This window comes from Bufo gargarizans, chromosome 5 (genome assembly GCF_014858855.1).
Source record: "Bufo gargarizans isolate SCDJY-AF-19 chromosome 5, ASM1485885v1, whole genome shotgun sequence".
NCBI classification, from domain to species: domain Eukaryota; kingdom Metazoa; phylum Chordata; class Amphibia; order Anura; family Bufonidae; genus Bufo; species Bufo gargarizans.
In genome coordinates this window covers 137,143,586-137,264,935 of record NC_058084.1, presented here as the reverse complement: position 1 = coordinate 137,264,935, position 121,350 = coordinate 137,143,586, and the positions used below count along the sequence as shown (strand labels likewise).

The window sequence follows — 121,350 nt, the reverse complement described above, 5'->3', positions numbered from 1 at the left end:
AACTCCCAGCATGCTCTAATAGCTGTAAGCTATCCAGGCATGCTGGGAGTTGTAGTTTTGCAATAGCTGGAGGGCCGCACTTTGGACATGCCTGATCTAGAGGATAGATCATCAGCTTAAAATAACTGCAGAACCCCTTTAAAATTAGCATATAGCCGCTGTGGGTTGCTCGGCAGTGTGTTCCCCTGACAATAGCTTCAGCCCCCAAAGACAGACAAATAGTTTGGGAGTCGAACCTTCATGGTACTGATGTAGATGTCAAATCCTAAAGATAGGCCATGAATATTCTAGAAATTTTGGTAGAAATAGATTTTTTCTTTTAGTCCGGGTCACAACGCAGCCTCCTCCTCCTCCTCTTCCCATGTAGAGCTGTTGTGGCACCGGCTTCCCCCAGCATCAGTCTCCCGCACACTCCTTGTCTCCTCCTTGTCTGTGGCCTTTACTAAACAATGCGGTTCGTCACACACAAGGGTAATGTCAATCAATTTGAGCATATGCCACCTAAGGTAGGAAGGACAACCGCTCACTGACCCATTCATTCCTAGGGGCCATGCACACATACAATTGTTTCTCGGATCTATGTGGTCTTTCCGCAAATTGGGGAACATTTCCTATTGTCCATATTGTGGACAAGAAAAGTCCTTTCTATTGATGGAAAGAAGAGAAATGCAGAATGCTGTATTTTCCTGATCCGTTGTTTGCAGATTATGGACACTGCTGTGTGCATGAAGCTTTATTCACCTATTGTGACTCCATAGTTGCCATATTAACCACCTCAGCTCCCCTAGCTTAAACCCCCTTAATGACCAGACCACTTTTTACAATTCTGCACTACCCTATTTTCACCGTTTATTGCTCGGTCATACAACTTACCACCCAAATGAATTTTACCTCCTTTTCTTCTCACTAATAGAGCTTTCCTTTGGTGGTATTTCATTGCTGCTGACATTTTAACTTTTTTAATATTAATCGAAATTGACCTAAATTTTTGCAAAAAAACGTCATTTTTCACTTTTGGTTGTAAAATTTTTCAATTAAAACTACATTTCTATATAAATTTTTCTCTAAATTTATTGTTCTACATGTCTTTGATCAAAAAAATACAATAAGTGTATATTTATTGGTTTGGGTAAAAGCTATAGCGTTTACAAACTATGGTGCAAAAATGTGAATTTCCGCATTTTGAAGCAGCTCTGACTTTCTGAGCACCTGTCATGTTTCCTGAGGTTCTACAATGCCCAGACAGTAGAAACACCCCACAAATGACCCCATTTTGGAAAGTAGACCCCCTAAGGTATTCGCTGATGGGCATAGTGAGTTCATGGAAGTTTTTATTTTTTGTCACAAGTTAGCGGAAAATTATCATTTTTTTTTTATTTTATTTTTACAAAGTCTCATATTCTACTAACTTGTGACAAAAAATAAAATTTTACATGAACTCACCATACCCCTCACGGAATACCTTGGGGTGTCTTCTTTCCAAAATGGGGTCACATATGGGGTATTTATACTGCCCTGGCATTTTAGGGGCCCTAAAGAGTGAGAAGTAGTTTGGAATCCAAATTCGTAAAAATGCCCTGTGAAATCCTGAAAGTACTCATTGTAAATTGGGCCCCTTTGCGCATCTTGGCTGCAAAAAAGTGTCACACATGTGGTATCACCGTACTCGGAAGAAGTAGGGCAATGTGTTTTGGGGTGTATTTTTACTTATACCCATGCTGGATGAGAGAAATATCTCTCTAAAAGACTTTTCCCATTTTTTTATGCAAAGTTGTCATTTGACAGAGATATTTCTCTCATCCAGCATGGGTATATGTAAAAATACACCCCAAAACACATTGCCCTACTTCTCCCGAGTACGGCGATACCACATGTGTGACACTTTTTTGCAGCCAAGATGCGCAAAGGGGCCCAAATTCCAATGAGTACCTTTTAGGAGGGCATTTTTAGGCATTTGGATTCCAGACTTCTTCTCACGCTTTAGGGCCCCTAAAATGCCAGGGCAGTATAACTACCCCACAAGTGACCCCATTTTGGAAAGAAGACACCCTAAGGTATTCAATGAGGGGCATGGCGAGTTCCTAGAATTTTTATTTTTTTTTGGCACAAGTTGGCAGAAAATGATTTTGTAAGAGAAAAACATAAAATAATCATTTTCCCCTAACTTGTGCCCAAAAAAAAATATTCTAGGAACTCGCCATGCCCCTCACGGAATACCTTGGGGTGTCTTCTTTCCAAAATGGGGTCACTTGTGGGGTGCTTACTGCCCTGGCATTCTAGGGGCCCTAAAGCGTGAGAAGAAGTCTGGAATATAAATGTCTATACATTTTTATGCATTTGGATTCCGTGAGGGGTATAGTGAGTTCATGTGAGATTTTATTTTTTCTCACAAGTTTGTGGAATATGAGACTTTGTAAGAAAAACAAAAACAAAAAAAAAATCTATTTCCGCTATCTTGTGCCAAAAAAAAAAGATTCTTCTATGAACTCGCCATTCCCCTCAAAAGGGATCTTTATAGCGCCGCAGCGATTTTACAGTGTTTTTGCAGTGATCAGAAAAAAATAATTTCTGTCACTGCAGTGGAGCGGACTGAACGCAAGTGTGCACACACTGCGTTTTTTGTAGAGCCTATAGAATATGTCCTATTCTTGTCCGCAATTGTGGACAAGAAAAGGCATTTTCTATATAGTTCTGGCAATGTTCGGATCCGCAAAATGCGGAAAGCACATTGCCGGTGTCCGTGTTTTGCAGATTCGCGGTGTCCGTGTTTTGCGGATCCGCAAAACACATACGGACGTCTGAATGGAGCCTTACAGGGGGGTGATCAGGGAGTCTATATGGGGTGATCATCCCCCTGTAAGGCTCCATTCAGACGTCCGTATGTGTTTTGCGGATCCATGGATCCACGGATCCGCAAAACACATACGGATGTCTGAATGGAGCCTTACAGGGGGGTGATCAAGGAGTCTATATGGGGTGATCACCCCCCTGTCATTGATCACCCCCCTGTAAGGCTCCATTCAGACGTCCGTATGTGTTTTGCAGATCCGTGGATCCGCAAAACACATACGGACGTCTGAATGGAGCCTTACAGGGGTGATCAATGACAGGGGGGTGATCAGGGAGTCTATATGGGGTTATCAGGGGTTAATAAGGGGTTAATAGGTGACAGGGGGGTGTAGTGTAGTGGTGTTTGGTGCTACTTACCGAGCTACCTGTGTCCTCTGGTGGTCGATCCAAGCAAAAGGGACCACCAGAGGACCAGGTAGCAGGTATATCAGACGCTGTTAACAAAACAGCGTTTGATATACCTTTCAAGGGTTAAAAAAATCGCATCTACAGCCTGCCAGCGAATGATCGCCGCTGGCAGGCTGTAGATGCACTCGTTTACCTGCCGTTTCCTGTGAACGCACACTCCTGTGTGCGCGCGTTCACAGGAAATCTCGAGTCTTGCGAGATGACGAGCCGGCGCGTCGAAGAGGAATAAACCGGCCGCCTCCGGACCGCAATCCTGCGTTAGGTGGTCCGGAGGCGGTTAAAAAGAAGAAGTCACTTGCTGTCCATATATTGAGCCCCAGCAAACAACAGCAGACTAAATGACTGGGGACAGGTAATGAAGCTCCTTTCCAACTTTCGCTGTAGCATGGACCCATAGTTTGAGATAGAGACCGGGAGGAAGAAAACTCCAGTTGGCTGAAGACAGTGCTTAGTGAGTCACGTTGCCTGCCAGTTTGGACACAGTAATCTGGTATTATTTCAGCAAAGTTATGTACCTGTTTAAGAAGGCTGTTATTACATGAAATGACCTGAAGAGGGAGACAAACACTTACGATAATACTTGTCCTACCAACATAGGATTGTAGTGTACATGTTGCCCATACATAAACGCAGGATTACATGCCTACTTTCTGTGGTTGATGGGATGTGCAATTTTACAGTTCACTATATTACAGAGTACAGGGGTATTTCCTTTTTAATAATGTTATGGCATTTCACTAGGACATGCCATAATGTTATGATCATGGTGGTTGGATTTCTGGCATAAGGGTGCATTCACATGATCGTATGTATTTAGCAATCTACAAAACGTGGATAAGCAAAAAATACGGATGACATCCGTGTTGCATCTGTTGTTTTTTTTTTTTTCAGATTGCATGCGGACAAAAAATACGGTCGTGTGCAGGGGCAGACTGGGAACCTAAAGTGGCCCTGGAAAAATGGTAAAAGTGGCCCTGTTTTGTAGTCGGGTCTAAATTGATGTAAGGCAGGGCCAACACAAGTAGGCGGGGCCAGCAATACCATATTGTGGCACATTATACCACCCCAACAGAGCCAAATATCACAGTTCATCACAAAATACTGCCGCCAACAGCACAAAATACATCCCCAAAAACTTTCACTGGCCGGCTGTGAGGAGGGCATCGGACCACCTGGAAATTTCCCTGTAAGGTCTATGGCCAATCCGCCTCTGGTTGTGTGAATGGAGAATGAAGTAACTTTCCTGCTCGCAGGTGCTTCTGGTCATTCATGCAAATGGAGCTGTACTGTAGAGTTCCCTGCACAATGGGTGGCATGTAGCATTGCTGTACAAGGGAAATCTGTAAACGAGCAGTAATGCCTAACTAGAGGAGCAACCAGAGGATTGCTGGGGGTCCCAGCAGTAATGCCACCACTGATCAGTAAGTGATAGCATATCCTAGAGAAATGCCATCTCTCATTGTGTGAAAAAGTCTTCATGGCACGGCTACACGTAAGAACTTCAGGTTTTCCGCAGGGGTTTATCCCACAATGCACATTTATTAACTATCCACATGGTAGGTGATAAATGTCTGACCCCTGGGAGCCTCAAAACTGACCCACCTGTTTCTCCTCGCTGCATGAATACAGGAAGGAGTTCAATTGGGGGGTGGCTGAGCGTTGTGCCGCTCTATTCACAGCCTATTAGGCTAGGTCTACACAACGACATTTGTTGCGCTACAAAAAGTCGCGCGACAGATAGGGTGCAACAGTTGTCGCGCGACATATTGTTGCACTAATGTCGCGCAACAATTTTTATAATGGCAGTCTATGGTGTCGCACTGCAACATGCGACATGTTGCGACTGCGACGCGACAGTCGCAGAAAAATCCATCTTGAATGGATTTTCTGCGACTGTCGCAGTCGCAGCATGTCGCATGTTGCAGTGCGACACCATAGACTGCCATTATAAAAATTGTCGCGCGACATTGGTGCAACAAAATGTCGCGCGACAAATGTCGTCGTGTAGACCTAGCCTTAGACTGAAGGAGACAGCCAAGTGCAATGATCAACGCATAGACAATGAATGGCCCATGTTCAACTCCTGCACCATTTAAATTCCTCTATTATGTGAATACTAAACCAAGTATTTATAGTGCTTTTATGATCTAGTACTTTTGAACTGCTAAAAAATAAATTATGGAAAAAAGTCATTTTTGTGTCACCTGGTTTAAAGAGCCTTTTTTTAACTCATGTAGGCATCCGAGGCAGAGGCATAGATAAAGGTTTGTGGGCCCTGGTGTTAGAGTTCAGCTTGGCCCCCCTACCCTCAGTGCTTGTGACCAGGGGCAGGGAAGCACATTGCCTTCGTGCTGAGGCAAAAATTGAAACTGCACCCCCCATGCCATTTTCTTGACCTAACCCCTTCCCTCCAGCCAGAGTTGTAACTTGACCAGCATGCACTTTCTATAATACCAGTGTCTTGTTATACGGCACAAGGATCTTTAGGTCCCCTCAGGCTTCTCTGCCCGGTAGCGACTGCTACCTCTGTACCCGCTATAGTTACGCCCCTGATCCGAGGGCTTGTTTTTTTTTGTTACAGGTTTAGTCAGGTCACCCCTCACTGTAGCTAAAGACCTGGGGGCCATTGTCAGTTACAGTGGACATAGGCCACAAACCAGTACCGAGCCATGGACCATCTGGTACTGGTCCGCAGGGAGAACTGTTGTTGAGCGGCGGGGACAGGAACTATTGATTCCTGTGCCCCGCTGTTTAGCCTCATAGGCTGAAGACTACTATCTACTGGGACCTAAACGGGGGATGATTACAAAGTAGGTGCATAAAAGGAGGCATTAATGCTAAATACATACAGTTTTTCCACCTGCTATGAATGGAGAGGTCTGTAATTTTTATCATAGCTACACTTCAACTGTGAGATACAGAATCTAAAAAAAAAATCCATCACACTTCAACCTCTCCACCATGGCCAAGACCAAAGGGCTTTCTAAGGACACCAGGGACAAAAAGGCTGGGATGGGCTATAGGACAATAGGCAAGCATCTTGGTGAGAAGGCAACAACTGTTGGCGCAATTATTAGAAAATGGAAGAAACAAAGATGACTGTCAATCTTCCTCGGTCTGGGGCTCCATGCAAGATCTCGCCTCGCGGGGTAAGGATGATTCTGAGAAAGGTCAGGAATCAGCCCAAAACTACATGGGAGTACCTGGTCATTGACCTCAAGAGAACTGGGACCACAGTCTCAAAGATTACCGTTAGTAACACACTACGCCGTCATGGATTAAAATCCTGCAGGGCATGCAATGTCCCCCTGCTCACACCAGCACATGTCCAGGCCCGTTTGAAGTTTGTCAGAATTCCTATGTTGACCAGGTATACTTATTCCTTAAAATATAACTTTTACTAGATATGCCATAAAATGATTCAAGAGTTAAAAACCACCAAAAGACAGTGAGCAGATCGATTGAACCTCTACCAACACATCCAACTTAGTTTTATACCATCTAATTGCCTGAGGATAGAACAAAGGTAAAATACAGTCCTACCGCCTCCAGATGTGTAGATTGCAGATGGATGTACGGTGTGTACTAGAGAGTTATCCTTCAATGCAGTGGCCAAGGATATTGAGGACGGGTGCTTGGTTGCACATATAATAGGCAGCAATAACTAGTGACCCTGATCAAAGGTTCCCTCACAGTTATACCAAGGAGGGGGACTAGTCCATTAACTGCCTATCAGACACAGAGCACCCGCCCCGACAGGGGCGACCCCATATGGAACCTGTCCCTAGTTAGGGGCCTATTCCCTATGCTTGCCCTCACTAGATCCCTACATGCCACGTTTCGTCCTCATCACAGGACTCATCAGGGGAATATAATAGTGAAGTTCAATAATGAAGTAACACATCAACTCCTAATTCATAGGCGACAGTGGTCCCGCTGTGTTCAGATGCAGAGAAGTGTTCTGTTTTTCTATTGTATCAAATACTTATTTCATGTAATAAAATGCAAATTAATTATTTAAAAATCATACAATGTGATTTTAGTTAAGATTTTTATTTATTTTATTTTTAGATTCTGTCCTCTCACAGTGGAAGTGTACCTATGATAAAAATTACAGACCTCTCCATTGTTTGTAGGTGGGAAAACTTGCAAAATCGCCAGCGTATCAAATTCTTATTTATCCCACTGTAGCCTACTAGACTGCAACATCTCTTGTTTCAAATGTATCTGTGTCCTTAGGAAGCATTTACAGTAGGCTATAATGGTGGAGCATGGAGCAATTAGTTCCCTGCTTTACCATTCCCCTCCTGTCTGTAGCTCAGCACAAGCAGACGTGATGCGTTGAGATAAAGAGTATAGAGCAGATCTGAATGGCTCCATTTTGTTCTTCAGGGGAACATGTACAGGTTGGTTACTATTATTAGCAGTAATACTTTAATAGGTGTAACCCTGTGGCATTGGCAATCCAAGTGCTATAAAAATGTGTTTTTGGTGGGCCATCTAAGGGTCCGTAAGTGTTCTGCAGATCCGCAAAACACGGACACTGGCAATGTGCATTCCGCACATCGCCGGCACTATAATAGAAAATGCCTAATCTTGTTCTATTTTTTGCAGAAACGGATGCGGAAGTGCGGATCCGCAAATGCGGATGCGGACAGCATATTCCGGCCCCATTGAAAATAAATGGGTCTGCACCCGTTCCGCAAAATTGCGGAACGGATGCGGACCCATTTTGCGTACGTGTGAATGCACCCGAGGTTGTATAACCCAGTAAGAGGTGGCATAACTGTGTGGGGGCCATGTAAGCAGGCATAACCTAGTGAGGGTGGGCTATCTAGGTGGGAGAACATCAAATAAGATGACAACTTTTTGAAGGTATATATGTGTTTTTAGTGGGCCATCTAAGGGTCCGTAAGTGTTCTGCAGATCCGCAAAACTCGGACACTGGCAATGTGCATTCCGCACATCGCCGGCACTATAATAGAAAATCCCTAATCTTGTTCTATTTTTTTGCAGAAACGGAAGCACGGATGCAGAAGTGCGGATCCGTGGATGCGGAAGTGCGGATCCGCAAATGCGGATGCAGACAGCACATTCGGGCCCCATTGAAAATAAATGGGTCTGCACCCATTCCGCAAAATTGCGGAACGGATGCGGACCCATTTTGCGTACGTGTGAATGGACGCTAAGGTGGTATAACCCAGTAAGAGGTGGCATGACTGTGTGGGGGCCATCTAAGCAGGCATAACCTAGTGAGGGTGGGCTATCTAGGTGGGCGAACATCAAATAAGATGACAACTTTTTGAAGGTATGCTTCACATTTCGAAGAAAAGAACCAGGCATGCGTGCTATTACTTAGATATTTCTGACAGACAAGTAAATGACACAAGTAAGTCATAAACTGATGTAAAAGTTGTAATTTATATGGTTGATTTCGCACAATAACAAATCAAGTTCTTTTGTGCCAAAAGTCGCAAAACAGGCACAAAAATTTGCATTTAATACATGCCGTTCTCCTTATGATAATTAAGGCGAGATGAAGCACCACTTTTGATTGTTGGTGTAATGTTTTTTGGGAAGCTAATAATAAAATTATTGACAACTCTCCCTCATTGTGTCTTCATTTATTTCCTCTGTTGGTCCTTACATTTAAAAAGATTGTCCCACAATAAACATATGAAATATCTGATCACTGGGACCTCCATCGATAACTAGAACTAGAGTCCCAAACCTCAAACTGCATTGAGGAGGAGTTTGAATGAAGCAGGAGTAGAACATGTGCCCTGCCATGCAATGTCTATACGTTGACAAAGCCAATCACTGCACTCAGCACTATCCTTCAGTCTAATAGGTTGGAAATGGCATGGCGCTTTCACCCCCATTGAACTTGACGGATTTGTGCAGTGAGGAAAAAAAGGGGGGAGGCGGGGTTCAATACACCTTCAATACGGATCCCTGCGATCAGACATTTGGATAGGTGATCAATGTCAATTTTGGTTCCCTATAAGATGTTACAATACTGTGTGTGTTTGTAGATGTTTTCTGGTTCGGTGATGGCTCAATGGCTTCATTTATAACCTCTGTTCTATTTGATAATGTGATATTTAATGTGATATATTTTATTGGTGTATTTGTATTGCAATTTTGATCTAAAATGGATTTCTGATGCTTATTAACACAAGAATATTTACATAGTTTGATTACCCTGCAAATACCTTACACTGCCATTTGAATTCCCTTGTTAAGTTTTGCGACCATGCTACATAAATGAATGGGCTGCTGAGTTGGTCCTTATGCATGCAGTACATTAATTTACGTGATGAACTTGTTGGCAATGGTTGCTTCTGCAGGCAGCGTCATTTGCAGGATCGGGCTGTCACACTGACCGCTCAGTTCCTTATTGTGACAGGATACAGAAAAAATCAGTCACAGAAAACGGCTCATATTCCACATTGCTAGGGATTCCCTCTGCAGGGGGGACTTGGTGGCATACAGAGAAGATGTGATCTGTCTTCACTGCATGTATAGTAATATAGATCACTAGTAACAGTAATCTATGGATTGTTACCATTAAGTGTTCGCTGCTAACCTTTAGCTCTATAGTAAAAATAATTATAATAATATTAAATAATCGTGAATAAATGCAGTAAAGTGTAAAAAGTAAATACAATAAATATATTAAAGTAAATAAAGCAGAAAAAAACAAAAAATTTATAAAAGCACCTCAAATAGTGCATGACTCAAACCCACACACAAAGTCTGACATTTTGTGTGGCACAAACAGGTTTTGCATGGGCGGCAGATGCCCAGGCATTAAAGGGAACCTGTCATATTTAATATGGTGTGTGAGCAGAAGTAATCATGTTATAGAGCAGGAGGAGCTGAGCTGATTAATATATACTGTAATAGGAAAACATTCAGCAAAACTTGTATTTTATTAATTAAAATTCCTGCTCATTCTGGGCTTTGAAGTCCAGGAGACGGTCCTATCAGTGACCTTCCCTCTATGACTGTGTATAAGATAGAACCGCCTCCTGGACTTCAAAGTCCAGAATGAGCAGGAATTTTAATTAAAAAAATACAAGTCTTACTGAATCTTTTCCCATAAAACTATATATCCATTTGCTCAACTCCTCTTGCTCTATAACATGGTTCTTGTAGCTTAAATAGCATTTCCATGGTGATAGGTTTCCTTTAACATGTTCCTGTTTGGAAGAATATATTACATCAAAGGTATAATAATTGGCAATGGCCACCAAGTTTTGCTTATTCTACCATGGCCGTACCATCTTCCAGTCTGGGGTTTGTTCTCTTACTCCCCAGCATGGGCATGGTCATCTAATCCTCTTCAGTCAACCATTGGCTTCAGGGGTGATGTCTCCAAAAGAGACACATTTATAGTATGTCAGTTAAAGGGAACTACTGTTTTCCCGGCGCCTCCCCAACAGCACTCAACAGGAGGGTGTCCCCGCCCCCTGGAGAGGAAACAACACGGAAGCTGAGCTGGGAGGGCCGTGCACAGGATAGGGGGCCTCGGGGACACGGTGCCTCCCTTCTCCATCCTCCAGCTTAAGTCCTTCATTGCAAGGCAGCCCTGGGCTCCAGTCTCTTGCTTCCTGAAGCCAGAGCAAGGAGTAATTTTAGTAGTCATTCTGTGGGCGGAGACTCCCCGTGTCCAGAGCGGGGAGAGTCTCCTTATTGGCTAAAATGGCAGTGCTTGCATGATGAGGTCTTCACGGCGTTACGTGAGGACGTGCGCCGTGATGTCACGCCAAATGCCGGCATTTGAAAGAGCCGGGAACGCTGGCGTTTCCTGCAGTGTGTCCGGTTCTGGTGATGTCGGCTCCTATCGATTTGGATGCTGCCCGCAAGCCAATGGATCCAGCCTCAGTCGCCCTTAGCCCGGTAAGCCTCCTCTCTATATCTGGTTTATACACTTTTCACCCTGGGTGCCTGGTGCTGGGGGAATATCTTATATTAAACCTAGTTCCATTTAATCCCTTCTTGTGATTACTCTTAGGGCAGAGAAACCTCCATTGCCAAGGCACCAGGGGCTGAATCAAGCCGCCGAAAATTAGCTATTTGCCGGAAATCCTTTGTCCCTAAGGGCAAGAAATCATTATGTACAAAGTGTACGGAAAAGATTGTGTCCGAAGAATCCCCCTCTATTTTGGATTCTATACGCAATATTATTAAAGAAGTGAATGCAGCAGTGGAATCCAGGCTGCCGCCTTCATCTCCTCAGCCCTCTACTTCCCATAGATCTCTTGGCTCCCTGTATATGGGCTGGAGTTAGATGAAGGAGAGATTACCTCCAGTAACAATTCTGACTCCTCAGAAGATGAGTCGGGCAGACCATTATTTCTCCCAGAAGACACCCAGGGTCTCTTGAAAACTATAAGAGCCACTATGAACCTGGAAGATACCAAAGGAAGTGTATCCTTACAAGACCAAATGTTCCAGGGTCTAGGGGAGAGGAAAAGGCGGGTATTTCCAATCCATAATAATATGAAATCATTTATATCCAGAGAGTGGAAGATCCTGAAAAATGAACGCCTATTTCTGGTTCTCTTAAAAGAAAATACCCGTTTGCAGAGTCTAATTCCGGCCTTTGGGACAAGACCCCAAAAATGGATGCACCAGTGGCTCGGATTTTAAAGAAGTCATCACTCCCGTTTGAAGACATGGGTCTACTCTGGGACCCGATGGATAAGAAATGCGAGAGCCTGCTGAAAAGAGCCTGGGAGACGAACACAGCCATGTTCAGGCCTAGTATTTCAGCTACTTGCACCGCAAGGTCCTTATCTGTGTGGTTATCTCAACTAGAAGGTCACTCCCAGAGAAGAGATCCTGGCATCCCTGTCAGTACTTAAACAAGCTTCAAATTTTTTAGCGGATGCCTCAGCAGACTTGGTAAAGCTTTCTGCAAGATCTGCAGCTATATCGAATGCCACCCGCAGAGCTGTGTGGCTTCGATCCTTGTCAGGGGATACAGGTTAGAAGAACCACCTTTGCTCGATCCCTTGCGAGGGGGATAGACTTTTTGGCTCAGTCTTGGACGACATATTAGAAAGAGTGTCCGATAAGAAAAAAGATTTCCCATCGTAGCCAAAATATTTTCACCAGAGACGGTCCTTTCGTTCCCAAAGCAAATCCAGAGGGGAACAGAAAAGTAGAGAAAGGTACAGGCAAAGGTTTCCTTTTCAATCCAGATAAGTAATCAAAATCCGGTCAGGTGGAGGCAAGACTAAAGAATTTCACTCCAAGCTGGAAAAAAATGGGAACCTCTCCTTGGATACTTGCCACCATTCAAGAAGGATTCAAGCTAGAATTCGATTCTTACCCACCACATCATTTTGTTGTAAACAATCCATTACCCAGGAAGGAAGAACAACTGTGTCTGGAATCCGAAATAATGAGCCTGATCCAAAAAGAAGTCCTGCTTCCTGTTCCGAAGCACAACCATCAACAGGGATTTTATTCCCCAGTATTTTTGGTCCAGAAACCAGGAGGCTCTTTCAGACTAATCCTAAACCTAAAAAATCTAAACAGATCCTTGACCTACAAGAGGTTCAAAATGGAATCAGATTGACAGAAAATCTTCTGCCTCAGTTTTGTTCCATGGTAACTATGGACTTGCAAGATGCCTACTATCATGTGCCTATATCCAGAGACCATCAGAAATTCCTCAGAATTGCAGTCTTTTTAAGAGGCCACCTCAGTCACTTCCAATTTCAGGCTCTCCCCTTTGGCTTAGCATCGGCCTCCAGAATTTTTACAAAAATTATCGCAGAGGTAACAGCTCATTTACATCTACAGGGTATTCTTAAAGTCCCATACCTGGTCGATTTTTTGATTGCAGCAGACTCAGAAGACCGTCTCATCTCCCATCTAAGCATTGTTCAAACTACCTTCTCAGAACTAGGATGGGTAATATATTTCAGAAAATCTGATTTCGCTACTTCTCAGCGAAAGGTCTTTTTAGGAGTCCTCCTCGACTCCCGCTCATTAATGTCCTTTCTCCCTGAAGAGAAGCAGATAACCCTGTATCAAAAAGTAAGTAGTTTCTGCGAGTTATGAACCACGACCATCAGGAATGTCATGACCATATTGGGATCGCTAACAGCAACAATTCCCGCAGTCAGGTGGGCACAAAGCCACACCAGAATTCTACAGTCTTTTCTTCTGGATTCCTGGGACGGCGACAAAAGGACCTTAGACAAAAAAAATCGTTATTCCACCTCAAGTGAAGTGCTCTCTGGCCTGTTGGAAGGTAAAGAAGAATCTACAATTAGGAGTCTTTTGGTGTCAGGAAGATCAGCTCGTGGTTACTACAGATGCCAGCAGTCGAGGCTGGGGAGGTCATACCAAAGACTTGGTGGTTCAATGTATCTGGGACAAATCCATGTCAAACGCCTCTTCAAATTTAAGAGAGCTCAAGGCGGTTCACAAGGTCCTTCTAGCACTTCAAGCAAAAAGGCCTCTGGGTCACATAAGAGTCCTCTCGGACAATACTAACACCGTGGTTTACCTAAACAGACAGGGTGGTACCCGAAACAAAGCCCTGGCATCAGTGGCAAGAGGAATATTTCTGTGGGCAGAAAACCACCTGCTGTCTCTTACGACGGTTCACCTGAAAGGGAGCAACAATTTAATAGCAGACTTCCTCAGCAGACAAACTCTGAAGGAGGGCGAGTGGTCTTTAAAAACCAAGGTATTTCATCAAACATCAAATTACGGAGAAATGGGGCATGCCTATCATGGATCTGTTTGCAAACAAAGCCAACCGAAAAGTGGCATGGTTTTGTTCCCTATCTCCTCAGGATCATCCGAATATCTTAGATGCCCTGTCTTGCCCTTGGCCTCAGGGACTCTTGTACGCATCCCCCCCCCCCCCCCCTTCAGCCTGATTCCGAGGACAGAAGAGAAAGCACAAATAATTATGATTGCTCCTTACTGGCCCAGAAGGGCCTGGTTTCGGCTGCTTCTAAATCTGCCGTCCGGAATATCCTGGACTCTTCCTGTGAGTCCAGGTCTCTTACATCAGGGTCTGATCCCTCATCCAGAGGTCTCTCATCTGAGATTGAAAGCCTGGAAATTGAGTGGCTAAGTCTGAAGAAGAAAGGACTCTCTGACGCTGTAATATCCACCTTACTGAAAAGCAGGAAGAAAATAACCTCCAGAATATACCTCAGGGCTTGGAAGGCTTTTTTGCTATTTGTTGGATATGAAGTTCACCAGGAAGCCTTAGAGCAGGGGTGGCCAACCGGTGGCTCTTGAGCCTCATGCGGCTCTTTGCTTCTTCAAGTGCGGCTCCAGCTGTGGAGCCGGGAAGCAGTCAGGCCGGCTCTCTCTCCACCCCATGCTCAGATCTCTTTTCCTGATCGGGCACTGTTATTAGTTTGCAGCTCACTCTCCACTACGTCCTGATGCACACAGTGTGAGAACGTAGTACGTGGAGACACGCACTATGACCTGACGTTGTGCTCATCAGGTCACAGTGTCAGGTGCCCAAGCAGGAGAGGGAAGAGATTTTTTTAAATTATAGAACCGAGCATGGGAGGTTCTGTTCTGAACATGGGGGGTCCGGATCTGGGCAATGGGGGTCTGATCTGAGCATGAGGGGTTCTTGATCTGAGCAATGGGGGTCTGATCTGAGCATGTGGGGGGGGGGGGGATCTGAGCATAGGGGTTCAGATCTAAGCATGGGTGCAGATCTGAGCATGGGGTGTCTTGTTTGAGCATGGGTTTGTCAGGTCTGAGCATGGGGGGGTCAGATCTGAGAAAGGGGGAGATCTTAGCATTGGGGGAGATCTGTGCATGGGGGGGGCAGATCTGTGCATGGGGGGGGGGAGATCTGAGCACTGAGGGGCTGTTACTGGGAGTCTGATTTGTGTTGTTTGATCCGAGCATGGGGGTCTTATTTTGGGGGTCTGATTTGGAGGTCAGATGAGGATTGGGGATCCGATTTCTTTGTTAAAACCTAGGTGCATCTTGTAGGGTGAAAAGTACAGTGACTGGTGTGTAGCTTGTGGCTCCTCTTAGTCATAAGTTGTTGTTTTTTTGGGCTCTTTGTGTCTGTAAGGTGACCACCCCTGCCTTAGAGAATATCTCCAAAATTCTAGATTTTCTACAGACGGGCCTGGAAAAAGGTCTCAAGCCTTCCACCCTTAAGGTCCAGATTACGGCTCTAGGGGTCTTTTTGGATACTAAACTGTCGGAACACCCCTTAATCAAATGTTTTATTAAAGGGGCAGTCAGAGACTCCCCTACCATCCGTACTTCTGTCCCTCCCTGGGACTTAAATTTAGTCCTCTGTCTTTATAAATCCTCCTTTTGAGCCCATTGAGGAAATCTCTCTGAAACTTCTAACTCTGAAGACCACTTTCCTTCTCGCCATCACTACACTACAGCCAGAAGAATTGGGGAAATCCAGGCTTTCTCCTGTCGTTCTCCTTATCTCTAGATTTTTGATGTTCGCATCATACTGAAGCACTGCCCGTCAATTCTCCCGAAGGAGGTATCTAGTTTCCACTGTAACCTACAAATTTCCTTACCATCGTTTTGCCCCAATCCTTCATCAGATCAAGAGGAGAAGTTTCATAACTTAGATGTAAGGCGGTGCGTACTGGCCTATCTAAAATATTCTGAGAAGTTCAGGATTTCAGACCATCTCCTTGTCCAGTTCCAGGGGCCTAATAAAGGTAAAGCAGCCAGTAAATCTTCAATCGCCAGATGGATCAGAGACACTATCACTTTATGTTATACTCAGCTGAATCAAGATCCCCCAGCAGGCCTTAAAGCCCACTCAACAAGAGCCGTGTCAGCTTCCTGGGCTGAATCTGCCTCCGTCTCTATTGAACAGATCTGTAGAGCAGCAGTGTGGGCAAATGATGACTTTTTTCAAACATTATAGATTAGTCGTGGTCCATAACTGGGACCTCTCTTTTGGACGCAGAATCCTTTCTGCAGTAGTCCGTAGCGCCCCCCCCCCCCCCTAAGTTTATTTCTCTGTAAATCCTCCTGTTGAGTGTCGTTGGGGAGGCGCTGGGAAAAGGGTTAATTGCTCTTACCGGTAATTGGATTTTCCAATAGCCTCCCCAACAGCACTGGGATTTCCCTCCCTTATACAAAACTTTCTCTGAAGTTTCAGTCTCTTTGTTTTTTTGTATATGAATTAATATATGAATTTTTGTTTGGCATCTCTACCGTGTACTTTGTTATTTACTGACTTAGGTAAGGAGAGGAGGCCTTTTAAACTTCAGCTTCCGTGTTGTTTTCTGTCCAGGGGGCGGAGACACCCTCCTGTTGAGTGCCGTTGGGGAGGCTATTGGAAAATCCATTTACCGGTAAGAGTAATTAACCCTTTTCAGTGACCAGAGGTTAAAATTATGCAGTCTGTAGGAAAATATTAAGTTGTCAACACCTTTTGTTTTGTTTACTTTTTTTTTTCCTTTTTTAATTTTTAACCAGGGGGTTATGGGGGAGGGGGGGGGGGTAGCATTTTTGGGGATATCAATTGTAACAATAACAGTTCCAAAAAGGCTACCTATGCAAATTTTGAGCATGTTTCATGATGTTCGAAGGTTTATTTGAAGAGATTATCCACTTTTTTGTAGAATAGGTCATCAATATCCCCGTCGATCAGCTGTTTGAAGAGAACGCAGCTCTTGTACGAGTGCTGTGTTCTCTTCTCTGTTTACCTGCTCTTCGTCGGCATTGCAGCTGCGAGCAGGTTTAATTAGAACTAAGCCGTCCCTATTCAATTCAATGGGATGGCTCAAGCTTCAAGTTAATAGGATGGAGCTGTCTCATTGAAATGAATGGGGACAGCGAAGTAGTAATTACATAGGTAAACAGTGAAGAGAAGGCAGCACTCGTACATGCTCTGCGTTCTCGTCAAACAGCTGATCGGTGGGGGGTGCCAGGTGTCGGCCCCCCACAATCTGATATTAATGACCTATTGTCAGGAAAGGTCATCAATATAAAAAGCAGGCAACCCCATTAAGGCATGTCGTACAAAGTCCACATCAAAACTACATCCTAATGCCATTTTCATACTGTGTACTTTTGCACAGTATGCAAAATGGCAGTATGCATTTTTAAAGAAAAGATATCCTCAGATTTAATACAGATGAAAAACTGCATTAAAACTGTATGGCGTGAGTAGACCTGACCTTAAAGTGAATGACCTTTTAACATTGTGTCATTCTTACGCTAATTCAGGGGCGGATTGGTCATAGACCTTATAGGGAAATTTCCCGGTGGGCCGATGCCTAGGGGGCCGTCTGAGCCCTATTCACGGCTAGCCAGTGGAAGTTTTTGGGGATGTATTTTGTGCTGCTGGCTAGAGATGGCCTTGCGGTTCGCCCGGCGGTCGTTTCCCGGCGAACTTTGCGTGTTCGCGATTCGCCGAACATGCGAACATATGGAGAAATTCGCGCCCGTCATATTCTTTTACATTATGAAGAACTTTGACCCATGACACATCCATCAGGTGGTACAGGACAGCCAATTGAGACATTTCAGCACATGGACATATCCCCTACCTTATAAATAAACCTGATCTGGCCGCCATTTTACATTCAGTGTTTTGCCAGTGTAGGGAGAGGTTGCTGTGTGGAGCAGGGACAGGCTGTTAGGGACACCAAACGCTAGCTAATAGGGCCACAAAAGTAATTTTAAGGACTAGTATAGGTGTGCTATCGATATGTGTTTTACACAGAGGGGTGCGATATACTTATACAAACCGGATTCCCAAAAAGTTGGGACACTAAATAAATTGTGAATAAAAACTGAATGCAATGATGTGGAGATGGCAAATGTCAATATTTTATTTGTAATAGAACGTAGATGACAGATCAAACATTTAATCCGAGTAAATGTATCATTTTAAAGGAAAAATACGTTGATTCAAATTTTCACGGTGTCAACAAATCCCCAAAAAGTTGGAACAAGTGGAAGGCTGAAAAGTCAGCCTGAATTTGTGGGAGGGGCATATTACCTTCTTAAGCCCCAGCCCCCAGCTCCTCAGGGCGCTTCTGTTCACATTCTGGATAGGGAGTCGCCTGCTCTGGTGCTGCATCTGTGCATGTCGCGAGTAGCTTTCATCTGGTTCGGTTCGTTTGGTTTCGTTGTCATACACTGCCGTCACGTCTTCAGGAGAGGTAATTTTGCGCAAACAATGCGCCACAAGGGCTCCATCAGCCACGGTCACATACTCCCGGCTCCCAGAGTTGGCATGCGTTCCAGCGTGGAACGCATGCCAATTCTCATGTCCGCACCAAATTGCTTCTTGTCTCCTTCCTTGGTTCCCTCCCTGTGTTCCCCTCCAACTTCCTCCCGAGACAGCAGGGGGGGCAGGGTCTGGCCCGCAGATCCCCCTCTCCACACGGCCTCCCCGTCCTCACCTCAGGCCCCACTGCAGGCCGGCGTGCGTTCCAGCGTGGAGCGCACGCCGGAAATCCGCCGCAAGGCATGGGCCGGGTCACGTGGTCGGCGTGCGTTCCGGCTTGGAGCGCACGCCGGAGTCCCTCGGCCGGGCCTGGGCCTGGTCGCGTGTGCGGCGTGCGTTCCAGAGCGCACGCCGGAGTGCTTCCGTCAGGCCTGGGCCCATAAATGTACATCAGAAACCCTGTCAAAGTTAAAATCACTATGCATCATGACACTTTTGTTAAGGGAATTAAGCTCTAATTGTTGGGTCATTTTTCCTGTGGATCCTTCTTCATGATAGACAGGCTATCAGCAGATGTTTGTTTATAGTATATATTCATAGTGTAGAATGATGTCACAGAAGCTTGTGTCTATACTGCTGAAATCTGGATCCTGGTGAATATATTTTATTGTATTTAGTGTTCCCATTAGGTCTACGGCCAAAGCAGGGGTATCTAACCCCTGGGCAACGTCAGGCCATGCCCTCAAAAAAAAAAAAAAAAAAAAAAAAATGTTAAATAAAAAAAATATATATAAAAAAAAAAAAGAGAAACTTAAATTTTTTTTTTTTTTTTTTTTTTTTATTGTATAAAGAAATTTAAATATATCTACAAGTTAATCGGTAGGTTCCAATCTCCAGCCATTTCATACGCACTCCCGCCGTGCGGGAGCGAGGCAGTCATCCTTGGTTCCTCATTCCGCTGGGCTGGAAGGGACCAGGTTAGCACGGGTTAAAAAAAAACAAAAAAAAAAAACGGGGGTCTCACCACGAGTAGGCCAGGCCATCATTGCACGCCATACCCATCCAGCGGTCACTAAACGCTCACTGCAGTCATCTATTCTATGGGGGCGACAGTGCCATGTGTTATATGTATGTACTTCACGTTATATGCTGCTGTCTCATCTACTGGTTCGCCAGGCTCACACCTACTTCTGTCTCCTGGATCACCCAGGCTCACACCTACTTCTGTCTCCTGGATCACCCAGGCTCACACCTACTTCTGTCTCCTGGATCACCCAGGCTCACACCTACTTCTGTCTCCTGGATCACCCAGGCTCACACCTACTTCTGTCTCCTGGATCACCCAGGCTCACACCTACTTCTGTCTCCTGGATCGCCCAGGCACGCACCTACCTCTGCCTCCTGGATCGCCCAGGCACGCACCTACCTCTGCCTCCTGGATCGCCCAGGCACGCACCTACCTCTGCCTCCTGGATCGCCCAGGCTCATACCTTCCTCTGCCTCCTGGATCGCCCAGGCACGCACCTACCTCTGTCTCCTGGTTCGTCCAGGCTCATACCTACCTCTGCGTCCTGGATCGCCCAGGCACGCACCTACCTCTGTCTCCTGGTTCGTCCAGGCTCATACCTACCTCTGCCTCCTGGATCGCCCAGGCATGCACCTACCTCTGCCTCCTGGATCGCCCAGGCACGCACCTACCTCTGCCTCCTGGATCGCCCAGGCACGCACCTACCTCTGCCTCCTGGATCGCCCAGGCACGCAACTACCTCTGCCTCCTGGATCGCCCAGGCACGCAACTACCTCTGTCTCCTGGTTCGCCCAGGCTCACACCTACCTGTCTCGTGGTTCCCCCAGGCCTGTCATCCTCCCCAGTTATGTTCTCTTTCCCTTCTGAACTTTATGGATTTGTCCTCTCAGGAACGTGTTCTGACCGTTCACTTGTACGACATTTGGACCAAGGTCAGGTAACCCAAGACATCAGCACAGGTAGTAGCCTCTAATTCCAGGTACGTTACTCAGACCGACACAAGCCTTCTCGCAGTCATACTACGTTCCGGTCACATATAGTTATTGCATATTTTTCCAGGAACAGTCTGGTTATGTATTCCCCTGAATCGCTCAGGCGTCTGTATTTTCCCGGGTCTCTCAGTGGGTAGGTGGTGGCCAGGTCCACCCAGGTTCAAGGTAATGCCCGACGCACCCAGGGTCCGTCATCTTCACGAAAGGTGTAGGTAAGCGCCTGATTCGCTCAGGATTCAATGTATTTGCCTGAATCGCTCAGGTTCCATGCGTCTGCCTGGAACGCTCGGGGGTTTCTCAGCAGGGTCCGGCTGGTTCCTGGTTACCCGGTTCGTGTCCGGCATGTCTGGGTTTCTGTTTCCCGCAGGTCTTGTTGCATGCAGCGCGACCTCGGGCCCTGATTCTGGCAGTTCAGGGTCATCCAGCAGTTGGCCATGACGCCCAGGCTGCATCCTGGTTCTCCGTCACTTCATTCCAGTGCCTCCAGATCACACCTCTCTCCGGGTCTCGTACCAACGCTAGTTTATTTCAGGTAAGCAGGGCCTCAGGCCACCGGAATTTCGATCCATCCTCAATTGTGTCGCAGGGCGTCTCCGTGTCCGGTCATTCCACAGTGCCAGGTTTCAGGTAAGGTCCAGCCGAGTGGCGGCTTTACGCACCTCCGCAGCTCAGAGCCTTCCTTCATTCATCACGAGCCTCCATTCCTAGGTCTTCAGTGTCGCCGGAGAGTGGGCAGCGCTGTCCGTGGATTCCGGTAGGTTGCGATCCTTTTTATACCATGGTCATTCCTGTTTCCTTTCCGCTCTCACCCGGTCACTCGGCCACCGCTTAAAAAAAAAAAAAAAAAAAAAGGGGGGAAATATATATTTTGGGGTTTTTTTCCGGGGGGGGGGGGGGGGTTCTGACGCACCCCAGGTCTCATTTCCCTGAATCGCTCGGGTTTCATGTATTCCCCTGAATCGCTCAGGTTTTATGTATTTACCCGCGTCACTCAGGTTTTACGTATTTTCCCTGAAATCACTCAGGTTTGTATTTTCCTGTCTTTCAGGTTGACGGTATTTCCAGGGTGTATGTATTAATATTACAGGCTATAGCTACTAGAGAGAGATCGTTGATCCAGGGAGTTATTCTGATTGCCTGATTGGAGTCGGGAAGGAATTTTTATTCCCCTAAAGTGAGGAAAATTGGCTTCTACCTCACAGGGGTTTTTTGCCTTCCTCTGGATCAACTTGCAGGAAAAAATAAATAAAAAATAACCTGGATCGCCCAGGAACGCACCTACCTCTGCCTCCTGGATCGCCCAGGCACGCACCTACCTCTGTCTCCTGGTTCGTCCAGGCTCATACCTACCTCTGCCTCCTGGATCGCCCAGGCACGCACCTACCTCTGTCTCCTGGTTCGTCCAGGCTCATACCTACCTCTGCCTCCTGGATCGCCCAGGCACGCATCTACTTCCGTCTCCTGGTTCACCCAGTCCCATCACCCTCCTCAGTTATGTTCTCTTTTTCCTCCGAACCTTAGGATTTGCTCCCTCAGGAACGTGTCCTGTTCGTTCACTTATGCGACATTCGGATCAAGGTCAGGTGACCCATCACATCGATACAGGTAGTAGCATCTAAGCCGGGTACGTTGCCCAGACCGACTCAAGCCTTCTCGTAGGCACCAGTCGTACTACGTTCCGATCCCGTATCCCTCCTTGCTCACGCCAGGAACCTGGTTCAGCACTCCCTCCTCCAATACCATCAGGAGCTACCAAGCCGGTGTCAGGGTTTACGAGGGTTTCGCCAGGTCCCACCCGCTGGGTGGCTTGGACAATGTCTCCTACACCCTGGCGTTTATAGCCCACTGTCACCGCAATCTCAGGCTGTCATTCAACCCCATCAAGCTGTACCTAGCGGGGAGACAGCACTGCGCCATGCGGGTAGGTGGCGCGCAGCCTGTCTCCGGTGAGATGTTTGGGCGACTCTCGTCCGCGCTGGATGGATTTCCTTTTTTGGCCACTCCCCTAGTTTGATTGTTAGGGCAGCCGTGTTTCTCGGGTTTTGCGGGTTCCTCGGGCCAGGTGAGTTCACCAGCACCTCCCCTAAACGTCAGGGGTCGCAGGTGCGACAGTTGTCCTGGGCCCACGACCATTGTGGCCTCTGGCTCCCTTCCACGAAGGCCAATCAGCATGGACCATCCTCGGAGGTCAGGTTTTAAAACCTCCAACGATTGGTGCCCAGTCATGGTCCCCCGTCAATTGCTGGCCCCGTTGCAAGGGCCTCCCCAGAGGCCCCGCTGCTTCCTTGGCGTGGGGGGCCCCTGTCGTCAATCCAGTTTTGTGTCCCACATCAGAACGCTGGCCTCAGGTCTCGGTCGTAACCCGCTGGCCGTCTCGGGACACTCGCTCCGAACCGGAGCCGCGTCCTCAGCATCAAAAACGGGGTCCCGGCTCACGGGCTTAAATACATGGGTAGGTGGCGCTCTTCTTGCTTCACGAGATACATCCCGAACCCGCATGTTGAGATTTCCCAGGCATTTTGTAATCTTGCTCTCTGGGTGGTTTTGAAGGCTTTTGGTCACTACTCTGCTCTCCTCGTTTATTTTGCCCACTACTAGGCTTACCCTCGCTCCTGGCTTCCGGCACAACACAGCCAGCTAGGTCAGGGGAAGCGCTTCACCCACTCATCACAGTTAAGCCTCTCCCATAAGTGGAAGGCTGAAAAGTCAGCCTGAATTTGTGGGAGGGGCATATTACCTTCTTAAGCCCCAGCCCCCAGCTCCTCAGGGCGCTTCTGTTCACACCCACCCACCCCCCCTGTTCTCAAACACTCCCTTTTAGGGTATGCCCACTACTAGGCTTACCCTCGCTCCTGGCTTCCGGCACAACACAGCCAGCTAGGTCAGGGGAAGCGCTTCACCCACTCATCACAGTTAAGCCTCTCCCATAAGTAGCAATAAGAGGCTGGAAAAAGTAAATTTGAGCATAACAAAGAGCTGGAAGACCAATTAATACTAATTAGGTCAATTGGCAACATGATTGGATATAAAAAGAGCTTCTCAGAGTGGCAGTGTCTCTCAGAAGCCAAGATGGGTAGAGGATCACCAATTCCCACAATGTTGCGCAGAAAGATAGTGGAGCAATATCAGAAAGGTGTTACCCAGCGAAAAATTGCAAAGACTTTGCATCTATCATCATCAACTGTGCATAACATCATCCGAAGATTCAGAGAATCTGGAACAATCTCTGTGCGTAAGGGTCAAGGCCGTAAAACCATACTGGATGCCCGTGATCTCTGGCACTGCACCACAACAGGAATGCTACTGCAAAGCAAATCACAGAATGGGCTCAGGAATACTTCCAGAAACCATTGTCAGTGAACACAATCCACCGTGCCATCTGCCGTTGCCAGCTGAAACTCTACAGTGCAAAGAAGAAGCCATTTCTAAGCAAGATCCACAAGCTCAGGCGTTTTCACTGGGCCATGGATCATTTAAAATGGAGTGTGGCAAAATGGAAGACTGTTTTGTGGTCAGACGAGTCACGATTCAAAGTTCTTTTTGGAAATCTGGGACGCCATGTCATCCGGACCAAAGAGGACAAGGACAACCCAAGTTGTTATCAACGCTCAGTTCAGAAGCCTGCATCTCTGATGGTATGGGGTTGCATGAGTGCGTGTGGCATGGGCAGCTTGCATGTCTGGAAAGGCACCATCAATGCAGAAAAATATATTCAGGTTCTAGAACAACATATGCTCCCATCCAGACGTCATCTCTTTCAGGGAAGACCCTGCATTTTTCAACAAGATAATGCCAGACCACATTCTGCATCAATCACAACATCATGGCTGCGTAGGAGAAGCATCAGGGTACTGAAATGGCCAGTCTGCAGTCCAGATCTTTCACCTATAGAGAACATTTGGCGCATCATAAAGAGGAAGGTGCAACAAAGAAGGCCCAAGACGATTGAACAGTTAGAGGCCTGTATTAGACAAGAATGGGAGAGCATTCCTATTTCTAAACTTGAGAAACTGGTCTCCTCGGTCCCCAGACGTCTGTTGAGTGTTGTAAGAAGAAGGGTAGATGCCACACAGTGGTGAAAATGGCCTTGTCCCAACTTTTTGGGGATTTGTTGACACCATGAAATTCTGATTCAACATATTTTTCCCTTAAAATGGTACATTTTCTCAGTTTAAACTTCTGTTCCGTGATTTATGTTCTATTCTGAATAAAATATTAGAAGTTGGCACCTCCCCATGATTGCATTCAGTTTTTATTCACGATTTGTATAGTGTCCCAACTTTTTTGGAATCCAGTTTGTAATATACTTTTATAATGAGTCAAAAATACATAGCTCTATATAGTGATCACCTAGAAGTCAGGGGGCTAGGGGCCATTTTTATATAGGGTAAGGTTCCGGACGGGGTCGCTCTTATCAGGACGGGTAGTCTGTGGTTAGGCTATCAAGGCCAGAATAGCACCCCCCTGTGGGGCAATATCAGGGATAGTTCTTTGCCCACCCTGTCCTTCAATACCACATCATCATCTAGCCCAGGGATAGATGGTTTTTGCTTTCCCTCCGGGATTCATGGATGTGCACTGGAACCCCCCGGATTGTTGTAGGACATATGGTTTCTGATTTGGTGCAGCTGAACACCTGATTTAGTGCCGCCGAGCACTTTTTATTGCCTACCACATCTATGCTTTTTGCTTAAAGGGGTTCTGCACTTTGTTTTAACTGATGATCTATTCTCTGGATAGATCATCAGCATCTGATCGGTGGGGGTCCGACACCCGGGACACCCGCCGATCAGCTGTTTGAGAAGGCAGCGGCGCTTCAGCAGCGGCGCGGCCTTCTCGCTGTTTACCGCTGGCCCAGTGACGTCACTACTAGTATCAACTAGCGTGGGCGGGCAGGGCTAAGCTCTGTTCACTTGAATGGAGCTTAGCCTTGCCCACGCTAGTTGATACTCGTCGTGACATCACTGGGCCAGCGGTAAACAGTGAGAAGGCCGCGCCGTTGCTGGAGCGCAGCTGCCTTCTCAAACAGCTGATCGGCGGGGGTCCTGGGTGTCGGACCCCCGCCGATCAGATGCTGATGATCTATCCAGAGGATAGATCATCAGTTAAAACAAAGTGCAGAACCCCTTTAAATTTAATAATTTCATTTATTTTCATTTTGAGGGATATCTTTTCCATTCACACGTCCGCAAAATGGGTCCGCATCCGTTCTTCAATTTTGCGGAACGGGTGCAGACCCATTCATGTTCAATGGGGCCAGAATGTGCCGCATCTGTGCATCGTTTCAGCAAAAAAATAGAACATGTCCTATTCTTGTCCGCAATTGCAGACAAGATTAGGCATTTTCTAATATAGTGCCGGCGATGTGCGGTCCACAAATTGCGGAATGCACATTGCCGGTGTCCGTGTTTTGCGGATCCACAAAACACTTACGGACGTGTGAATGGACCCTCATAGTAACATTATTAAAGGTTACGTTTTATCTTTATGTATATTCTAATGGATTGCCTTCCTTGTACAATGTTATAATATACTTTCTATGTTAGAAAGTATATTATAGTGCATTTGTATTGTGCGGCAGTTGTGTGCAGTTCTGCTGCGATACTGCAGGTATATAGAGGGACAAGCATTATTGGAACAAATAATCTCTACTGGTGTGATATACCAGTCACCCCGCCAAAAAACTGGTTTAAGCGGGGTGTTATATACCAATATACTTTCTTTATAGTGCATTTGGGTACTGTATAGTGCATTTGCGCATGTGCGTACGCGAAAATTATATATGATATTTTGCATTGAAAAAAATTATAAATGGAGATTGCAAATTCGAATAATACATCTGGTATGTCACTGTCCATGTTGTGGGACTATTTGTGCACTTCTAGTAATTATTTCTTGGCTGCAAATATGAGCTGAAGGTTTTTCAGGTTCGCCTGCCCTTAAAATTAATGGGACCCGCCGCGAACTTGCGGTTCGCAAACATTTGATCGCGTTCGCGAACTGTCCCGGCAGATGTTCGTCCATCACTACTGCTGGCAGTATTTTGTGATGGACTGTGGTATTTGGCTCTGTTGGGGTGGTATAATGTGCCACAATATGGTATTGCTGGCCCAGCCTACAAAACAGAGCCACTTTTTAGTATTTTTTCCAGGGCCACTTTAAGTTCCCAGTCCGCCCATGCGCTCATTTCACACGAGCATGTTCAGTCTGGAAAACATGCTCCATGAGATTACCAGACCATGCATTTCTCCTCTAACTCAAACTCACAGCATTATATTGACTTGTGATGCTGCGAGTTCCTGCCTGACTGTAGGTCTTTTGTACTGTACTGCCATAATGCAGTGAGTACAGAACCGAAGATCCGCGGTCAAGAAGGAGCTCACAGTAGTTTTCGGTCTGGAAAATGCAGCCATCACACAGAGCATGTTTCCAGGACTGAACACACCTGCGTTATATTAGTGATATTAGCCTTAGGGATCAAGCACCTGTGCACTCATGTACACATGTGCTGGCCGTACCCGTCCTGTGGACCGCATATTGCCGTCTGCAATGTACGGGCACCGACCATAGTGCCGTCGTATGCAGACGCAGGACCCATTCACTTGAATTGGGTCCGCATCCGACGGTCCACACTCAAAAAAGTTGTGCATGCACTTCTTTTTTATGGTGTGGAGGCACGGAGAGAAACCCCACGGAAGCACTCTGGAACAGCTGATCGGGACGGGCGCGCTGGGTGTCGGACTCACACCAATCTGATATTGATTATCTATCCTGAGAATAGGTCATATACAGGTCCTTCTAAAAAAAATAGCATATTGTGATAAAATTCATTATTTTCTGTAATGTACTGATAAACATTAGACTTTCATATATTTTAGATTCATTACACACAACTGAAGTAGTTCAAGCCTTTTATTGTTTTAATATTGATGATTTTGGCATACAGCTCATGAAAACCCCCAAAAAATTAGCATATTTCATCCGACCAATAAAAGAAAAGTGTTTTTAATACAAAAAAAGTCAACCTTCAAATAATTATTAGTGTTGAGCGCGAATATTCGAATTACGAATTTTTTTCTCGAATATCGCAATTTCGAGATTTCGCGAATATTTAGAATATCGTTCTATATATTCGCGAATTCGAATATTCGTATTTTTTTTTTTTATTATAATATTTTTTTTCTTTCCCACTTCTCTAAAGTTGTTCTTACCTGTCCTTTGGATTCCTGGCTTCCTGGCTGCTCCAGTCAGTGGTGTTTTCAACTTACTGCTATATTCCATATTAGCTAAATTACAATCTAATCCATATGTGTATTTTACGAAATTTCGCAAGTTGCGATGCGAGTAATATAACACGAAATAATCGCATGAAGATTTCAATTTAGCACTGCTATATTCCATATTCTAGCCTAATATGGAATATAGCTGTGCTAAGTTAGCACTGCTGTATTCCATACTAGGCTAGAATATGGAATATAGCAGTGCTAAGTTGAAATCTTCATGCGATTATTTCGTGTTATATTACTCGCATCGCAATTTCGGCTTTTGCAAATGTTCTTAATATTGCTCTAACTTCGTCTTTTAGAATATTACGAATATTCTAAAAGACGAAGTTAGAGCAATATTACGAAATGTCGTAAAATACACATAGATTGTATTTAAGCTAATATACTGCTATAGTAATATTTTTTAATAGTGTACATATTTTACAAAACTTAAGTTCAGAAGAGGCAAAAAAAAATTAGAGGCAAAAAAAGGGATTATAGCAGTATATTAGCTAAATTACAATCTATATGTGTATTTTACGAAATTTCGTAATATTGCTCTAACTTCGTCTTTTAGAATATTCGTAATATTCTAAGAGACGAAGTTAGAGCAAATCACGAAATTTCGTAAAATACACATATTAGCCTAGCCATAGTCAATTAGCATAGGAACGTTGCCTTATACTATCAAGATAAATAATCGCAATACGCGAAAAAAAACAAAAAAAAAACGTATATTATTCGCGATAATTGGAATAATTACGAATATTCGATTTCGACGAATATAACACGAATATTCATTCGAATATTCGCGAAATATCGCGAAATCGAATATGGCACCTCCCGCTCATCACTAATAATTATGTTCAGTTATGCACTCAATACTTGGTCGGGAATCCTTTTGCAGAAATGACTGCTTCAATGCGGCATGGCATGGAGGCAATCAGCCTGTGGCACTGCTGAGGTGTTATGGAGGCCCAGGATGCTTCGATAGCGGCCTTAAGCTCATCCAGAGTGTTGGGTCTTGCGTCTCTCAACTTTCTCTTCCCAATATCCCACAGATTCTCTATGGGGTTCAGGTCAGGAGAGTTGGCAGGCCAATTGAGCACAGTAATACCATGGTCAGTAAACCATTTACCAGTGGTTTTGGCACTGTGAGCAGGTGCCAGGTCGTGCTGAAAAATGAAATCTTCATCTCCATAAAGCTTTTCAGCAGATGGAAGCATGAAGTGCTCCAAAATCTCCTGATAGCTAGCTGCATCGACTCTGCCCTTGATAAAACACAGTGGACCAACACCAGCAGCTGACATGGCACCCCAGACCATCACTGACTGTGGGTACTTGACACTGGACTTCAGGCATTTTGGCATTTCGCTATCCCCAGTCTTCCTCCAGACTCTGGCACCTTGATTTCCGAATGACATGCAAAATTTGCTTTCATCCGAAAAAAGTACTTTGGACCACTGAGCAACAGTCCAGTGCTGCTTCTCTGTAGCCCAGGTCAGGCGCTTCTGCCGCTGTTTCTGGTTCAAAAGTGGCTTGACCTGGGGAATGCGGCACCTGTAGCCCATTTCCTGCACACGCCTGTACACGGTGGCTCTGGATGTTTCTACTCCAGACTCAGTCCACTGCTTCCGCAGGTCCTCCAAGGTCTGGAATCGGTCCTTCTCCACAATCTTCCTCAGGGTCCGGTCACCTCTTCTCGTTGTGCAGCGTTTTCTGCCACACTTTTTCCTTCCCACAGACTTCCCACTGAGGTGCCTTGATACAGCACTCTGGGAACAGCCTATTCGTTCAGAAATTTCTTTCTGTGTCTTACCCTCTTGCTTGAGGGTGTCAATGATGGCCTTCTGGACAGCAGTCAGGTCGGCAGTCTTACCAATGATTGCGGTTTTGAGTAATGAACCAGGCTGGGAGTTTTTAAAAGCCTCAGGAATCTTTTGCAGGTGTTTAGAGTTAATTAGTTGATTCAGATGATTAGGTTAATAGCTCGTTTAGAGAACCTTTTCATGATATGCTAATTTTTTTAGATAAGAATTTTGGGTTTTCATGAGCTGTATGCCAAAATCATCAATATTAAAACAATAAAAGGCTTGAACTACTTCAGTTGGTGTGTAATGAATCTAAAATATATGAAAGTCTAATGTTTATCTGTACATTACAGAAAATAATGAACTTTATCACAATATGCTATACAGGACAATATACAGGGCCTGTATATCTGTAGCCAAGACAACCCCTTTAATTAAAAACTGTGGGAATACAGAGATAGCTGTCAGATAGAAATGCCCACTTGACAAAAAACAGAATCAGCAGGATATAAAATTATAAATTACAAGTTTTACTGAATATTTTTACACTAAACTATATATCAATCTCCTCAGCTCCTCCTGCTATATAACATGCGTCTGATTGCATATAAAACATGCCAGACTAGCTTTATGTACTGAATTGACATAAATGATTAAAGGTGCTCTGCAGTCAATACATATTGATGACCTACTGTCAGGATAGGTCGACAATATCTGATCGGTGGAGGTCTTACTCCCAGCACTCCCGCTGATCAGCTGTTTGAAGAGGAGACGGTGCTCCTACGATCGCTACATCCTCTTCAGGATTACACTGTGCGTTGTCTTGCTTGCAGTGGCTGCGCAGTGTAATTACAAGTGTTTGTTCCATTCAAGTGAATTGAACAAGTACTTGTAATTACACTGTGCCACTAAGACTTCCGAAACGATATGCAGTGTAATTGTGAAGAGGAAGTAGCGCTCGTACGAGCACCACCTCCTCTTCAAACAGCTGATCGCCAGGGGTGCTGGTGGGCCCCACCGATCAGATATTGATTAACTATCCTCAGGGTAGATCATCAATATGCACTTGGCTGTACATCCCCTTTAAATTAATTTGGACAATTGCCTGTGTTACACAATTTACTAATTCCAATCATTTAGAGTTCTTTCGACGCATCTGTAATTATTTCGGCATAATTGAATTTCTCATACAGTAACCAAGTTCTGTTGTTGCTTTTAAAAGTTGCTTTTATGATGTTCTAATGATTTATCCACAATATATTGTATAAAATGAGGACTATCAACTTCAATATTGGCTGGGACCATGATAATAAAATTGTTGGATGAGAATATTCTTGCTTCCACAACTGTATCTGTGTTTGGGTTGAGCAACACCTAAAAAAAAAGAAAAGAAAAGAGCATGTCTGAGTATCAACAGGTTCTCTAGCAACCAATAACAGAGCAAAGATCTGCAAGATGGAGGCCAACAAGGAGAGGCTAACGGTATAATACTTTAAGCATAGGCTTCTTTGAGAGATACATGAAAACAGTGATTGTACGGCCATATGGGGGAAGGGGAGGGATTTTCCGCAGCAGATGGTTTTTTTTATGATTCTGGAGTCACAATCTCAGCAACTTGCAAGTTGTGCTGCGGCTCCGTTCAGCTCAATGGTTGAACTACTACACAGAGATCTTTGTGAAGGGTGGCACTGGCAAGATCGCCATGTAGTCCCAGCCTAACACATAGTGTGCGTGAGATTTGGAAATGCTGCTACTATAAAACGCTGCAGATTTTCCAAATGCCGTTACGCTGGAAAAAGTATGCAGCCTTGCACCACATGTGGCTATACCCTTAGACTAAATGGACCCTTTACTGGTAGTTTATGAGTTTATTTTGAGGAGTCAGTTTATTGTTCATTGCTATCCTAAACAGGATGGATGGGCAATATGGGCATTTCTTTCGTTATATTCTTCCCATGCAGGCCCTCAGCATATGCTCACGACATGATGAATTTAAGTGAGTATTGCCATCTTCGACATTTATGGCTTACCCACATAACCCATTGAAGAAGAGGTAACAGCAGGGAGTACCTATTGTATAATACCAAATTGCTTCCTTAGATGATATCATGTCTACAGGCCATTCTTAGTTAGTCGAGCATTGCTATCTGTTAATATATATTTGTATGCTTTACCTTTTCTATACTGAAGATAGTGTTGGTGCCAGAGCTTGTGTTGGTGTGTTCTGTGACCCATCCAAACTGGTCTCTCATTTGACTCACTAAGTTAAACGTTTCATCAGTGTGCTGCTGCACAAGCTGTACAACATCTTCATACTGCTGTCTGGATACATTTACCAGCTTGAAGGCCGCTTCAGAATTCAAACGTAGCTCTACCACGTCAGGACAGTCTTGTAGATATCCAAGAAAGTGCATGTAAGGTAAGAGGAAGGATTTGTTACCAGCTGTATTTCTAAGGCCCCTTTCACACGGGCGTTGCGGGAAAATGTGCGGGTGCGTTGCGGGAACACCCGCGATTTTTCCGCGCGAGTGCAAAACATTGTAATGCGTTTTGCACTCGCGTGAGAAAAATTGCGCGTGTTTGGTACCCAAACCCGAACTTCTTCACAGAAGTTCGGGCTTGGGATCGGTGTTCTGTACATTGTATTATTTTCCCTTATAACATGGTTATAAGGGAAAATAATAGCATTCTGAATACAGAATGCATAGTAAAATAGCGCTGGAGGGGTTAAAAAAAATTAAAAATTATTTAACTCACCTTAGTCCACTTGTTCGCGTAGCCGGCATCTCCTTCTGTCTCCTTTGCTGAACAGGACCTGGGGTGAGCATTAATTACATGAACAGGACCTGTGATGACGTCACTCCGGTCATCACATGATCCATCACATGATCTTTTGCCATGGTGATGGATCATGTGATGACTGTGACGTCACCAAAGGTCCTTGTTGCTACAAAAAGCTAAGATCAAGACAGAAGGAGATGCCGGCTACGCGAGCAAGTGGACTAAGGTGAGTTACATTTTTTTTTATTTTTTTTTAACCCTTCCAGCGCAATTTTACTATGCATTCTGTATTCAGAATGCTATTATTTTCCCTTATAACCATGTTATAAGGGAAAATAATAATGATCGGGTCTCCATCCCGATTGTCTCCTAGCAACCGTGCGTGAAAATCGCACCGCATCCGCACTTGCTTGCGGATGCTTGCGATTTTCACGCAACCCTATTCACTTCTATGGGGCAACGCAACGCACAAAGAGGAGCATGCTGCGATTTTCACGCAACGCATAAGTGATGCGTGAAAATCACCGCTCATGTGAACAGCCCCATAGAAATGAATGGGTCAGTATTCAGTGCGGGTGCAATGCGTTCAACTCACGCATCGCATCCGCGCGGAATACTCGCCCGTGTGAAAGGGGCCTAAATCTTCCAGTGCAATGCGTTTTTATGCTGCAAATTATGATAAAATAAATGCCTGTGCCATATCTAGGTGAGGCGTTTCCAAAAGTTCAGTTGTTTCCAGTGGAAATATAGCCAAAAGTGCATGAAATGATGCTAAAGGATCTATTAATCACCATCATCATCAGTAGTGGTGTCAGCTCCCAGACCCTTACAGAAGAGAAGGGTGACATATAGAAAGAATTCTACCACAATACCGTGACAATGAATTATGTCCAGTGATTGAACAATCCTTGTAGACATCAATTACTGAGCTTCTTTTAAGTGGTGAATCGTTCTTTCAGTTTCCAGCATGGTTTCGTCATGCAGCTCCCTAGCTTTTGAGCTCTAATTCCTCCTTGTACACATATTTAGCAAAATAATTGCATTGAAAACATGAATAAATGACTATACCTTTAATCACAGATTCATAGCATAGCTGACATCTCTTCTGAAAGAGCAGGCATTCTGAGGCATTTTGAAGCTGGTTGCACAATGTTTTGGTTGGCATGGATCTGGGGTGGACTGGAGACTCTGTGACATATGTTTATAGTATTTAGAGAACAATTTAAAGTCACTATTTAAAACTCACACAATTTCTTAGCAAAAATGAATTGTTAGATTCCTGATCTGAATTGTCTCAGTGATAAATGTATGCCCATGGATGCAGTGTTTAGAGTGGTTTCAGACACCAGCTGTAACTTTGCAAGATATATTCTATACATTATATATAATTTAGGTTCTTGTGTTGTAACATCAATTTATTTCTAGGCTTAAGGCCTCATGCACACGACCGTTGTTTTATTCTGTGTCCGTTGTGCCGTTTTTCGCTATTTTCTGCGGACCCATTGACTTTCAATGGGTCCAGGGCCGGTGGAAGGATTTTTGCCAACACAAGCGAAGCTACATTTTGGCGCCCCCCCCCCCCCCCCACCCATGCTTCTCCTCTCTGTGGTCCTGGTATCTTCTCTCTGCCTCAGACAATGGCTGGTTTAAGGACCATATTTTTCGCCCTCTAAGACACACCTAGGTTTTAGAGGAGGATAATAAGAAAAAAAGATTTTCCATTACACCTCAGGTCAGACCAGCAATCAGACCCCCCAATGATAATCAGACCTCAGCTCACAGCCCCAATCAGACCCCCAATGTTAATCAGACCTCAGATCAGAACCCCATGTCAGACATCATCCCCCAGCCATCAGCCATCAGACCCCCATGTCTCATTTTTCCGCCCTCCCCCAGGGTGCGCCCTAAGGCGGCCGCTTGGTCTGCCTTATGGTAGCACTGGCCCTGAATGGGTCTGTTCAAAAAAACTCGGCTAATGCACCATTTGCCATCCGCCTCCGTGATCCGTGGTTCCAGTCTGTCAAAAAAATATAACCTGTCCTATTATTTTCACAGAAAACGGTTCGCGGACCCATTCACGTCAATGGGACCGCTAAAAAACGCGGAGTCACACAAGATTGTCATCCGCGTCCGTTTTTTTCCTATCATTTGCATGGCAAACCTGTCTTAGACTTTTTTTTACTTTCCTTTATGTCTGGTTGTCCTCCAAAAAGGAAGACACACGGAAACAAAAACGGATCACGGAACAACGGAACCCCATTTTGCAGAACGGAACACGACAACGGTTGTGTGCATGAGGCCTTATTATGATGAAGAAGTCATATTCCAAAATCAGAACTCATAACAATATGACAGAATGGGCAAAATCATTGGCTTCATATTAGAAGTGGTTTTCTTTCTTTTTTCAACATTTGATAGAAATAATATGTTGCCATGCAATTTAATTAAATAAGAAACCTACCTTGAGACTGGATGTATGGATCTTTGAGATCACCATTGAACTTTTTGTACATCATGACAAAAACATCAGTCACAATTTCAAAAACAGACTGTCCAAATTCATATAAGCTTTGAAGCATATGTGAAAAATCCCAATTCTCAAAATAATGTGAGACAATTACAGGATCCCTGTCAGGCATCATAGTCGAGGTGCTGATGTCTAACTGAACCAAACTGGAGAGAAAATAATTCTGAAACGATTCATTATGAAAGTTTTTAAAAAAGGCAATGCTTTGATTAAAGAGGTCACTGACGTCAGACATCAACTGGCTGAACAAGCTCTCTTTCTGGCTGAGCTGGGCAGCAATGTAATGTTCACTTTTATATTTTTCTTCAATGTTTCCAGAAATGAGACTCATTGGTGGTGACTCTTTAAAAAATTGTTGATCCTGTTTTAAGTAAAAATATGATTAGAAATGAAGAAAGCAAGAAGCACTTTTCCTATTTTACCGAATTTTAAATTACATAATTAGAAATTTGGTAATTTCACAGGGTTGATGGAGAAAAGTGGTGTTACTTTTTTTCCTTCTCTGCCTCCCCCCCTCCCCCCCCAGCACCACTGGTAATCCGTGCTATTGTGAGTGGGCTTTTGGGCAGTATCATATGACCAAGTTGTCAGTTTTCTACTTTAAACTGACAACACTCCATGCATGCACACTATTTGTTTTTTACCCCCGCTCCACTCCACATCACTGCCAGTCTGTCCCCTTCTCCCTCTGGCAGCTGTAAGTTCCTCAGTCACACTCCTTCCCCTTCTGGCAGATATAAATATAGGGGGTCATTTATAAAGACTGGCGTTTTAGACACCGGCCTTAATAACCCCTATAGTTGGTGGTGGATCCATTAAGAACATTTTCTACACCTAAAATAGGCGCAGAAAATGATGAGATGGGCCTGCCAGCCTGTCCCTTTCCCCTCCACGCCCACCTGGCATAAGCCTGGAAAAGTCGCAGATTGTGGCACAGATAACCTGTGCGCCACAATCTACGCCAGAAATACTCCTAATATATCCATATATTTATGGATAATAAAATACTCCATGGCAGCAATGAATATAGTGACCAGTTAGTTCCTTAGTCAGTCTCCTTCACCCTCTGGCAGCTGTAAATATTGTTCCACGTTTCCTAGTTAGTCTTCTCTGGTAGCTGTAATTATAGTCTCCAGTAAATTCCCCATAAGATAATAATTGTACTGTCTGCAGCAGTGAAGTAAAATAGCATTTGCTAGTCCCCAATCCCATATTGGCATAGATAAAATCCCACATTTATTTCACATTTAAAATATATCCAAACGTCCCTCGGGGATTCTTTAGGCGCATTCACGCTATGACTGCGACATTTGTCTGGGGTAAGGCCAGGAGGAAGCTTTCGCTCTCAGTTCTCCAGAGATCAAAGCTGCAGGGGGGTGCTGCTCTACCTGACTTTTTCCTGTACTTTATAGCCAGTCAGTTGCGGTTTCTGAAGTGCTGGGTTACCGAAGCTCCCCGGCCTAATGCTGAGGTCTTCTTGCATGAATATCTTCAGCTCCGCACGCTGTGGCCTGTACTAGAGGGCTATAGACAATTACAGCAGGGCGTCCTCCCGATTCACAAACTGGCCCATCAAATTTGGCAGGCGTCAAAGTTAAACTCATACAAGGACCTGCCCGGCGAGATTCCCATATGGGATAACTGCATGTTTCCCCATTTATCTCAGCTGGAGGGAGCTGCAGAGTGGAGGAGGCATGGGATCCAAGTTCTAGGGGATATATTTGAGGGAGGACAGTTGATCTCATTTTCTCAGGTAAAGGATAGGTTTCGAGTACCGCGAACCCTCTTTTACAGATACCTTCAGTTGCGGCACGCAGTGCAGGCCCAGTTCCGTGGGGATAATAGAGTTGTATCTAAGTACCCCGTCATTGGTGTTTTGAGATCCCAGGGCCCCAGGGGGATGGTATCGGTGCTCTATACCCACCTGCTAGACTGTCATATGCTGGCGACTCCTCTAGCTGTGGAGTCCAGATGGAAAATGCACATGCCTTCTTTGACTTCTGAAGAGTGGGAGGAGGCGCTGTTAGCCCCAACAAGGGTATCCCCCTCGATTAACAACAGAATGACTCAGCTCTTCATTTTACACTATAGCTATCTGACCCCCACTAGACTTCATAAGATGGGGAGGCTGGATCACTCTCGGTGTCACAGGTGCAGTGCGGAGGGGGCCAACTTCTGGCACATGATTTGGGAATGTCCAGGCATACACCAGTTCTGGGTGTCGATCTTGGAGGTTCTTAGGACTTTGGTCCCGCCGACACTGCAGCTGTGCCCAAAGATGTGCATTTTGGGTATAGTTGATGAGGAGTCTTGGTCGCACTATCACAGGATTTTCCTGGAAAGGACACTGTTTTTGGCTAGGAAAGCAGTTGCTCTGCGCTGGATGGGAGAGTCTCTTCCCTCGAAGGGTCAATGGCTCTCGCTGGTTAATGATGCGATATCCATGGAAAAGGTGGTCTACAAACACAGGGGATGCCCGCAGAAGTTTGATAGGGTATGGTCTGAATGGTGCTCCTCACCACTCACATTGCACGTAACACGCCCATGAAAGCCGACTGGGGTTTCTCTGGGGCTTGTTTGATCCTTTAGAGTCTCCCCGGTGACTGACGCTTCCCTTCACTAGTTGTTTTCTAGGAGAGTGCACTAGGGCCCCCTCACATATGCAGTGCATGTGTTATTGTCGTGCGCATCCCATTTGTGTACCCCCAGACATATGGTATTGTAACGCTTGTATTACTCTGTCTCTGCATTTATGATTAACCCCTGCGTGGGCCATTGTGATGTCATATGTGTAACATACTTGTTTTGCTATCCTTGAATAAAACGAGTTTAAAAAAAATATATATATCCAAACAAGGCAATCCCCAGAAGCAGTCTTCTCAGTATATTGCTGTGCTACTGCACAGGCTCTGACCTGTCCATAACAAGCAGAAAATAAAGTATTTTTTTTATAATTTGTATTAGCTGCTGTTCAGTCAAAAGAAGAATGGGAAGATCAAGCAGTGGGGAGAGTGATTGACCATGTGTGTCCACTAACACTCAACTCAGTAGGTGGATGTAAACAATATTCACTTTGAACTCCAGGTGGGGCTACCTTATGTAAGTAAATGTATTAAGTCTTCAGTCAATCATTTTTAATGCATATAAATGGCAAATTCATATTTTTTTTAAACTCTTTTATTAACAGAAAATAAATACCATTAATATCGTACATTCCTGTTACATATTATAATACAAACAGATACACTGAGTCTTTTGTCTAGTTACTTCAATCACCCACTGCGCCTTTGTGGACCCTTATGTCTGTGAATGACTTTGCAGTGCAAAATACATTATACATTAGGGGACCCCATCCACCGACTAGACCATGGATCCTCGAGCTGCTGATAATGCTTGCCGCATTCTTGAGGTGGAGTACATTGTGTGTGACCCTCACTATAGGCCTCAGGCCTTGTCAATTATTTTAGGTTTATTGCGGTGTTTAAACACCAGCACTTTATATGGTAGAATTTGGTTTATTTGTAATTTCCACATGGACAAGTTCTGTGTATTAGGGTTGTACCATCTCAAAGCAATACATTTACGAGCCATAAATAACGACTCCCTCAGAAATGTTGTCATATAGTGATCCTAATTATCCTCTTCCAGTATTCCCAGCAGGCAGACTTCGGGGGTGCATGCCACCCGAGGCGGTAGCAGATTAGAGAGAAAAGCTGTCACCTCCCCCCAAAATGTAGCAATCGGGCTGCATCTCCACATCATGTGCCAGAAGTCTGCCTCCAGCTCCCCACATAGTGGACATGCCGTGGATGATGCTCTACCCATTCTATATAGTCTAGTTGGTGTGAGATATGTTTGATGGATAATGTATAGTTGAATGACTTTACAGGGAGTGCAGAATTATTAGGGAAATGAGTATTTTGACCACATCATCCTCTTTATGCATGTTGTCTTACTCCAAGCTGTATAGGCTCGAAAGCCTACTACCAATTAAGCATATTAGGTGATGTGCATCTCTGTAATGAGAAGGGGTGTGGTCTAATGACATCAACACCCTATATCAGGTGTGCATAATTATTAGGCAACTTGGCAAAATGGGTCAAAAGAAGGACTTGACAGGCTCAGAAAAGGCAAAAATAGTGAGATATCTTGCAGAGGGATGCAGCACTCTTAAAATTGCAAAGCTTCTGAAGCGTGATCATCGAACAATCAAGCGTTTCATTCAAAATAGTCAACAGGGTCGCAAGAAGCGTGTGGAAAAACCAAGGCGCAAAATAACTGCCCATGAACTGAGAAAAGTCAAGCGTGCAGCTGCCAAGCTGCCACTTGCCACCAGTTTGGCCATATTTCAGAGCTGCAACATCACTGGAGTGCCCAAAAGCACAAGGTGTGCAATACTCAGAGACATGGCCAAGGTAAGAAAGGCTGAAAGACGACCACCACTGAACAAGACACACAAGCTGAAACGTCAAGACTGGGCCAAGAAATATCTCAAGACTGATTTTTCTAAGGTTTTATGGACTGATGAAATGAGAGTGAGTCTTGATGGGCCAGATGGATGGGCCCGTGGCTGGATTGGTAAAGGGCAGAGAGCTCCAGTCCGACTCAGACGCCAGCAAGGTGGAGGTGGAGTACTGGTTTGGGCTGGTATCATCAAAGATGAGCTTGTGGGGCCTTTTCGGGTTGAGGATGGAGTCAAGCTCAACTCCCAGTCCTACTGCCAGTTTCTGGAAGACACCTTCTTCAAGCAGTGGTACAGGAAGAAGTCTGCATCCTTCAAGAAAAACATGATTTTCATGCAGGACAATGCTCCATCACACGCGTCCAAGTACTCCACAGCGTGGCTGGCAAGAAAGGGTATAAAAGAAGAAAATCTAATGACATGGCCTCCTTGTTCACCTGATCTGAACCCCATTGAGAACCTGTGGTCCATCATCAAATGGAGGGAAAACAGTACACCTCTCTGAACAGTGTCTGGGAGGCTGTGGTTGCTGCTGCACGCAATGTTGATGGTGAACAGATCAAAACACTGACAGAATCCATGGATGGCAGGCTTTTGAGTGTCCTCGCAAAGAAAGGTGGCTATATTGGTCACTGATTTGTTTTTGTTTTGTTTTTGAATGTCAGAAATCTATATTTGTGAATGTTGAGATGTTATATTGGTTTCACTGGTAAAAATAAATAATTGAAATGGGTATATATTTGTTTTTTGTTAAGTTGCCTAATAATTATGCACAGTAATAGTCACCTGCACACACAGATATCCCCCTAAAATAGCTAAAACTAAAAACAAACTAAAAACTACTTCCAAAAATATTCAGCTTTGATATTAATGAGTTTTTTAGGTTCATTGAGAACATGGTTGTTGTTCAATAATAAAATTTATCCTCAAAAATACAACTTGCCTAATAATTCTGCACTCCCTGTATTATTGACTGCTGGTGAGACATGTAAGTGCGATTCTAATAAATCTGATATATATTCCTCTGTAAGTGTGGGTATCAGTCTTTTCCATTTATCTATGACCATGAGGGGATTGGCTCTAACCCTTGCTTGTATTAGATATGAGTAGATTATCTAAACTAGTCCTCTAGGTCCCTGGGTTTTAACCATTCCTATGAGTGGGTACTTTGATACCATGGTATTGACGTTTGGTAATTTACTCTGTAAAGCTGATCTAATTTCTAAGTACGAAAAAAAATGGGCACGGGGAATGTTGTATGTACTTCTGAGATAGCGCCTCGAACGTCATTAACACTCTCTGGTCATATATATCTCCAAGGGTTTTCACCTTTGCCGATTGCCATCTGTCTGCCCCCATAACTACCTGCATTTGTGGCAACGATTGATTAGCCCACAAGGGTATTTCACAGACAATATCCATAAATTGGGTCAATAATGTAGCTTCCCTCCAGACTGTCTGTGCCAATTTATGCAGCGGCAGTAGTGGTTTCTGGAATTTTAGGGGCAGTTCCAGGATGGACCATAGTGTGTAGCAATTCAGGTAGTGTTTTAAAAAATACCCCGAGATGGGTAGGTCTCCAGATGTATGCAAGGTATTGATAAGCCTCAACTGGCCTGCCAGGTATTAAATATAATAATCCGGTAGAGCCATACCTCCCTCCGTTTTGGGGCAGTTTAGCTTATCCAGGCTTAGTTTGGCGCAAGATCTGCCCCATATAAATGTTCTAGACCAAGAGTCTATTTCTCTAAATACCGATTTGGGTAGAGCTTTGGGTAGAATAATCATTTTTATTAAGTTAATGCTTCCTGCTACTGAAATAGGCAATGACTTCCAGTTTTGGAGCTTGCTCTTAATATGCTCAGTTAAGGGATGAATATTAAGCGACAGGGCTTGAGAGTATTTTTTGGTGATATGTACTCCCAGATACTTGAATGTATCCACCACTTTTAGTCGTTCCACATGAGAGGGACCTGTCCAATCTGCCCTGCCCAATGGCATGTATACTGATTTCTCCCAATTGATTCTCAGGCCCGAGAACTCCCCAAACTCGTCTATCAGGGCCACTGCATTGCCAAGAGATGTGTCTGGCGATGATAAATACAAAATCATATCATCTGCATATAATCCTATACGGACTTCTCTCTCACCCAGGGTTACTCCAGTTATATCGTTACTGCCACTTATCCTAATTGCCAAAGTCTCGACCGCCAGGGCAAACAGGAGAGGTGACAGGGGGCAGCTCTGTCTCGTTCCTTTGTAAAGAGGGAAGCTTTCTGATAATTCCCCATTTATTAATAGCCTGCTTACCGGGCTACTGTACAGGATAGTAATCCATCTAAGGAACTGTGGACCAAACCAAATCCTTTCAAGCAGTTAATCAAATAGGCCCACTCTATAGAATCAAATGCCTTGGCTGCGTCTAGTGAAGCCAAAGCCCAATCCTTATTCAGAGAGTATCCCACCTGTGTAACTACCTGGAACCCGTCAGATGTTCTCAGTAGTGGACTTCCCTGGCATAAAGCCCGTCTGGTCTTGATGGACCAAAGACAGAATTACCCGATTTAAGCGGGTGGCCAATACTCTGGTCAGGATTTTGACCCTTCTATGCAGCTCTTTGGTGCGGGCTCCCACGGCGACCCATCCTGCACACTAGGGCTCCACGATATATTGAAAAAATAATCGAATAGCGATAATCGCCAAATGCGATATGGCGATTTGGCCGACCCGAAAATGCTGCGATTATATATGAAGAGGCCCCGCGCACATAACTGGCTTTGTGTGTAAAGTATTTTACTACTGTCTGAAACCAGCTCTCTCCTATTGATAAAATGGCAAGCCTCTGTACTCACTTTCACTATGAATGCACTGCAGCGAGCGACTTTCGGTGCAGCTAAATCACTTCCGGGTATAGACTTTTGTCCGGGTATGGAAAAGTGGCAGAACACCGGCCGGCGCGTGACTGATGTCACTTAGTCACGCTCCTGCTTCCTGAATTAAGTGGGAGGAGCGTGACTAAGTGACGTCAGTCACGCGCCGGCCGGCCCGCTCGCTACCGTGCATTCATAGTGAAAGTGAGTACAGAGGCTGGATATTTTATCAGTAGGAGAGAGATTGTTTCAGACAGTAGTAAAATACTTTACACACAAAGCCAGTTATGTGCGCAGTTTAGGACACATGAGGGGACACATAGGGCCATGAGGGGGACCAGCATAAGATGCTATATCATGGCCCTATGTGTCATAGCACACATCCCATAACAGTGCCATCCACAGATCCACCCCATAACAGCGTCATCCACAGGTCCCCCACATAACAGCGTCATCCACAGATCCCCCACATAACAGTGCCATCCACAGATCCCCCATAACAGTGCATCAAGCTTTACAGTGGGTCATCCACAGATGCTTAGCAGTGGATTTAGGTTTTAAAAATGTGGCTCTCAGAAGAAATTTCAATAGTGGTTTTGGCGATATTTGGCTCAGTTGACAAAAAAGTTTGCCCACCAATGATCTAGGAGACTACCTAATAATATACCCAGACTACTGGGTTGTAAATAACAGCACAAAACGTCTATAGGGAGGAAATCCTGAACTTGGCAGCAGACGTACTGTATAAAATACACTAGTAATATTTATACAGTAAGTCTGCTGGCAAGTACAGGATTTCCTCCCTATAGACGTTTTGTGCTGTTATTTACAACCCAGTCGTCTGGGTATATTATTAGGTAGTCTATATTCTCCACTTTGGTCTTATAATGTCAGAGATATTGTGTTTATGTTATATAAAACGGGGTACTGTGCCCTTGTATTGAGGAAGTAGCCTGCGTCTATCTAATCTCCTTCCCCCAGCGCTGCGGATGATTGCCTGGCGGTAAACCGACAAAGGCCTGTGCGCGTGGTTGGTTCCCGCTCTTCCACCTCATGGATCGTGCCCGCCGCTTCCCGATCTCTTCCCTTTACGCCTCACCAGGACTGATGTGTCGGAGTGCACGGCAGGTCTTCTGTCCCAATCACCAGTGCAGATCTTAGGTCCAGGTCTAGTGCGCCCAGGTGCTCCGCAGGTCCTCAGCCTCCGGCATGGTTCACAAACCTTGGCTGCCGGCGCAGCTCTTTCCGTGCGGTCCGCTGGGTAAGTCTATGTAGCGCTGGGTCCCATTTATTGCAGGGCTCAATCAGGGGTCAATGTACCTGTAAATGGCTGTGAGTTGTCCAGAATTTGTCCGGGTCTGCAGTGCCTGCCACGGAGCTCCTTCTACATGTGTCCAGCCATCTTGGCTGCTGGACAGCCCCCCCCCCCCTCCTCAAATTCATTTTTCATTATCTCTACAGGATATATCATATTTACGACTCTCTTAAATGGAGTCTGTCACCAGGAAATTCACTGATAAACCAGGCGTAATGCCTTGTAGGATTAGCTCAGCTGAATGTAATGATACCTTTCACTTAACGATCTATTGCTTCATTCTGGAGAAAAAGTATGTTTAATCCATATGCAAATGAGCAGTTATGTGCACAGAGGGTGGGCACAGCCCACTTTTGTGCACCCGTACTCCTCTTATGTCCTTTGACCTCCTTCTGCTCCATGATTGACAGTACCAGGTTCATGCATAGTCATTTCACTTGGCCCTGTCAATCGAGAAGGAAAGGGAGAGGCTGGCAGAGGAAGCAGGAGGATCAAGTACGCACAGAGTGGTTTGGGCCTGCCCTGTGTGCACTTAACTGCTCATTTGCATATGGATAAAAAAGTACTTTTTCTCAAGAAGGAACCCACATATCACTAAGTGAAAGATATCATTCATTTGGCGGAGCTGGTCCTACAAAGCATTGTGCAAGGTTAACAGTGAACTTCCTGATGACAAAATCCCTTTAATTGTACTAATGAAGATACTAGTGATGCAGATTATACACTGAACAAAAATATAAACGCAACACTTTCGGTTTTGCACCCATTTTGCATGATCTGAACTCAAACATTTTCTACATACACAAAAGACCCATTACTCTCAAATATTGTTCACAAATCTGTCTAAATCTGTGTTAGTGAGCACTTCTCCTTTTCCTAGATAATACATACTCACAGGTGTGGCATATCAAGGTGCTGATTAGACAGCATGAATATTGCACAGGTGTGCCTTAGACTGCCCACAATAAAAGGCCTTACTGGGGGTGGGGGGGTCAGAAAACCAGTCAGTATCTGGTGTGGCCACCATTTGCCTCACGCAGTGCAAAACATCTCCGTCGCATAGAGTTGATCAGGTTGTTGATTGAGGCCTGTGGAATGTTGGTCCACTCCTCTTCAATAGCTGTGCGAAGTTGCAGAATATTGGCACGCTGTCGTATACGCCGATGCAGAGCATCCCAAACAGGCTCAATGGGTGACATGTCCGGTGAGTATGCTGGCCATGCAAGAACTGGGATGTTTTCAGCTTTCAGGAATTGTGTACAGATCCTTGCAATATGGGGCCGTGCATTATCATGCTGCAACATGAGGTGATGGTCGTGGATGAATGGCACAATGGGCCTCAGGATCTCGTCACGGTATCTTTGTGCATTCAAAATGCCATCAATAAAATGCGCCTGTGTTCGTTGTCCATAACATATGCCTGCCCATACCATAACCCCACCGCCACCATGGGCCACCCGAACCACAACGTTGACGTCAGCAAACACAACGCCACACACGCTGTCTGCCATCTGCCCTGAACAGTGAAAATAGGGACTCATCCGTGACCAGAATGCCTCTCCAGCGTGCCAGACGCCTTCGAATTTGAGCATTTGCCCACTCAAGTTGATTACGAAGACAACCACAGTCAGGTTCAGACCCCGATGAGGATGACGAGCATGCAGATGAGTTTCCCTGAGACGGTTTCTGACAGTTTGTGCAGAAATTCTTTGGTTAAGCAAACCGATTTTTGCTGCAGCTGTCTGGATGGCTGGTCTCAGATGATCATGGAGGTGAACATGCTGGATGTGGAGGTCCTGGGCTGGTGTGGTTACACGTGCTCTGCGGTTGTGAGGCTGGTTGGATGTAATGCCAAATTCTCTGAAACTTCTTTGGAGACAGCTTATGGTAGATAAATGAACATTAATTGCACGGGCAACAGCTCTGGTAGACATTCCTGCAGTCTGCATGCCAATGTCACGCTCCCTCAAACGTTGCGACATCTGTGGCATTGTGCTGTGTGATCAAACTGCACATTTCAGAGTGGTCTTTTATTGTGGGCAGTCTAAGGCACACCTGTGCAATATTCATGCTGTCTAATCAGCACCTTGATATGCAACTCTTGTGAGGTGGGATGGATTATCTCGGCAAAGGAGAAGTGCTCGCTAACACAGATTTAGACAGATTTGTGAACAATATTTGAGAGTAATGGGTCTTTTATGTATGTAGAAAATGCTTCAGATCTTTGAGTTCAGTTCATGCAAAATGAGAGCAAAACCAAAAGTGTTGCGTTTATATTTTTGTTCAGTGTATATTGGTCTTACCTTAACAAAGTTCTTCAAATCCTGCTGGGAACAGCTGTTTGTGTAGAATTGAATGCAAGACCATTCAAGGCAAGCTTCACATCCCTCCCACTGAGTTTTTAGTGATTGTTTGCATTGTGTTTCTGCTTCATCCATCTTTTGATTAATGTCCTCAAAGAGCCTCACAGCCTCCTGTTAATAACACATCGTATTATTAGTGATTCAGCTTTACTATTGATGGACACAGAGATGGCTCATCATACTTTTCTACTAAAATGTAACAACTGCAAGGCACTCATCTTAGGTACTACAATTTCCTTTCAATGACCAAAAGGAAAAACAGGCTTAGACTATATTCACACCATATTCTGGGATTTTTTGGGGCCCATTAGAGGAAATTATTCTCAAGGCCTAGCCCCTATATCATCAATACAATTTAAAAGGGTTTAAATCAAACAAATAGACCCTAGTAGCAATTGATAATCTCCAAAGGAAACATAATATTTTTTCCTCCTGTATCTTTCGGGCTTATTATGGTATCAGGGCCTTAGCCCACCGCAGGATACTTTGGTACTTTGTTGGACCAGTCTGACGCTAAGCAAAACTTAGTATGGGCCACCCAGCCCCACCAAGTTATGCAGGAGGCTGAAAACTTCAAGCATCTAGGTGATAATCAGGGAGGTCACTCAGACACACAGGTATTTCTCAAAAATTTGACAGGGTTCTATTGCCTGTAAATCTCTCTTCTCAAGATCTGTTTCTGGCTTAGATTTTGTGGATTCGGGGGTTGCAGCCAGCTTTGTTAATTTTTAATTTGTGATTGCATTGGGTCTTAAATTACTTGGGCTACCTGAACCGATTCTGGTATCTGGGGTGGATACTACTTCTTTTGGCCGGAGGATTTCTTTGAGTATAAGACTCCAGATTTGGTAATGAAGGTCGGTTCCATTGATTCTGAGAGGTGTGCCTTATATGTCAGTGGCCCCTAGTAAGAGGGGGGTAATGTAACAACGTACCTGTCTGGGCTCCAGAGGAGCGATCCTCAGCCTCTGCAAGGAGGTGACCCTATCAATGATTGACAGCCTTCACTCTGTGACTGTGCATACAGAGATATCAATCAATGATAGGACCACCTCCTTGACTTCAAAGCCCAGAATGATCAGGAATTTATATGAATTAAATACAATGTAGGCCTCATATACAAGAACGTTGTTTTGGTCCGCATCCGAGCCGCAGTTTTTGCGGCTTGGATGCGGACCCATTCACTTCAATGGGGCCGCAAAAGATGCAGACAGCACTCCGTGTGCTCTGTAGAAAAGTGAGGACCCGCACTCTGTTCAAGGAGTATCACCGGTGCCGATCAAGGGCTTGTTAGGCTGTATCCAAGTGATAAAGTATTGAGGCACTCAGTCTGAAAAGTTTTGCAATTCAAATGTATTTTTTATTTCATTTTTCTGCATCATCCATTTGCCCGTGGTATATTAAGAAATGACAGACTATTTCTGACCAGATGTTTCTGTCACGGTGGACCTTCATCAGTGGTCATGTTATCTGTGTTTTGGATAGAGGTATGCCTGGGCGCTTGTCTGTTTTGCGGAAAAGAATAGGCAGTTATATTAATGGCTGTCCATGCCTTTCTGCAAATTGCTCAGTCTGCTCAGCTTCTCCTGCTCTATAACATGCTACCTTGTAGCTCGCATTGAATTTTAATGGTGACGGGTTCCCTTTAATCCCTTTCCAACCACCAACAGTAAATTTACATCAGCGGCCGGGGATTTAAAAATGGCGCCTGCTTGAACGGGTACCATGGCCGCCAGGTTTTAAACAGCAGACACCCGGCACTAATCCCTGCGTCTACCAATCTCAGTAATGCCAGTTGCCAACCTTAAACCCTGCAGATGCCGTGGTCAGATGTGATCTGGCTGCCCTAAAGACCAGAAGCACGAGCTTCTGGGTGTGCTCCGGCTCTCCCGCTCCACACTGGGGGAAGCTGGAGCACACCCAGAAGCGTGTATGCGGCAGCCACTGTCCGCCTGTGTGACAGGAGGCTGCTGCATATTAGTTTCTCTGGAGCCCCTGCCTGTGCCAGAGCTCCCTAGGAACATAGTAAATTTCTCATTTACTCCAATGCTAATGCATTGGAGTGAATGAGAGATGCAATGCAAAATAATAAATATGGTAAATAAACATATAAAAATTCTAATCACTCCCCTTTCCCCAAAATGTAAATAAAAATATGTAAACAATTTTAAAAAATTACGCATCATGGGCTTCAGCCTGTGCGAAAATGACCATTAAAATCTAAAAATATTTTTCCCATACGACAAGCGGCGAAACGGAACAAAGAAGTCAAAATAGCCGATTTGCTGTTTTTGGTCGCTTCACCTGCTACAAAAAATGTAATAAAAAATTTGCAAAAAATCATACACACCCCAAAACATAGCTCCGTGCACATACTTACAAAAAAGTTAGAGGAGTCTGAATATGGCTATAAAAAGAACGCAAGAAAAACTATACATATGTATTGCCGTAATCGTACTGACCTGGAGAATAAAAGTAACAGGTCAGTGTTTAGAAAGTGCATCTTGTCCCGCAAAAAACAAGTGCTCATACGGCTATGTGAATGAAAAAATAAAAAACTTATGGCTTTGGGAGGGCTGGGAGTAAAAAACAAAAACCAAAAAATTGCTTACATATTGTTTCATATGCGCTGTCGTAATATTTAATTAAAAATTCACTCTCTTTCTGACCATAATCATCATCAGCTGCTTACATACTGTAAGGATATGTTCACCCCAGCTTTGTGGTTTCAGTTATAAGAGAAAACCACGAAAAGTGGTGCCGAATCCACTGTATAACTAACTGTACAGCAGCTGAAAGACTCCCACTGACTTCCATTAGGTGCTAGCCAAAAATATCTCCAAAACTCTTAGCATTCTGTCTATCTAAAAACATCTAAAAAACACAAACATGGGTACTTACAGCACTTGAGCACATGCAGCATGTAATGTTTATTACATTATGTCGTTCTTTAGATTGCCTTGTCTAAGTTTTCCCTGTCCAAGGCTAGGCCTGCACGGCAGCTGTTTTAGAGCAGTGATTTGGCCAAGTCTCAGGCAAATTCATGTGCGACTTAGGACTCATGCACAAGACCGTATGTATCAGTGTGCATTCCGTATTTTGCGGAACGGAACAGCTGGAACCTTCATAGAACAGTACTATCCTTGTCCGTAATGCGGACAATAATAGGACATGTTCTATACTTTTTTGGGCGGAATGGAAATACAGACATACGGAAACGGAATGCACACAGAGTAACTTCAGTTTTTTTTTGCGGACCCATTGAAGTGAATGGTCCACAAAATACGGTCCACAAAAAAAAGACGGAACAGACACGGAAAGAAAATACGTTCGTGTGCATGAGCCCTTATATTGAAATCAATGTAGTGAATGTTGCGCATGACATGTAAGACAAAATCCAGCTTGTCGATGTAAAGTCGCATGTTGCGTGACGCATTGCGACACCATAGACCTTAATTACATGTAATGTCGCTATGTAGCCCTAGCCTACATATATATATGCACATACACAGTATGTTCTGAAAGTCTTCAGACCCTTTCAGTTTTTTACATTTTGTTATGTTGCGTCCTTGAAAAAAAATATTCAATCTGCACTCAACACCCCATAATGGGGTATGGGTTAAGGGGGAAACCACAAATAAAATGGTATTACTACAGGTGCATGCACTTCACCTGTGCTTATATTAGTTACGTGGACAAACTGGAAGTAAATCCTTTATATGGCGTGTCTCCTGCTCATTAGTCCACCACTGAATGCCAGCATAATCTGGCACTAAATGACCTAATCCACCCATGTTTTGGCTTTATTTTGAAGTAAATTATGACTTTTCTGCCATATTACTTGTAAGGCCCCTTTCACACGAGCGAGTTTTCCGCGCGGGTAGAATGCGTGATGTGAACCCATAGCACCCGCACTGAATCCTGACCTATCCATTTCAATGGGCCTGTGTACATGAGTGGTTTTTTTCACACATCACTTGTGCGTTGGGTGAAAAACACAGCATGTTCTATATTCTGCGTTTTTCACGCAGCCCTGGCCCCATAGAAGTGAATGGGGCTTCAGTGAAAAACCCATTGCATTCGGAAGCAAGTGCGGATACAATGCGTTTTTCACTGATGATTGCTAAGAGATGTTGTTTGTAAACCTTCAGTTTTTTTATCACGCGCGTGAAAAACGCATCAAAACGCATTGCACCCACGCGGAAAAAACTGAACAACTGCACGCAATCGCAGACAAAACTGACTGAACTTGCTTGCAAAATGGTGCGAGTTTCACTGAACGCACCCTGAACGCATCCGGACCTAATCCGTCACGCTCGTGTGAAAGAGGCCTAAGACAAATTTATCAATAGACTGCGACAGACCAAAGTTATTTTGCTCCTGCTGAAATCCAGCTGTTTATGAGCCTTCCTTTGGTTTTTGGCCTTATAATAAATAGGGATTATCTCAAAAAAGTGTCTCAACTGCTCCCCTCTCCTGATCTGCCGTAACTGTGGCAGGTAAAAATATGTCAGAATGGGATCGTTTGCCTGTGTTAAATTTAAGTGCTGTGTGCTGCTTTCATAAATTTGGCTTATAGACTGTTACCTTTATACAAATTTGAAATTGTCCCTTGTTGATAAATCAGGACCATAATATCCAGAGACACCATGACTGTTATCAGCTGCTTATGTGAACTTGATGACATAATAACCAGGGAAATTTCAATGACCACATTGTGGAGGAGTTTAAATGGAGCAGTGACTGATCATCCACCCTGTTGCTCCATGTCCATATGGACTGATGGAAACAGCCGACCACTATACTCCGTTGTTTCTATCAACCGCCATTGACCTCTGCTCCATTAAAGCCAGTCCCCTTTTATTTATATACTTCCTCCAATATTAAGATTGTAATGTATATTGCACTTTCTTTAAAGTGTCTTAAGTTTGTTCCACACTTGCATGAAACACATCTAGTAGGCTGCTCCGGCCTGTTGGATCCTTCCCTGCCGGGCGCAGCCATGCATTGCCAGCATTCAGTCCGGCCCCATTCACTATAAAGCCCCTTTCACACGGGTGAGTATTCCGCGCGGATGCGATGCGTGAGTTGAACGCATTGCACCCGCACTGAATACCGACCCATTCATTTCTATGGGGCTGTTCACATGAGCGGTGATTTTCACGCATCACTTATGCGTTGCGTAAAAATCGCAGCATGCTCCTCTTTGTGCGTTGCAGTGCGATAATCCACGCAACGCAGGCCCTATAGAAGTGAATGGGGTTGCGTGAAAATCGCAAGCATCCGCAAGCAAGTGCGGATGCAGTGCGATTTTCACGCACGGTTGCTAGGAGACGATCGGGATGGAGACCCGATCATTATTATTTTCCCTTATAACATGGTTATAAGGGGAAATATTAGCATTCTGAATACAGAATGCATAGTAAAATTGCGCTGGAAGGGTTAAAAAAAAATTAAAAAAAATTTAACTCACCTAATCCACTTGCTCGCGTAGCCCGGCATCTCCTTCTGGCTCCATCTGAGCTTTGTGCAGTAACAAGGACCTTTGGTGACGTCACAGTCATCACATGATCCATCACCATGCAAGTTTACTATGCATTCTGTATTCAGAATGCTATTATTTTCCCTTATAACCATGTTATAAGGGAAAATAATACAATCTACAGAACATCGATCCTAAGCCTGAACTTCTGTGAAGAAGTTCAGGTTTGGGTACCAAACATGACAATGTTTTGCACTCGCGCGGAAAAATCGCGGGTGTTCCCGCAACGCACCCGCACATTTTCCCGCAACGCCCGTGTGAAAGAGGCCTAATGGGGGCAGTGGAGATCCTGCCGCAACCTGGCAAATATGCCGAGGAGTGGCCAGACGAAAATTGCTGCGTGCAGCAGTATATTTGCTGGGTTGTGACTGGATCTCCACCAACCCTCATTATAGCAAATGGTGCCGGACGGAATGCTGGCAAGGACGTATCCGACAGGCTGTTCTCTGCCCGGAACAGCCTACCGGATGTGTTTCACGCAAGCCTTTAGGCTATGTTCACATTAGTGACATTGTTTCCATTTTTCTTTTCCATACTAAGAGCATAACCCCCCCCCCCCCCCCCCCAGAAGTGCTGGATTATCATATGATGGAAAGAAACTTCACCTGATGGATACCATTGACTATAATGTGTGTGTGGGGGGGGGGGGGGGGGGGGCACCTGGTTTACTTGAGGCAGCTCGGCATTTTACCAGACAAAATAGCGCATAATGCAGCACTGCTTTTCTAACAGAATCTGCGACAGAGTCTCCTCATCTCCTCCATCCCAGATGTGAACATAACCCTAGTTGACATCTTGTCTTTGCTATTACAAGCTATCAGTATGAAATATGAGCTAATAATGGTGATATAGACTGCACATATTTCTCATTCCAGATTGCACATGTAAATAGAGTAGATGTGCAGGGGGTCAGCCATCCTTGTGGTGAGCAGCTGTATGGGAAGCATAAAAAGTGAAGAGGATCTTTAGAACAATGAAGTTAATTTAATGTTTTTATTTAAAACTACATCCCAGTGGGAATGTTCTCCCGCAATGCATGTTTACTCTAATCGTCTACACTGGAAATGTAATCAAACTGTGATAGTTTAAAGCAGTCGACTTTGTTACCTATTAAAAGACAATCTCTTCCAAGAGACCCACGAGCCGCCTGGTGGAAAAGCACTCCAGATCGTAATGTCAGCTAGTGAATAAACATTCCATTTCCTTTGACATTTACACACAAATAAGTTAATATCTAGCCAGGATCATCGCTGAGCAGGTACTGAATGGGACATCTCAGCAGAATAACAGTTGTTTTCTTCATTTAGCCACTGATAAGCAGATCTCCTACTGTAAATGTGTAATTATATCCAATTCTGCTGTTCATACTCATTATGATCTGAACAATGTAATAACTGAACCGTTGAAATGAATTTATAAATATTTAATTTATATCTCTTTTACGTTATTTGCTTACTTAAAGGGGTTTTCCGAGACTTTTTAACTGATGACATCTCCTCTGGATAGGTCATCAGTATCTGATCAGTTGAGGTCCAACACCCAGGACCCCCAGCAATCAGCTGTTTGAGAAGGCACTGACGCTCTTGTAAGTGCCACGGCCTGCTCGCAGCTTTCCTAAGGCCAGTGACATCACATTCATCGGTCATATGGCCTAGGCACTGGTCAGCCCCATTGAAGTGCATTGGGCTAAGGAGGGATACCTAGCACAGCCGCTATACAATGTACTGTGCTTAGTAATGTGCGAGAAGGCAGCTGCACTTACAGGAGCTCCGGGTCCTTCTCAAACAGCTGAGTTCCTGTGTGTCGGACCCCCACAGATCAGATACTGATGACAAATCCAGAGGATAGGTCATCAGTTAAAAAGTCTCAGAAAACCCCTTTAAAGGGTTTTTCCAGTTTTCATCAATATTTTTTACAATCATATTTTATGAAGGTTGCTGTCATTTTGAGATGTATTTCTTTTATCTTTATTGCTCCTATCTTCCCCTCTGGGCTGTGGTCACATGACCATATCCATACATCTCTTTCTTATTTCCTGTGATGTTATTTCCTTGGGCATGTCAAAGTAGCAACAGGGGTGGTGATAGGGGAGTGTCAACTAGCTGTATTGACAGGGCTATAAACTATCTGGGTATTATTAGGGGCGGTGCTGGAGCTGTGGCAGAGAAAGGAGAAGTGCGTCATGAGTTTGGTTGAATACATATAAAGGAAGTGCTACATACAGGATGTAAAGAAACCAGAATTATTTGTTTTCATAGTGAAGACGAGTCAGGGGAGTCCAAATTGAAAAAGAAAAATCATGTTCCTGAGGTAAGCATCTACATAAACATAGTATCACGGCTGTGTCTCGGCCCCGGTGTAGTTTGTCGTGACACATCTGCCGTGCAGGCAGTTGCCTGGGGCAACAGGTTGTTTCTGCATGTGTGTGCACTGCTCCTGTTTCCTGGCCTAGTCTCTATTCCCGCTTCCCATCGGTTTTCGGTATGGAGTTCCCTCACACCGCACTGTGACAGTATGTCAAACTAAGGCCTCTACCCAATTTGGTGGTTATTGGGTTAAGGTGTGGGTCTGGGTCTGGGTCTGGGTGTGGTCTCATGGCTCTACTTATCCTGTTGCTGTGAGAATGAGGTGAGTTGTACTCCAGCTTTGGTGTGTGCTGGAGTTATGCTCCTGTGCTGGAGATTCCTTCTGTCCAGAGTGAGGGCCACCTAGTTTGACATCAATGTCTCTCCTATTTCTTCCCCTTTGTTTCTATGTCCTTTACCCATCATCACCTGTTGTTTTGTTTGGTGTGGTTTATGTTCAGGTTGTGTTATGTCTAGTTTGGTGTTGATCTGTTTGGTGTTTGTAGTCCAGCATGGTTGCTAGATATTTCTCGTGTCTGTCTGTGTCTTCGGGGAGATGGCTCCTGGGTTCCCCGGAGGGGGAACTATAAGTCAGTGAGCAGCTATGCCTGGTACCGCCATGCATCCTGTCCTCATAGGGGTCCAGGTAGTTATTGGTGTTGGTGTTCCACCCTGTTGCTGCGGCAGGTAAGTGCTTGTTGTTTCGGTTTGTTGTATCACTGGGTTCTTACATGCCGATTGAATTGCTTTTCACTGTCTTCCCCTTTCCTTGCAGCTAGGCCAGTGGGAGACTTCTGGTTCATCCTTCTGGTGGAGGAACCGGTCGTTTCTGGTCCTGACTCTATTCCAGGGATCTTTAGGGTTAGTAGGGCCTGAGGTTTCTGTGTATGAGCCCTCCTACCATCTGGGTTTGCTCATACGGTTAGTAGTCAGAGCAAGCTTTAGGGATGCATTAAGAGGTTCCCTGCTTCCATTCCCTTGTGTCCTGGCCTAGTCTCTATTCCCGCTTCCCATCAGTGTTCGGTGTGGAGTTCCACCGCACCGCGACACATATCTGTAAGCCCCTTAGGACTACCAATATGACTTTTTTACAGCAGTCACTAAGGGGCCTAAAAGATTGCCTAATAAGGTCCCCTTTTGGAGCTAGTGAATAGTAAAAAAAAAATATTTTCAATGAAAAAATTACTAAAATAAAGTCCCCTCCGCATATTTGATATCACCACATCCGTAATGATTTGCACTACACAATTATAATGTCATTTATCCAGTATGGTGAACTCCATTAAAATAAATCCCACAATTTAGTATTTTTTTTGCTTATTTGCCACCAAAAAAACTAAATAAAAGGTGATCAAAAATGTTATTTACCCAAAATTGATACCAATGAAAAGTACAAATCGTCCCACAGTGAAGTAGAATAAAAAATATATAAGTTATGGGTCAATGGATATATAGTTTTGGATGCAAGAATTGTTTCTTTTTTTTTATTTATTTTTATAAAAAAACTTTCTTATGGTGCATAAGTAGTAAAACATAAGCAAAATGTACAAATAAAAAATACTGGGCACTCTCACTTATGCAGAATCATACACTTTATTTAAATACATATATAATATAATCAGTTGTTCTATAGACGCATAATCACAATAAAACTAAAGAAAAAAATAAAATGGATAAAATGAATTCCCTAAAATCACTAAAACACTAAAAAGTGGATACGACCCGCCGTAGTGGGACTAGAGCTGGGGGGTAATCAGTCCATATGAACAAAAAATCCCGAGCTCCCGACTGGTGGCTTGAGGTAGTCTTGTAACTACAGATGGAACTCTTACAATGTCATATACAGTTCACAGTCCTAATCCTTTGGAGGAGAGTGAAAATACTGCGGTTTAGAGAAATTCACTTAGGTGAGTGTATTCGCGGCGTCCCGCTTGTACTCACTGTGTAGTGCGGGAAAGCAATTCTAAGTCCCAGCGCTTGCCGGCTCTTAGCTACTACGGAGCGGCAGCCAGAGGACCATAAAGACACGGGCAAGAAAGCCACAGCATTATCCAGCTACGACAGGAGCAGACAAGAGTGATCTTGGACCACAAGTTGACGATCTAAAAGAACCGCATTGCACAGTGAGTACAAGCGGGACGCCGCGAATACACTCACCTAAGTGAATTTCTCTAAACCGCAGTATTTTCACTCTCCTCCAAAGGATTAGGACTGTGAACTGTATATGACATTGTGAGAGTTCCATCTGTAGTTACAAGACTACCTCAAGCCACCAGTCGGGAGCTCATTTTTTTTTTGTTCATATGGACTGATTACCCCCCAGCTCTAGTCCCACTACGGCGGGTCGTATCCACTTTTTAGTGTTTTAGTGATTTTAGGGAATTAATTTTATCCATTTTATTTTTTCTTTAGTTATATTGTGATTATGCGTCTATAGAACAACTGATTATATTATATATGTATTTAAATAAAGTGTATGATTCTGCATAAGTGAGAGTGCCCAGTATTTTTTATTTGTATTTATCCACTATCAGAGGAAGGGCGGATCCTCTTTACTGGCAGCACCTCCTCCATATTTTTCCTCAGTCCTGTGCGTCTCACAAATCTTTGTTTTATAAGCAAAATGTATTTGGTATCATTGTAATCGTACTGACCCAGAGAATAAATTTAGAATTTCATTTATGCCAAAAAGTGAACACCACAAAATTTATAATGTAAAAACTCAATGGCTGCATTGCTGTTTTTCCCATTCCCCAAGAAAGAGTTAATAAAAGTTAATCAGTGTGTGTGTACCCCCACAATGCCATTAAAACTACAACTTGTCCCTAAAAACAAGCCCTCATATGGCTATATCAATGGAAAAATATACAAGTTACAGCTATTAGAAGGCGACATAAAAATTTTTTTAAAAATCAAGGCCAAAAACAGGCTGGTCACTAGAGAGTTAAAAACCATAGTAGTCCCGGAAAACCCCTTTAATGATCAGTGCTGTTTAACACATTGATGTACCCAGTGAGAAGGTTTCATGAGTTCCCCACCCTCCATCTCCATCTGGACCAGTGTACATCATTTTACCTAAAATAAATACAGTATGGAATAGCATGGTAGGACTACACTATTCCATGTAATGGTTTACCCCTAAATACGGTAAATACAGACCCAGAACAGAAGCCTTAAATGGGTTATCGCACTTCAGCAATTGGCATTTATAATGTAGACAAAGAGGTATTTATCATTTAGAGAAAGTTAATACAAGCCACTTACTAATGCATCGTCCATATTGCCTCCTTTGCTGGCTAGATACATTTTTCCATCACATTATACACTGCTCATTTCCATGGTTACGACTAGAGAGGAGTGAATTTCATATTTTGTTCACACTTCACACTTTGGTGGTAAAAGGTGAATTGTGTTATGGATTTCGTTACCACGGACCATAACGCAATTCTATAACAGAATGCATAACGTTATTCATTCCGTCATAATAGAAGTCTGTGGGCTGCAAAACGGATCCGTCCCGTTTCCATTATGCAGAGGAGTCCTCTCCATCAGCAAAATGGATTGCAGGGTTGTCGTAACCATGGAAACTAAAGGGAATAAAAGTTTTCAAACTGTTATATGTGCCCGAGACAGGTACCAATGAAATATTACAGTTCCCTCCACACAAAAACAAGCCCCTCACACAGCCCATTCAACAGAAAAATAAAAGTTATAAAAAAGTTTTATTTCCATACATTGAATGCCTTCAAAAATGCCATTAAATCCAAATAAACAATCCCAAAAATGGCAGAATTACAGACCAGACCCCTGAACACAGACTGTTGAATGACTACAGATGCCACATCAACCCCTCTGAATAAATACAGACCTAAACCACCTTATTAAATAAATACAAACCCAGACCTTCAAAACAAGTACAGACCCCCAAACCTCTTAAATATAGACTGTAATGGCAGAAGATGAGAGACTTCACCTATAGCAGTCCCTTTTTCCCATGTAATAACAGTGTGCCCCATTACTCAGTTGTCCCCACGACTTACATCCAGATGGTCTAATAAAGAAGAAATATGAAGCATGTATCACAACAGTAGCAGACAACAAGAAAGCTAAGCTAAAGAAATAGGAACTCACCAACCGCTGACTGGTACAGGATGGTGAAGGTAATCAGATTATGGAACAAACAGATGGTAGGAAGCAGTGGCGTACATAGAGAAATAAGGGCCCCACACATAGAACAGAAGGGTTTCCCACTAAACCCCTTTCAATGACCCTTGGACCATTTTTTCCACTACCTTGTTTGCTAAAACTTGTTTTTTTTAGAGCAGGGGTGGGGAACCTTTTTGCTGCCGAGGGCCATTTTGATATTTGTAACGTCATTCACGGGCCATACAAAATTCTCAACTTAAAAACTTGACTGCTATATTTGGTCAAACATATAAGTAACTTAGGGGTAAGTTATAGAAATTGCGCCTCATTTAAAAAATCTAGAGTGCTGTATTTTTGGAGCACAAAATGGCGCCTGCACTATATATTACAAATAATACAGGTGCCATTTTGACCACATGTAGCTGTCTAATTTTTAAAGAGGACCTTTCACCAGAATTAAACTTCTAAAGTAACTATACAGGCATGTAGAGCGGCACCCAGGGACCCCCCTGCACTTATTGTTAGACCTGGGCGCCGCTCCGTTCTCCCGGTATAGCCTCCGGTATCTTTACAGTTAGGCTCCACCCAGGGGAACCTGCCGGCGCCTCCTTCTCCCATGCTGTAGCGCTGGCCAATCACAGCGCTCAGCTCATAGCCTGAGAAAGAGCTGAGCGCTGTGATTGGCCAGCGCTGCAGCATGGGAGAAGGAGGCGCCGGCAGGTTCCCCTAGGTGGAGCCAAACTGTAAAGATACCGGACGCTATCCCGGGAGAATGGAGCGGCGCCCAGGTCTAACAATAAGTGCAGGGGGGTCCCTGGGCGCCGCTCTACATGCCTGTATAGTTACTTTAGAAGTTTAATTCTGGTGAAAGGTCCTCTTTAAGTTGAGAATGTAATATATTTAGTTCTGTATTTGGCATTAATGGCAGCCAAGCTAAACCCAGAGGGTTCCAGAGAGGGGTATACCCAGCTTTCACTCTCCCTGCTACTGTCCCTGCCACTTTCATTGCAACTGTCCCTGCCTTTTTCCTTTTCTCAGCCTCAGATCTGCCCCCCACCTCCATCAGCCTCAAATCTGCCTCCAATCAGACCCCCCAGCCTACATCAGCCTCAGATCAGACCCTCATCAGCCTTAGATCAGACCCCCAGCCTCAGATCACACAACCATCAGACCTCCCAACCTCAGATTAAATCCACATCAGACCCTCCCTAGCCTCAGATCAGCCCCCATCAGACCCTCCAGCCTCAGAACTCCCAGCCTCAGATCAGGCCCACCGGCCTCAGATCAAGCCCCCCAGCCTCATATCAGACTCCTCCAGCCTCAGATCAGACCCCCAATAGGCCCCCTAGGCTCATATCAGACCCCCCTAGCCTCAGATCAGACCCCCCTAGCCTCAGATCAGACCCCCCCTAACCTTAGATCAGACCACCCTAGCCTCAAATCAGACCCCAGCCTCAGATCAACCACCCATCAGACAAGCCCAGCCTTAGATCAGCCCTCAAATGATCCCAACTGGGCCCCTAGATCAGACCCCCAATAGGCCCCCTTGCCTCATATCAGACCCCCCTAGCCTCATATCAGACCCCCCTATCCTCAGATCAGCCCCCCCTAACCTTAGATCAGACCACCCTAGCCTCAGATCAGACCCCCCAGCCTCAGATCAACCCCTCCATCCTCAGATCAGACCCCCAATAGGCCCCCAGCCTCAGATCAACCCCCCATCCTCAGATCAGACCCCAAATAGGCGCCCAGCTTCAGATCAGCCCCCACCCCCCAGCCTCAGATCAGACCCCCAATAGGCCCCCTAGCCTCATATCAAACACCCTAGCCTCAGATCAGACCCGCCTAGCCTCAGATCAACCCCCCCATCCTCAGATCAGACCCCCAATAGGCCACCAGCCTCAGATCAGCCCCCACCCTCAGCCTCAGATCAGCCCCAATCAGACCACCCCAGCCTCATATCAGACCCCCATCCTCAGATTAGACCCCCCAGCCTCATATTATACCTCCAATAGGCCCCCCAGCCTCAAATCAGACCCCAGCCTCAGATCAACCCCCCATCAGACCAGACCAGCCTCAGATCAGCCCCCATCAGACCCCCCAGCCTCAGATAGACCCCCCAGCCTTAGATCAGACCTCAAATAATCCCAACTGGGCCCCCTCTTGCCCTGGGCCCCATAACAATCGCATGGTCTGCCGCTATGGTAGTTATGCCCCTGGTAGAAAGGTAGTCAGATGATGAAACAAACAGATGTTGTGAATAATTGAGTAATACAGTGAAAAGATTGGGCAAGCAGACAATAAACTGACTCTAGCTTCCCCTGATTCTCTCGCTAAATACTGACCCTAAAACCAGACACAATGACCTTCAATGTCCCTAAACATATCCCTAATTGAAACCCTGATCTGCAATACTGACCCCAATAAGAACAACAAGTGGACAACAGACCCACAGACTAGAATACTGATCAGCCAAGCAGACCTGGAGACCAGCAGCCAGATAAGGAACAGATTTTAACAGGAAAACTGGAAACAACACAATTAACGTGAATTGAAACTAGAGCAAACCAGTGGAATGAAACACCACTACACTAGGAACTCAAACTAGACTGGTACAAGAGAGTGGAAGCCATAGAGGATTACTGAATGAAACACACATACCATATACTAGTATCAACAACATCCTGCAAAAAAGCCAAGGAGAGCTAACCAATTATGCACGTCAGAGGCTCCCATCTATCTGCGTTTACTTGACCTCACGGATCTCTCTATTATGAGGCAGTTGCACAGCAACTACACCAACAACAAATTCATGGGTACAAGATGACGAAGCAGGAGGAGAACTTCCTCTTTTCAAAACACAGGCAGTTGCACAGCAACTACACCAACAACAAATTCATGGGTACAAGATGACGAAGCAGGAGGAGAACTTCCTCTTTTCAAAACACAGATCCCAGACACTTAGCATAGCGGCTCACACTTTTCATCTGTGTGGAGCTTTGCAGCTCTGTTCTGTGGCTTGAGGACCTGCAGATCTTTCACCAGTAGCCCTTTGAGAATCCATTAACTATATGTTCCTCATCTATCAAGCTGGTGCAAAGGAAAACTCTTAGTTGCCCATGGCAACCAATCGCATTTCACCTTTCATTTTCCAGATTTTCATTTTCTGAAAAATGTAAGGTGGAATCTGATTGATTTCTATGGGCAACTAAGCCACTTTTCTTTTTCACTAGTTTTGATAAATCTAGTCCTATGGATTCTTCTAGGAACCGTACCAACTGTCCATGCTTCCTGGTTTTACTTGTAAGTCTAGCCTGAGGCAGGGATGAGGGTTGCTGGGGCGGTTTTCAACACAGTTGAAAATGGCACCTCTGCTAGGGGGCAGAGAAGATCACTGTTCAGACAAGGCCTTCCATGGCCAAATAATCTGAGGCTGGAAGTCTACCCAAGGAAAATCAGCTGGGAAAGCTCGGACTTTGTTGGAAGAGATGCAACAGGAGTCAATTAAATCGATGATTGTTTATTTGGCAATTTTCTTGCTAAACCTCAGTGACTGATGGTGATGGGGTTTCTTCTGAAATCTATCACACAACACAGCTGAGGAATTGTAAGATGACTAAACCCCAATTAGTAAGGTAAGACCAATAGATTACCCATCATAAAGCCAAGCTGTATGGGCATAAAAAGGTGCTGAACCAGTCACACCATATCCACATACTGATGACCGAAGTTCTAAAAACAAATAGTTAAAGGGAGTCTGTCACCACTATATGACCATATACAGCACTTACATGGCGCTGTAGCACACCTATACATAATTCTAATGGTACCTTTGTTATATTCTTTAGACATCCAGAAGCAGGAAAAACTACCTTTATTTCATATGCAAATGAGCACTCTCAAGTGCCCAGGGGCGGTGTTCAGTGTGTAGGTGCCCAGGCTGCTCTGCATTTTAACCGTGACTCCTCCCCAAGCCTCTTTCTTTGCCCGCCCTCCTATTCCCTTGTATCATCCCTAGGTCTGGCCGAGATCCCGCGCCTGCGCACTGCTTCGCCGGGCCGGGGCATGCACACTGCAATGTCCATTTTGTGTACTGCATCAATTCAACTAGTGCACATGCGCCAGCCGGCGAGGCAGTGCACAGGCGTGGTATCTCGGCCGGACCTAGGGATGATACAAGGGAATAGGAGGGTGGGAAAAGGAAGAGGCTGGGGGAGGAGTAACGGTTAAAAAGGCAGAGCAGCCTGGGCACCTACACACTGAACACCGCCCCTGGGCACTTGAGAGTGCTCATTTGCATATGAAATAAACTTTGTTTTTCCTGCTTCTGGATGTCTAAAGAATATAACAAAGGTACCATTAGAATCATGTATAGGTGTGCTACAGCGCCATGTAAGTGCTGTATATGGTCATACAGTGGTGACAGACTCCCTTTAAATATAGCCACTTTCTAATGTGTAAAACTTAGGCTGGATTTAACCTCCTCTAACAGACTATGCTAAAAGGGATTGTAGCTACCTTCCATAATTACCCCTTTGCTTCTTCACAATATATACACTGGCATTTATGACAACTTCAATACATTTTCCAGTGTAACTGCAGGATGCTTAGGTCATGTTCTTTACCTGGTTTTCTTCTTTAGTTTTCTTGAGAGATTTCAAAATACTTTCATGTTTCTCCTCATTTCTTTCCATGATCTTCTTCATTTGTTTTACACCCATCAAGGCTTTCTTTATCTCTTGTTCCACATATTCTTCTCCAAGTTTGGAAAGTGCTACACATGAAGAACAATTTACAGGGGCATTGTGTTTTACAGAAAATAATTCATTCTGCTAAGTATCATGACATCTTATACAATTTTGCAATATACTGTACTTTTTGTATTGATTCTTCAAGGATTTAAAGCCATAGGAGTCTTCACTGTTTACTTTGAGAGGATAAAAAACTGTCCTTGTTATTTAGTCCTGTGATACTCACACGGTATATGGTTTGATACAATAAAGAGCTCTATGTATGGTGGCCAAAATGGTAGTATCCATTGGGGTAAAGCTTTTATTTGGAGAAGCTAAAAGCACATGTTTGAGCCATAACTCCCAACTTTTTGGACGATTAAAGAGGGACTCTTATGTAGAGTTGAGCGAACACCTGGATGTTCGGGTTCGAGAAGTTCGGCCGAACATCCCGGAAATGTTCGGGTTCGGGATCCGAACCCGATCCGAACTTCGTCCCGAACCCGAACCCCATTGAAGTCAATGGGGACCCGAACTTTTCGGCACTAAAAAGGCTGTAAAACAGCCCAGGAAAGAGCTAGAGGGCTGCAAAAGGCAGCAACATGTAGGTAAATCCCCTGCAAACAAATGTGGATAGGGAAATGAATTAAAATAAAAATTAAATAAATAAAAATTAACCAAAATCAATTGGAGAGAGGTTCCATAGCAGAGAATCTGGCTTCCCGTCACCCACCACTGGAACAGTCCATTCTCAGATATTTAGGCCCCGGCACCCAGGCAGAGGAGAGAGGTCCCGTAACAGACAATCTGTCTTCATGTCAGCAGAGAATTAGTCTGCATGTCATAGCAGAGAATGAGGCTTCACGTCAGCCACCACTGCAACAGTCCATTGGCATATATTTAGGCCCAGCACCCAGGCAGAGGAGGGAGGTCCCGTAACAGAGAATCTGTCTTCATGTCAGCAGAGAATTAGTCTGCATGTCATAGCAGAGAATGAGGCTTCACGTCAGCCACCACTGCAACAGTCCATTGGCATATATTTAGGCCCAGCACACACACAGGCAGAGGAGAGAGGTCCCGTAACAGAGAATCTGGCTTCATGTCAGCAGAGAATCAGTCTGCATGTCATAGCAGAGAATGAGGCTTCACGTCAGCCACCACTGCAACAGTCCATTGGCATATATTTAGGCCCAGCACACACACAGGCAGAGGAGAGAGGTCCCGTAACAGAGGATCTGGCTTCATGTCAGCAGAGAATCAGTCTGCATGTCATAGCAGAGAATCAGGCTTCACGTCAGCCACCACTGCAACAGTCCATTGTCATAAATTTAGGCCCAGCACCCAGGCAGAGGAGAGAGGTCCCGTAACAGACAATCTGGCTTCATGTCAGCAGAGAATTAGTCTGCATGTCATAGCAGAGAATGAGGCTTCACGTCAGCCACCACTGCAACAGTCCATTGGCATATATTTAGGCCTAGCACACAGGCAGAGGAGAGAGGTCCCGTAACAGACAATCTGGCTTCATGTCAGCAGAGAATCAGTCTGCATGTCATAGCAGAGAATGAGGCTTCACGTCACCCACCACTGCAACAGTCCATTGGCATATATTTAGGCCTAGCACACAGGCAGAGCAGAGAGGTCCCGTAACAGACAATCTGGCTTCATGACAGCAGAGAATCAGTCTGCATGTCATAGCAGAGAATGAGGCTTCACGTCACCCACCACTGCAACAGTCCATTGGCATATATTTAGGCCTAGCACACAGGCAGAGCAGAGAGGTCCCGTAACAGACGATCTGGCTTCATGTCAGCAGAGAATCAGTCTGCATGTCATAGCAGAGAATGAGGCTTCACGTCAGCCACCACTGCAACAGTCCATTGGCATATATTTAGGCCTAGCACACAGGCAGAGGAGAGAGGTCCCGTAACAGACAATCTGGCTTCATGTCAGCAGAGAATCAGTCTGCATGTCATAGCAGAGAATGAGGCTTCACGTCACCCACCACTGCAACAGTCCATTGGCATATATTTAGGCCCAGCACCCAGGCAGAGGAGGGAGGTCCCGTAACAGAGAATCTGTCTTCATGTCAGCAGAGAATTAGTCTGCATGTCATAGCAGAGAATGAGGCTTCACGTCAGCCACCACTGCAACAGTCCATTGGCATATATTTAGGCCCAGCACCCAGGCAGAGGAGGGAGGTCCCGTAACAGAGAATCTGTCTTCATGTCAGCAGAGAATTAGTCTGCATGTCATAGCAGAGAATGAGGCTTCACGTCAGCCACCACTGCAACAGTCCATTGGCATATATTTAGGCCCAGCACCCAGGCAGAGGAGGGAGGTCCCGTAACAGACAATCTGGCTTCATGTCAGCAGAGAATCAGTCTGCATGTCATAGCAGAGAATGAGGCTTCACGTCACCCACCACTGCAACAGTCCATTGGCATATATTTAGGCCCAGCACCCAGGCAGAGGAGGGAGGTCCCGTAACAGAGAATCTGTCTTCATGTCAGCAGAGAATTAGTCTGCATGTCATAGCAGAGAATGAGGCTTCACGTCAGCCACCACTGCAACAGTCCATTGGCATATATTTAGGCCCAGCACCCAGGCAGAGGAGGGAGGTCCCGTAACAGAGAATCTGTCTTCATGTCAGCAGAGAATTAGTCTGCATGTCATAGCAGAGAATGAGGCTTCACGTCAGCCACCACTGCAACAGTCCATTGGCATATATTTAGGCCCAGCACCCAGGCAGAGGAGGGAGGTCCCGTAACAGAGAATCTGTCTTCATGTCAGCAGAGAATTAGTCTGCATGTCATAGCAGAGAATGAGGCTTCACGTCAGCCACCACTGCAACAGTCCATTGGCATATATTTAGGCCCAGCACACACACAGGCAGAGGAGAGAGGTCCCGTAACAGAGAATCTGGCTTCATGTCAGCAGAGAATCAGTCTGCATGTCATAGCAGAGAATGAGGCTTCACGTCAGCCACCACTGCAACAGTCCATTGGCATATATTTAGGCCCAGCACACACACAGGCAGAGGAGAGAGGTCCCGTAACAGAGAATCTGTCTTCATGTCAGCAGAGAATTAGTCTGCATGTCATAGCAGAGAATGAGGCTTCACGTCAGCCACCACTGCAACAGTCCATTGGCATATATTTAGGCCCAGCACACACACAGGCAGAGGAGAGAGGTCCCGTAACAGACAATCTGGCTTCATGTCAGCAGAGAATTAGTCTGCATGTCATAGCAGAGAATGAGGCTTCACGTCAGCCACCACTGCAACAGTCCATTGGCATATATTTAGGCCCAGCACACACACAGGCAGAGGAGAGAGGTCCCGTAACAGAGAATCTGTCTTCATGTCAGCAGAGAATTAGTCTGCATGTCATAGCAGAGAATCAGGCTTCACGTCACCCACCACTGCAACAGTCCATTGGCATATATTTAGGCCCAGCACCCAGGCAGAGGAGGGAGGTCCCGTAACAGAGAATCTGTCTTCATGTCAGCAGAGAATTAGTCTGCATGTCATAGCAGAGAATGAGGCTTCACGTCACCCACCACTGCAACAGTCCATTGGCATATATTTAGGCCTAGCACACAGGCAGAGGAGAGGTTCATTCAACTTTGGGTAGCCTCGCAATATAATGGTAAAATGAAAATAAAAATAGGATTGAATGAGGAAGTGCCCTGGAGTCCAATAATATATGGTTATGGGGAGGTAGTTAATGTCTAATCTGGACAAGGGACGGACAGGTCCTGTGGGATCCATGCCTGGTTCATTTTTATGAACGTCAGCTTGTCCACATTGGCTGTAGACAGGCGGCTGCGTTTGTCTGTAATGACGCCCCCTGCCGTGCTGAATACACGTTCAGACAAAACGCTGGCTGCCGGGCAGGCCAGCACCTCCAAGGCATAAAAGGCTAGCTCTGGCCACGTGGACAATTTAGAGACCCAGAAGTTGAATGGGGCCGAACCATCAGTCAGTACGTGGAGGGGTGTGCACACGTACTGTTCCACCATGTTAGTGAAATGTTGCCTCCTGCTAACACGTTGCGTATCAGGTGGTGGTGCAGTTAGCTGTGGCGTGTTGACAAAAGTTTTCCACATCTCTGCCATGCTAACCCTGCCCTCAGAGGAGCTGGCCGTGACACAGCTGCCTTGGCGACCTCTTGCTCCTCCTCTGCCTTGGCCTTGGGCTTCCACTTGTTCCCCTGTGACATTTGGGAATGCTCTCAGTAGCGCGTCTACCAACGTGCGCTTGTACTCGCGCATCTTCCTATCACGCTCCAGTGCAGGAAGTAAGGTGGGCACATTGTCTTTGTAGCGTGGATCCAGCAGGGTGGCAACCCAGTAGTCCGCACAGGTTAAAATGTGGGCAACTCTGCTGTCGTTGCGCAGGCACTGCAGCATGTAGTCGCTCATGTGTGCCAGGCTGCCCAGGGGTAAGGACAAGCTGTCCTCTGTGGGAGGCGTATCGTCATCGTCCTGCCTTTCCCCCCAGCCACGCACCAGTGATGGACCCGAGCTGCGTTGGGTGCCACCCCGCTGTGACCATGCTTCATCCTCATCCTCCTCCACCTCCTCCTCATCCTCGTCCTCCTCGTCCTCCAGTAGTGGGCCCTGGCTGGCCACATTTGTACCTGGCCTCTGCTGTTGCCAAAAACCTCCCTCTGAGTCACTTCGAAGAGACTGGCCTGAAAGTGCTAAAAATGACCCCTCTTCCTCCTCCTCCTCCTCCTCCTGGGCCACCTCCTCTTCCATCATCGCCCTAAGTGTTTTCTCAAGGAGACATAGAAGTGGTATTGTAACGCTGATAACGGTGTCATCGCCACTGGCCATGTTGGTGGAGTACTCGAAACAGCGCAACAGGGCACACAGGTCTCGCATGGAGGCCCAGTCATTGGTGGTGAAGTGGTGCTGTTCTGTAGTGCGACTGACCCGTGCGTGCTGCAGCTGAAACTCCACTATGGCCTGCTGCTGCTCGCACAGTCTGTCCAGCATGTGCAAGGTGGAGTTCCACCTGGTGGGCACGTCGCATATGAGGCGGTGAGCGGGAAGGCCGAAGTTACGCTGTAGCGCAGACAGGCGAGCAGCAGCAGGATGTGAACGCCGGAAGCGCGAACAGACGGCCCGCACTTTATGCAGCAGCTCTGACATGTCGGGGTAGTTGTGAATGAACTTCTGCACCACCAAATTCAGCACATGCGCCAAGCAAGGGATGTGCGTCAAATTGGCTAGTCCCAGAGCTGCAACGAGATTTCGCCCATTATCACACACCACCAGGCCGGGCTTGAGGCTCACCGGCAGCAACCACTCGTCGGTCTGTTGTTCTATACCCCGCCACAACTCCTGTGCGGTGTGGGGCCTGTCCCCCAAACATATGAGTTTCAGAATGGCCTGCTGACGTTTACCCCGGGCTGTGCTGAAGTTGGTGGTGAAGGTGTGTGGCTGACTGGATGAGCAGGTGGAAGAAGAGGAGGAGGAAGCCGAGAAGGAGGAGGTGGCAACAGGAGGCAAAGAATGTTGCCCTGCGATCCTTGGCGGCGGAAGGACGTGCGCCAAACAGCTCTCCGCCTGGGGCCCAGCTGCCACTACATTTACCCAGTGTGCAGTTAGGGAGATATAGCGTCCCTGGCCGTGCTTACTGGTCCACGTATCTGTGGTTAGGTGGACCTTGCCACAGATGGCGTTGCGCAGTGCACACTTGATTTTATCGGATACTTGGTTGTGCAGGGAAGGCACGGCTCTCTTGGAGAAGTAGTGCCGGCTGGGAACAACATACTGTGGGACAGCAAGCGACATGAGCTGTTTGAAGCTGTCTGTGTCCACTAGCCTAAATGACAGCATTTCATAGGCCAGTAGTTTAGAAATGCTGGCATTCAGGGCCAGGGATCGAGGGTGGCTAGGTGGGAATTTACGCTTTCTATCAAATGTTTGTGAGATGGAGAGCTGAACGCTGGCGTGTGACATGGTTGAGACGCTTGGTGACGGAGGTGGTGGTGGTGGTGTTGGTGGTACATCCCCTGTTTGCTGGGCGGCAGGTGCCAACGTTCCTCCAGAGGCGGAGGAAGAGGCCGAGGCGGCAGCAGCAGAATAGGCCGAGGCGGCAGCAGCAGAAGAGGTAGCAGGGGGAGCCTGAGTGACTTCCTTGGTTTTAAGGTGTTTACTCCACTGCAGTTCATGCTTTGCATGCAGGTGCCTGGTCATGCAGGTTGTGCTCAGGTTCAGAACGTTAATGCCTCGCTTCAGGCTCTGATGGCACAGCGTGCAAACCACTCGGGTCTTGTCGTCAGCACATTGTTTGAAGAAGTGCCATGCCAGGGAACTCCTTGAAGCTGCCTTTGGGGTGCTCGGTCCCAGATGGCGGCGGTCAGTAGCAGGCGGAGTCTCTTGGCGGCGGGTGTTCTGCTTTTGCCCACTGCTCCCTCTTTTGCTACGCTGTTGGCTCGGTCTCACCACTGCCTCTTCCTCCGAACTGTGAAAGTCAGTGGCACGACCTTCATTCCATGTGGGGTCTAGGACCTCATCGTCCCCTGCATCGTCTTCCACCCAGTCTTGATCCCTGACCTCCTGTTCAGTCTGCACACTGCAGAAAGACGCAGCAGTTGGCACCTGTGTTTCGTCATCATCAGAGACATGCTGAGGTGGTATTCCCATGTCCTCATCATCAGGAAACATAAGTGGTTGTGCGTCAGTGCATTCTATGTCTTTCACCGCTGGGGAAGGGCTAGGTGGATGCCCTTGGGAAACCCTGCCAGCGGAGTCTTCAAACAGCATAAGAGACTGCTGCATAACTTGAGGCTGAGACAGTTTCCCTGGTATGCATGGGGGTGATGTGACAGACTGATGGGGTTGGTTTTCAGGCGCCATCTGTGCGCTTTCTGCAGAAGACTGGGTGGGAGATAATGTGAACGTGCTGGATCCACTGTCGGCCACCCAATTGACTAATGCCTGTACCTGCTCAGGCCTTACCATCCTTAGAACGGCATTGGGCCCCACCATATATCGCTGTAAATTCCTGAGGTAGTTGGTACACTAGGACGTGTGGATGTGGCAGAACGGCCACGTCCTCTCCCAGCACCAGAGGGTCCACTAACACCACCACGACCATGTCCACGTCCGCGTCCCTTACTAGATGTTTTTCTCATTGTTATGGTTCACCACAACAACAAATATATTATTTGGCCCAATGTATTGTATTCAAATTCAGCGGGATATAAATTTGAGGCCTAGTATTTAGGCGCTGGGTGACCGGTATGGATTTAGTGACAGAATTAGACTTGGAAATGCACAGTAGCGGGTGTGTGTGAAGTTATTCTGAATGACCCAATGTGCACCTTGAATATTATATACCCTTTTAGGGATAGATTTCAAATAGCTCTGATATAGCAGAAACCACTAAATTATGAAATTGCTAAATTGGGAATTGTATTTCAACCCAGAACAAGAAATGTGCTTGAACGGACACTAAATAACTCGCCCAGCTACAGCACTAGGGACAGATTTAGCGGGATATAAATTTGAGGCCTAGTATTTAGGCGCTGGGTGACAGGTATGGGTTTAGTGCCAGAATTAGACTTGGAAATACACAGTAGCGGGTGTGTGTGAAGTTATTCTGAATGACCCAATGTGCACCTTGAATATTATATACCCTTTTAGGGATAGATTTCAAATAGCTCTGATATAGCAGAAACCACTAAATTATGAAATTGCTAAATTGGGAATTGTATTTCAACCCAGAACAAGAAATGTGCTTGAACGGACACTAAATAACTCGCCCAGCTACAGCACTAGGGACAGATTTAGCGGGATATAAATTTGAGGCCTAGTATTTAGGCGCTGGGTGACAGGTATGGGTTTAGTGCCAGAATTAGACTTGGAAATACACAGTAGCGGGTGTGTGTGAAGTTATTCTGAATGACCCAATGTGCACCTTGAATATTATATACCCTTTTAGGGATAGATTTCAAATAGCTCTGATATAGCAGAAACCACTAAATTATGAAATTGCTAAATTGGGAATTGTATTTCAACCCAGAACAAGAAATGTGCTTGAACGGACACTAAATAACTCGCCCAGCTACAGCACTAGGGACAGATTTAGCGGGATATAAATTTGAGGCCTAGTATTTAGGCGCTGGGTGACAGGTATGGGTTTAGTGCCAGAATTAGACTTGGAAATACACAGTAGCGGGTGTGTGTGAAGTTATTCTGAATGACCCAATGTGCACCTTGAATATTATATACCCTTTTAGGGATAGATTTCAAATAGCTCTGATATAGCAGAAACCACTAAATTATGAAATTGCTAAATTGGGAATTGTATTTCAACCCAGAACAAGAAATGTGCTTGAACGGACACTAAATAACTCGCCCAGCTACAGCACTAGGGACAGATTTAGCGGGATATAAATTTGAGGCCTAGTATTTAGGCGCTGGGTGACAGGTATGGGTTTAGTGCCAGAATTAGACTTGGAAATACACAGTAGCGGGTGTGTGTGAAGTTATTCTGAATGACCCAATGTGCACCTTGAATATTATATACCCTTTTAGGGATAGATTTCAAATAGCTCTGATATAGCAGAAACCACTAAATTATGAAATTGCTAAATTGGGAATTGTATTTCAACCCAGAACAAGAAATGTGCTTGAACGGACACTAAATAACTCGCCCAGCTACAGCACTAGGGACAGATTTAGCGGGATATAAATTTGAGGCCTAGTATTTAGGCGCTGGGTGACAGGTATGGGTTTAGTGCCAGAATTAGACTTGGAAATACACAGTAGCGGGTGTGTGTGAAGTTATTCTGAATGACCCAATGTGCACCTTGAATATTATATACCCTTTTAGGGATAGATTTCAAATAGCTCTGATATAGCAGAAACCACTAAATTATGAAATTGCTAAATTGGGAATTGTATTTCAACCCAGAACAAGAAATGTGCTTGAACGGACACTAAATAACTCGCCCAGCTACAGCACTAAGGACAGATTTAGCGGGATATAAATTTGAGGCCTAGTATTTAGGCGCTGGGTGACCGGTATGGATTTAGTGACAGAATTAGACTGGGATATGGCCAAAAAATAAACAGACTATTGCTGGTTAAATGCACTTGGTGTGACAGCTTCACCCTGATGTAGGCTTTAGCCAAAAAACAACCACACCATTGAGGGTTAAATGCACTTGGTGACAGGCGCAGCTTGCCCCTGATTTAGTATATGGCCAAAAAATGAACAGACTATTGCTGGTTAAATGCACTTGGTGTGACAGCTTCACCCTGATGTAGGCTTTAGCCAAAAAACAACCACACCATTGAGGGTTAAATGCACTTGGTGACAGGCGCAGCTTGCCCCTGATTTTGTATATGGCCAAAAAATGAACAGACTATTGCTGGTTAAATGCACTTGGTGTGACAGCTTCACCCTGATGTAGGCTTTAGCCAAAAAACAACCACACCATTGAGGGTTAAATGCACTTGGTCGCAGCTTGTGCTGGCGCACCACAAGACACAAAATGGCCGCCGATCACCCCAGAAAAATGTGACTGACAAACGGTCTGGGCAGCCTAAAAACAGTGAGCAATTGAGGATCAGCAGCTCAATGATCCACAGCTGCAGATCGATCAGTTAATCAAGTCCTTTGGAGGAGTTAATCTGCCTAATCTCGCCCTACTGTCGCAGCCGCAACCTCTCCCTACGCTAATCAGAGCAGAGTGACGGGCGGCGCTATGTGACTCCAGCTTAAATAGAGGCTGGGTCACATGGTGCTCTGGCCAATCACAGCCATGCCAATAGTAGGCATGGCTGTGATGGCCTCTTGGGGCAAGTAGTATGACGCTTGTTGATTGGCTGCTTTGCAGCCTTTCAAAAAGCGCCAAGAAAGCGTCACAAAAGCGCGAAGAAAGCGACGAACACCGAACCCGAACCCGGACTTTTACGAAAATGTCCGGGTTCGGGTCCGTGTCACGGACACCCCAAAATTCGGTACGAACCCGAACTATACAGTTCGAGTTCGCTCATCCCTACTCTTATGGTACATTGTGTGAAAGATCCATTTTCCTATACATAGATCTATAGACCGTACTTTACCAGTTTTCTCTTACGAAATGGAACAAAAATAATCTGAATATAGAAATTACTAAAATCCCAACTGAATCAAATAATGGAAAAATATACAAAATAGGCTCAAATATACAGAGCGGAACCAGAGAAACACTTTATGGGTCAATATTATGAATGTAATAATGCAAATCTATTCCTCAGATGAAAAAGAGGGACATTTAAGGTGCAAAGAGGGACTGAGGGACTTGGGTTAAAAACAGGGACTGTCCCTCCAAAAGAGGGACACTTAGGAGGTCTGGTTTGGGCACAGATTACGCCTTCTTTTACTGTACTCAGTATGGTTATTTATTTATCTAGGTATTCATTTTATTACTTGGAGCATATTTGAATTTCAGAGGATATAGCATGCTTTAGACCAGGCAGCCTCAAACAGTGGCCCTCCAGCTGTTGTAAAACTACAACTCCCACAATGCCCTGCTGTAGGCTGATGCCTGTAGGCTGTTCGGCATGCTGGGAGTTGTAGTTTTGCAACAGCTGGAGGGCCGCAGTTTTAGGATGCCTGCCTTAGACATTTATGTGAAGACACTCACCATCATCTGCTCCCCCTTTTACTCTGTAGCGGTGAGCATGAAATTATAATATGAACAAATACTGATGGCTATGGATTTAGAACAGTATTATTACCTTTAATTTTCTTGCTGAGAGAAATATCCTCCAAATCAGTTGATGTTGGTGCACTTTGCTGGTATTTTAAACACAATAGATATATCATCAATGCAAGTAAGTATTTCATATTGCCCTCTGGAAAACAGACAAAATGATGAGGCCCTTTACTTGTTGGTCTACATTACAGACATTCTGCATGCTTCTTTGCTTACTATAAAGTACCGTATGTATTACGCATGCAATATATTGTCAGCCATGTATTAAACAGACATTCAGTTCTACAAATTATTATTTTGCAACATAGCAGTCTAAATATCTCATGTTTAAAGTTTCAGTCTTAGTTAATACAACCATTCTCTCTCATTTTAGAGATTTAAATATAGACTAATACTTGTGCTCAGTAAGGCTACTTTCACACTTGCGGCAGGACGGATCCGACAGGCTGTTCACCATGTCGGATCTGTCCTGCGGCTATTTCGCCGTGCCCGCGGACCGCCGCTCCGTCCCCATTGACTATAATGGGGGCGGAGCTCCGGCACAGCACGGCGGTGCACGGAGAAAGCCCGCCGGACTAAAATTACTGCATGTCAGGCTTTTTAGTCCGGCGGCTTTCTCCGTGCACCGCCGTGCTGCGTCGGAGCTCCGCCCCCGTCCCCATTATAGTCAATGGGGACGGAGCGGCGGTCCGCGGGCACGGCGAAATAGCCGCAGGACGGATCCGACATGGTGAACAGCCTGTCGGATCCGTCCTGCCGCAAGTGTGAAAGTAGCCTAAAAGTAATACTATGGGCAAATTTACTAATTCTTCATGTTAACCTTGGAGCAGTCTATCAGTGCGTCTTACTGCATACCTCCAGTGAAAACCAAGCTCATGTACAAAGCTCTATTTTTGTATTTGTGCTGCAGACGTCCTCATTCAGAAACAGTACATTATTATTGTCTGCCATGTTACAGGCTCTTAATGTCTAAAGTCTGTCTGTTTCCAAGGATGAGGCATGTTGAATTTCAATTGTTAATGTTTTTGCCTTGAGGAGAGATAAGCCACCACCAAAGATGTCTGGAAGAGGCTTATTCCCCTTTCCCAATTTCCAGTATATGCACAGTCTAAATGAATTGCTGCCAGTCAAGCAATTATTGAAGGTTTAGGGCGCCTTAAAGGGGTTGTCAAGTTTTTTTATGCTGTTCTGTCTTCACTGCACCTCTGGTTCCTGTCGCTTGTCAACTTCTGCACAGATGGGGTCATATTCTCCACTGCAGCCAATGATTGACGTCAGCTGTTCTTAAACAACTACTGCAGCCAATGACTGACCTCAGCTGTTCTTAAACAGCTACTGCAGCCAATGACTGACCTCAGCTGTTCTTAAACAGCTACTGCAGCCAATGACTGACCTCAGCTGTTCTTAAGCAGCTTGCGGCCCAGCAGTGACATGCCACTTGGGGATACAACACTGCTGAGGCCAGTCATTGGCTGCAACAGTGCATGTGACTCTGACCATGCAGAAGTTTAGAAGCTGTAGCCAGAAGTGCAGTAGAGACAACTGGAGAGCAGGTATGTATAGATCTCTTCACAGTAACTGCTGGGTGGAGGGAGGGGTTATTAAAAGAAATCCTGGACAGCCTGGATGCAGCCAGGTGCATATCATAAGAAGTCTCTCAGCAGATCACAGGAGGTGCACTGTAAGGCCTCATGCACACAACCGTTGTGTGTTTTGTGGTCCACAAATTGCGGATCCACAAAACACGGATGGCTTCCGTGTGCGTTCCTCAATCTGCGGAACGGCACGGTCAGCCATTGATATAATTGCCTATTCTTGTCCGCAAAACGGAGAAGAATAGGACAGGTTATATTTTTTTTGCGGGGCGACAGAACGGAGAAATGGCTGCGGATAGTACACAGAATGCTGTCCGCATATTTTGCGGCCCCATTGAAGTGAATGGGTCCGCATCCGAGCCGCAAAAACTGTGGCTCGGATGCAGACCAAAACAACGGTCGTGTGCATGAAGCCTAACAGTGTAGTGTGTTATATTCTTCAAGGTCGTGCAGGTCTGTCAATTTATACTCCATAGTTACAGAACTACATCAGGTTATATCTGTATATTTCACGTCTGCATTAAAAGTATTAATGTTTTTGTAAAACATTGCACACAATACAACATAAAAAAAAACACATAGCTAATATACTGAATTAATACCTGTCAACTTTTAAACTCACATTTATTAATCAGTCTACAACAGTTTGTGATGCAAACTAAGCCCCCAAATTTGCAGAAATTCTGAATTCTAGACACACCCTTTTAGCGGGTGTAACTTATAGAAACTTGACTTCCAATGTGTGAAAGTATTAATTGGAAGGGAGGCTGCATTATTTGGTGGAGGAAACATATTCTGTCGTCATTTTGAAATCCGCCATAATGAATTCACCTCAGGTTTTTCCAATATGAAGGGGTTCATGTGATCTATGAATCTTGGGGGCAATGTACTCAAAAACACATGCCAGATCTAAAAAAGTGGGTGTGGTGTGGGTGGAGAAGGGGACAGGCCGGCAGACCCGCCTCATTTACCATTTTCTACACCTATTTCAGGCGTAGAAAGTGGTCTAAATGTAAGACAGCTTGGAAGCTGTCTTACATTTAGACCTGCTGGAGGATCTGTCAAAGTTGTGGAGAGTCCGGTGCCTCTTCATAATTTCAGCTGAACCACCGCCAGGTTAGGGGTTAATAAATGTGCCCCAATGTGTTTGGAAATGGTCATGGTTTGGTGTGGTATTTGGGGGACTTGTATCATAGAGCTTTCTTTTCATTGATGGATCACTGTCAATGAAAAAAGTGAGAAGTACCTCCAGATGTTATAGGATACAATATTCCCATCTGTGCTTAATGACAACAGTGAGTTCCCACATTACTTTCAACAGGATGGCACACCTCTGCACTTTACTGTGGCTCTTCGCAGATGGCTGGATGTGCAATCCCCTAGGTATGGATTGGACATAGAGGTCCAATAAAATGGCCCCCAAGGTCACTGGGGTTACCACTAAAGATGAGCGAATTTCTCAAAAATTCAAGTCGCTCAGTTCGCCGAATTTTCCAAAAAGATTCAATTCGATCTAAATTTATTTGTGGCGAATCGTGTTAAAAAACAGCTATTTCCTGGCTGCAGAGAGCCTGTGTAGTGGTGTAGAACACTGTGCCTTGCAGTAACAAGCATAAGGAGTTTGTGGTAGTGAAACAATACTGTGAGTCAGTATGAGACGCACATGACAGGCGTCGCTCTTAGAATCACTGCACACTTCTCTTATTTGGGCAGTTATGGTGCCAAAACTGACCAAATAACTCAAGTGTGAACTCAGCCTTACAAGTCGATGTTAGCATCAAGAAGAAGCGCACTCCTTTTACACCCTTGTTCAGCTGATTCCTCATAGATGTCTACAGAACCTGTTCTAATAAATGCTTATACAAGACATATTGTTGAGGTGGCAGCATTATGAGGAGACCACAGAGTGGTAAAGTGGCAGCTGCATGAGACCACAGAGTGGTGAAGTGGCAACAGCATGAGAAGACCAGAGAGTGGTGATGTGGCAGCAGCATGAGGAGACCACAGAGTGGCCCAGAGACATAGTGTTGAGGTGGCAGCAACATGAGGAGACCACAGAGTGGTGAAGTGGCATCAGCATGAGGAGATCACAGAGTGGCCCAGTGACATAGTGGTGAGGTGGCAGCAGAATGAGGAGACCACAGAGTGGCCCAGTGACATAGTGGTGAGGTGGCAGCAGCATGAAGAGACCACAGCGTGGCCTAGTGACATAGTGTTAATATGGCAGCAGCATGAGCAGACCACAGAGTGGCCCAGAGACATAGTGTTGAGGTGGCAGCAGCATGAGACCACAGAGTGGTGAGGTGGCAGCAGCATGAGGAGACCACAGAGTGGCCCAGTGACAGAGTGGGTAGGTGGGGGAGCAATACCAGTATCATCTGAAGATTGTGTCTGACAGTAGGAGCACCTGGCAACAGGTGTGGCATCAGGCGGGTGGCAGCATCAGAATAGTAGCTGAAGAAGGTACAGTAGCCATAAGAAACAGGTCTCTTTTGTCAAAGTGTTGGTGTGGCTCCATGGATGATCTAGTCTGATGCATCAGGCATTGGTGTTTGAAACTCCTGGCTGATCCACACCTGATTTTCACAAAGGTCAGTTTCTCCAGGCGAGCTCTCCTCGGGGTAACTCTGGCGCCCGCCACACTAAACACCCACTCTGATACCACACTACTGGCCGGGCAGGAAAGCTTGTCCAGGGCAAACTCGGCCAGTTGCAGACACAAATCGAGTTTGGCTGCCCAGTATTCCAGGGGATCTTCGATGTGGGGTGGCAGGATGCACTCCAAGTATGCCACAACCTGCTGGTTCAGGTTCTGCCCTATGTCTACCTGCTGCTGGTGAGTACTTTCTTCAGTAGGTTGAAGAAAAATACTCATCAGTGATTCTAGAGTTAAGTTGCTGCTGATGGAGCTGGTACTGGTCCTGCCCCCCACAGCAGCCATGGCAGTGGAACATGAGTGCAGAGGGCCTCCCCCTGGTCAGACCTGCATGAGGATGAGCGATGGAGCACATAGGAAGCAGCCAACTGACTACAGTACATAGAATGTCTCGATAGTAGTTCAGTTTGTCCTTCCTCTCAGCGGGTGTGAAAAAGCCCCCTATTTGTACCTCGAGTTGCTTCGCAAATCTGTTTTACCGACTATTCGTGTGCTTTATGCAGACAAGCAATTTTACTTCCAGCAAGATGTCACACCACTCTACTATCACCAAGACATGAGAGCCTAGCACAATGATATTCTGCCAGGACTTTGGATAAGACGGAGAGGTGGAATTCCCACCTCATTCCCCTGACTTGACAACCAAACAACCTCTTCCTGTGGGGAACTTTAAAGGGAACCTGTCACCGGGATTTTGGGTATAGAGCTGAGGACATCGGTTGCTAGATGGCCGCTAGCACATCCGCAATACCCAGTCCCCATAGCTCTGTGTGCTTTTATTGTGTATAAATACCGATTTAATACATATGCAAATTAACATCAAAGAGTCATATCTTACTTGTGTGACCAGAGAAGAGTCATATTTTAAAGCTCTGACTCATCTCAGGTTAATTTGCATATGTATGAAATCGGTTTTTATACACAATAAAAGCACACAGAGCAATGGGGACTGGGTATTGCGGATGTGCTAGTGGCCATCTAGCAACCCATGTCCTCAGCTCTATACCCAAAATCCCTTTAAAGGATGTGGTATACTGTAGAAAACCAGTTCCACTGGCCGCACTACTGGAAGAAATTGAAATGGAGTGCAGAGCAATCCTTGTAGACACAGTAAGTAAAGTTGCAATATTTAGCTAAAATCTGAAAATTAGAAGTGTCTGAATGTCCGAAGTTGATTTGTTAAAAAAATTGTTGGTGTGACGAGACCAATCTTGCCACATTGCATTGGAGAAGCCTGGTTGCCCACCTGCTTCCTTTAGACTATGGCCCCATGTTGAAACGCTTGATTTTCCCCTGCAAAGACATGAAAGCCGGGTCATTTGGTACTTGCCCTATTTGCACAGTGATACCCCAGATAGCTATGCCATGGAGCCCATTCGGATAACGAAAGACTATGTGAAAGACTTTGGCTCCATGGCGATTCTACTGTATTCGTTTAGTCTGAGTGCCATTCACCTAATATGCGGTCAGACCTGAGCTATCTGGGGATAAGTTAAATGTCTATGTTTTATGCAATAGCTGCACAGTTAAATATTCTTATGTCTTTTATTGTCTTTTGCTACCATGTGGCTAATGGAGTTTTACCTCTGCCCTTGGAGATAAGTTGGATTACTTCCCAATTGTCTCCAGGACAGAAGACTGTAAAACTGTGTATTCCCCTGCCTGTGATAAATACATTAACCCATTGTGTAAGGTAATTGTATCCCAGGCAGAGGGGAGGATTTTGTATGGGAGTGTCTAAGTGTATTGTATGGGGTTACTGGTTGTTTTACAAAACCCTGTGGGTGGTACTAATGTATAAAAATGTGTATATAAGAACAATAAACACACAGCTCTGGCTGTCCACTGCTTTACCCTCAACACAGAGCTTGGTCTCGTTCTTGGGGGGGGGGGATTGTATGCTGTTCCAATGCGACTGCTAGGAGTGTAAACCTTTCATATGTTTTTTTCCTATTCGGCTGTATGCAGCATTCATATGGTTTCCAGTTCGGGAGATTGATGTCTTTAGTAGCTGCCTTTGCATCTGGAAAGGGAATATCTCTTAAACGGTGTTTACCCCCTTTGATGCCCGGGGTGCCGTTATAGTTGGTAATGCCGAAGTTGTGCGAGACTTCGTTGATTGCCTTTGGTTTTCCTATCTGAGTATTTAAAAACATTTTAAAATAGGAATCTGAATTTGGCTTTAGTACTGGCTGGTACCTCTGTACTGGAGCCAACTTCGGATTTCTATTTTTAAATGTTTTTAAATACTCAGATAGGAATACCGTAGTCATTCAACAAGACGAAGTTTGCCTACACGGAGCCCATACATTTTAATGCTCTACGGGAACAGCATTACCAACAAAGTTTTTAATTAATCAACTTCAGATCTTTGGTCCAAAGCACGATTTTCTCAAGCCTACTTAAAGCTAGTTCTGCCAGGAGTACAGATATTCTAAATTTCCTACTGGGATTATCTCTACAGCAAGTAGTTGAGGAGCCAACTCGGAAGGAGGCCATTTAAGATTTAGTATTCTCAAATGGGAATTTGGTATCTGATATTACTGTAGGGAAAAACTTGGGATCTAGTGATCACCAGTCAGTGTGGTTTACTATAAGTACAGTGACTGAGTCACACCACACAAAAACAAAAGTTTTAGATTTTAGAAAAACTGACTTTTCTAAAATTAGATTAGTGGTATACGAGTCCCTATCAGATTGGAACAGTTTCAATGGAGTCCAGGAGAAATGGAACTACTTAAAAGTGGCACTATTGAAGGCAACAGATTAGGCATTAGGCTTGTCAGTAAAAGCAAAAAAAGGAAGAGACCACTGTGGTACTCAACAGAAGTGGCCAAAATCATTAAAAACAAAAAGATAGTATTTAGTAATTATAAAAAAAAATAAAAAAATGAGGATGAGAGGCAAATTCATTAGATTAGGCAGAGAGAAGTTATAAGAGCTTCTAAAGCACAGGTAGAAGAGAAATTAGCTCAGTCAGTGAAAAAAGGCGATAAGACATTCTTCAGATACATAAAGGAATTACCAAATTAAAAACAAAAGAAGGAAGGTATATAGAAAAAGATAAAGAACTAGCTGACTGCCTCAATGAATACTTCTGTTCAGTTTTTACAAAGGAAAATTAAGGAAAAGGACCTGAGTTAGGAAGGAAGACTAATGAATATTTTGATGCATGTATCTTTACAGAGGAAGAGGTTCTAAGTCAGCTGTCTAAAATTAATACAAATAAGTCACATGGGCCTGATGGGATACACCCAAAGCTATTAAAAGAGCTTAGCAGTGAACTAGCAATACCATTAACAGATTTATTTAACCAATCACTGGTAACAGGAGTCGTCCCAGAAGATTGGAAATTAGCAAATGTGCCCATTCACAAGAAAGGTAGTAGAGAGGAATCGGGCAACTATAGGCCAGTAAGCCTGACATCAATAGTGGGGAAATTAATGGAAACCATAAGGAGAGGATTGTGGAACAGCTAAAATCCCATGGATTGAAAGATAAAAAACAGCATGGGTTTACTTCAGCGAGATCATGTCAAACTAATCTTATAGATTTTTTTGATTGGGTGACTAAAATAATAGATGGCGGAGGTGCAGTAGACATCGCTTATCTAGACTTTACTAAGGCTTTTGATACTGTCCCACATAGAAGGCTTAGCAAAAAATTGCAGTCTTTGTGCTTGGACTCCAATATTGTTGATTGGAATAGGCAGCGGCTGAGGGACAGACAACAGAGGGTTGTAGTCAATAGGAGTATATTCAGACCATGGTCTTGTTACCAGTGGGGTACCTCAGGGATCTGTTCTGGGACCCATATTGTTTAATTTCTTTATCAGCGAAATTGCAGAAGGCCTCGATGGTAAGGTGTGTCTTTTTGCTGATGACACAAAGATTTGTAACAGGGTTGATGTTCCTGGAGGAATACACCAAATAGAAAAGGATTTAGGAAAACTAGAGGAATGGTCAAAAATCTGGCAACTAAAATTTAATGTTGATAAGTGCAAGATCATGCCCCTGGGGCATAAAAACCCAAGAGCAGAATATAAAATCAGTGATACAGTCCTAACCTCAATATCTGAGGAAAGGGATTTAGGGGTCATTATTTCAAAAGACTTAAAGGTAGGCAGACAATGTCATAGAGCAGCAGGAAATGCTAGCAGAATGCTTGGGTGTATAGGGAGAGGCATTACCAGTAGAAAGAGGGAGGTGCTAATGCCACTCTACAGAGCACTAGTGAGACCTAATTTGGAGTATTGTGCTCAGTACTGGAGACCATATCTCCAGAAGGATATTGATACTTTGGAGAGAGTTCAGAGAAGAGCTACTAAACTAGTACATGGATTGCAGGATAAAACTTACCAGGAAAGATTAAAGGACCTTAACATGTATAGCTTGGAAGAAAGACGAGACAGAGGGGATATGATAGAAACTTTTAAATACATAAGGCTGGGTTCAGACCTGAGCGTACTGACCTGAGCGCTGTGTATGCACGATTCTCCGGCGTCTTACATACGCGGCTCTGGTAGTATGCGAACGCCCATTGTCGCGCGTTCCCAGAAATCTATGTACGGAAACGCGCGACAAGACGCTCCAAAGAAGCTCCTGTACTTCTTGGGGCGTCGGGCGTTTTACAGCGCGACCGTACGCGCTGTAAAACGCTCAGGTGAGAACCATTCCCATAGGCAATCATTGGTTCTTGCCTGTTGAGCGTTTTACAGCGCGTAGGAACGCGCTGTAAAACGCTCAGGTCTGAACCCAGCCTAAAGGGAATCAACAAGATAAAAGAGGAGAGAATATTTAAATGAAGAAAAACTGCTACAAGAGGAAATAGTTTTAAATTAGAGGGGCAAAGGTTTAAAAGTAATATCAGGAAGTATTACTTTACTGAGAGAGTAGTGGATGCATGGAATAGGCAAACACAGTGAAGGAGTTTAAGCATGCATGGGATAGGCATAAGGCCATCCTTCATATAAGATATGGCCAGGGGCTATTCATAGTATTCAGTATATTGGGCAGACTAGATGGGCCAAATGGTTCTTATCTGCCGACACATTCTATGTTTCTATGTTTCTATCTTTTATTGTCTATATAAATCTAGTAAGCTTTTAGGGCTCTTTCACACAAGCAAGTTTTCTGACCGGATGTGATGTATGTAACGCATAGCATCTGAACTGTATCCTGACCAATTCATTTCAATGGGTCTGTGTAGATGCGTTTTTCACACATTATCTTTGCGTTCAGGAAAAATCACAGCCTGTTCTATATTGTGTGTTTTTTACGAATCTCTCGTCCCATAGAAATGAATGGTGCTTGTGTGAAAAATGGAAGGCATCCGGATACAATATGTTTTTGTAGACCCCAATGCTAGTGCATTTGGGTCTATGAGAATAGCAATCTAATGATTGCTTGTTATAGTTCCCTATGGGAACTATAAAAAAGTAAAAAAAATTAAAAAAAACATCAAAATTCAAACCACCCCCCTTTTACTAAAATAAAATAAAAGAACTAAAAGAAAAATACACATCATGGGTGTCGCGATGGGCGACAACACCCATAGTATAAAAATATTTTCCCTATATGGCAAACAGCAAAACGGAAAAAAAACATTAATATGTCCGATTCGCCCTTTTTGGTCTCTTCATTTTCTACTAAATTCTGATCAAAAAGTCATACACACCCCAGAATGGTATCAATGAAAAGGTAAGATCGCCCTGCAAATAATGAGCCCCCAAACAGCTCGGTACACATAAATACAAAAATGTTATAGGGGTCAGAATATGGCGATGAAAAAATAAAACTGATTTTTTTACCACTTTTTTATTATTTTATCACTAGCAAAATGGAAGAAGAACTATACATGTAAGGTATCACCGGATTCGTACTGACCTGTAGAATAAAAGTAACTGCTCAGTTTTATCGTACATCGAACGTTGTAAATAAAAAACCCGTAAAATAGCTTTTTTGTTTAGCAATTTCACCCCATTTGGAATTTCTTTACACTTACCACTACAACATATGCAATTTTAAATGGTGGCATTGGAAAGTACAACTTGTCCTGCAAAAGAACAATCCCTCATATGTCTATGTGAACACACAAATAAAAAAGTTATGGCTCTAGGAAGGCAGGGAGCGCAAAACGAAAACGCAAAAACAAAAAAAAATCCGGGGTAGAAATGGATAAGTCTGGGAAAAACGCATGCAATCTAGATAAAATTCAGACGGAACAAAAAACACACTGAATGCAATCAAAGACAAAACTGGGCAGCACGGTGGGTCAGTGGTTAGCACTGGTGCCTTGCAGCCCTGGGGTCCTAGGTTTGAATCTGACCAAGGACAACATCTACATGGAGTTTGTCCTCCCTGTGTTTGCGTGGGTTTCCTCTGGGCACTCCGGGAACTTAGACTGGAGGCCCAGTTGGCAATAGGGTGAAGCTGTCTGTAAAGTGCCATGGAATATGTCAGGCCCATATATGTGAGCAACATAAATACCGTAAATACATTGAAATCGCCAGCAAAACCTTCAGTTTTTGGGAAAAAGGTCTTATACAGATATTTGTCATGTTGAATTGTGTATACATTTTTGGACCCCTTTGTACATATTTCATTACAAACAGTAATAATTTGAGTAATGTGAAAAAACACTCTCCTGGCATATGTTGGTCCTGTTATAGGCTATGGCTGTATATCACATTTACACACATTGGGAGCATTTCTTGTGTTAGGTGTAAACATGCACCACAAAGCAGGCATGGACAGAGTCTAACATAAACTGTTCAGTAATAAACTAAGAAGAAACATCATTCATAAAACTACAAATAAGTCACTTCCTGATATCTCTTTTGTGAATTGTATTAAAATATTATTTTATGTATTAAGTAGAGAGAGTTTACATATGAGTCAGAACACAGAAATAATAAACATGTCAGTAAAAGCACATACTGCAGTTATTCTAAAGAAAAATCAGTCCTATAGACGTAAAATATAAAACCTTTTGTTCTTTAGCAATGGTGCAGATGTCCTCTTCACTGATCTTCAGTGCCTAATGTCTTGCAGAACAATTTATGTGATGACTTGGCTGTTAATCCAATTAACATAATCTCAAATGGACATCCATTCTGCCCTAGACTTTTAATCCCTCAGTTTATTTTAAAGAGAAAAGACAGCCAAAATACTGTATAAGCAGCATGTGTTTCCTCTAAACTGAACGCGGCACAGATTTATCCTACTGTTAACGAACATTTTGTTCTCAACCATCATTAGGGTGAATTTACACAAACTAAAAATCCATAGTAGCTGAATGTGACATGTACCGTATTTTCCGCTTTATAACACACATTTTTTGGCCGTGCATCTTATAAAGCGAAAAGAACAATATTACATGGTCGGCACATCACAGGCTGTGCTGCATAGGTATAGCGGCCTGCAATGTACCAGTGACGAGGCGCTATCAGGGCAGTACTGACGGTACTGCACATCAAGTGCCTGATCAGAAGCTCTATCTCGGTGGAGTGGGGGCCTGGAGGCTGGCGACGGATGCTGCACTGGTGGCGAGGCCAGGTGCAGTCACTGATCTTTATTAAGTTGGGCAGCCATCACATGTAAAGTGTATTCAGTTCAGCCCTATGTAACGGGGGGCCGGAGACGCGTGCTTCCTTCGCAGCTCCGTCGGCGCCCTGCGCAAGGAGAGGGTCAAGAACGCAGCCTGCGTTCTCATCTCCATGGCAGCAGGCGAGCAGCACAGGAGCTGAGCGCCGATAATCGGTGCTCAGCTGTGTTGGGCTGTGTACTGTGAGTCACATGACGCTGGCCACGTCATGTGACTCACCAGCCAGGGCTATTTAAACATGCAGCCTGCTGGCCACAGGTTGCCTGTGATTGGTCTTATTTCATTCCCCAGCATATCGTCTGTTAGTGTTTGTTGTTTTTTTACCTCGGCTCTGTATTTTGACCTCGCTCTTGCTACCTCCTGCACTTGACGTGACCTCTTGGCTTTGACCAGTGGCGTACACACAATCGATGGGGCCCCGGTGCAAAACTGACCCATTGGGGAACCCTCCCCGTTGCCCCTCCCCCTCCCAACCTGCCTCCACCCCCCCCCCCCCCCCACTACCACCCCTACTAGTGGTGTAACTATAGTGTTATGGGCCACAATGCAAACATTTTTACAAAGAAGCGGCAGATTTTCTTACTATGAGGTCTTTCCGTGCGGCTAATCCGCTGCGTGACTGAGTGCCAAGCCCCATTCTGGACAGCAGAGATACGGAGCAGTAACATGATTTTTAGTACAAAATCACGGTGACAACTTTATCTCACCGTGATTTTGTAGTAAAAAGATCACAGAGAGGCACGGAGCATTATCAGTCATGTTACTGCTCCGTATCTCTGCTGTCTTGGCACTCTTTTACGCAGCGGATTACCCGCACGGGATCCGCTCGTGTTAAAGAGCCCTAAGCCCAATGCATGGCTACACTCACCCAGTCCTAATAAAATCTGGTCCTACCTCATCCAGGGTGTCGCTGGTATCGGCGTGATGTCCGCTGGATCCAGAACAAGGTCCCTGTGGTGAGAAAAAAAACAATAATCGCATAAGGTAGGGAAGGTGACTGCCCCTGTGAATTTACTAGCAGGGGGCGCTGTGCTGGCCTGTAAGACTGAGCCATACCAATGTATAGCAAGGTAATCTAGTGCTAACATACAGTACTAATGCCCACATTGTGGCCCCTCATAGTAGTTATGCCCACCTTTGTTCCTGTCACAGTAGTTACGCCCAGACATGTGCCCCCTCATAGTAGTTAATCCAAATATGTGTCCCCTTACAGTAGTTATGCCCAGATATGTGCCTCCCTCACACTAGTAATGCCCAGTTATGTGCCCCCTCAAAGTAGTAATGCCAAATATGTGCCCCTCACAGTAGTAATGCCCAGATTATGTGTCCCCTCACAGTAGTTTTGCCAGATTATGTGTCCCCTCACAGTAGTAATGCCAGATTATGTGCCCCTCACAGTAGTAATGCCAGATTATGTGCCCCTCACAGTAGTAATGCCAGATTATTTGCCCCTCACAGTAGATATGACAGATTATGTGCCCCTCACAGTAGATATGCCAGATTATGTGCCCTTTCACAGTATTTATGCCCAGTTACATGCCCCTCTCAAAGTAGATATGCCCATATATGTGCCCCCTCAGAGTGGTTAAACCAGATTGTGTCCCCTCACAGTAGTAATGCCAGATTATGTGTCCCCCCATAGTAGTAATGCCAGATTATGTGTCCCCTCAGTGGTAATGCCATATTATGTGTCCCCTCACAGTGGTAATGCCAGATTATGTGCCCCCTCACAGTAGTAATGCCAGATTATGTGCCCCTCACCTAGAAATGCCAGATTATGTGTCCCCTCACAGTAGTAATGCCAGATTATGTGTCCCCCCATAGTAGTAATGCCAGATTATGTGTCCCCTCAGTGGTAATGACATATTATGTGTCCCCTCACAGTGGTAATGCCAGATTATGTGCCCCCTCACAGTAGTAATGCAAGATTATGTGCCCCCTCACAGTAGATATGCCCACATATGTGCCCCTCACAGTGGTTATGCCAGATTATGTGCCCCCTCACAGTAGTTATGCCTTCATATGTGCTCCCTCATAGTTATGCCTTCATATGTGCCCCCCTCACCGTAGTTATGCTAGATTAGGTGCCCCCTCAAATTAGTTATGGCAGATTAGGTGCCCCTCAGTAGAGATGCCAACTTTTGTGCCCCCTCACTATAGTTGTGCCCATCAACAGGGCCGGCCTTAGGTGTTCAGGCGCCCTGTGCGAGCTAACCTTGTGCCCCCCCCCCCCCCCAAAAAAAAAAAACCTGCTTGTTGCTGGCATCATGGCATAGGCTGGCTGACTATCCAACCAAGTAGTTACCAGCCCTCACACCCCAAAGGCCGGTGTAATGTTATACTTCCCTAGTTCGTGAGATTTCCCTACCCTCGTCACTTCCGGTCGCACCGGACATGACGTGAGGAGGTGTGCAGCGCCGCGCAGGCGCACAATGACAGGTTAGGGAAATTTCACAGCAGAATGCGCATGCGCCAGGAGCCTCGCCGGCGGTTAGGGTAGGGAAAAACTATGGGCCAATGCGCAGGCGCAGTGATCGGATGGATGTTTTCAGCTGAACACCGGCCGACACTGCGCATGCACTGGGAGCCTCACCAGCGGTTAGGGAAGGGAAAAATTTACGTACGGGCCAGTGCTTTTTCCCTACCCTAACCGCTGGTGAGGCTCCCAGCGCATGCGCAGTGTCGGCCGGTGTCCAGCTGAGAAAATTAGTTTCCAATGTAGTATTAATAACTAAACAATTAAATAATAAACATATTGCATTGTCCACCAGGACAATAAGATGATCTGGACTCTGGCTGCAGTCTGGCTCTGGGGACTCCATTGTCACTCTCTCCCCCCCCTTCCCTCGTCACTCTCATTATTTCCCCCCCATCACTCTCATTATTTCCCCCCCCATCACTCTCATTATTTCCCCCCCCATCACTCTCATTATTTCCCCCCCATCACTCTCATTATTTCCCCCCCCATCACTCTCATTATTCTCCCCCCATCACTCTCATTATTCTCCCCCCCATCACTCTCATTATTCTCCCCCCCATCACTCTCATTATTCTCCCCCCATCACTCTCATTATTCTCCCCCCATCACTCTCATTATTCTCCCCCCATCACTCTCATTATTCTCCCCCCATCACTCTCATTATTCTCCCCCCATCACTCTCATTATTCTCCCCCCCCCATCACTCTCATTATTCTCCCCCCCATCACTCTCATTATTCTCCCCCCCATCACTCTCATTATTCCCCCCCATCACTCTAATTATTCCCCCCCCATCACTCTCATTATTCCCCCCCACATCACTCTCATTATTCCCCCCCATCACTCTCATATCCCCCCCCATCACTCTCATTATTCCCCCCCATCACTCTCATTATTCCCCCCCCCCATCACTCTCATTATTCCCCCCCCCATCACTCTCATTATTCCCCCCCCCCATCACTCTCATTATTCCCCCCCCCCATCACTCTCATTATTCCCCCCCCATCACTCTCATTATTTCCCCCCCCATCACTCTCATTATTCTCCCCCATCACTCTCATTATTCTCCCCCATCACTCTCATTATTCTCCCCCCATCACTCTCATTATTCTCCCCCCCCATCACTCTCATTATTCTCCCCCCCCATCACTCTCATTATTCTCCCCCCCATCACTCTCATTATTCTCCCCCCATCACTCTCATTATTCCCCCCCCATCACTCTCATTATTCCCCCCCCCATCACTCTCATTATTCCCCCCCCATCACTCTCATTATTCCCCCCCCATCACTCTCATTATTCCCCCCCATCACTCTCATTATTCCCCCCCATCACTCTCATTATTCCCCCCCCATCACTCTCATTATTCCCCCCCATCACTCTCATTATTTCCCCCCCCCATCACTCTCATTATTTCCCCCCCCATCACTCTCATTATTCCCCCCCCCCCATCACTCTCATTATTTCCCCCCCCCATCACTCTCATTATTTCCCCCCATCACTCTCATTATTTCCCCCCATCACTCTCATTATTCTCCCCCCATCACTCTCATTATTCTCCCCCCCATCACTCTCATTATTCTCCCCCCCATCACTCTCATTATTCTCCCCCCCATCACTCTCATTATTCTCCCCCCCATCACTCTCATTATTCTCCCCCCCATCACTCTCATTATTCTCCCCCCCATCACTCTCATTATTCTCCCCCCATCACTCTCATTATTCTCCCCCCCCATCACTCTCATTATTCTCCCCCCCCATCACTCTCATTATTCTCCCCCCCATCACTCTCATTATTCTCCCCCCCCCATCACTCTCATTATTCTCCCCCCCCATCACTATCATTATTCTCCCCCCCATCACTCTCATTATTCTCCCCCCCCATCACTCTCATTATTCTCCCCCCCCATCACTCTCATTATTCTCCCCCCCATCACTCTCATTATTCCCCCCCCCCATCACTCTCATTATTCCCCCCCCCATCACTCTCATTATTCCCCCCCCCCATCACTCATTATTTCCTCCCCCCTCCCCCTTTTCACTCTCAGACTCATTCTACTCCCACCTCCACCTCTAGTGTAGCGTGGCCGAGCTCTGTTCGATCCGCGGTACAGGAGCATTTGTTTCCTGTACCCGGCCGGACTGACAGGAAGTGCACACTAAGTGAGCACTTCCTGTCAGTCCGGCCGGGTACAGGAAACAAAAGCTCCTGTACCGCGGATCGAACAGAGCTCGGCCACGCTACATTAACAGCACACAGCAAGCGCAGGCAGGATTCTTTAGAGCGGCAAGCGCTCAGCCTCAGCCACTCAGGCGGCGCAGAATGAGGGGCGCCGCCAGCCGCCCAAACTTATATAAGCAAGTTTTTTTTTTTTTAAACCGCAACGGGCACCGGGCGCCCCCTGCTGAATACAGGGGAGGGGGAGATGGAGGGGGCGGGGGGCCCGCCCCGTGGGAAAACATAAGTGCCGCCTCGCCTGCCCATATTACATTGCGAGCTGTCGGCCGCCCGGCGCCCCTGTTGCTATGGCGCCCTGTGCGGCCGCACAGCCCGCACACCCCAAAGGCCGGCCCTGCCCATCAAACACCCCCCCCCCTGCCCCCAGTCTGCAACATTAGAAAAAAAACAAAAAACATACCTTCTTCCCTGATGACAGGAGGCAGATTCCCGGGCTTTCAGCTCTCCTCCCATAGCCAGCAGCGAGATGTGGGGCCAGCAGGGGGAGCTCCTGAGCTCTGAAGATCAGTGAAGCAGGGAGCAGAGATGTTTCCCTGCTTCACTATGGAAACGGAACTGCCTGGCCGTGTGAGTGAGTGCACCCTGCCCTCTTCCTTGACCCTCCGCCTCTCCCCTCCCATATTATACATATAATGGAGGCAAATTGCCACTGTACTTCATGCCGAGCCCCATCAGAGCGCTCCATTACATGTGAGTACAGCGGGGCCCCTGCCAGCGGCCTGGGGGGATGGGGTCCACAGGAGGCTGGGCCCCCTGGAGTTCCAGGCCCGGTCGCAACTGCGACCCCTGTATGTACGCCACTGGCTTTGACCCCGGTGTGAGTTTGACTTCATCTTGCTTTTCCCTTTTGTATTGTTGTTCCTCCTGGCTCCTGACCTCGGCTCGTATTGACTTTGATATTTGATTAACCCCCTTGTTTGTTGTTTTCTCCTTTATTGTATTCTTACATTTAAAGCCCTGCACGTACTCAAATTAGGGACCGCCATCAAGTTGTACACTGTCGCCTAGGGCGGACCTTGGAAGTAGGCAGGGACAGAGGTGAGGGTGGAGCTCAGGGCGGCACACACTCCTCCTGTACGTGACAGAATCACAGGCCTTACCTTCCTTATGGACCCGATGCGAGTGCTTACTGATCAGGTCCATAACCTTGCTCAAATGGTGCAGCAGTTGGCGGAAAGGTTACAGCAGCAGGAATCGGTTCAGATCCCACCTGTAGCTACCTCCTCCTTGCAGAGTATCGAGCCCCATGTTAAGCTGCCGGATCGTTTTTCAGGGGATCATAGATCTTTTCTTGCATTTAGGGAAAGCTGTAAATTGTACTTTCGTTTACGCCCTCATTCTTCAGGGTCATTCTTGTCCGCAAAACAGACAAGAATAGGACAGGTTATATGAATTTTTTTAGCGGACCACGGAACGGAGCAACTGATGCAGAAAGCCCATTGATGTAAATGGGTCCGCATCCGAGCTGCAAATACTGCACTCGGATGGAGACCAAAACAACGATCGCGTGCATGAGGCCTAACAAGATGTTTTTTATTTGCACGTAAATGTTTATATTTGTATGTGTGGTTTGTGGGGGGGGGGGGGGGGGAGCACAGGAGCCGTCTGCTCTCAGTGTCCGCCCCTGCTCATACATATCTAATACATAACGGAAGGAATCCCTGTGTTCAGCTTCCTAGCTAGTAGCTGCACTCTACAATCTGGTTGTGATCTGACTTGGGAGGGAAATTATTTATGTGGATAACAACAATTATTAATTATAGGGTACAGCGCTTTAGATGTTGCTCTGGGTTCTTTTCTGACCTCCTGGATGAGTCGTCGATGTGTTCTTGGAGTCATTTTGGTAGGCCAGCCACTCCTGGGGAGGTTCACCACTGTTCCATGTTTTCTCCATTTGTGGATAATAGCTCTCTCTGTGGTTCACTGGAGTCCCAATGCCTTAGAAATGGTTTTGTAACCTCAAATGTGGGAGAAAAATGGCAGAGCATCTTATATAACAAATACATTATGGGCGTCCTCATTAGTATACAGGAGGTACGGAGGGCCACTGTATTGCATAAAAATGACCCTATAGCAAAGGTGAAACGTTGCATCCCTATGATGAATAATCACACTTTTTTAATTTTACTTGCTGGAATGCTGCAATTTTTATGGGTTTGCTTGTCTATGAGATACCTGGATTACGGTAACCTGTGGCTGGTCCCCTTCTGCATTTTTTTGCCAACTGTTTGGCCTCGTTCACACTTCAGTGTTTGGTCAGTGATTTCCATCAGTGATTTGTGAGCCAAAACTAGGTGCAACTCTAAACACAGAACAGGAGCAGATCTTTCCCTTCTACCTCATGTCTGTGGAGGCTCCACTTTTGGTTTTGGCTCACAAATCACTGATGGAAATCACTGACCAAACACTGAAGTGTGAACGAGGCCTTTAGGTATTGTGCTGCTACCTTGTGGCAATTCTGTCTATCTAATCTCTATCATCTATCAACAATGGTATGTATAATATTTTGTATTCTTTACATTCTCAGTAATATTGACTGATATTTCAATTAAATTAGTTCTCCGCTTGTATATACAAACCTTAGCTTAAACTTATTTTCAAAGGCTTTGTTTCAAACCTGCATGACCCCAAAACCCCAAGAGCTGTCCAGTTCAATAGAATTCCACTGACTGCAGTGCACATGGTCGAGCAGCTCATATTTATTATTATTATAGCCTGAAGCATTTTCTAGAGGAAGATGTCCTTTGTTGTTTCTCTCTCTAAGGTTTATTCCTCACAAGAACTTTATTTTCTCCTTTGTCTTTAAACAAAAACAAATCAAAGATGTGACCCAGGTGTGAAAACAAAAACATATGGCAGACGTCCAGTTCTTGTTGTTTTTGGAGGTCTGTTAAGTGGATCAGAGAGAAGACACTGCATTGTCATGATTCCATGAGTTCCAGGACAAGATTTTTATTTGCATAGCATTCTAAAGGTAGATAGATAGATAGATAGATAGATAAATAGAAGGAATGGGGAAAAGAAGAAAGAAAAACGGTATTTGTCTATGGAAATTGCTCATTAACTATTTTTTTAGCTTTCATTATTTGATGATTAACTGCTATAAAACAGGCAATGCAGGGCTGCTGTGTATGCCTCCCATATGGCAGTCCTTTATCCAATAATAAATAAAAAAGTTAAAGAAAAAAAAATTAAGTGTTGTGTCTTAAATTAATAAGAAACACATTATTTCTCTTCCATGGACTAACATCTGATTAATGAGACTAAAATGAAGTACATGAGACACCCCTTTGAAGCTTATCTAGGGGAAATATGCAATCCTGAGAAGGTAAAATCCTTTGAAAACAGAGTTACTATGCTAAAAAAGCTTGTATCAAAATGAAGGAGAAATAATTACTTTATTTCCATAAAATTTTCACTTTTAATGTTGATGTGTAAATAAAAGAATGAAACCCACATAACCAATCAAGCTTACTGCCATTATTGGTTTCTTTTGGTCGAAGAATTAAAGGGAAAGTGTCATCAAATTTTTTTATGCCAGTTTAAACCGGGTGTCTTTTTTTTGTAACCTGTTTTCATTTTCTGATTGTAGATTTTCTTATTCTGGGCTCTGCAATCTTGCCTGAGCTGCTGTAACCAGCATTTAGAGATATGCTTTACAACAGCCACCATGGGTGTAGAGGGAAGTGCCAGGTGTGTGTATATGTATGTGTATGTATATATATATATATATATATATATATATATATTGTAGGAAGGCGCAAGGGTCCGTCATTGACGGAAGGTATGTGTCAACGAGGTTCCTGGCCTTGGTGAGGTAAGAGCCGGTAGTTTCAAGTGTCAGCGGAAGATAGTGCTGACTGACACTGTTTGCTGTTTAGTATGGCTGCAATGCCGATCTGGGCCGGCTCTTACTGGGAGTAGCCAAAGTGCTGGGTGGGTGGCTGCTCCCCACGCTCTAGGCCGGCTCTTGGTTTGGGATATAAAAGCACAGGCAGCACTGTCAGGTGGTGTGGATTATCCTCCATTTGACAGGGAAGCTGTGGAGTCTCTATGTTTGGAGATCTAAGGATGTGTGCCGTGCTAAAGGGCTGAGAGCCGCATTGCTGGGAAGCAGGCCCCTAAAACCTGTTGTGGACTGCTGCTGACAAAACCTCTGACAAGGTGAATGTTTTTCCAGTTGCGGGCACATCAAAAGACAGAGGATCAAAGAGATCCTCTGGCTTTTGCTAAACACCTCCGGCAGGGCCGGAGATGTTTTGCATAACAAGGACAGGGGAACAAAGAGATCCCCTGCCCCTGTATGCCACATACCTTCGGCACTGTAATTATAGCGACAGAGGTGCGCAGTCACTTCAAAGGCAGGAGGATAAAAGCAATCCTCTGCCTTGAAGCGCCGGTATGCGTGGATCGGTGCGGTGATGTCATATCACCACACTAGCCCACGTGCACCTTTCTGCAGGCGTGCAGCTCGGGCTGCTCCGGAGCAAGCGCTGCCCGATTTAACCACCTCCGGACCGCCTAACGCGCCGATGCGTCCGGAAGGTGGTTGCTTTTCTCCTCCTGGACGCATCGGCGCGTCATCTCGCGAGACGCGAGATTTCCTGTGAACGCGCGCACACAGGCGCGCGCGCTCACAGGAACGGAAGGTAAGCGAGTGGATCTCCAGCCTGCCAGCGGCGATCGCTCGCTGGCAGGCTGGAGATCCGAATTTTTTAACCCCTAACAGGTATATTAGACGCTGTTTTCATAACAGCGTCTAATATACCTCCTACCTGGTCCTCTGGTGGTCCCTTTTGTTAGGATCGACCACCAGAGGACTCAGGTAGGTCAGTACAGTCCCACCAAACACCACACTACACTACACTACACCCCCCCCCCCCCCCCCCCCCCCGGTCACTTATTAACCCCTTATAAACCCCTGATCACCCCATATAAACTCCCTGATCACCCCCCTGTCATTGATCACCGCCCTGTCATTGATCACCCCCCTGTCAGGCTCCGTTCAGACGTCCGCATGATTTTTACGGATCCGATCCATGTATCCATGGATCCGTAAAAATCATGCGGACGTCTGAATGGAGCCTTACAGGGGGGTGATCAATGACAGGCGGGTGATCACCCATATACACTCCCTGATCACCCCCTGTCATTGATCACCGCCCTGTCAGGCTCCATTCAGACGTCCGCATGATTTTTACGGATCCGATCCATGTATCCATGGATCCGTAAAAATCATGCGGACGTCTGAATGGAGCCTTACAGGGGGGTGATCACCCATATACACTCCCTGATCACCCCCTGTCATTGATCACCCCCCTGTCAGGCTCCATTCAGACGTCCGCATGATTTTTACGGATCCGATCCATGGATCCATGGATCCGTAAAAATCATGCGGACGTCTGAATGGAGCCTTACAGGGGGGGTGATCAGTGACAGGGGGGTGATCACCCTGATTACCCTGATCACCCCCTGTCATTGATAACCCCCCTGTAAGGCTCCATTCAGACGTCCGCATGCGTTCTGTGGATCCGATCCATGTATCCATGGATCCGTAAAAAATCATGCGGATGTCTGAATGGAGCCTTACAGGGGGGGTGATCAGTGACAGGGGGGTGATCACCCTGATTACCCTGATCACCCCCTGTCATTGATAACCCCCCTGTAAGGCTCCATTCAGACGTCCGCATGCGTTCTGTGGATCCGATCCATGTATCCATGGATCCGTAAAAAATCATGCGGATGTCTGAATGGAGCCTTACAGGGGGGTGATCAGTGACAGGGGGGTGATCACCCTGATTACCCTGATCACCCCCTGTCATTGATAACCCCCCTGTAAGGCTCCATTCAGACGTCCGCATGCGTTTTGTGGATCCGATCCATGTATCCATGGATCCGTAAAAAATCATGCGGATGTCTGAATGGAGCCTTACAGGGGGGGTGATCAGTGACAGGGGGGTGATCACCCTGATTACCCTGATCACCCCCTGTCATTGATAACCCCCCTGTAAGGCTCCATTCAGACGTCCGCATGCGTTCTGTGGATCCGATCCATGTATCCATGGATCCGTAAAAATCATGCGGACGTCTGAATGGAGCCTTACAGGGGGGGTGATCAGTGACAGGGGGGTGATTACCCTGATCACCCCCTGTCATTGATAACCCCCCTGTAAGGCTCCATTCAGACGTCCGCATGCGTTTTGTGGATCCGATCCATGTATCCATGGATCCGTAAAAAATCATGCGGATGTCTGAATGGAGCCTTACAGGGGGGGTGATCAATGACAGGGGGTGATCAGGGAGTCTATATGGGTGATCACCCCCCTGTCATTGATCACCCCCCTGTCATTGATCACTCCCCCCCTGGTAAGGCTCCATTCAGCCATTTTTTTTGGCACAAGTTAGCGGAAATTTTTTGTTTGTTTTTGTTTTGTTTTTTCTTACTAAGTCTCATATTCCACTAACTTGTGTCAAAAAATAAAATCTCACATGGACGCACCATACCCCTCACGGAATCCAAATGCGTAAACATTTTTAGACATTTATATTCCAGACTTCTCACGCTTTAGGGCCCCTAAAAAGCCAGGGCAGTATAAATACCCCACATGTGACCCCATTTCGGAAAGAAGACACCCCAAGGTATTCCGTGAGGGGCATATTGAGTCCATGAAAGATTGAAATTTTTGTCCTAAGTTAGCGGAAAGTGAGACTTTGTGAGAAAAAAAACAAAAAAAATCAATATCCGCTAACTTATGCAAAAAAAAAAAAATTCTAGGAACTCGCCAGGCCCCTCATTGAATACCTTGGGGTGTCTTCTTTCCAAAGTGGGGTCACATGTGGGGTATTTATACTGCCCTGGCTTTTTAGGGGCCCGAAAGTGTGAGAAGAAGTCTGGGATCCAAATGTCTAAAAATGCCCTCCTAAAAGGAATTTGGGCCCCTTTGCGCATCTAGGCTGCAAAAAAGTGTCACACATCTGGTATCGCCGTACTCAGGAGAAGTTGGGGAATGTGTTTTGGGGTGTCATTTTACATATACCCATGCTGGGTGAGAAAATATCTTGGTCAAATGCCAACTTTGTATAAAAAAATGGGAAAAGTTGTCTTTTGCCAAGATATTTCTCTCACCCAGCATGGGTATATGTAAAATGACACCCCAAAACACATTCCCCAACTTCTCCTGAGTACGGCGATACCAGATGTGTGACACTTTTTTGCAGCCAAGGTGGGCAAAGGGGCACCTTTCAGATTTCGCAGGCCATTTTTTACACATTTTGATTTCAAGGTACTTCTTACACATTTGGGCCCCTAAATTGCCAGGGCAGTATAACTACGCCACAAGTGACCCCATTTTGGAAAGAAGACACCCCAAGGTATTCCGTGGGGGGCACGGCGAGTTCCTAGAATTTTTTATTTTTTGTCACAATTTAGCGGAAAATGATGATTTTTCTTTTTTTTTTCTTTTTTCCTTACAAAGTCTCATATTCCACTAACTTGCGACAAAAAATAAAAAATTCTAGGAACTCGCCAGTGCCCCTCACGGAATACCTTGGGGTGTCTTCTTTCCAAAATGGGGTCACTTGTGGCGTAGTTATACTGCCCTGGCAATTTAGGGGCCCAAATGTGTGAGAAGAACTTTGCAATCAAAATGTGTAAAAAATGCCCTGCAAAATCCGAAAGGTGCACTTTGGAATATGTGCCCCTTTGCCCACCTTGGCAGCAAAAAAGTGTGACACATCTGGTATCGCCGTACTCAGGAGAAGTTGGGCAATGTGTTTTGGGGTGTCATTTTACATATACCCATGCTGGGTGAGAAAAATATCTTGGTCAAATGCCAACTTTGTATAAAAAAATTGGAAAAGTTGTCTTTTGCCAAGATATTTCTCTCACCCAGCATGGGTATATGTAAAATGACAGCCCAAAACACATTCCCCAACTTCTCCTGAGTACGGCGATACCAGATGTGTGACACTTTTTTGATGCCAAGGTGGGCAAAGGGGCACATATTCCAAAGTGCACCTTTCGGATTTCACCGGTCATTTTTTACAGATTTTGATTGCAAAGTACTTCTCACACATTTGGGCCCCTAAATTGCCAGGGCAGTATAACTACGCCACAAGTGACCCCATTTTGGAAAGAAGACACCCCATGGTATTCCGTGAGGGGCACTGGCGAGTTCCTAGAATTTTTTATTTTTTGTCGCAAGTTAGTGGAATATGAGACTTTGTAAGGAAAAAAGAGAAAAAAAAAAAATCATCATTTTCCGCTAACTTGTGACAAAAAATAAAAAATTCTAGGAACTCGCAGTGCCCCTCACGGAATACCTTAGGGTGTCTTCTTTCCAAAATGGGGTCACTTGTGGCGTAGTTATACTGCCCTGGCAATTTAGGGGCCCAAATGTGTGAGAAGAACTTTGCAATCAAAATGTGTAAAAAATGCCCTGCAAAATCCGAAAGGTGCACTTTGGAATATGTGCCCCTTTGCCCACCTTGGCAGCAAAAAAGTGTGACACATCTGGTATCGCCGTACTCAGGAGAAGTTGGGCAATGTGTTTTGGGGTGTCATTTTACATATACCCATGCTGGGTGAGAAAAATATCTTGGTCAAATGCCAACTTTGTATAAAAAAATGGGAAAAGTTGTCTTTTGCCAAGATATTTCTCTCACCCAGCATGGGTATATGTAAAATGACACCCCAAAACACATTCCCCAACTTCTCCTGAGTACGGCGATACCACATGTGTGACACTTTTTTGCTGCCAAGGTGGGCAAAGGGGCGCATATTCCAAAGTGCACCTTTCGGATTTCACCGGTCATTTCTTACACATTTTGATTGCAAAGTTCTTCTCACACATTTGGGCCCCTAAATTGCCAGGGCAGTATAACTACGCCACAAGTGACCCCATTTTGGAAAGAAGACACCCCAAGGTATTCTGTGAGGGGCATGGTGAGTTCCTAGAATTTTTTATTTTTTGTCGCAAGTTAGTGGAATATGAGACTTTGTAAGAAAAAAATAAAAAATAAAAAATCATCATCATTTTCCGCTAACTTGTGACAAAAAATAAAAAGTTCTATGAACTCACTATGCCCATCAGCGAATACCTTAGGGTGTCTACTTTCCGAAATGGGGTCATTTGTGGGGTTTTTCTACTGTTTGGGCATTGTAGAACCTCAGGAAACATGACAGGTGCTCAGAAAATCAGAGCCGTTTCAAAAAGCGGAAATTCACATTTTTGTACCATAGTTTGTAAATGCTATAACTTTTACCCAAACCATTTTTTTTTTGCCCAAACATTTTTTTTTTATCAAAGACATGTAGAACTATAAATTTAGCGAAAAATTTATATATGGATGTCGTTTTTTTTGCAAAATTTCACAGCTGAAAGTGAAAAATGTCATTTTTTTGCAAAAAAATCGTTACATTTTGATTAATAACAAAAAAAGTAAAAATGTCAGCAGCAATAAAATACCACCAAATGAAAGCTCCATTAGTGAGAAGAAAAGGAGGTAAAATTCATTTGGGTGGTAAGTTGCATGACCGAGCGATAAACGGTGAAAGTAGTGTAGTGCCGAAGTGTAAAAAGTGGCCTGGTCATGAAGGGGGTTTCACCTAGCGGGGCTGAAGTGGTTAAATAGTCCGGCGTCAGAGCGCTCATCAATTGAGTCCAGCAGCCCCCACTGAGGAGCAGGCCAAGTGAGAATTATCCCCTGAGAAACGGGCCAAGTGAGAATCAATCCCAGGACGACAAGCAAGAACGAGCATTAACCCCTGGAAACGAGCGTTTGGCTGAGTAACCCTTTCCCTACCCCCCTAGACCAACAAGCATTAACCCCAGCATTATCTACCCATAATCCCTGCAATTTACCCCTAATACCTGCAATATTATTAAACCCTGCATTAACTCCCCTGCAGTGCCTACCCCTAATCCCTGCATTATATATCATTTACACCTACCTTGCCTTACCCCTGCATTACCCTACACCACCAACGCATTAACACCTTCCTTATATCCCATTAACCCCTGCATTTACCCCTGCAGGTCTCTTACATTTAACCCCTGCATTGCCTCTAAAACCCCTATACCCCTGTATCCCACAGATAACCCTTCTTAGGCCTATTGCACACGACCGTATGGCTTTTTCAGTGTTTTGCGGTCTGTTTTTCATGGATCCGTTGTTCCGTTTTTTGTTTCCGTTGTGTTTCCGTTTCTGTTCCGTTTTTCCGTTCCGTTTTTCCGTATGGCATATACAGTAATTACATAGATAAAATTGGGCTGGGCATAACATTTTCAATAGATGGTTCAGGAAAAAACGGAACGGAAACGGAAGACATACGGATGCATTTCCGTATGTGTTCCGTTTTTTTTGCGGATCCATTGACTTGAATGGAGCCACGGACTGTGATTTGCGGGCAATAATAGGACATGTTCTATGTTAAAACGGAACGGAAAAACGGAAATACGGAAACGGAATGCATACGGAGTACATTCCGTTTTTTTTGCGGAACCATTGAAATGAATGGTTCCGTATACGGACCGTATACGGAACGCAAAAAACGGCCAGTAAACGGAAAAAAAAAACGCCGTGTGCAATAGGCCTTACCCTGTAGGGACAGTTTATAGCTAGGTTGGAGGGTGCTGCTGCGGTCACGTGTGTGCTGTTATGTGTGTATGTTTAAGTTAGATTTTGGGGTGGAATTATAGTTGGTATTTTATAATGTTAGTGTAATTAGGTTTATTATAGAGCTGTTAGTGTATAACCGTGTAGATATATATATATATATATATACATACATATATATATATATATATATATATATATATATATATATAGAGAGAGAGAGAGAGAGAGAGAATAAAGAATGACACCGCAGCACATCCGTTTGGTGAAAGAAAGTGTGACCCTTTATTCACCTATGCGACGTTTCGGTCCGCTTGCTGGGACCATTATCAAGCGCATAGGTGAATAAAGGGTCACACTTTCTTTCACCAAACGGATGTGCTGCGGTGTCATTCTTTATTCTATATGATACACCTTGGAAAGGTGCTTTCACCGCTGGCACCCAAACAATCCACTACTAGGAGTGCTGCCTTGAATTTCCATCTCTCTCTCTCTCTCTCTCTCTCTCTATATATATATATATATATATATATATATATATATATATTTATATAACCATTGATACAAATATATATAGATATAGCAGAAATAATTCCCTGTAAACGTGTTATTGCTTTAATTAATACTTTATTATTCAAATACAGCTTATAATCTTATAGTCTAGTTTTCAAAATGGGGTCACTTTTGGGGGATTATATTATTCTGACACTTAGAGGTAGAGCAAATCAAAGCTGACGAAGTGGAATTCGATCCGAATTTCAGAAAAAAATTTGATTTGCAACGAATGCGAATTTCCTTGTGCTTCTTGTTAACGAATCGCAATTTTCCTAAAATGGCGGCTACACGTGTGAGGACTGAGGACATGGGGCAAGGAACTCTGGGAAGGTGGGATCACCCAGATTGACATGCCTGCATGCAGCCAATCAGCAGCCAGCCAACCCTGTGATGTCACAGCCCTATAAATACGGCAGCCATTTTAGATTCTGCCATTTTCCAGCGTTCAGAGTGCAGGGACAGACATGTGAAGGCGCTATGGACAGCAATTTGAAAAACCTCTATGTTTAAAAAAAAAAAATAAAAATGAAAAAGGATTTCTAAGTGCAGGGAAAGGATAGGGAGAAATCATTTCACAGCATCTTAGTACAGGAAGAGACGTCAAAAGGCGCTAGGGACATTGATAGGAAATTGATTTACAAGTGCAGGGAGCAATTATTTGGGGATCCAAATAATCATTAGACAGCTCTGTCATTCCAGCTTTTTGTTATTGGGCTGCAAGTGTTATGTTGAAAAGCCTCTAGTGGCTTACATTTTATTCAGTACGACAAGAAAAATATATACGCATTTCACTTCTTCAGTTATTTCTGTTGAAAGCGTATAGAGTCGTATTTCAGTACAACAAGAAAAATATATACGCACTGTTGCACTTATTTCTGGTGAAAGCGTATAGGGGCGTATTTCATTAACCGCCTCCGGACCGCCTAACACAGGATTGCGGTCCGGAGGCGGTCGATTTCTTCCTCCTTGACGCGCCAGCGCGTCATCTCGCGAGACGCAAGATTTCCTGTGAACGCGCGCACACAGGTGCGCGCGTTCACAGGAACAGGAGGTAAACGAGTGCATCTACAGCCTGCCAGTGGCGATCATTCGCTAGCAGGCTGTAGATGCGATTTTTTTAAACCTTGAAAGGTATATCAGACGCTGTTTTGTTAACAGCGTCTGATATACCTGCTACCTGGTCCTCTGGTGGTCCCTTTTGCTTGGATTGACCACCAGAGGACACAGGTAGCCCCCCACCCCCTGTCACTTATTTACCCCTTATTAACCCCTGATCACCCCATATAGACTGCCTGATCACCCCCCTGTCATTGATCACCCCCCTGTAAGGCTCCATTCAGACGCCCGTATGTGTTTTGCGGATCCACGGATCCGCAAAACACATCCGGACGTTAGAATGGAGCCTTACAGGGGGGTGATGACCCCATATAGACTCCCTGATCACCCCCCTGTCATTGATCACCCCCCTGTAAGGCTCCATTCAGACGTCCGTATGTGTTTTGCAGATCCATGGATCCGCAAGACACATACGGACGTCTGAATGGAGCCTTACGGATCCGCAAAACACATACGGACGTCTGGATGGAGCCTTACAGGGGGGTGATCAATGACAGGGGGGTAATCACCTAATATAGACTCCCTGATCACCCCCCTGTCATTGATCACCCCCCTGTAAGGCTCCACTCAGACGTCCGTATGTGTTTTGCAGATCCACGGATCCGCAAAACACGGATACCGCGGATCTGCAAAACACGGACACCGGCAATGTGCTTTCCGCATTTTGCGGATCCGCACATTGCCAGAACTATATAGAAAATGCCTTTTCTTGTCCGCAATTGCGGACAAGAATAGGACATGTTCTATAGGCTCTACAAAAAACACAGGGCCAGATTTATCACGACTCTGACAGCTCACTCCACTTTCACATATGGCTAAAGTCAGTTTTAGCCAAGTCAGATTTATGATCGCCCCTTTAAGACTGTAATAAATGTGGTTTGACGGTAGCAGTTTATCCGTCAGTAAGCAGCTTTACAAAAGTCGCACGTTTTTATGAAAAAGTCGCATGTTCTATTAAAAAGTCTCATAAGATAAGCATGGTCCTCACTGGAGTGAAGTTGCGACTTTTTTGCGACTTTTAAAAAAAGTCCCAATAGTAAATCTGTCTAGAGATTTATTTACATACGAAAACACGCCCACTTTCAGAAAACTGGCGAGCATAGTGCAGAGCAGAAAAAAGTCGCAAATTTGTGCGCAGTTTTAGCCTTTGGGACTTTTTTGCGACTTTTCCACTCCACAAAAGTGACTTTGCCTAATGATATATCTGGCCCACAGTGTTCGCCCGATCAGGCCTGATCTTGTGCGCACACTTGCGTTCAGTCCGCCCTACCGCAGTGACAGAATTTTTTTTTTCTGATCACTGCAAAAACACCGTAAAATCACTGCGGCGCTATAAAAAGATCACTTTTGAGGGGCATGGCGAGTTCATAGATAATTTTTGGGGGGGGGCACAAGTTAGCAGAATTTTTTATTTTTTTTTGTATTTTTGTTTTTTCTTACAAAGTCTCATATTCAACTAACTTGTGACAAAAAATAAAATCTCACATGAACTCACGGAATCCAAATGCGTAAAATTTTGTAGACATTTATATTCCAGACTTCTTCTCACGCTTTAGGGCCCCTAAAATGCCAGGGCAGTATAAATACCCCACAAGTGACCTCATTTTGGAAAGAAGACACCCCAAGGTATGGCGAGTTCCTAGAATATTTATTTTTTTGGCACAAGTTAGCGGGAAATGATATTTTTTTTTCTCTTACAAAATCATTTTCCGCTAACTTGTGCCCAAAAAAAATATTCTAGGTACTTGCCATGCCCTCACGGAATACCTTGCGGTGTCTTCTTTCCAAAATGGGGTCACATGTGGGGTATTTATACTGCCCTGGCATTTTAGGGGCCCTAAAGCGTGAGAAGAAGTCTGGAATCCAAATGCCTAAAAATGCCCTCCTAAAAGGTACTCATTGGAATTTAGGCCCCTAGGCTGCAAAAAAGTGTCACACATGTGGTATCGCCGTACTCAGGAGAAGTAGGGCAATGTGTTTTGGGGTGTCTTTTTACATATACCCATGCTGGGTGAGAGAAATATCTGTGCCTAGGTGGGCAAAGGGGCCCAAATTCCAATGAGTACCTTTTAGGAGGGCATTTTTAGGCATTTGGATTCCAGACTACTTCTCACGCTTTAGGGCCCCTAAAATATCTCTCTAAAATGACAACTTTGTATAAAAAAAATGGGAAAAGTTGATTCCCAGGCATTGGAAATCCCCTTCTCCTCCTTCGCCTGAGGATTGGTTTGACGAAATTGCTCTGTATCAGAGGCTGGAAGATCTCATTAGTGTTACGCCCGCAGACACCGCACGATATGTGAAGATATGGGGCCCCTGGGAAGTCTTTCGCTCTTCAGCCGCATTTCATGATGCGCAGGTTTAACCGCTTCGGTAGAAGTTGTACCCCTCCCCCTTCCTTTCCTCCCCCCTAATCCCTTGTCCAATGTCTTGTCTGTCTATATGTTACTGCAATTTTACATGTCCATTTAGATATATCTAACTAATATTCTCCCGTGAGCTGTACTGTGTGATGACGGATGTATACCCAACACAGTTCTGTGGACATCATGTTTGAACTGTTAACACTGTTTGAATATGCACATGTCTCTATTTTGGTTGTACCGAAAAATTTCAATAAAACCTAAATTTGAAACAAAAATAAAAAAAATAAAATAAAGAAATAAATTAAAAAAATGGGAAAAGTTGACTTTTAGAGAGATATTTCTCTCAACCAGCATGGGTATATGTAAAAATGCACCCGAAAACACATTGCCCTACTTCTTCTGAGTACGGCGATACCACATGTGTGACACTTTTTTGCAGCCTAGGTGGGCAAAGAGGCCCAAATTCTAAAGAGCACCTTTAGGATTTCACAAGGCATTTTTTACACATTTGGATTTCAAACTACTTCACACGCATTAGGGCCCCTAAAATGCCAGGGCAGTATAAATACCCAACAAGTGACCCCATTTTGGAAAGAAGACACCCCAAGGTATTTTGTGATGGGCATAGTGAGGTCATGGAAGTTTTTATTTTTTGTCACAAGTTAGTGGAATATGAGACTGCACGAAAAAAAAAAAAATCATAATTTACCGCTAACTTGTGACAAAAAATAAAAACTTCCATTAACTCACTATGCCCATCAGCGAATACCTTAGGGTGTCTACTTTCCGAAATGGGTTCATTTGTGGGGTGTTTCTACTGTCTGGGCATTGTAGAACCTCAGGAAACATGACAGGTGCTCAGAAAGTCAGAGCTGCTTCAAAATGCGGAAATTCACATTTTTGTACCATAGTTTGTAAACGCTATAACTTTTGTGCAAATCAATAAATATACACTTATTGCATTTTTTTTAATCAAAGACATGTAGAACAATAAATTTAGAGAAAAATGTATATAGAAATGTAGTTTTATTTGAAAAATATTACAACTGAAAGTGAAAAATGTCTTTTTTTGCAAAAAAATCTGTAAATTTCGATTAATAACAAAAAAAAAGTAAAAATGTCAGCAGCAATGAAATACCACCAAATGAAATCTCTATTAGTGATAAGAAAAGGAGGTAAAATTCATTTGGGTGGTAAGTTGTATGACCGAGCAATAAACCGTGAAAGTAGTGTAGTGCAGAATTTATAAAAAGTGGTCTGGTCATTAAGGGGGTTTAAGCTAGGGGAGCTGAGGTGGTTAAAAAAATAAAAATATATACGCACTGCACTGTTGCAGTCAGGGGCGGACTGAGCGTTCGGCACTTCGGACGTGGTCCTAGGGCCCTGCCGGGAAGGGGGCCCTGCCGGGAAGGGGGCCCGACGGCCGCCGCCCAGTACTGAAGATTATTTCACCCGTCCGATGTCTCTGAGGCACATAGACATCGGGCGGGTCTGGGTGTAATAATTTTATGTACGCATACTACGCAACATACATCAGTCAGGCAGGCTATATGGGGCCCGGCGGCTGGAGCTACTTACGTCACATCACGTAAGTTATGTGGGGGAGGGGCCCGGCGGCCGGAGCTACACGTGAGGAGGGTGCCCGGCCATGGTGTCCTGTGGCACCCAGAGACTCTTCTCACTGTCTTCTATGCCACGCCCCCACCATTGTGATGGACAGGACAGGAAGTCCCTGAAGTCACACGGAATCACGTTCTGTACATGTGCACTAAAGGGATGGAGACCGACAGGCAGATGGGCCCTTTGCTGCGCATGTACAGAATGCGATCCCTTGAGACTTCAGGGACTGCCTGGCCTGTCCAAGGCACAGCTCAGGTTTGGCATCTGTATTTATTGAGGGGGTCTGGTCTGAGGTCTGTATTTGTTTACAGTTTTAGTCTGGCATCTGCATTTATTGAGGGGGTCTGGTCTGGGGTCTGTATTTGTTTAGGGTTCTGGTATGGCATCTGTATTTATTCAAGGAGTCTGGTCTGGGGTCTGTAGTGACAACTAAGTGAAAGGCAGAAATTGGGCTCGGGCTCGAGCCGCTCGGCCACACACTTGAGCCAACCCCAGGCCCAGAGCCAGCCAGCCAGGCCCACAGCCAGCCCCAGGCGGCAGGCCCAGAGCCAGATAAAAGAAAAAGGCAAAAAATAGGTAACCACAGGTGCCAGTCTATCTATAAGAAATATCCATATTCAGGCTATTAGGTCTGCCTGTATGGACTACTCAATGTTTTTATACATAAATCAGTATATAGACATGTAATATAGTATATAAACGTGCTTCAGTGGTTAGACACAAGGACCGATATATCTGTAGACACCATGACCATAGAAGCGTGTAGAGGTCAGTGTGGTCCCCCTTACATCTTTGGGGTGCCGGTGACCAACAGTTGGCCCACAGTAGATTCTTTGGAAGAAACAGCAGAGGGACTGCTGTTTCTTCCAAAGATTCTATAAGAGACCAAGGCGAGGGAGGAAGTTTTGTGGGTGTCTTGAGCTTTATCCCACAAAACTCCTCCCTCGTGAAGTGAGTGGTGTTCCTTTTTAAGTTTCTTTTAATTACCTTGTCTACTGTGGGACAACTGTTGGTCACCGACACACCAAAGATGTAAGGGGGACCACACTGACCTCTACACGCTTCTATAGTCATGGTGTCTACAGGTATATTGGGCCTTGTGTCTAACCACTGAAGCACATTTATATACTATATTACATGTCTATATACTGATATACATATAAAAACATTGAGTAGTCCATACGTGCAGATCTTATAGCCTGAATATGGATAATATTTCTTATAGATAGAATGGCGCCACCAGTGTGGTTACCTATTTTTGCCTTTTTCTTTTATCTGACTATCACCTATGTAGCGGTCGTCCGCACATATGTAACCACCATCGGCAGCCTCTCTAGACTTCCATGGCTTTATCATAGCTGTTCAACCTATCACTCTGAACAATCTCTAAAATATCCACCCTTTGGCGTCCTGCCTGTTACTCTCTAACCTTCCCTGAATTTTGTTAAGGGAAGTCTTGGATTAACCCTCTATCTTTTTTTATTTTCACAGGCCCAGAGCCAGACAGCCCCAGGCCCAGTGCCAGCCATCCCCAGAGCCAACCTGGCCTAGAGCGAGCCAGCCCCAGAGCCAGCCACCCCCATGCCCACAGCCATCCAGCCACAGGCCTACAGCCAGCAAGCCCACAGCCTGCCAACCAAGCATAGCCAGCGGTAGCCAGCAAGCCACAGCCTGCCAGCCACCAACCATAATAAAGGTAGGAGCCAACTTGGCCTAGGTATCAGAGAGCTATGTTGTGTTGTTATATTGTGAATAGGAACCATAGTGTTGGAGAGACCCCCCTCCAGGACCCATTAGACTCCATTGTAGTCTCTAATGTGACCTGGAGGGGACTCTTTCTAACACACTCTCTAAAGGACACTGAGATGTCCTCTGCCAGAAAGACCGCCCTCAATGGCCCATTAGACTGACTCTATTGTAGTCTCTAATGGGGCCTGGAGGTTATTATTTCTAACACACCCTCTAAAGGACACTGAGATAGCCTCTGCCGGAAAGACCGCCCTCAATGGCCCATTAGAAAGAGTCCCCTCCATTGTAGTCGCTAATAGGCCTGGAGGGGATTCTTTCTAACACACTCTCTAATGGACACTTAGAGGGACTCTGTTAGAAATACAGGCTGGAGGCAGGATATAGGCATGGCTGGAGGTTGACCATGGGCGTGACTGGTGGCAGAACATGGGTGGGGCCTGGAAGGGGGCCCTTGATTTATTTTGCCCGGGGGCCCTGAGGGTTCTCAGTCCGCCCCTGGTTGCAGTTATTTCTGGTTAAAGCGTATAGGGGCGTATTTCATTAAAAAAAGAAAAATATATACGCACTGCACTGTTACAGTTATTTTTGGTGAAAGCATATAGGGGCGTATTTCATTAAAATAAGAAAAATATATACGCACTGCACTGTTGCAGTTATTTCTGGTGAAAGCATATAGGGGAGTATTACAGTAAAAGAAGAAAAATATATACGCAATGCACTGTTGCAGTTATTTCTGGTGAAAGCGTATTGGGGCGTATTACAGTACAACAAGAAAAATATATACGCACTGCACTGTTGCAGTTATTTCTGCTGAAAGTGTATAGGGGTGTATTTCAGTAAAATAAGAAAAATATATGCGCATTTCATTGGTGCGCTTATTTGTGGGAAAAGGGTTCAGTGGCCTATTTCAGTACAGAAATAAAAATATATACGCACTTTACTGGTGCATTTATCTCTGCTGAAAGCGTTTACTGGCCTACTTCAGTACAAAAAGAAAAATATATTCTCAGTTCACATCGGTGGTTATATGCGTTGAACGCATGGCTGGATTCAGCAGGGTGGCAGTAGTGGGAGGTCGGGAGCCAAACGTGCCAGGGGTAGAACACTTGCTTCACAGCAGCCTACCTACCCAGGAAGTAGTGGTGCAGGGGTTCACGGAAGTAGCGGCGGTAGCAGTCAGTCAGTGTGGCGGTTATATGTGTTAAACTCTTTATTGAAGTAAGTTTTGTGGGTGTCTTGAGCTTTATCCCACAAAACTCCTCCCTCGTGAAGTGAGTGGTGTTCCTTTTTAAGTTTCTTTTAATTACCTTGTCTACTGTGGGACAACTGTTGGTCACCGACACACCAAAGATGTAAGGGGGACCACACTGACCTCTACACGCTTCTATAGTCATGGTGTCTACAGGTATATTGGGCCTTGTGTCTAACCACTGAAGCACATTTATATACTATATTACATGTCTATATACTGATATACATATAAAAACATTGAGTAGTCCATACGTGCAGATCTTATAGCCTGAATATGGATAATATTTCTTATAGATAGAATGGCGCCACCAGTGTGGTTACCTATTTTTGCCTTTTTCTTTTATCTGACTATCACCTATGTAGCGGTCGTCCGCACATATGTAACCACCATCGGCAGCCTCTCTAGACTTCCATGGCTTTATCATAGCTGTTCAACCTATCACTCTGAACAATCTCTAAAATATCCACCCTTTGGCGTCCTGCCTGTTACTCTCTAACCTTCCCTGAATTTTGTTAAGGGAAGTCTTGGATTAACCCTCTATCTTTTTTTATTTTCACAGGCCCAGAGCCAGACAGCCCCAGGCCCAGTGCCAGCCATCCCCAGAGCCAACCTGGCCTAGAGCGAGCCAGCCCCAGAGCCAGCCACCCCCATGCCCACAGCCATCCAGCCACAGGCCTACAGCCAGCAAGCCCACAGCCTGCCAACCAGCAAGCCATAGCCAGCGAGCGGTAGCCAGCAAGCCACAGCCTGCCAGCCACCAACCATAATAAAGGTAGGAGCCAACTTGGCCTAGGTATCAGAGAGCTATGTTGTGTTGTTATATTGTGAATAGGAACCATAGTGTTGGAGAGACCCCCCTCCAGGACCCATTAGACTCCATTGTAGTCTCTAATGTGACCTGGAGGGGACTCTTTCTAACACACTCTCTAAAGGACACTGAGATGTCCTCTGCCAGAAAGACCGCCCTCAATGGCCCATTAGACTGACTCTATTGTAGTCTCTAATGGGGCCTGGAGGTTATTATTTCTAACACACCCTCTAAAGGACACTGAGATAGCCTCTGCCGGAAAGACCGCCCTCAATGGCCCATTAGAAAGAGTCCCCTCCATTGTAGTCGCTAATAGGCCTGGAGGGGATTCTTTCTAACACACTCTCTAATGGACACTTAGAGGGACTCTGTTAGAAATACAGGCTGGAGGCAGGATATAGGCATGGCTGGAGGTTGACCATGGGCGTGACTGGTGGCAGAACATGGGTGGGGCCTGGAAGGGGGCCCTTGATTTATTTTGCCCGGGGGCCCTGAGGGTTCTCAGTCCGCCCCTGGTTGCAGTTATTTCTGGTTAAAGCGTATAGGGGCGTATTTCATTAAAAAAAGAAAAATATATACGCACTGCACTGTTACAGTTATTTTTGGTGAAAGCATATAGGGGCGTATTTCATTAAAATAAGAAAAATATATACGCACTGCACTGTTGCAGTTATTTCTGGTGAAAGCATATAGGGGAGTATTACAGTAAAAGAAGAAAAATATATACGCAATGCACTGTTGCAGTTATTTCTGGTGAAAGCGTATTGGGGCGTATTACAGTACAACAAGAAAAATATATACGCACTGCACTGTTGCAGTTATTTCTGCTGAAAGTGTATAGGGGTGTATTTCAGTAAAATAAGAAAAATATATGCGCATTTCATTGGTGCGCTTATTTGTGGGAAAAGGGTTCAGTGGCCTATTTCAGTACAGAAATAAAAATATATACGCACTTTACTGGTGCATTTATCTCTGCTGAAAGCGTTTACTGGCCTACTTCAGTACAAAAAGAAAAATATATTCTCAGTTCACATCGGTGGTTATATGCGTTGAACGCATGGCTGGATTCAGCAGGGTGGCAGTAGTGGGAGGTCGGGAGCCAAACGTGCCAGGGGTAGAACACTTGCTTCACAGCAGCCTACCTACCCAGGAAGTAGTGGTGCAGGGGTTCACGGAAGTAGCGGCGGTAGCAGTCAGTCAGTGTGGCGGTTATATGTGTTAAACTCTTTATTGAAGTATTTTGGTCGAAAAACTAAATGTATTCAGCTGTCAGCGCTGCAGTTATATGCGGTAAAATCTCCATGATGTCTTCATGATAAATCTGCAGCGTGGGGGCCGTGTGTGGCTTCTACACACTTTCAAAATAATCCTTCAGCGGAGCGAATAGATGCCGAATGACCGTGACGCTCCACGACCTTCCCAGGAGCTGCTGTCAGGAGCAGCGGTCCGTATAGTGCGGGGGAAATCCGAAGACCCTTTCCATCTCCGTGCTCCGTTATATGTGGTGAAATCTTTATTGAAGTATTTTGGTGGAAAAAAAAAAAATTATTCAGCGTTAAGCGCTGCACTTATATGCGTTAAAATCTTTTGTGACTTATTTTGGTGGAAAAATAAATTTCCTAGGGGCGAATAAAGGTAAATGACACTGCCAGCCTGTTAAAGGGAATTACAGCATGATACAATACATTTGATATGACATTTAGCAACAGTTTAAAGTGCCCACGTATAGCACATAGTGGGAGACTGCATCAAGATAAATCAGGCGTGGATCAGCCAGGATTTCCACACACCAATGCCTGATGCATGAGATTAGATCATCCATGGTGCCACACGAACAATTTGACAAAAGAGACCGGTTTCTTCAGGCTACCTGCCTCAGCTACTTTTCTGATGCTGTTACCTGCCTGATGCCACACATCTGATGCCAAGTGCTCCTTCTTTCACCCACCATCTTCAGCGGGTACTGGTATTGCCACCAACCTCCACAGTTTGTCACCTTGTTACTCTGTGGCCTCCTGATGCTGCCGCCACCTCCAGACTCGGTCATTACAGGGCCGGCTCTATCATAAGGCAGCCCAAGCGGCTGCTTGAGGGCGCAGAGAAGAGGGGGCGGCGCAGGGGCGGAAAACAATTAACTTGCTAACTTACATTTATCTCGCTGAGCCTGTGTGCCGCCCCCCGCCCTCACTGACTCTCTCAGTCACAGAGCGGCACGCAGCTACGAGACCTGGTGTATTTAAAGGGATTCTGTCACAAAGTTTTGGCCTATAGAGCTGCAGACATGCACGGCTAGATCGCCGCTAGCATGTCCGCGATATATCTGTCCTATAGGGCTGTGTGCTTTTAATGTCTTTAAAAAAGGATTTTATAGATATGTAAATTAGTGTTCTATGTGTCCAAGGGGCTGTACTAACCTTCGTGAAGCCCAGCCACGCCCGCCTGTGAAGGAGCCCAGCACCGCCTATGTCCTCCGAATAGATTGCCGTAATCTCGCGATGCGCAGTTCTTTCCCTGAGGCTGATGCCAGCACAGGGAAGGAACACTATACCGGCACTGCGCATGCGCGAGCTCGCGCATCAAGAGATTACTGCAATTTATTCACATGACCCCCCCCCCGGCGTTGTGACAGGATGCCCGCTGAATGATTTCAGCGGACATCCTGTTCCGATTAACCCCCGCCACGCCGCAATGTAATTTTAAACTTAGGACGTACCGGTACGCCCTGGGTCCTTAAGGACTCGGCAAACATGGCATACCGGTACGTCCTAAGTCCTTAAGGGGTTAAACATGTGGTAAAAATACATATTGCTGTACTTACCACTTTCTTTCTGAGCGGTCGCAGTGAGATCACCCCAGCCAGTGAACAAGGACTCACTGATCTCCCTCCAGAGCCGCTGGGTGCGATGATCGTCGGCATGGTTGGTGTGGTCCCATAAAGCAGGACGCGCCTCCACCAGTTGGATAAGGAGTTGTCTATGTGAGGGACAACAAACTCCATATCTTCCCCGGTGGAGACTCTGGAACCCTGGAAGAAAAAACAAAGAAAAATTAGAGAAAGTACAAAAAATAAATGCTAATTAAAACTATGTAATCAATACTTACACATCCCCGACCGCCACGGGATCTCCCACGGACTCTGGAGGACACGGGGGGATTCTGCCTGGTGGCTCCAGTTGAAGGTTCCTAAAACCATTTAAAAATAATGTTAAAACATAATTATATATTTTTTTAAAACAGAATATATAAAAATACACTTACTTGCTGCCGGTCCTGGTCCGTGCTTTGTCCACCTCCCCTTGGTGACGCCGAGGTCTTAGGTGAACAAGCAAGAGGTGAGGGTGCTGCAGCAGGTGAGCTGGTTAATGATGAAGACTAGAACAAAGACAAATACTGATCAAGGCCGAATGCACACCGCTGTGTTCCGCGGCCGAGAGCGGTCAGTGGTATGCCGGGCTGGATTCCTGTTCAGAGCAGGAGCGCACGGCGTCATTGGTTGCTATGACGCCGTGCACTTCATGTCGCCGCTGCACTACAGTAATACACTATACAAGTGTATTACTGTAGTGCAGCATCGACATGAAGCGCACGGCGTCATAGCAACCAATGACGCCGTGCGCTCCTGCTCTGAACAGGAATCCAGCCCGGCATACCACGGACCGCTCACGGCCGTGTGCATTCGGCCTAATTCAATTAATCTAATTGTATTAGAAAATCCAATTGTCACTTGTACTTACCGCTTGTTGTATTCAACGGCGCCTTCTGGGTGGTCTTCTTGGATTGCATTCTGAGGCTTCAGACATCTGTAAGAGACATAATCCAAAAGCAAATATTGATTAAACACGCTATGTGATCATGTTAACACCAATATCGACAGAGATATCACATTTAAAAAATTTTTTTAGGCTTCGACACCACTTTACTCTTGTATTGCAGAGGCTAAAAAAAAAAAAACATTCCCATAATCTTGTTTTTAATGGCCCCCCCTCAGTGCCATCTGCCCATCCTCAGCGCCATCTGCCGCCCCGCATTGCCATCTGCCCCAACCAGTACCATCTTCCCCCCTCCCAGTGCCATCAACTCCCCCCATACCATAATCTGCCCACATGCCAACAGCCCCTCCATTGTCATCTGCCCCCCTCAGTGCCATCTGCCCTCCCTCAGTGCCATCTGCCCTCCCTCAGTGCCATCTGCCCTCTCTCCAGTACCATTACCTCAACCCCCTGTGCCATAATCTGCCCACATGACTTGAGCCCCCAACAGTGACTCTTCCACCCCCCTGCCATCAGCCACACCTCTCTGCCATCTACCCAATTCAGTGCCATATTCACCCCCCAGTGCAATAATCTGCCCCCTATTCCATGACCCATCAACAGTGCCTCTGTCCCCCCCACCTTGCCATCAGCCCCACCTCTGTTTCATCTGCCCAGGCACCCCCCTGTGCAATAATCTCCCCCCTATTCCATTAGTACATTACCCTGCACCAGTGCCTCTCCCCCCCCCCACCTTGCTATCAGCCCCACCTCTGTGACATCTGCCCAAGCCTCCCCCCCCGTGCAATAATCTGCCCCTATGCCAGCCAATAAAGATAGATGATAGAAAGATGTACAGAAAGAAAGAATGAAGGAAAGAAGGATGGATAGATAGATAGATAGAACTTTCTATACATACCTGTTTGTTGAAGTTCATCCAAGATGGCCGCTATGGCTGCTGGAGGAGGGGACATTTATAGAGCATGCTCAGATTATCAAAATGAATTAATACGGATCCACCTCAGACGGAGCCATTACAGATCCATTTGGCTCTGCATAGTCAGACGGACACCAAAACGCTGCAAGCAGGGTTTTGGTGTCTGCCTCCAGAGCGGAATGGAGACGGAACGGAGGCAAACTGATGAGTTCTGAGCGGATCCTTTTCCATTCAGAATGCATTAGGGCAAACCTGATCCGTTTTGGACTGCTTGTGAGAGCCCTGAACAGATCTCCCAAACGGAAACCCAAAACACCAATCGGTTCAGTATGTATCAGGATGTCTTCCGTTCCGTCCCTTGTACGGTATTTGACCGGACAAAATACTGCAGCTTGCTGCAGTATTTTATTCCAGCCAAAATTCCGGAACATTACCACACTTGCCGGATCCGGCATTAATTTCCATTGAAATGTATTAATGCCGGATCAAGTGTTCCAGTTATTGCTGCATCATTTTCCGGTTTGCGCATGCACAGTTCTTTCTAGCTTTGAAAAAATTAAATACCGGATCCGTTATTCCGGACGATACCAGAAAGACGGATCTGGTATTTCAGTGAATAAGTCTAACGGATCCCGAAAAAAAGATATCCGTTTGCATACGGATTTGCGGATTCTAACAACGCTAGTGTGAAAGTACCCTAAGGCCCAAACAGGCTTGGTCACTAAGGGGTTAATAGTAATCCCAAATATTAATAATTAATATTCCCTTTTACATTGGAGAGCCAGGCCCACTGCTAGGAATTTGTTTTTGTGTTTGGCTTTGGTGGAAAAAATCGCTTACTCTGTGAGACGCGGACAGTGTTTTTTTTTTTGTGCGTCCAGAGCCTGTTAGTTCGCTTTTTTTTTTTTTTCCAATCAGAGCTGAACACAGAGCAATATCTATAGCAGAGAACCTAAATCTTTAGTTTTTTTATTTTACCGATTTTCTGTTGCCTTACACGCAAACCTGAACACATGAAAGCGTCCATAGAAGAAGTCGCATACCGTCGCTTTGAGAGAACTATCGGTGTTGGTGCTGATCAGACGAAGTCCGGCTGGTCAGGAGAAGGCAATCTGGGTACTAGAGGACCTCCTCCAAGCAGCAAATGAAGAACAGGAAAAGACAGCACCAGAGAAGATGGCATCTCAAAAAAAGTTAGTATGGACTTCTCAACACTACAGCACTTAGCAAACATGGCATATTTAACCCCATCCTCCCAACCACTTAGAGCAACAGGAATAAAGAATAAATAGGCAAAGTCAGCAATAGATGATCTACACCTATTTGTTAATATTAATTATTAATAGTAATCCCAAATATTAATAATTAATATTCCCTTTTACAATGGGCCATAGATACAATGAACTGGAGGGGATGCATTGAGTTCTATGGCAGAGTTGTCTAGGCATGCTCTGTGACCAGTACAGAGGTCATCGTACAAGGAAAGGCTAAATAAGCTTTGACCATCACCTATTGTGAATAGTGGATTCGTTGTTATCCTTTACAGATGTGTTGTCTATCATTGTAATCCTCCCTGTGATGATAATGAGATGATGTTTGTAACCTGGGTGCTGAGTACCAGGGTACCAACAAGCCACTTTGCCTTGACCAGGATATTTAGAAACAAGTATAGGGCACAAAAATGAACCTTTACCTTGACTGAAATTAAGCCTAGCTATGAGTCTGGGACTTATCTCCAGTGGCATTGGGCAGATTCTCAGTGCACCAATGAAGAGGTACACCCCTTCTCACTGCGCCTGTCCTACATAACGTAAACCTGTGCAGTTAAGCGAGGTGTACCATCCCTAGCTTTATTGGTGCAATGCCCATTGCCCCTCGAGATGAGTCCTGGACTCCTCTCATAGTAAGTTACATCGTCATTTACTTAACTTTGCGGTGCCAGATAGGCTTGATATGCTGGTAGTTTAATGGATAGGTTCCCTCTAAAAAGCATGTAATTTGCAAATATGCTTAATTTTGCATGATTTATAAAATTAAAATAACATAATGGTGGGGGGCAATCTCTAGCTCCCTGTCAAAGTTTTTTTCTAGAAAGAGGTTGTGTTTTAAAAAGTTTGTAAAAAATAATCTGTCCGTTTTTTTCCCTTTATTTGCCATTGTCTCTGTCAGGGCCAGCCTTAGAAGTGTGCCACCTGCACATTCCTCCCCATATCTGAAGGGGTGCCAGAGGATCCTCCAGTGGGTCCTGCATCCTGTTATGAAGCTTCCCTAGAAGCTGAAGTAGAAGGCCCTAAACCCATAATGGTGTTCTGCAGACAGAAAGAACAGAACACCTGGATAGTGAAGGCAGGCAGGCAGAGCACATGGACAGCTTGGTAAAACTTCCTGCAAAAAGCTTCTGGTCAGGACTCAGTCCAAAAGAACAGAAGGGGAAGTCGAGGCTGCAGATACTGAGGTGTTCTGGCAGGGCTGCCTTTCTGACAGACTTCATCTGCCTGCAGAAACGGTAAGTGTATACTTCCTCTTTGTCCTCAGGCACCCTGAGTCAACATGGTGGCCCTGTCAAAGAGTGGGGGACAACAGCAGGGGCAGTAACAGCACAAGATAGTGGCAGTAGGAGAAGATGGCAGCAGAGGTAGCAGGGGTGGCATCAGGTAGGTGGCAGCATCAGAATAGTGGCTGAAGCAGGTGGCCAGAAGTAACAGGCCATTTTTCATAATGTTTAGGTGTGGCACCCAGAATTATCTAGTCTACTGCATCAGGCACTGGCGTGTGGAAATCCTGGCTGATCCACGTCTGATTCATCTTTACAAAGGTTAGTCTCTCAACATTTTGAGTTGAAAGGCGCGTTCTCTTTGGGGTAACTATGGCCCCTGCCGCACTAAACACCCTTTCTGATGTCACACTACTGGCCGGTCAGGAAAGCTTGTCCAGAGCAAACTCGCCCAGTTGCAGCCACAAATCAATTGGCTTCCCAGTGCTTGGGGTGGCAAGGTGCAGTCTAGGTATGCCACCACCTACTGGTTTAGGTTCTGCTCCATGTCTTGCTGCTGCTGGTGGGTGGTTTCTTTAGTAGCCAGGTGAAGAAAAGTGCTCATTAGAGACTCCAGACTTAAAGGAGTTGTCCTGTCTTTAAAATATATAGAATATATCGAAATATGAACAAATATGTGAAAATGTGAAAAATGTACTGTACTTTAATATAATGTAAAGCACCATATTAAATGTATTTTGGAATCTTTCATATCCAGTACTGACTCCCTTTTAGTCCCCTTTCACACGTGTGAGAATTCCGCGCGGGTGCAATGCATGATGTGGACACATTTCACCAGCACTGAATCCGGACCCATTCACTTCAATAGGGCTGTTCAGATGAGCAGTGAATTTCACGCATCACTTGTGCACAACGCATGCGCGTGATAAAAAACTGACTGTGGTACCCAGAGCCGAATCTTCATTCAGCAGGACCTGCGCTGACGTCACCGCGCTCACCACGTGGTGAGCGCGATTAAGTCAAAGATCCTTTGGCAGGTCCTGAAAGAAGAAGAAAGAAGATGAGTTAATTTTTATTTATTTTTTAACCCCTAAAGCCACATTTTAGTAAGCATTCTGTATTAAGAATGCTATTAATTTCCTTTATAACCATGTTATAAGAGAAAATAATTCAGTAAATTGACTTTTATAAATTTACATACATCATCTTCAAGCAACCGTGCGTTAAAAACTAACTGCATCCGTACTTGCTTGATTTTTATGCAGACCCATTCATTTCTATGGGCCCTGCGTTGCGTGAAAACGCTGAATATAGAACATGCTGCAATTTTCACGCAACGCACAAATGATGCGTGAAAACCACTGCTCATCTGAACACTACAGCCCCATTGAAGTGAATGGGTCCGGATTCCGTGCGGGTGCAATGCGTTCACCTCACGCATTGCACCAGCACGGAATTCTCGCCCGTGTGAAAGGGGCTTTATAGATGCGTATGGGAATGGGTAATTTACACATTTATATTTTAGTTTTTTTGCAGCCATGTGAACACCTATTGGTACAGGAGGGAGGAGTTATCAGTGATAAGAGATAGCTGTCAGTCACTGGTAACCCCTCCCTTCTGTACCGATAGCTGTTCAGAGGGCTGCAAAAAAGCAAAGATATAAATGTGTAAATTGCAAATTTTACTTAATCTTTTCCCACAAAAATATATATCAATCTGCCCTGCTCCTCCTCCTTTATAACATGGTGTTTTCAGGTTGCATTGCTTTTTGTGGTGACAGGTCCTCTTTAAATGTTTCTGTTGTGCATCTAATTTTAAGGCCATTGGACCTGAGTGGTGGCTTCTCTGCAACATTTGCATGGGAGCTGGGCTGCGGTACTTTGGTACGGCAACTACGAAGTGGTTCGAACATTATGCTTCCAGCTCTGTCCACTGTACAGTTCCTAGCTTCCACCCAAAACAGGTGATTGGTGGGGGTGCAGGGTGTTGGAATCTCACCAATATGATATCGATGACCTATCCTGAGGATAGGTCATCCGTATGTAAGTACTGGATAATCACCAATAAACAATAAGTTAACAAGAATTGGCTACATTTAGTAGGATTATGTACATCATCAGCACACTTCAACAAGATAATTAAGGAATTCCTTTAGACCAGTTTGAGAATTTCTCACATAAACCTGATGTTTCGTCACATGACCACATGATCCAATACTGGACTGCATCTGGTAAATTACAGTTTATTAAATAATCCTGAAATACATAAGAAATGCATATGTACAGTTTTACAATGACTTGGCTACGGCACACACACATTGTGGCCAAGACTAAATATTTTACTCCAGCGGTGTCATAGTTACAGATGTGTCCAGAAATTCTCACCCCACCCTCAACATAGATGCAACAACAGCATCTCACAATGAAACAGGAAGAATCTTAATGTGATTTAGGAGACTGTAAAATGGAATGGATCTTCAGTTTAATTTTACTTTCATTAACTGAATGTAGGGATATAAAATATAACTTTTAAGCATTTTACTTCTTTCTGCTGTTTATTTTTTATGTAGAAACATGTCCATTTACAAAAATCACATCTTACTGCATTTTTGTATAAACAGTAGAGCAACATATAAATTATTTATGGCAATTGCAAAGAGGTATAGTAATCCCCCCTGTGGGGATTCGCTCTGGTAGACAGGACAAGCGGGTGCAGTATAGAGGCAAAGACATGTTTATAACTCAAAAACTGCAGTGTTTATTCACACTAGTTGCAGGTTCACAGTATGACAGTCCATTTTCAGTATCGGTGTTCACACCCAAAACAGTTCATACAGAAAAACATTCACCTTTAATCCTGGGTGTTTAATCCACACCTGGCTGAATGCTCAGAAAGTTCACCTGCAGGCTTTAGGCGGCCTGCTCGCCCAACACAGTCTTCAGCTTTCAGCCGACATACAGGGCTCAGATCTCAGGAGAGTTTTACACAGCTCTAGTGTCAGAGAGGAGTAATCCACCCACCTGACACTGCTGCCTGTTTTTTATAGGCCTGTCAAAACCAGCCTAGACCGTGGGGAGTAGTCAACCACTCAGCACTTTGACTACTCCCAGTAAGAGCCGCCCGGATCAGCTATTTACAGCCATACTAGATAGCTAGGTCACACAGCAACTGCTACTGACACATGAAAACTTGCTCTTACTCCACCGATGCCAGGAATCTCGGTGACACATACCTATCATCCACGATGATTCCCTTGTACCTTCTTCCCCCCCCCCCCCCACAAACACACACACAAATAGTGACAAGGGAGTATTAGGGGAGCTGCATGCAGAGCCTTATTTTTGTATACTATTCCTATCCTGCCATATTTAGGACTCCAACAGATAGTCTGGAGGCCACCTGTCATTAAATCACCTGCCCTCTAACAATAAGATGACTCTGCTGACCCTGTCACAGTCTACATAGCAAAGCTATACAGTAAAACAAAAGGTGTCAAATACTGAAATACTACACAAGACATTTTCTAATTGGCATGCTGACATGACTCTTATAGACTCAATCCGTATTACTATATGCTCTCCCTTTTCATGCATGGCAATTTCCTGAGAAGGTCAGTATGGTCCAGAAAGACAAGTTGGTCACATTATAAATGAGTCTGCTTTGCACACTCATGTGCCTTCACTTAACAAGTAGTAAAGAGCTCTTAAGGGACTACTCAGGGCATTATGTGTTACATGTAAATAACCATACAGATATGTATATCTGCATATGTCGCAGCGCTGGGGGGTATTGATAAAATGTCCTTCATGGAGTTATAACCTGAAAGTCTGTAGGCAGGGATAAATGCACAGAAGATTTCTCTGTTACAACCATTAAGCTTATATTAGACGCGCAGATCATCCTGGCAATCGCCTTTGGGGTGGGCGAGCTGTGCGGCCGCCCGGCAGCAAGGAGGCTCCTTGGCTGGTGTAGCGACTGCCAAACACCACACACTGTAACGACATGCAGGACAGCGGCGGCCTTCTCTCACCTCCCGGAAGCTCCCTTACTACTTTATAGACACCCTGCCTGTGTCACAACTTGCACGCTTCTCATTCAGGAGATTCAAATCCAACGAATCCCAGGCATAGTCATCTGTATTGCCGTCCTCAGGAGAGAAATCAGAATGTGGGGAGCGGAGCA

At 45.1% G+C, this 121,350-nt stretch overlaps 1 protein-coding gene across 1 annotated transcript; it reads right to left on the bottom strand.

Annotated features, from left to right (window-relative positions):
- Positions 1–30,370: 30,370 nt before the first annotated feature.
- CLUL1 (clusterin like 1) lies at positions 30,371–114,711 on the bottom strand. The gene is made up of 13 exons (XM_044295414.1): positions 114,657–114,711; positions 113,909–113,924; positions 113,723–113,788; positions 113,247–113,343; positions 113,091–113,171; positions 112,864–113,013; positions 79,641–79,722; positions 62,505–62,653; positions 45,787–45,957; positions 34,771–35,197; positions 33,378–33,497; positions 31,703–31,917; positions 30,371–30,902 (listed from the first exon to the last, which is right to left on the bottom strand). The coding sequence occupies exons 1-13, from the start codon at positions 114,709–114,711 to the stop codon at positions 30,744–30,746; spliced, it is 1,788 nt and encodes a 595-aa protein (XP_044151349.1). The 3' UTR covers positions 30,371–30,743.
- Between the last annotated feature and the right edge of the window lie 6,639 nt (positions 114,712–121,350).

Excerpts from the sequence above, each read along its gene's own strand:
- CLUL1 (XM_044295414.1), bottom strand. The coding sequence starts at position 114,711 with ATGTCCCCTCCTCCAGCAGCCATAGCGGCCATCTTGGATGAACTTCAA. Across the intron at positions 33,498-34,770 it reads TCCATACATCCAGTCTCAAG|AGTCTCCAGTCCACCCCAGA; the intron begins GTAGGTTTCTTA and ends CATATGTCACAG. Across the intron at positions 31,918-33,377 it reads CTATGAATCTGTGATTAAAG|ACTGTCCTGACGTGGTAGAG; the intron begins GTATAGTCATTT and ends GATATCTACAAG.